This window comes from Rhinoderma darwinii, chromosome 2 (genome assembly GCF_050947455.1).
Source record: "Rhinoderma darwinii isolate aRhiDar2 chromosome 2, aRhiDar2.hap1, whole genome shotgun sequence".
Classification (NCBI taxonomy): domain Eukaryota; kingdom Metazoa; phylum Chordata; class Amphibia; order Anura; family Rhinodermatidae; genus Rhinoderma; species Rhinoderma darwinii.
The window spans coordinates 419,319,404-419,463,582 of NC_134688.1; the positions used below are offsets into that span (position 1 = coordinate 419,319,404).

The window sequence follows — 144,179 nt, forward strand, 5'->3', positions numbered from 1 at the left end:
GTCATTTTACCATCTGGATTTGTGGATTCACCAATACCGGTAAATTGTTGTGGATCCGTGAGTCCTGATGACACACGGATGCACAATGAAGGTTCTTTGCGGTCCGATAGACCGCAACGGACTCGTGGTTTTGTGGACTGCAAAACCAATGCGGTCGTGTGTATGAGGTGTATGTCTGTCTTAAATACTGAAAAATAATACAATGAGAGTGGTAATTTACCAATCAATTACATCTACAGTATATATACATAATTGGAAACTTCTGGCCCATTAAACTGAGCAGTAAACAACAGATGAAGGAGAACTAATTTCCGCTAAATAATCCCAGTTGTCTATGCTTTACTCTTCACAGAATGGGCATTGCCACCATGTAGAAAAAGTATAGAGGACCTGTGATTTTTCGCGCAAGATGAGCAACAAATATTATTATGCCTTACAATTGCCAACTGAAACCTGTACCTCCCAATAATTAGTCAGAACTCTGCCCCATCCTTTGGGCGGATTTACACGAGCGTGTGCGTTTTGCGCGAGCAAAAAACGCTGCGTTTTGCGTGCGCAAAAGGTACTTAACAGCTCCGTGTGTCATCACCAGCCGCCATCATTATGACACTCTGTTTGTAAACAGAAAAGCACGTGGTGCGTTTCTGTTTTCAATCATACTTCTTACTACTGTTGCGCGAATCACGCGCGTCCCACGGAAGTGCTTCCGTGTGGTGCGCGTGATTTTCACGCACCCGTTGACTTCAATGGGTGCGTGATGCGCGAACAGCGCAGAAATATAGGACATGTTGTGCGTTTCACGCAGCGGACACACGCTGCGTGAAAATCACGGACTGTCTGCACGGCCCCATAGGCTAACATAGGTGTTGCACGCGTTGCACGGACGTATTACACGTTCGTGTAAATCCGCCATTACTAGTGGAACAAAAGATTGCCTACCAGTTAAGCCGATAGATTGTTGCCTTTACTATAACCCATTGACAGGTCAATATGATATTACTATTACATTTTACTACTAATTACCAAGCAGGGGAAACAAAAATAATTCATAATAACAACTTGTGCAAAAGAAGTATTTATAAAAAGCAGATATTTGTGGTGTTAAATGTCTGACACTGGAATCAGTCCATGTAATCTCCTGGGCAAGTTCTTTGTTTAAATATTATATCAACATAATATTTCTTGTTCTTTGATGAATTATCTCTCTCTTGGCTTTGTAAGGGGTATACAAATTAATATATCTTGAAAATTCATTACTCACTATGAGGTTTTTTAATTTAAAAGATTTCATGGTAGTCTTCTTTAGGAGTATTGTAGCCATGTTTTGTGGTCATTGACTGGGAGTTTTCATTAATTTCCATCTGTACTGTTGGCCCAGTTTGGGAAGGTATCCAAATGAAACATGGGTCGACCCCAACTGTTGATGGCTATGGTGGTGCATAAGACACCAATAATATTCATAACAATGCCAGTTTTTACCTAAAAAAAAAAATACGTTATGAGATATGTGGATGACAGATCTTACTTTTAGTGAACCTGATGTATAAAGTGACTTGTGGGTATTCCCATAATAGAATGTCATGGCATATCGCTACAATATGCCTTAACATAATCGTAAGGGTCCAAAGGAGAATGAAAGAACCAGGGTTTTTTTAGTGCCCTTTTAAGATATTTGTTATAACATTTTATTAGGTGTTGCGTAAATAAGTCTAAGGGGTTTACCTCTAAATGAGTGTATGGGGTGGAGCTTGTAGAGGGCTTTAACCAATCACTGTCAGTTTATAGCGGAAGCAGAATTTTTTTATTAGGAAACCCAGATAAAGTCATGCGGATAAAAATTTAAGTAAAATGAAGAAAATGGCTCTTAGAATGAGATATTTGTATCATTCTAAAATAATTTGTGCAAAAACACACAAAAACAACAAAAAAAGTATAACATTTTCATTATGGATGCGCTTTAAATTTAAATGCTAGAGCTTAAGCCACATACAGTCTATCTATAGGCAGCTGTCTCCCCTACCCAACCATCCTCACAGGTGCCCTTATTCCCAGAAAACTGTAAGAGTAGTTACCATATCCGATACATGAAGATGTCCGTATGAGAAGACAATGGCATTTGGTGGTGTGGCCACAGGTAACATGAAAGCAAATGAAGTGCTGAGAGTACAAGGGATCATAATGTACAGTGGGTTTACCATGATTGATTTTGCCTGGAGTGAGAAAATTATGCAAAAAGTAATTATTAGAACAATCTTAAAGGGGTTGTCCTATCTAAAAACAACCCTAGTTATAATAGGACCACCTGGTTTGTCACTGGATCCAGCTACTGGAATCACCCATGATCAACTGTTTTTGTCAGGGAAGCTCCTTGCAGCCACTGAAGGGGAATGTAGTGTTACATTAATGTAGTGTTCAAATTAATGTAGAGTCCACCAGAACGGCTCTCCGCTATGGCTCAGTAAAATGAATGACGATATATGGTAATCTATAAAACCCACAAAACTGTTTGAGACACCATAACCATTTTGTAAAGCGTCAATGACTATTGGCAATGGAGATTTCCTGATAATTTGGAATTTTATTTACTGATTCATTTATTCACTATGATTTTATTTACTAATTGTTTTATAAAATATAACATTGATGTTTAACTTAACTAAACCTGACTTATTTTAAATTGAAATGAAGGATAGTCCTACCATGGATGCAAGGATTGGAAGAAAGAGAGTTGCTGTGGCAACGTTGCTGGCACATTCGGTAAAGACGGCAATCATCAAAGACAAGATGATGGCAATGGCCCATGCTGGAATGTTATGCAAAAATGTCATCTGTTCGCCAAGCCAAGATGACAGTCCGGAAGCCTGTATAGAAAGTAAAATGAAAAGATTAGAGGCGCCGCATACTACACTGTAGCATTTCTAACCTGTTCCCCTACGCTAAGAAAGTACCATAGTTCAGGAGATAGTGTTTAGATAACTGTGGACTGAGATTCCTAAAACGTTACAGTGTCCACTCTGTCCAAATAAAACACGTTATATGGACAGGCCAGCCCAGTAATCTGCTGATTGCCAGTGGTCTGGCTTCTGAAACCCCTGAAACCATATGGTCATCATTGTCTACCGTAAATGTTGATATAGTACATGTTTATTGTAGGGCTGGCGTTATGACAATGATTGGTGGGGGAAATTTTATGTGTAATTTCTATTTCATTTAATTTAGCTATTTTAGTTTTATTTTTTCTTATTATGGTTAGAAAAGACCATATTTTATTTGTTTTATACTATACTTTTGCACTGTTACTGGGGCTGCACAGCATCCCAGCGATCATGTGACCAGTCACATGAGGCAAGCTTAGTCTAAGGCGAGATCATGGAGGACAGAAAAATCCCATGGAGCGCCGTTGCCTCTGTTGGTCTGCAGGAAGAGTGTATGTGGCTTGAGCTCTAAAATTTCAATTAAAAGATCATCCATCAGGACAATGTTATATTTGTATGTTTTTGCACAAATTTTAAAAAAATGATATAATAAATATACAGTATAATTTTATGAAATTCAAGAACATGTGTATGTGGTATTTGCGCATAAGTTTATTATAATGAAATAAATACATAGTGATTTTCCTTTTCAAAGGTATCGCATAGGCCGATTTACAGGTATGTTAGAGAAGGAGCATAATGTTGGAATGCCATTAATGTTCTTTGTCTACCTATTTTAATGATGTGTTAAAAGGCCATAAAAAATGGGGTTGCCGAAGATAGTGCTTGGCAGCCCCATAGAAAAGGATGGAGCGGTGGTCCAGCATGTGCATTACCGCTCCTTTGCTATAGGGCTCCCAGTGGTCGGACCCTCAGATATTTATCACCTATCCTATGGATAGGTGATAAATAATGATTATGGGAAAACCACTTTAAGTTTATCTAAAAGGTTAAAAATTCTCCACTTAGGGGCCTCCGTCGCAGATCCAGCCAAGTTTACCGGAGATTACCGAAGACAATGTCTACGGTTAAACGACGGACACCCCGACAGAAAGGCAACGGAACCTATTAAAGTCAATGGGTACTGTCGGCCGCCAGTGGTGTCCGTCGTGCAATGGAACTGTTGCTTCCGTTATTCCCTTGTTCTGCTCCTCTGACTGAGTAGAAAAACGGAATAGACTGACGCAGGTACGAACACAGCCTTACACTGACAAAAAGAAGCTGACTGATTGACAATCACACACTGACAATCTGATGGACTGACGCCAACTGACTGACACTAACTAATGCTGATTGACTGACGCTGACGCTAAAGGACTGACGCTGATTGACTGATGCACTGGCGATGACTGACACTGACTAACAGACGGTCTTATGCTGACTGACAGACAGTCTCATGCTGACTGACGCCGCCACTGACTGATACTAACTAAATTGACACTGACTGAGACTAACTGATTGACACTGACTGACACTAACTGATTGAGGCTTTGCTCACATCTGTGTTGGAGGCACCGTTAGGGGCCTTCGTCGCAGATCTGGCATGGATTTTCGGAGACAATAGTGCAGCATGCTGCGCTACTGTGTCTGGTAAAATCATGGACACCTCAATGGAAAGCCGACAAAACCCATTGAAGTCAATGGGTTCCGTTGGCCGCCAGCGGTGTCCGTTGTGCAGCAGGACTGTTGCATCCATTATTCTCTTGTCCTGCTCCTCTGATGAAGCAGAACAAAGGAATGGCACCACGCAGGTGTGAACATAGCCTGACACTGACTGACATTAGCTGATTCACTCAGACTGACTAAATTACTATCTATTTTTAGTGTTTTATGATTTAAAAAAAAAAAAAGCTCCCTTATACAATGGGAGAGGAAGGGGAGTGATCACAGTGGGGGAATTGTGATCAAGGGGTTAATTGGGGGTCTTCAGCACTTGGAGTAGCACGACAACGATACAGTCTCTGCTCTTCACTTCTCATACACCAACCGAGTAGATAGATCATACATAGCCTGTCAACAGCTTTTCCTTCACTTCTGAGCTCAGAGCGATCGCCGACAAGGGACCACTCTGATTGGTCCCTTGTAGTCTACCTGGAGACAAGGGCAGTCCATGACAGCAGTTAACCACCGCTATGTTACAGTGCTGCGTGGCGGTTAACATTTAAAGTGCGGACGTAACAGCACGTCCAGGTGCGCAAAGTTACTGCTCACATGGATGTGCATTTATGTAAAGGTACAGGAAGGGATTAATCCTTTGCTTACTAGTGATAACATTTACACCGATCTAGTTACATCCTCCATATGCTCACTTAGGTTATATGGAAAGGGGTTGTCCAAAGAGAACAACTATTTATGCAGTATTTTGCACTGTTAGAGCATGTTGGTACTTACATCACTCCCTTTGGCCAAGGCAAACCCCCCACCTAGAAGAAGTACAATGCTCCAGGGCATCTTCTTATGAACCACTTTCCATGTCAGTAATGGTACAGACATAAATGATTGCTGCTCTATAAAAAAAATAATAATAAGAAGAATATTGTTGCTAAGTTTCCACCACAAACATGGCATATTGATCATTTCTGTTCTGTATCCCCTATATAGTATAATGAAGAGTGTTAAAACATGCACAGCCAGCTCTCTTCTGCAAACGGGACATGAGACCCGAGGTTGGACCCCTCTTGCTCAAACATTTATGGCCTATCTTATCTGGCTTGATTTACCAAGATTTAGGTAGGAATAACAATAATAATATTAGTATACTTTACAAATCACAAGTAAAAGCCTATGCAAAGATAAATCTGATGTAACTGTGACTGTCCATGAAAACAGCCAACACCTTTGTTATAATATATTATGTTCACTTTGAATAGTGTTGGACAGGATTGATTTGGATAGTAGTTTTACCTTCTTCTGGATCTTCAAGATTAAAGCTGTTTTGCTTGCGACATGAAAATCTAGGACGTTTTGCTGGTAGAACAAAAAGAAGTACGGCTACAAAGATTGCGACCGTGGCATCTGTTACATACCTGCAGTTAATAAGAGGGGATACATAGGCATTTATACATTGTTTTGCTACAATAAGAATTATTAAAGATTTACTTGGCACCTAGTTATTTCTCCTCTTACAGAAAACACTACTCATAGGATAATGATAGCAAAAATAACCATTCTGAAGAACATTATATGTCTACACATGCTCTTGGTAATTCCTGCTTATACCATGGAAGGATGTTTACTGCTAAGAAATAGCACTATGTCATAGTTATTTTCAAGCAAACTGAGCATACATGTACGAGGGTGAGTCAAAAATGATCTGCATTCTGGCTGTAGAATTTATTTTAATCAACTTTTATAAAAATATAAATACATAATTTTTTGCCAATCTCCCTACTTATCAATACACTTTGTCCATCTGTCAACAAGCTTTCGTATTGCCACATTAAAAAATGTTTTAGGCTCAGCTGAGAGCCACGAATGCCCCACTGTCTTCTCCTCTTCATCAGACGTGAATCTTCGTCCTCATAAGACTTCTTTCAGGGGACCAAACAGGTGATAGTCTATCCAATAGGATCAGCTCACGTGCACGCACAATGTTGTCATCTGTCGAGGACGTGGTCGAGCGTCCGGCTCCTTCTTCATGGCTGACACTTGTGCGACCTTCCTTGAACTTCTCTATCCATTCATAGGCACTTCTTTATGACAAAACACTATCTCCATACTGTGCACAAAGCCTTTGATAAATATCAGCACCAAATACACCCTCAGACCACAAAGAACTAATCACTGCACGCTGCTCTTCTTTCGTGCAAATCACAAATGGGGCAGCCAATGTTTCTCACACCGCAGTCACAAATAAACAGATGTAACACATTCAAACCTACACAGCAGTGACTGGGGAAACAGCGACCGCGTACGGAAAACGCTTATAAGACAGTGCGGCCAACAGAAGTTTTAGGGTTTGTTCACACAGAGTTTTTTGCAGGCAGAAAAATCTGCCTCAAAATTCCTTCAGAAACAGACCTACGGGAGTAAAGAGCATGTCCCTTTTTTTCCCGCGAGAAATCAATCAATGGGAGGCGATTTCGGACGGTTTTTGGCATTGTTTGTTCCGCATCAAAAACATCCCCAAAAAACCTCAGTGTGAACTAGCCCTTAATATAAACGGAGTGCGGATCATTTATGATTCACCCACATATATAACAAATTAAAATGCTGTTCTGCCCTTTATTATCCTAAACGTTTACTGACATCCAGCCATGGTCTCTAATTATTGTTATCATTCCTGTAATCTTTTATTTACACAAAACTTTTCTATGGAGTGTAATACATTCCATTTCGGAATAATTTTAACAAGAATCATGTGACATAAAATGAAGATACTTGTCTAATGATTACAAACAAATGACAGCTAATCAAAAAAAGGTACAAAGTGCATCCAGTGGTATTTTGAGGAATTCTCAGTGCCTTGTGCTACACCTTGTAGGAAACCTGTCATCAGGTATACCCCCCTAAAGTGGTCACGTTTGACACGGTAGAGCAGCATACCTTACAAAAGTACGTTTTAAAATGTACAGCGCTGTATGTAAATGAGGCCTGAAGTGTCTGCTGGGAGTATACTCAGCTCAGAAGTGTCTGCTGGGAGTATACTCAGCTCAGAAGTGTCTGCTGGGCGTATACTCAGCTCAGAAGTGTCTATCTTTTCATCTCTAACCCAACTCATCTTTTCCTGATTGACAGGGATGATGCTTCCTGCAGTGAACTGGCACATGCGCATTGGGAACTCCCTGTTGTGGGCAGAGGCTTCATTTCTCCTCTACGCATGTGCCGGCCCGAATTTGGAAAAGATTGTGGATGACACAGGAGGCCTCGTTTACATACGGTGTACGACAAACTTCTTTTTGTAAGATATGCTGCACTACTGAGGACAAACAGGCATACAATTATGACAGGTTCCCTTTATTTCTTTAAGTTAGATAAGAAAAATATCTGTTTTGTCCAAATGAAAGCAAAGGATAACCCTATGAGCTATTGTGGCCAATTGCCACACCAGGTTGGTATTTGGTAGCCCAAGCAAGATCTGTCTCATCTCCTGTTTTTAGTGATAGAGAGCAGACTGGAAAGAATGCATAGGATAAGGACTCTTTGCTAGTAGCCACAGGACCCGTGTGTGTCTGCTACTTCTGACCTCCTATAGACCTATAGAAACTCTCCTAACTACAGGATGAGACACTCTGTGGTACGTACGTGTCACTGCGACGTTACATCCGAATTAGACATTGGCTAATCGTTGAAGTGATGACCTCAGATATCATAACGGCAGTAAATGACAGAATATATTTTTTACAAACATGGCATGCCATAAAAAATGTAAAACAATATATATAAGAAATCCAGAATCCCTTACTCAATATTGCCTTTATTGAAGAGCACAGTAGCCCAACCTTTCACAAAGCCAGGATCTCTTGTAAACCAAAGGATGACCAGAAGAGTAAAGAGTAGTAGCACATTAGACTCTGCAAAGGAAATAGGACCCAACTTGCGGTATTCTTCCCGGATAACGTTATAAGCTGCTCGCTCCTTCTCTGAACTCGTAGTTCCACAGCCCCATGTCTTCTTAAAGCTTAATATGAGGAAAAGGTGAGGTAATTACTCTTAAGTCAAGAGATAAAGGTTGTTTCAGGAAGAACACTATAATTCCCTCCTTCTAGTTTCACAGGTCTGAATTTCTGACTGAATGACTAGTCCAGCAGATTTCCCTATGGAAAGAAAAGATATAGAAAAGGAAACTGAATAATAGAAAGCAGAGTGGTTAATGGAACAGTAGGCAGCAATGGTAATAATAGAATAAGAGAGTAAAGAGTGTTAGAGATGATGACGCAGCAAAAGATCGGGCATTATAAATCCAACTTGGCTAGTCAAGGTGGTCCTTAATGGTTATAGAAGGGTAACACAAACTAGGATTAGAACTATTATTAAAAAAAGTACACTCCTCAACATTGAAATTCAAACACCAAGAAGGAAAACTTTTGGAATTGTAGAAATCACAGGATTAATAGACATGTTAATGATATGCAAATGATAAAAAAATGGAAACAAAATATTCCAAACATCTTTATTTATTCAGTATCGAGTATGAGCGCCACACGCAGAAATACACGCACTAACACGCCTTGGCATACTATCAATGAGGTTATTCATGTTTGCCTGAGGAATGTTATGCCACACTGAATGCACTTGGGCACGCAAATCATCAAGATTGGCTACTGGCAGCTCCCTTTGCAGTTCCCGACCAATGACATCCCAGAAGTGCTTGGTGGGAGACAAGTCCGGAGGTGCTGCAGACCATAATAGAATGTTTATGCCACGCAGGCTGCTCACACTGCTAGCACAAGCAACATGCTGGCGTTGTCCTGTTGAAAAACGGCTTCTGGGGCACTTTGGAGCAATGGCTGTACCACTGGTTCCAAGACCAATTCAATGTAACACCGAGCTGTTAGCGTACCCGAACTAAAATGCATCCGCACACCTTATGCTGTGATTCTCATTCGCTGTTGTTCTCCCAACCTCCGGGACAAACAAGCAGTGCTGACATCTCGGCCTAGGTGCGTAGCGATCTGCCGGAGTGATAAACCAAGGTCTCTCAGTTCAAGGACTCTGTTCCTCTAAGTTTGCAACAAGTGACGATAACTGGCACATCAACGAACAGGAGGCATCGCACAATCATCCCACAACACTTACAATCTGATTTTTGAGGTTTCACGTGGTTAAAAATTTTTGCTTTCAATCTGTCTTTTTGGCCCTCCCACATGCCACAGATTGGAGCTAGGTGACACCTGCTACTTCCTCAATTTGCATAACCTTATGGCTTGCCTTTCTTGGTGTTGCAATTTCAATGTTGAGGAGTGCAATCACATTATATATACATTATATATATATATATATATATATATATATATATATATATATATATATATATATATATATATATATATATAGCACTGTGCTAAAATTTTAGGCAGTTGTGGAAAAATGCTGCAAAGTAAGAATGCTTTCAAAAATAGAAGTGTTAATAGTTGTTTTTTTTAGCAATTAACAAAATAGAAAGTGAAAGAACAGAAGAGTAATCTAAATTAAATTAATATTTGGTGTGACCACCCTTTGCCTTCAAAACAGCATTAATTGTTCTAGGTACACTTGCACAAAGTCATGGATTTTGTATGATTATAGTCAGGTGCATGATTAACCAATTATACCAAACAGTTGATAATTATCATCATTTTTATGTGTAGGTTGAAACACAGCCATTAACTGTAACAGAAACAGCCGTGGTGAGGCTTAAAACTGGGTGAGGAACAGCCAAATTTTGCTACAAAGGTGAGGTTGTGGAAGACAGTATATGTCACAGGTCCACGACGACAAGACTGAGCAGAGCAAAAAGACACAAGGAAGTTATACTGCATCAGCAAGGTCTCTCCCAGGCAAAAAAAATCAAAACAGAGCTCAAGATGTGCTGTTCAATTTCTTTTAAAGACGCACAAAGAAACGGGAAACGTTGAGGACCCTAGACGCAGTGGTCTGCCAAGGAAACATAGTGCAGGCAGATCAAAGACACATCATGCTTACTTCCCTCTGAAGATGGGAAGATGCCCAGCAGTGCCATCAGCTTAGAGCTGGCAGAAACCAGTGGGACCCAGTTACACCCATCTACTGTTCGAAGAAGTCTGGCCACAAGTGGTCTTCATGAAAGAATTGTGGCCAAAAAGCCATACCTTTGGGTGGGAATAAGGCCAAGCGACTCAACTATGCATGAAAACATAGGAACTGGGCGGCAGACAAATGGCAGCAAGTGCACTGGACTGATGAGTCAGAATTTGAAATATTTGGCTGTAACAGGAGGAAGTTTTTTTGCCGAAGGGCTGGAGAGCGTCTGCAGGCAACAGTGAACCATGGTGGATGTTCCTTGCAAGTTTGGGGCTGTATTTCAGCAAATGGATTTGGTTAGGACTAATGGTGTCCTAAATGCAGAGAAATACAGGCAGATACTGATCCATCATGCAATACCATCAGAGAGCCGTCTGATTGGCTCCAAATTTATTCTGCAGCAGGACAATGACCCCAAACATACAGACAATGTCATTAAGAACTATCTTCAGCGTAAAAAAGAACAAGAAGCCCGGTAAGTGATGATATGGCCACCACAAAGCCCTGATCTCCACATCATAGAGTCTGTCTGGGATTAGATGAAGAGACAGAAGGATTTGAGAAAGCCTACATCCACAGAAGATCTGTGGTTCTCCAAGATGTTTGGAACAACTTCCCGGCACAGTTCCTTCAAAAACTGTGTGCAGAGTGTACCTAGAAGAATTGATGCTGTTTTGGAGGCAAAGGGTGGTCAGGCCAAATATTGATTTGATTTAGATTTCTCTTCTGTTCATATACTTTGTATTTAGTTACTTGATAAAAAAAAAAACTATTAACACTTCTATTTTTGAAAGCATGCTCACTTTTGCAGCATTTTTCCACAACTGCCTAAAACATTTGCACAGTACTATTTATACAGTATATATACTAGTATATATATACTTAACTATCTTTGTTATACAAATAACACTTGCATTTGTCACAAGACATACTTCCTTTTCCTAAATATATGACTTCAGTGAGTCATATTCCACACAATGTAATGTCTGTATGGTTGGGCATGTGGTTGTGATGAATATGGTTTTTGACTTGTCAAAGGAAGTTAAACTTGTTTATGGTGTGATAGTACACTATATTGCCAAAATCAAGAGAAGCATATACATAGGAAACAAGTGAATTGCAGGACTGAATCAAATTGTAATTATTAGCCAATTTTACACTGCAGTAATTTGGGCGTATTTTAGTGTCCATGTTAAAGTTCCTAAACCTGGACCTCCCGCAGATCCTATGGGGATCTTAGTCCGGTTCAGTAGAACCATGGGAGTTACAGGTATTTTGGCTATAATATATTGCAACTATCTAATTGTCTTTAAGTTTGTGAATATTTTTGTCTTTTTTCATTTTCACTATTTGATGTAAATGACACTTACTTTAATCCCATGAATGAGAACTGGAGCCAGATCCAAGCTGCACACAGCATGACTATCATGTTAGGAAAGGCAAATCCAAACCAAGAAGCAAAATTCAGAATATCTCCATTGTTTGGAAAAATCCTGCACCAAGTGGAAATAAAAAAAATATAAAAGAGAAAGTCTTTACTGCCGTACTCCATTGTGCCCTCTGGTAATACATCATCGATATGCTGGTTTCTGTACCATCATGACTCTTTGACTGTAGCACATGATACCAGATGGCCCCCAACTTTCCTAATAGCTGCAAACATAGGTCTTGACAAAATATGGATAGAACAATATATAAATTCCATTACTGCTGCAACTGACTATAAAAAACATTAGCATTTGTGAGTTACTTTGTGAAGGAAGCTACTCTGTGTGTAATAGTTTTGTTTCACATCGTGGTGAAAATACTAGCTTAATTTTATGTTTTGGGTAGAATTTTCTTTAAGTATTGACTATATTACACTACACTCAAAATACAATATTTTAAAATTATTTTTTCATGTCCGTTCAACTAAACTGAACAACCAAGGCCGTCACAGGTTTCTATACAAATGGAGTATAATATTATTCTTTGCCCTCATCCAATCTTATGACCTTCTGATACTGCACTTTCATCCCATAAAAAGACTATTTGCTTTGTTGCCCTTATAATAAAGTTCTTAAAAGTGCACAATGAATATGTTTTGTTAAAAAAGGAAAGGGCGGCATTAAAATGCGTCATGAAAATACTAGGACATTATCTTTGTAGAAAGTTTTCCCACTAACTAATGCTAAGTCTTACTTTGCTTTAGATAATACAATACAACTATTCCAATCTGTTCTCTTAATTCGAGTGCGTGAGAGGTTTATATAAACATTCTTGTAGAACAATTACACTGAAAGATACCTTCACCATATAGAGAAATACCAGCACTAGTTTAATAGATAAAAAGACAAGCAGTTGGTCAATATATATTGTACAGCCATAACATTAAATCCACCTGCCTAATATTGTGTAGGTTTCTCTCGTGCCACTAAAACAGCTCTGTCCCATTGAGGCATGGACGCCACAAGACCTCTGTAGGTGTCTTGTAGTTTCTAGCACCAAGACATTATCAGCAGATCCATTAAGTCCTGTAAGTTGCGAGATGGGGCCTATATGGCTCTTACTTGTTTTTTTCCAGCACATCCCACAGATGTTATTTCGGATTGAGAACTGGATAATTAGCAGGCCAAGTCAACACCTTGAACTTTCTGAATTCAGGCCACATTTTTCCATTGCTCCATAGTTAAGTTCTGATGCTAACGTGCTCATTGTAGGCACTGTTGGCAGTTCACAGGGGTCAGCATAGGCACCGGTCTGCAGCTACACAAGCTGCGATGCAATGTGTGTTCTAACACCTTTCTATCATAGCCATCATTAACTTTTTCAGCTATTTCTGCTACATTAGCTTTTTGGTAGGATCGGACTAGACGGACTGCCTTCATTCCCCATGCACATCAATGAGCCTTGGGCACCCATGGTCACCGGTTCACCGGTTGTCCTTCCTTGGACCACTTTTGGTAGGTACTAACCACTGCATAACTGGAACATATAATAAGACCTGCTGTTTTTGAGATGTTTTGACCCAGTCGCCTAACCATCATTATTTGGCTCTTGTCAAAGTTGCTCAGATTCCTAGGCTTGCCAATTTTTTCTGCTTCCAACACATCAACTTCAAGAACTGACTGTTCAATTGCTGTCTAATATATCCCACCTCTTGACAGGTGCCCTTGTAACCAAATAATCAATGTTATTCACTTCACCTGTCAGTGGTTTTGTTGTTATGGATGATCGGTGTATATATAAAATATATACTCACTTATCTAATGGAATTCGATGAATGTGTAAACCAGTGTCCCTTTACACAGCCAGCAACGAATGAAGCAGACCTTGACGTGGATACGGAACTCCTTTTACATAATGCACCATATGATTTATTAAGGTCTACTTTTTTTACAAGCAAGTCCTGATCTCTTGCATATGGGGTTGTCAGAAGTATGAGGGTTCAAATCAAGAAGCATAACTTACCACCAAATCCAGCGCTCAACAATACCTCCAGACCTTCTGGTGTTGGAACAGAGTTAACTCTCAGCTGATTAGACAACAAGACAAGGATGTACAACCCTCGAATATTGATATTGCCCCTGTTCTCTACTGGTAGTTTCCAGTTACCAAATATTTATCTCCCTTTGCTGTTTTTTGAAGATTCTAATTTCACTCGCTTTATACCGTCATAGATACACATTTAATATGCTCTTCTCCAGCAAGCTGATCTTGCTAATCCATAGTATTGTTTATACTTACGAGCTAAACTGTCCTTTCAGCACAAGGTTTGGCCCTGTTCCTGTTAATGTGGCTGTCCCACCAATGCTTGCGGCATAGCATACACACAGCATCATTCCTTTGTTAATTCTTTTTTTCTCCTTTTTTTCTTTAGCCTCTACAGAGATATCTTGTGCATGTCCATTGGCCACAACTGCAAAAAGAAAAGCACATTTCAGAAGTACGTAATAGGTTATAAAATATTTCACAATGTATAAGAAATACATAGTTTACTTTGGGGTAGAATATCTTGTGTTTAAAGCAAAGTCACCACCACCAGTATTCGGGGACCCTGTTAGGCCTCATGTACAAAATAGTATTAAGCCTCCTTCACACACACACTGTTATTTAAGCTTTTTTAAAAGGCATGTAAGAAATGCCATACATTTTTAATGTCTTTTACATGTATTTTTAGTGGCGTTTTTTTTTTGGTCTAGTGTTAATTTATTGTACATGCGTTTTTCCCGCTTTTTTTTATGTTCTGTACAGAAGCTAATGGAATAAACGCCAGAAAATAATTCATATATAAAGCATACTGTGTTTTGAGAAAAACTGCCTCTGACCCAAAAAATACTATGTATGTATGTAGGCTTTCTCATATTTTAACCCCTTGGAGACACGGCCAATTTGAGTTTTTTCATTTTAGTTTTTTCCTCCCCGCATCCCGAAGCCATAATGTTAAGGATCTGCCAGGCTCAGCTTCTGTGTCTACGCCCATAGGTAATCAGTCTGCACCTGCTTCTATGTCTGTGAGACTGACTCCATCTTCCACCACTCAGGATGGCAGGCTTAGGAGTGGGAGAGCCTATCACAGCCTGGCCAGACGGAGCTAGCTCCCGCCCTCTGTCTATTTATACCTGCCTTTCCTGTTCCTCCTTGCTTGTGATTCTTCTCATTTGGTTTCCTGGCCCTGCTGCAGCTTCTTGAACTATTTGACCCTGCTTCATATTGACCCTGGCTTACTGACTACTCTTCTGCTCTGCGTTTGGTACCTCGTACACTCCTGGTTTGACTCGGCTTGTTCACTACTCTCCTGCTCTGCGTTTGGTACCTCGTACACTCCTGGTTTGACTCGGCTCGTTCACCACTCTTGTTGCTCACGGTGTTGCCGTGGGCAACTGCCCCTTTTCCCTTGCTTCTGTGTCCCCTTGTCTGTTTGTCTTTCGTGCACTTAATGAGCGTAGGGACCGTCGCCCAGTAGTACCCCGTCGCCTAGGGCGGGTCGTTGCAAGTAGGCAGGGACCGAGTGGCGGGTAGATTAGGGCTCACTTGTCTGTTTCCCTACCCCCATCATTACATATAACTGTTTTTTTGTTGACATAGCCGTATGAGGGCTTGTTTTTTTGCGGGACAAGTTGTAGTTTGTCAAGGCACCATTTATTGTACCGCATAATGTACTGGGAAGCTGAATTTTTTTTATTTGTGGGGCGAAATGCAAAAAAAACAGCAATTACTCAATTTTTTGGGGGGTTTTGTTTTTACGGCGTCCATCAGGCGGTAAAAACGACATGTGCACCTTATTCTACGGGTTGATACGATTATTGCGATACCAAATTTATATGTTTTGTTTTATGTTTTACCACTTTTAAAAAAATACAGGTATTTGCTAAAAAAAAAAAAATGTTTTGTGTCGCCATGTACTGAAAGCCATAACTTTTTTGAATTTTCGGTCAATTTAGCAATGTGAGGGCTTAATTTTGGCGAAGGGAGCTGTAGTTTTCACCGATACCATTTTGGGGTATATGCAACTTTTTTTATCACTTTTTATTGAATTTTTTTTGAGAGCTGAGGTTACCAAAAAACAGCAGTTTGCGAGCTTTATAATATATTTTGTTTTACGGCGTTTACCGAGCGGGTTAAACAACACTATATTATGATAGTTCGGACTTTTACAGACGCGGCGATACCAGTTATGTTAATAATTATTTTTTTTACTTTAGGGGAAAAATGTTTTTTTTTACTTTTAATACTTGTTTGTTTGTTTTTTGAAACATAAAAAACCCTTTATTAACAGTTTTACTTTTTATTAGTCCCCCTAGGAGACCTGAACGAGCGATCGTTGGATCGCTTGCATTATATACTGTAATACTAATGTATTGCAGTATATCGGGATACTGACAGTCTGCTTTGAAGCCCTGCCAGAGGTAGAGCTTCAAATGAGTGCAAAGATGGCCTTTATTAGGCCCCCAGGCTGCCGTAACACCCATTGTAACCGGCCGATCGTGACCTAGGGGGATGCAATGGTGTGTTTTAGGGGGTGTCCCCCAGATTCTAATAATTTAAATGCTGCGATCACAATTGACCGCGTCATTTAAGGTGTTAAGTGGGCGGAATCAAAGTGAACTGTGCCATGCGCATCACAGGAAAGACAGCGGGAGCTCAGGGAGTTAAATGCATGGCTAAAGTCTTGGTGTAGAGGAGAAGGATTTGGGTTCCTAGAGCACTGGGCTGACTTTTCATTGGGGTACAAACTGTATTCTGCAGATGATTTGCACCTAAATGGAAGGGGGTCCGCTGTGCTGGGGGAGAGAATTCTAGCTAGGGTGGCGGAGTATTTAAACTAGGGCTGAGGAGGGAGGTCAATGTAGAAAAAAAAGGGGTAGCCAGGTTAGAGAGGGGTCAGACTATATTGGTGGGGGGAGAAACAGAATGTGGGGAGAGGACTAGACAACAAGATAAGGAGATCCTTTCGTTACAAAAGATCAGTGTAAATAAAAAGGCCCGATTAATGTCAAATCACATTTCTGATAATAAAAGTGAAAAACTGACAGGCAAGTTAAAGTGTATGTTCACAAATGCCAGAAGTCTAGCAAGCAAAATGGGGGAGCTGGAGGCCTTGATACTGGAAGAAAATATAGATATAGTTGGTGTTGCTGAAACATGGCTGGACTCTTCACATGACTGGGCTGTAAATCTACAGGGTTTTACACTTTTTCGGAAAGACAGGACAAATAGGAAAGGTGGTGGTGTATGTCTGTATGTGAGAAATGATATGAAGGCGAGTGTGAAAGAGACAATAGTGGGTGAATACTGTGAGGAGGTTGAAACCTTGTGGGTGGAACTAGAAAGGGAGGTAAACACTGAAAAAATTACTTTTGGTGTAATCTATAGACCCCCCAATATAACTGAGGAGATGGAAGTTCAGCTATATAAACAGATGGAGCGGGCTGCACAGGCGGGTACTGTAGTGATAATGGGAGATTTTAATTTCCGGGATATTAATTGGTGTCATGGTTCGGCTTCAACTGCAAAGGGGAGACATTTCCTCAACCTGTTGCAGGAAAATTTTATGGGCCAGTTTGTGGTAGACCCGACTAGAGGTGAAGCTCTGTTGGATCTGGTCATTTCTAATAATGCAGATCTTGTTGGGAATGTCAATGTTCGTGAAAACCTCGGTAACAGTGATCATAATATAGTTACATTTTACCTATACTGTAAAAAACAAACGCAGGCTGGGAGGGCAAAAACATTTAATTTTAAGAAAGCCAATTTCCCCAGGATGAGGGCTGCAATTCAGGATATAGACTGGGAAGAACTAATGTCAAATAATGGAACAAATGATAAATGGGAGATTTTCAAATCTACTTTGAGTTATTATAGTGCAAAATTTATTCCTACAGGTAACAAGTATAAACGACTCAAATTAAACCCCACATGGCTTACACATTCTGTGAAAGGGGCAATACATGACAAAAAAAGGGCATTTAAAAAATACAAATCTGAGGGTACAGCTGTAGCCTTTGTAAAATATAAGGAGCTTAATAAAATCTGTAAAAATGTAATAAAATTAGCAAAAATACAAAATGAAAGGCAGGTGGCCAAGGATAGTAAAACAAATCCCAAAAAATTCTTCAAGCATATAAATGCAAAAAAGCCCAGGTCTGAACATGTAGGACCCCTAGATAATGGTAATGGGGAGTTGATCACAGGGGATCAAGAGAAGGCAGAGTTACTAAATGGGTTCTTTAGCTCTGTATATACAACTGAAGAAGGAGCAGCTGATGTAGCCGGTGCCAGTGCTGTTAATATATCAGTTGATATACTGAATTGGATGAATATAGAGATGGTCCAAGCTAAATTAAATAAATAAATGTGCACAAGGCCCCGGGACCAGATGGGTTACACCCTAGAGTTCTTAAAGAGCTTAGTTCAGTTATTTCTGTCCCCCTTTTCATAATATTCAGAGAATCTCTAGTGACTGGTATAGTGCCAAGGGACTGGCGCAGGGCAAATGTGGTGCCTATTTTCAAAAAGGGCTCTATGTCTTCCCCGGGTAATTATAGACCAGTAAGCTTAACATCCATCGTGGGGAAAATGTTTGAGGGGCTATTGAGGGACTATATACAGGATTATGTGACAATAAATAGCATTATAAGTGACAGCCAGCACGGTTTTACTAAGGACAGAAGTTGTCAAATTAACCTAATCTGTTTTTATGAAGAGGTGAGCAGAAGTCTAGACAGAGGGGCCGCTGTGGATTTAGTGTTTTTGGACTTTGCAAAGGCATTTGACACTGTCCCCCATAGACGCCTAATGGGTAAATTAAGGACTATAGGTTTAGAAAATATAGTTTGTAATTGGATTGAGAATTGGCTCAAGGACCGTATCCAGAGAGTTGTGGTCAATGATTCCTACTCTGAATGGTCACCGGTTATAAGTGGTGTACCCCAGGGTTCAGTGCTGGGACCCCTATTATTCAACTTATTTATTAATGATATAGAGGATGGGATTAATAGCACTATTTCTATTTTTGCAGATGACACCAAGCTATGCAATATAGTTCAGACTATGGAAGATGTTCATGAATTACAGGCAGATTTAAACAAACTAAGTGTTTGGGCGTCCACTTGGCAGATGAAGTTTAATGTAGATAAATGTAAAGTTATGCATCTGGGTGCCAACAACCTGCATGCATCATATGTCCTAGGGGGAGCTACACTGGGGGAGTCACTTGTTGAGAAGGATCTGGGTGTACTTGTAAATCATAAACTCAATAACAGCATGCAGTGTCAATCAGCTGCTTCAAAGGCCAGCAGGATATTGTCGTGTATTAAAAGAGGCATGGACTCGCGGGACAGGGATGTAATATTACCACTTTACAAAGCATTAGTGAGGCCTCATCTAGAATATGCAGTCCAGTTCTGGGCTCCAGTTCATAGAAAGGATGCCCTGGAGTTGGAAAAAATACAAAGAAGAGCAACGAAGCTAATTAGGGGCATGGAGAATTTAAGTTATGAGGAAAGATTGAAAGAATTAAACCTATTTAGCCTTGAAAAAAGACGACTAAGGGGGGACATGATTAACTTATATAAATATATTAATGGCACATACAAAAAATATGGTGAAATCCTGTTCCTTGTAAAACCCCCTCAAAAAACAAGGGGGCACTCCCTCCGTCTGCAGAAAAAAAGGTTCAAGCTGCAGAGGCGACAAGGCTTCTTTACAGTGAGAACTGTGAATCTATGGAATAGTCTACCGCAGGAGCTGGTCACAGCAGGGACAGTAGATGGCTTTAAAAAAGGGTTAGATAATTTCCTAGAACAAAAAAATATTAGCTCCTATGTGTAGAAATTTTTCCTTCCCTTTTCCCTTCCCTTGGTTGAACTTGATGGACATGTGTCTTTTTTCAGCCGTACTAACTATGTAACTATGTAACTATGTAACTTTCATTCCACCCGCTGGAGTGAGGTGTAGGCTGTATAACACAGCTGTCATCCGCAGAGTATGGAGCACGCTCAGCCCGTGAGAGTGCTCCATACTTCAACTTGGTGAAAGCAACGTAATAGTACATGGTATGTCGCCAAGAGGTTAATATGGACTTTAAAGTAACCTCTGACCGCGTTGTTATTTGGGCATAATAATTAACAAGCATAAAATGCTGCAAAAAAAATGCCCCTGAAAATGACTAATGATTCATGCAAAATACTTGAGAAAAAATATTGTGGCATGATCTATCATGTGCCGTAGTACGGATCTAGTCTCTTTTTGTTTCAAGGAGGCACCATATGTTGGCACACAGTGTCTACAGCTGTAATACAGAACCATATGTAACTGTACCGGCTCAGATTAGCCTGTATTTTAATGCACCTTTTTTTTTCAGCCCAACAGAATGGATTACGAAAAGAGAGCAAAGCTTTAATTTTTCCTTTTTTCCCCATTAATAGTCACTCCTACTTTTTGATTAAAAAAAAAGAAGTTTGAAAAAATTCCAGTGAAATGCAAAATGTTGAACACATTGATAAATTATAAAAATATTATCATTGGCTTCTGAAATACAACGCATATATGTGAGCACTATTTATGTAAATCACTGTTCGGCAGTGGTTCGGACTTCAAAAGTTCAAAAGTCCACAAGTAAAGAAGACTCAGTTACTTTTTAAATTGAATGTTTAATTGGTGAAGTTAAATAAGTAATTTTAGACCAAATATACCAGAAACCAGCATAATGCAAATGTTTTATTTTTCTTATTTCGTAAGTCAATATTAACCCATAAAAACAACAATTCATAACCAAAGAAAATATTTCCGTGTTCTTAATGTTATGAAGCCTGGGAACATCTGCATTTTGGGTGTGGAAAAAGAAAAAATATTGTTTCCACGGTCAGCAGATTTTCTAGTTTTGGTTAAACAGTTACTTTTTCTGTCTGTTTACCTGAGAATTAGGCCACTTTCACACGTGCAGATTTTGGTCAGTGTTTTGCTTCTGTATTTGTAAACTAAAACCAGGAGTGGGTCCAAAACACCGAAGAGGTGAAAATCTTTCCATTATAATGCATCTCTGTGTACAGTTGGTTACACTCCTGGTTTTAGCTTACAAATACTAATGCAAAACACTCATCGAAGTACTGTCGTCCGCATGAGGCCTTATACTGGTAGCATGAACTGATCATTGCTGACAGACAGACTGGCAAAACTTCTATTGCCAGAAGAGGTACAACGATGGAACTGGTTACAATGTAGCTACTGTTTATAACATTAATTATTGTTTTTTATGGGTTAATATTCGCTTGAGAAGTAACACATTTGTCTTACGCTTGTTTCTGTTATGTTTATTTTTATTTAATTTGTCAGGTGAGCTGCTGTGCCATCACAATTTGTTTTTTCTGTCAGGTAACTTACTGTGACACAACTAATAGGTTTCAGTCAGGTAAGTTGCTGTGCCATCAAAAGTGAGTTTCAGTTAAAGAGACTCTGTCACCAGTTTAGAAGTGCCCAATCTCCTACCTAAGGTGATATGCGCTCTAATGTAGATAACAACAGTTGTTTTTTATAAAAAAAAACTTTATCTATTTCGGAGTTATGACTATTTTTCGTTTTATGCTAATTTCTTCCAAACTGGGTGTTTTTTTACTTTAGAGCAAGTGGATGTTGTAAAGTGAAGTGTATGACGCTGACCAATCAGCGTCATACACTTCTCTTCATTCATGTTCAGCTGTACTCACCGCACAGCATGATCTCGCAAGATCACACTGTGCTGTGGATCCTGCTGGGCTGGAACAATGAGAAGTGTATGAGACTGATTAGTCATTGATTGGTCAGCCTCATACACTTCTGTACAACACCCACTTGGTCAAAAGTAAAAACACGCCCAGTTGTCTATTAAGAAAGTCATTAGAATAAATCTAAAATTGCTCATAACTTGCTAAAAAATGATCGTTTTTCAAAATAAAAACCACTGTTGTTATCTACATTACAGCGCCAATCAGATTATGTAGGAGATAGGGCACTTATAATCTGGTGACAGAGCCTCTTTAACAGGGGAAAAATGTTTTTTATTTTATAACATTTCCTGTAACTAGTTTAATCTCTTGAGCTCTCAAACAACCCCTTTAATAGCCATGTATTGAAGGTGAGGACCTACTTTAAGAACCATGATTGGTAACTATACAAAAGTATATAAAAGGAATTGACTGAGAAGAATATTGTAATTTCATGCAGTCAATGGCAAAACAATTCCTGTGCTTACCCTGCACATCAGTCATGGCAATGGCATTCTTTTCATCCAGCTGCATTCCCTGGTTTGTCTGTCCTTCTGAATCCAAAATGGAAGTTTCCTGCTTGGTGTTATTCAGCTGACTCAAGACCGCTTGAACTATTGGGACCATCATGGCTGTGGTTGCTGTATTGCTTATCCACATAGAGAGGAAGGCGGTGACTCCCATGAACCCCAACATCAATCTGAGGATAATTCAGGGTAAATAATTGTTAGAAATGTAACACTCATGCTGATGCCTGGTATTACTTTTCAATATAACTTGTCACATTTGGTGAATAAATAGAGCATTTACTTTTTCACTACTATGGTAGCACTGCCTTATAATTATATATACAGTATATATACACTGTACATATATACACTGTATATATATAGATATATATATATATATCTATATATATCTATATTTGCTAGCCCTGAACTGCTCTGAAGTATCTACTTGAAAATGTTAAATATTAGTAGCTGAACTCTATTAGGGTTTAAGGTTTATTTAGCGATATTTAAGGTTTAGCAGACCTTTTGTAGTGATACTCTCCCATGACCTTATGCAGAAGTATTTAGAACTGGAAAACAACACTGCTAGAGCAACACGATGAAAGCACAAATGAGGTTTGCGTGTAATATTACAATTTTCACTTTTGGTTTACATAAATGGATTAATGGCATCCAAGAAGAAGAACAAAGGAAGGGTCTTACAAGGGAGGTCTAACTCCAACAATGAGAAGAACCTTCAGTGCAATTCTTTTATGTAGGTTCCAGTGCTCCACAGCCACTGCTACTATTAATCCTCCGACAAACAACATGTTAGTGTCCTTCAGGTACTGCATACAAACCTAGGAAAAAGGACATTGGTAACTGTCACATCATATTATGTACAAATAGGTGATATAAGAGAATAGAGGACAAAAGAATACCGCCAGCTATGGGAACATTTAGATAAAAACAACTTTCCAAAACCTGCAGCTAAAGGTCAAAATAACATAGGCCATTACATTCAGTCATTATTTGGATTGCATTATACCTCCTTTGGTTTCACCCCCCCCCCCCCCCATACATTAACTTTTAGAGAGAGAGAGAGCACATTTACCATTTCCCTTTTAATAAATAAAAGAATAACAGATTAAATATAAAAAAAAATTCTGGACTTATGTAAATGCAGCTTAAACGGGTATTCCCATAATCATCATTTATCATCTATCCATAGGATAGGTGATCAATATCGGATTGGTGGGGAGTCCGAGCATTATCTTCGACATTATCTTTGGCAGGCCTACAGAAATAAATGGAGCTGTGGACGAGCATCCACATTTCCACTCCATTCCTAAGCCCGTTCTCGTGATCGGTGGGGGTCACAGCACAGCAAAGCAGACCGTTCTGCATGACAATAAAATTGGACTATGTTATAATATGGTGGGGAATTACGAGAGTCGGCAGCTGGCACTGTTAGGGTAGTGCTTTGTGCTTGCGCTGATACAGCCATTTGCTTGCATCTCAACTTACTGGATGTAGCGGGTGCTGCATGTTTTGCCAACATTTTAGTATTTTATCTAGTCTCACCACTGAACATACTGGGCAGAGGTGTAGTTATAGGGGTCCAGAGGTAACAGTCACACTTGTGCCCTGGTGCCTTAGGGGGGCCCAAAGGACCATGTGCCACATAAGAAGACACCAGTATTCTCAATGGCACATAGTAGATGGGGCGCCCTGGTACAGATTTTGCATAGGGGCCCATGAGCTTCAAGTTACGGCACTGATAATGGCCCACAGCGTACGTCAGTGTTTGACGTTGTAAAATTTTAATGTCTGCGTTTGTGTCTTATATGGCTTCTAACATGCATAAGGCAGTCTAAAAGATTGAATGTTACTTTAAAGTTCATGTCCACCACCTCTCTTTCTTATAATGCCACATTACCGGATCATTTATTCATTTTTATTGGTGTTTTTAGTAGGAATTTGCATGATGTTAACATGTACAGTTGATTGACAACATAAAGGAAATCAGTAAAGGCAAACGAGGACAACATTTTTAGAATTACCTCAGAACATTTAGCGAATGGAGAAATTTTGGCCTAACATAAAAGGCAGCTGTTGAATAACTGTTTACCTGCTTTGATTCCAGAATTCCAAACATTGGGAACAACAGGACTGGCAGCATAGCAGTGACAGCAAGGGGTATGACCTCGGTACACCAGTATACAGCCATGAGGATTATGGAGTAGGCACAACTGGCTTCCTGAAAGGGAATACATTTGTTCTTTTAAAGAGCAGCAAAATAAGTCACACCTAAACACCCGGCAAGCCTCACCCATACAACATAACCCCACCCTCAATTGCCTCTAGTTCAAAATTCAAGTCTGCACTTGTATGGCGCCTAGGCCCCTGGGGACAGCCTATGGCATCATATGTGTGAAGTTTACCAGTGGATGAACTGTTTACATAAGGCCATGGGTATTATTAAATTCCGGCAGAAAACAACATTGTAGCATGGGTTATATAAGTAAGTGGATTGTTTGACTATTATAGCAGAACCTTTAGCGAATGGAGTAATTTTGGCCTAACATAAAAGGCAGCTGTTGAATAACTGTTTACCTGCTTTGATTCCAGAATTCCAAACATTGGGAACAACAGGACTGGCAGCATAGCAGTGACAGCAAGGGGTATGACCTCGGTACACCAGTATACAGCCATGAGGATTAAGGCCTAGGCCCCTGGGGACAGCCTATGGCATCATATGTGTGAAGTTTACCAGTGGATGAACTGTTTACATAAGACCATGGGTATTATTAAATTCCGGCAGAAAACAACATTGTAGCATGGGTTATATAAGTAAGTGGATTGTTTGACTATTATAGCAGAACCTTTGGTAATTCCATACATCAGGTTTTTACCTTCCGTAGGAGGTATACGTTGGGAGGAGTCCCATAGTATACCTTCGACGGAAGGTAGCGATGCATCCCACTGAAAAGGATTTCGCTTCCGGAGGATCCTCTTACATCACTCACTGTCCATGTATGGACAGTGGTGTCGGGCTTCTCCAGATGCTGAGTCCTTGGCCAAAGCACTACCGATGCTCTGGCCAGGGACACTATAGTTGAAAACCCCTTACATCACTGTCCATAGACAGTGATGTTAGTATCTTCCCCAAGGCCGAGCGCTACCTGATGCTCTTTCCTGGGACTCCGGTCCTGGGGAAGCTCCCTGAGGTATACGTATAACGTATATCTCTGACGGGTGACATATAGTGGCATCTGTCACACACAGGCTCCCATGTTAAAAAAGTATCCAATGCAAAATACTTTTTTTTGCGGGGTTCCTTAGGATGTATTAGTGTATAGTCTACTAAGTTATTCCATCCTCAAAATAAAGGTATACCGACATATATCAGCCTGACGGAGGCCAAAAGGACACACTTTTGGCCTCCTTTGGGCTAATGGAGCCCTATGGACACATTTAGCGTGTACGTCAGGAGCTTTTCAGACATACACGCTAAACGTAAGGTTAAAACGTGATGTGCACACGCCGTTATAGTGTTCTCTACACCGCAGTATTTCTGCACCAACTTGTGCTTCTTTAAAACCTTATTCAAGTATTAGGTATGATAACTTGTATTATATAATATATTGTGAAGATATTACATTATGTATGCCTCTGTAATGGTACACTGATGAACAAAAAATTAGAAGGCCTTTATAATGCAATTCCACTTCTTGCTTTGTGTGTTTTCTCTGTCATCTAATCAAAAACTTTTCAGTTACGCAGAAGAAGATGAGCTGACCTCTTATCGGCTATGACCCTAGTTATATGATATGAATGGTGTTCCTGGGGCCTCATAGATCTGTGCTCCTCAACAAATAAATAAAAACAAGAACTGAGAGCATCTCAAGCATCTCGTAAAAATTCAGACGGCAAATAACACAGGATGTTGGCCTATACAATTTACAACTATAGTCAATGACTTTATTGAAAATCTGCACCATGTGAAGAATGCCATGCTGGCTTATTTCCATTTCAGTTTATTCTTTCCTCTAGGACATTTCTTCCTGACCACCCATGGTGCCTATATTAAACATGTGCATTTGCATAGCATTAAGCATAATATAGACCAGGGACATCAACTTAGTACAAGGAAATACAAGGTTGTGTGCTTAAAAATAGTTATAAGTAATACCGTGGTTGAAACCATGTTTGTATAATGCAGGTGGCAGTTTTCCCAGCTACAAATCTATGCAAATAAGTGATTTTAAAAAAAGTTAAAAATAATCAATGAAACCTGTTCCTGTTCTCTTTCATAGTATTCTCCAAGCGCAACTCATAACTGTCTACTCAGTACTTAACACTATTGCCCTGCAGCAGTGGGGTCCTGTATTCAAATCCGACCAAACACGACTTCTGCATGGAGTTTGTATGTTCCTACATGTTTGGGTGGCTTTTCACTGAGTTTTCCAGTTTCCTCCCACACACCAAATTCATATTGATAAGTTATTTGGCTTCATGTTGGTGCTATATAAGCAACGGCAAGTAATCAAATAAATAAATCTCCTCATTTCAAGAGACCATTTAAAGGGATTGTCCAGAATGTATGTTTGTTTGTTTGTTTTTACTTATCTTTCTTATTCTTGAAGAATAAGAGGGCTTTTCAATATATTGTTTGTTATAAAGTCCCCTCCCTACGGTGTCCACTGAATTGATCACCGCTGCATGTAAACATAAAAGTAACGCTTAAGTCCGCACATGTGGACCCCCCTTTCTCACATTAAGGCTGGATTCACACGAGCGTGTGCCTTTTGCGCACGCAAAAAACACGCCGTTTTGCCTGAGCAAAAGGCACTTGACAGCTCCGTGTGGCAGCAGCATATGATGCGCGGCTGCGTGGTTTTCGCGCAGCCGCCATCATTATGACACTCCATTTGGATGTTTGTAAACAGAAAAGCACGTGGTGCTTTTCTGTTTTCATTCATCCTTTTGACAGCTGTTGCGCGAATCACGCTGTTCGCATGGAAGTGCTTCCGTGTGACATGCGTGGTTTTCACGCACCCATTGACTCCAATGGGTGCGTGATGCGTGAAAAACGGACGTGTCGTGACTTTTACGCAGCGGACCAACGCAAAAATCACGCACATGTCTGCACAGCCCCATGGACTAATATAGGTCCGTGCGACGCGCGTGAAAATCACGCGCGTTGCACGGACGTATATCCCGTTCGTCTGAATAAGCCCTAAAACTATGATATAGGCTGAGGGCATCTTGAATAATCTTTCAGTTCTCCAGTAGGCTGGACAATTTCCTCTCTTTTTCCATCATCAGACTGGATAAATTAAGAAGTAAAATATTTGACATTTTATAAAATATGTTCTAACCACAAGGTTACTCTTCTAGTATCTTTAAAACACGTGTGGTTCCCAGCAGTCAATTTCACAATATCAAAGTAAATAATTCAGCGGAATTGACATCACACACCTCATCTGCCAAGTGGGTAATGTCTGCCACTATTATCTTGTATACACATCTTCTCTGAGGTGGTAACATCAAAAATGTTTCTATCAATTTAAAGGTAAACATTTCTACAAATATGATTCAGTCATAATGATAAGGCCACATGAAGTATCTACATTTGCCAGGAGATGTAGAGAAGCCATATTAATTATAAAAAAAAACTTCAAAAAAAGTCATTATAGTATATTAAAATATAGTTCTAAGTACATCTCAACATAGCGCATTAATAAGTAACTGGTTGTAAAACAGTTAGAGCAGTCCAAACCAAAACATATCTCACCCACATAAACTGACCCTAACGAAATGGAACCAGTTCATGTGCTGCTATTGTAGACGCAGGTTGTCCTACTGTATAAGCCCCTGTACAATATGATGGAGCTATAATACATGTCAACATCTCAGGCGCCCCTCAGGACATCACACCCTTTGGGTTAGGTTGTCCTTGCCTTGGTATATCAACTCCATAAAGAAAATTCAAATAGACACCAAATCAAACATTGAAAAACCAAATTTCGCGAGTGTCACATTAAAATGGAGATAATATTAAGCTGCAAAATTAGTTTTACCCTGGTGGTATGAATGGACTCTCTGGAGAAATCTCAGATCTAACTTGTTCGCACATATGACATTTACACCCATGACAAGCTCCTCTGTGCAGAAATTTCTAACCTGGTGAATTCTTGTTGACAGAGACATTTTTAGGCACATACAACCTTTCTTTATGACACTTTAAGAAAAGTATACATGTTGCCCACAGTAACCCATCAGATTTAATCTTTAAGGTGCAAAACTGTACTGGAAAATGAATGCTAAATGTAAATTCTAATTGGGTGCTATGAAAACAGTGACCAGTTTTTCTCTTAAATTTTATACATGTGGGCACTTAAAAGATAACTAAACTTTTAAAAAAAATTGACATGTCATAGTGACATGTCATAAGTTTTCATTGGTGGATGTCCGAGCACTGAGATCCCCACCGATCGCTAAAACTAAGCTGCAGAAGCACTCGGGTAAGCGCTCTGCCTCTACGCTTCTGATCGGCTTTCCTTGGACTCAAGGACTTTCTATTGAGCCCTTACACAGCTCGCTCGGCTTTCCAAGGAAAGCCGATCAGAAACGAAGCGGCACAGCGCTCACCATAGTGCTTCTGCTGCTTCGTTTTAGCAATCAGTGGGGTCTAAGTGCTCTGACTCCCACCAATCAAAACTTAAGTCACTATGACACATCAAATAGTTTTAAAAAGTTTAGTTACCCTTTAAACTTTTGTGCTGATAATCTAATTTAAGGCGGATCTGTCAGGTCTCTTTTACTACCCTATCTGAGGGCAGCATAGGATAGAGGGGGAGATTCTGAGCTTGAAGACATATATATATATATATATATATATATATCGAGTGGCTCTCGAGTGGCTTAAGGCTCATAGAAGGGCATATGGAAAGGAGTTGTCTTCATGTGACAATCCCTTTAAACAGCTTTTTATATAAGAAAAAAACAAACCAGAATATATATTCCTGAACCTGAGATATAGGAGAGTTTACAGAACATAAAACGACACATTGGATTATATTCACTAGCTTGTGAAGCATTAAACACATAGCACACATCCTCTATACTCTAGATCTGCAAGGTGCAGGCAGATTCAATTCAAAGCAAATATTTGACTAGGATCTTATATATTAATTAAGTAAACCATTCTTTAGTATGTTTGAACTCAAACCTTTGCAAAGAAATGTAATATTGCAAGATGACCTGTCAACAAGTGTGTGTACAAATATAACCACTGGTGAGGACATCAGAGCAGATATGTTAAGTAGACATGGAAGAACAATCTATTTGAACTTAAAAAGCACTTAAAAAAAGAAAGGATTCACACTTTCAGGGCTTGTTTACACGAACGTGTATTACGTCCGTGCAACGCGCATGATTTTCACGCGTGTTGTACGGACCTATGTTAGTCTATGGGGCAGTGCAGACAGTCCGTGAGTTTTGCGCAGCGTGAGTCCGCTGCGAAAAACTCACAACATGTCCTATATTTGTGCGTTGTTCGCGCATCACGCACCCATTGAAGTCAATGGGTGTGTGAAAACCACGCATGTCACACGGAAGCACGCATGTCACGCATGTCACGCTCAACAGCACTGAAAAGGATGAATGAAAACAGAAAAGCACCACGTGCTTTTCTGTTTACAAACATCCAAACGGAGTGTCATAAATAATGATGGCGGCTGCGCGAAAATCACGCAGCCGCGCATCATATGGTGATGACACACGGAGCTGTTAAGTGCCTTTTGCGCAAGCAAAACGCCGCATTTTTTGCGTGCGCAAAACGCACACGCTCGTGTAAACCCGGCCTAACATTTATCATCATCCACAGGAGTAGGTGAGAGGGAGAGTCAGAGGGGGACTGACTGCTGGGACCCCACAGATTAAAAGAAGAGGGCACCCTAGTTTACAGTTTCTCCCCACCAGGACGGCTCATGGGCCCTGGTGCAAGAATTCAGCTTGGGCCCCCCTACCACTCCCCAACACCACCAGACCCTTGCACGCTCCTATTCCCAGCCGCCTTGCCCAACAGCACCCATGGATGCCCCCACAGTATAATTCCCCCCATAGCTGCCTCCACAGTAATAATGCCCCCACACAGTATAATGCCCCCACACAGTATAATGCTCCCCATAGCTTCCCCCACACAGCATAATGTTCCCCATAGCTGCCCCCACACATTATAATGCCCCCCATAGCTGCCTCCACAGTATAATGCCCCTCATAACTGCCTCCACAGTATAATGCCCCCACACAGTATAATGCCCCCGCACAGTATAATGCTCCCCATAGCTTCCCCCACACAGCATAATGTCCCCCATAGCTGCGCCCACACAGTATAATGTCCCCCATAGCTGCCTCCACAGTATAATGCCCCCCATAACTGCCTCCACAGTCTAATGCCCCCACACAGTATAATGTCCCCCATAGCTGCCCCCACACAGTATAATGTCCCCCATAGCTGCCCCCATACAGTACAATGCCCCCATAGCTGCCTCCACACAGTATAATGCCCCCCATAGCTGCCCCCACACAGTATAATGCTCCCCATAGCTGCCCACATGCAGTATAATGCCTCCCATAGCTACCCCACACAGTATGATGCCCCCATAGCTGCCTCCACAGTATAATGCCCCATAAAGTATAATGCTCCCCATAGCTGCCCCACACAGTATAATCCTCCCCATAGCTACCCACATGCAGTATAATGCCTCCCATAGCTACCCCTCACTGTATAATGCCCCATAGCTGCCTCCACAGTATAATGCCCCCACAAAGTATAATGCTCCCCATAGCTGCCCACACAGTATAATGCTCCCCATAGCTGCCCCCACACAGTATAATGTCCCCCATAGCTGCCCCCACACAGTATAATGCCCCCCATACCTGCCTCCACAGTATAATACCCCCCATAGCTGCCTCCACAGTATAATGCCCCCACACAGTATAAAGCCCCCATAGCTGCCTCATACAGTATAATGCTCCCCATAGCTGACCACATACAGTATAATGCTCCCCATACCTGCTCTCACACTGTATAATGTCCCCCATAGCTGCCCCATACAGTACAATGCCCCCATAGCTGCCTCCACACAGTATAATGCTCCCCATAGCTGCCCACACACAGTATAATGCCCCCCATAGCTGCCCCCACACAGTATAATGCTCCCCATAGCTTCCCACATGCAGTATAATGCCTCCCATAGCTACCCCACACAGTATAATGCCCCCATAGCTGCCTCCACAGTATAATGCCCCCACAGAGTATAATGCTCCCCATAGCTGCCCCACACAGTATAATGCTCCCCATAGCTGCCCCCACACAGTATAATGTACCCCATAGCTGCCCCCACACAGTATAATGCCCCCCATAGCTGCCTCCACAGTATAATGCCCCCACAAAGTATAATGCTCCCCATAGCTGCCCCACACAGTATAATGCTTCCCATAGCTGCCCCCACACAGTATAATTTCCCCCATAGCTGCCCCCACACAGTATAATGCCCCCCATAGCTGCCTCCACAGTATAATACCCCCCATAGCTGCCACCACAGTATAATGCCCCCATACAGTATAATGCTCCCCATAGCTGACCACATACAGTATAATACTCCCCATACCTGCTCCCACACAGTATAATGTCCCCCATAGCTGCCCCATACACAGTTTAATGCTCCCCATAGCTGCCCCACACAGTATAATGCTCCCCATAGCTGCCCCCACACAGTATAATGTCCCCCATAGCTGCCCCCACACAGTATAATGCCCCCATAGCTGCCTACACAGTATAATGCCCCCCATAGCTGCCACCACAGTATAATGCCCCCATACAGTATAATGCTCCCCATAGCTGACCACATACAGTATAATGCTCCCCATACCTGCTCCCACACAGTATAATGTCCCCCATAGCTGCCCCATACAGTACAATGCCCCCATAGCTGCCTCCGCACAGTATAATTCTCCCCATAGCTGCCCCACACACAGTATAATGCCCCCATAGCTGCCCCCACACAGTATAATGCTCCCCATAGCTGCCCACATGCAGTATAATGCCTTCCATAGCTACCCCACACCGTATAATGCCCCCATAGCTGCCTCCACAGTATAATGCCCCCACACAGTTTAATGCTCCCCATAGCTGCCCCACACAGTATAATGTCCCCTCTAGCTGCCCCCACACAGTATAATGCCCGCCATAGCTGCCTACACAGTATAATGCCCCCCATAGCTGCCTCCACAGTATAATGCCCCCATAGCTGCCCCGTACAGTACAATGCCCCCATACCTGCCTCCACACAGTATAATGCTCCCCATAGCTGCCCCATACACAGTATAATGCCCCCCATAGCTGCCCCCACACAGTATAATGCTCCCCATAGCTGCCCCCACACAGTATAATGCTCCGCATAGCTGCCCACATGCAGTTTAATGCCCCTCATAGCTACCCCCACACAGTATAATACCCCCATAGCTGCCTCCACAGTATAATGTCCCCACACAGTATAATGCCCCATAGCTGCCGTATACAGTATAATGCTTCCCGTAGCTGCCCCATACAGTATAATTCTCCCCATAGCTGGCCCACACAGTATAATGCCCCCATAGCTACCCCCACAGTATAATGCTCCCCATAGCTGCCCCATACAGTATAATGCCCCCCATAGCTGCCCCCATACAGTATATTGCCCCCCATGCTGCCCATGCTTCCCATACAGTATAATGCCCTCCATATCAGCCCCCCACACAGTATAATTCTCCCCATATCAGCCCCCACAGTATAATGTCGCACCATAGCTGCCCCCTACAGTATAATGCCACCATATAGTATAATGTCCCCATAGCTGCCCTCATACAGTATAATGCCCCCCATATGAGCCCCCATACAGTATAATGACCCCAATATGTGCATAATAGAAAAATAATAAAATTACTTACCAATCCCCGTTCCCACGCCGGGTGGAGGATCCTTCTCCTCCTTTGGTCGGTGCTATGAGTGACTCGGCGCAGACTGGCACGATGACGTCACTACATCGAGCCTGTCTGCGTCGAGTCAATCATGGATCAGGGCACAGTGAATGCTGGAGCAAGGAGCCATCAGCTCCTTGCTCCAGCATTGAATGGAACCGGGACCTCGGTGAGTGACTCGCGACCCCCCAGAGGTCTTCACACGACCCCCCAGGGGTTCGCGACCCAAAGTTTGTAATGTATTGTATTGTGCAGTTTGCTGTGGAGAGAGGAGGGGGCGGCTGTAATTTAATGGCCCCCCTCTCTCCACTGCAAACACAGACAGCACAATACAATACATTACATTATGGGTCCCCTCTGCAGCTCACCTGGAGTCTTCCAGGATCTTCCGCACCGGCTCTTCCACGCTGGCTGGAACGCTCCTCATGTGACATCACGGTCACATGGCACACTGAATGTACCATGTGTCCGTGACGTCTAAGGATCCCTGCCCATAACCAGGAAGTGCCGGCGTCAAGGCACAGAGAATTTATTTAATCATTAGCACGCTGTTTAGCCCCCCAGGCTTAGGGGCCTGGTCGCAACTGCGACCGCTGTGACCCCTATAGCTACGCCACTGTAGCTATCTATCTACCCCTGTATTCTAAGTTTACATGCTACTAGACTATTAATTCCCAAGTTGGTTAATCATCATGATACTCAATGCTTCTGCTAACTTGCTATAACCTTTGACCTAACACTGACATTTTTTCAAATAGAATTTCAGAAATTGCAAATATTTGATGCTACATACAAAGGGACCTATGTATCATTCAGTCCTGTTACAATAATCATTTTGTCCATCTTTCTTTGTGAATGTAAAAGTAGTTATAGATAACACAGCAGAATGTGAATATAAAAGACAATGAGGGAGATTTATCAATACTCTCTTAAAGATAGACAGTATAAAGCTAAACCAGACAGGCAGAAACTGCGCCAAAGTTTACACAGTGGCGTCAAAACAGGGAATTTTGCATATACCCTCTCTTTTTTGTATTATATAGAGTGAGTTTGGGAACCACAAAGGTGTATACCACCAGTATTATGCTAATTTTTATTTAGGGAAATGGGAAGAAGGGATAAGAGTTGTGGTTCCTATGGGAAATTAAAAATAGTGATGAAAATAATAAACTTTATTAACATATTTTATTAAAAAATTGTATAGAAATTTTTACAATTTTCCAATGTAGGTCAAATTGAGTTGCAGTGCAGATGACCCCCTATCTTACACCATGAGAGCACAATTTGCCCTATGAATAGTTAACTATCAATTATTACTGTCCTACAATGACATAGCCGGACCTGCCTGTTATCATTTATTAAAGTTAGTAAGAGTATTGCTCTAAATTGAACTTTATTAATTGCTCTGTGATGAGCTATGTAAAAGTTTTTGCTAACAGTGGTACAATGGCCCTTATTCCAAGTGTGTTGTATTATGTGCACTGAGTGTATCAGTACTTGCTGTTTATCAGACAGGCAGTAGCACGATAAAGTGTCGTGCTGCAATTTTTAGCATTAGCCGCTGATGGAGCTCAGTGTGCGCCCACTAGCAGAATCACTTGGCAGCCCACATTGAAATGGTATACATCGCTGACCACCGCTATCAAAGCCAGCAGCGATGTAATAGCCGGTGTGGAGGTGCACTATGTAAAGTGCCCTGATTGTTACGTGTTCGCTGTCAGTTCTCACCGCTAGTACGGGAGAAACAAAGGCAGCAGCACAGCGGATATTCGGGCTAGGCAGCCTGTGTACACCGCCTCTGAAATGGCATGCACCGCTGACCACCGCCACTAAGACCAGCAGCGATGCAGCAGCCCGTATGGAGGTATAAGTGCACTATGTGAAGTGCTCTGATTATTAAATGCTTGCTGTCAGTTCTCACCGCTATTACGGGAGAGACAATAGGCGGCAGCACGGTATAGTATTCGGGCTAAACAGCCTATGTATATCGCTGTGGTGACTCAGAGAACGCTGTCAGAGGTTTCACCCGGCAACGTCTATCAAGACACAGGCACCGCTCTCCCTCTAGGAGCAGTGGTTACACATAAGAATAGTTGCAGACTGATAAGTTGTATTGTAGACAGCAATAGATAGGACCTATTACATTGGTTACATTGATATGACTAAACACCCGATGCGCGTTTCGCCGGCATTCCGGAACCTCTGACTGCGGCATTCCGGAACCTCTGAGTTATATGACAAATTTGGTGCATCTTGCTAGACATGTTAAACACTTCTCTCACCTCCTTTTGGCTTGTGTACTTTGGATCAATATATTGCCCCACAAAAATAGCGGACCCCATTAATAAATCTGACACGTTTTTCAACTCCTCTTAGCCAAGCCCCATTTTCTAGACACTTTTTAAAACTGTCTATAAAAATGCAAAAAGTGTCTAAAACAAATAATAAATTTGGCATACAGCATGTTCTCTGGCACATTGTGTGTCAGAATTCTGATGAATTTTAATTATTACATTGGGACAATGAAACTATATAAATATGTATATTTTATATGTTTCTATAAGAGTAAATGTCTCCATAAAGATGAAAAATCACTAGTAAACATATGTCTTTGGCTTATCCTTTTTGTGAAAAATCCCATTCTACAGTGTCGAACATGAGCCTGCTGCTCCAATCAATGTCTATGGGACTGACGGAAACAACCAAGCGCTGTACTCAGCTGTTTATGTCATGCTTATAGACTTTGAATTGAGCGGCACGGCGCTTGACCAACCGCAGCTCCAATTAATGTCCTCCTCACTACGGTCGAGCCAGCGGTGGGGCCTCCGACAATCAGACAATTGGCACCTATCTTGTGGTGATAATTGTCAATTATGGGAATATCCCTTTAACCCTTTTTTTTTTAATATAAATCTCCCACCACTTTTCCTCTAATGCAGCACATGATTGAGTAACCCTCTAATACCTTGCAGGGCATCATGCCATAATACTCTCTACATACTCTCTCTATTACATACAATGTTGAATGTATAGAGTGTGTCCAAGGGCATGATGCCCGGCAGCCTACTGCATGTTTCACTTGATGAGGCGCCTTGTCAGACAAAGGTCGCTAGCAGATTTAAAAAATGCCTCCATTGAGGTTGGTAAGATTATGGAAGAGGATAGAGAAGTAGTCCATAGAATTTTTTTAAAGGGAATGTTTTCCTAATTTTTGTACCATTATTCAGATATAAAGCGGCAGAAGAGAAACAATGTGTTTCTTCTGTCTTTTTAAATGTTGTAGATATTTAATTTATTTTTAAAAAGTTCCTTGGGCGGTCATTTTGAAGGCAAACACTTCCTTCCTGTATTGTCTGAGTAGTTAGTACAATAGAGTATGTTTACAGAACCCTCCCCCAGAAAACAGGGAGTGACTGGGGAGATGCATTCAAAGGCCTATCTGTTTCTAACCTGGCCTTCAGGCCCCCGGCAGTACAACAGAGCTGTTATTATCTCCACACCCTCTAATGGTAATGAGATGATTCTGCTCATTCAGTCCCAGTGTAAACAGCAAAGGTGACAAGTGAGCTACAGAAAACAGGAAGCATCAGCCTAGTAACAAAAAATGTAAATAAAAAAAATTACCATGAGTATTTTACAAATATGTTTATAATAAAAATATGATTTAATTAAAGGGTTTATCCAGTAGATAAAAATTGATGGCCTATCCTGGGGATAGGCCATCAATAGCTGACAGTCATCAATAGCTGACGGGTTGGGGTCCGACTCCCAGGATCCCCGCCGATCAGCTGTTTTAAAGGGGGTGGAGCACTCGTACGAGCGCTGCTTCCCCTTCATTTCTACCTGCTCACTGTGAATCTCCGACATGCATTTAGTGGCGCACAGGCATTGCAGCATTTTCTCCCATTGAAGAAATCGGGAGAAGACGGCTGCAATACCTGTGAATCGCCGCTAAATGCGTGTCAGAGATTCACAGTGAGCAAGTTGAAATGAAGGGGGAGAAGCAGCACTTGTACGAGCGCTGCACTCCCTTCAAAACAGCTGAATGGCGAGGGTCCCGGGAGTTGGACCCAAACCCATCAATTTTTAGAAACTGGATAACCCCTTTAATATGTCTAATTATACATTCCCTTTAAAGCAGCTCGGTCAGATATTTATGCTGGCATACAGTGGGATACATCGCCTGGGAAATCTCCTGAAGTCACTGTCCATATAAGAACAGTGATGTCAAGGAGCTTTCCCAGGGCCGGAGTCTTGAGGAAGAGCATCTACTAGTGCTCTACCCAGGGACTCCGGCACTGTGGAAGCTCCTGATGTCACTACCTTGCGCTGGAGTCCCCGAGCAGAGTATCAGCTGGCGCCCTGCCTGGGGCCTCCAGCACTGCTCCTGACGACACTGTCCCTATATATCTGACAATGATGTCGGGAGCTCCCCGACATATACGCTTAACATATACTTGTGTTGGATGCCATAGAGGGGCATCCATCACCCTAAGGCTCCCATGTTAAAAAAAACTTATACCGTGTATAAATTTATTTTTGAAAAATCCATCAGGATTGAAATAGCCTAGTCTTTTACGCTATTCCATCCTTACAAAAAAAAAAAATATACCAATTTATACCAGCCCAGTGGGGGCCAAAAGGGCACTTTTAGCCTCAGTTGGGATAATTGAGCCCTATGAACACGTTTATCGTGTACGTCGAGAGCTTTCCCAATGAAACGTAGGGCAATAACATAATGTGAATGGGGTCGAAAGAAGTGACAGACACTGATTTCACTTATTAGTTAATGTTAAGTAGTTTAGGAGTATTTAGAACTTATACTTGCAGCATGGCCAGGTATATGCGTATATTCATGCTCCCCCTTACTCCCTGCCCTCCAGCTGCTGATTGACACCTTTCTCTGTGCAAAGGGAGAAATATGTCAATCACTGGCTGGAGGGCGGGGAGGCGGGTAAAGCATGAATATATGAATCTGCTTTAAGGATTGTAATTCAAGCTTCAATTTACTCTACCACATGTTACTGTTATTGCAGAAGAATTGGTTACTGGCCTCTAATGAGAATGTAGTGTTGGCTAAGACCTTGTGAGTCAACATCTATTCGAATGGAGAATATAGACACTCTTTTCCAGCTATTGATCCGATGCCCTGCTGGCAACACAAATGAGTTGTTGGTTCCTCTCCACTAGTTTAATTTTTTCTTTCTACAGTAGGAGCAGGTTAAACGCAAATAGTTTCCCCATTATCTGCTTACGCCAAGATTTGCAGTTCTTTTGCCAGCGCTCTTGACCTCCTGTCCATGTGCATTCAATGACTAACAGCACGAACAGGTTCCCATGTGTCCTATTTTTGTGCAACATTTGCCATTAATTGGAAGTTAAAAAAATAAAGACTTTTTGAAACATATTGTATAACCTATTATATTCTATAATAGCAAAATATTTGTTATTTTTTTTTAATCGTCAGTAAGCACTAGTGAGTTCCTGTTCAACCCTTGCAACACAGAGAAGGAGATTAGTTATTGGCATATCTCCACCCTCTCAGTGGCCTATGCTTTCTGGGCATACAGTGCACATGGCAATAAGTATGAATTTCTTAAATTTTTTCAAATTGGGGGAGGGGGGTGTGAATGTCTGCACAGGGGCTCAGTAACAGAGCTCAATATAGTGCTTCTCCCTGCCAAATGCTTAGTCAGTAGCTCATATTAGCCATTTACAATAAAACGGAGGATTGTTTAAAATAATGCAGAACATATGTTAGGGATATGGTCTTACATATATATATATATATATATATATATATATATATATATATATATATATATATATATATATATATACTTATTTAAAATAAGACCCTAATAAGACATTCTTATAGTGGTATGATTATTTGTAGAACATAGAAAGGACAGTTCTGCCTCTTACACTATTTTCTCCATGAGAGAATATGACTCTATGCTTAAATGGATTAACTGTGCCTAAAATGTTCTTTTTGGCCAATTCAGGACATAGCGGCCGCTAAGAGTTGAAATGAAAGCATGTGTGATCGCTTCAAGTGAGAGTGCATCTGAGGTGCTTTAAAACTCAGTACGCAGAGTATCATACTGGGAGAAAAGTAACTGTGAAGGACTGTATGTACTTCTGGCCCAAACCACATTCGTTATTCTTGGGCTTTTGTGGGGCCCTTGTCCAGATATTTAACGTTTATTTACCAGTGGTTTGAAACATTTCCAAAAAACTCTTAATGGCCATTATATAGAGCTGGGTTTTCTTACTGCGGAAATACAGATGAAAGAATGACAATATGAGTCAGGTGGATAGAGAAGTTTTACTTTGATTGCTCAAAGCATTAAATGACAATTGTGGAATTATCATAATTTACATTAGGATTCAGGATAAACATTTATTACTGGGCAGCAGCCTTTCCTATAAACATAATGTATAGATATCCTAAGATAAAAAGGGAATAATATAAGGGCAGGCTATATGGACTATGTGGTTTTTTTCTGCCATCGATCTTCTATATTTCTATAGAATGATTTACCAGCCGTTTCATTGATGTCAATGACGTTATGATTTCTGTGATTTTTTTGTTTTCCCTTAATTTTTTAAAAAAAAGCAACAATACAATGGATTTTTAACTGGCCTTAGACATTAATTTTTTTATGACAGATCCTGACGATCTAATAACTATGGGGCTGGGCTGAGGGCCTCTTGACACCTTCCGTTGGGGGAACCAAGAATCCGACAAGAGTTGGATTTGTACCTATCAGATAATTTGTTTGCTCTGGAGATAAGCAGCAATTGGAGGTGTTTGACCACTGCTTTTCCCTCCCCCATTGAAATATCAAGTCTTTGCTGATTTCGTGCCTATAGGCTGCTTAAAGCATTCCTAACCTTTCAGTTGACTTTACAGAATAAGCTGTCAAATGTGTTTGCTTGTATCCTGCATGCTTTATCAGTTTTCTCTTCTGCAAGGTTCTATCTTTAATTCTCAGTCTTCTCTGAGCTAGTGGGAAAGCCTAAGGGCCCATTCACACGAATGTGAATAACGTCCGTGTGCTGCGCATAGGAATCACGCGCAGCACACGGACCCATTGATTTCAATGGGGCCGTTCACACATGCATGTCCTATATTGGTGCGTTTTCACGCACCTACGTGCCTATTGAAGTGAATGGGTGCGTGAAAACCACACACCGCACACGGATGCACATAACACAACACACAGACCAGATTCACGTGCGTTTTTCACGCGCATTAATCTGATACGCTCGTGTGAATATAGCCTAACTGTTATCATGTCTGCCATACACTGCACACATAGAGAAGAGAAAATCCTGGCTCCCCTATCGCTATCACAGCACATGGAGAAAATTATACAGTAGTAATGAGCAGTGTAGCTGGGAATCTAGCACTGGGGTGAGATAGAACATTTACTAGAAGATGTAGCAGCATCTATGTGTGTCTCTCTGCCTCTCTCATTTTCTGCTCCTGCTCCCTGCTCCCCCTCTCCATAGACTTCTATGGGCAGTTGTAACCTGATTTCTCAGTGACTGTCTTCTCTTGCGGAAAAGGATTTAGCAGTAAATTTAGAGTGACTAAACAGCTAGGACGGAGGTGGAAGAGCCTGTTAAGCGGAGAAAGACATTTTTCTCTAGTAATATATATTACAAAGTTACATATATTCGTTGTACTATTGATTTATGCAAAATTTGTTGACCGTTTGTGACCATTTAAGGTTGCATAGGACCCCTGGTCCTAGATTGGAAGACGTGTATATATACTAATACCATAGTTATTCCAGCTGTGTGCTAGCTATATCATGAAACATAATGAGAGGGTGAGAGGAAATATAATTGAGGATTCAAGATGGAAGAAATACAATGACATTGTTACACTCATAGCTGAAAATAAAACTCAAAGATCTCCTAATTCCAGACTACCAAGCAATTCTAGATTATAAATATAGGCTGTTTTAGTAAATTACTGGGTCAGGTAGGTTTCATGTGGAGTATAGGAAGGTCGTTTCATGGCCCGGGAAACTTTAAACTAAATCTATTAACTAGTTATACTCTTAGTGCATGAACTCTTTTACCTGACTTGTTTCTTTTCATTCTCTTAATAATTAGTGTAGAGTCCTTGTAATTTCATCAGTTGAGTGATTTTCTGTGTGAGCTATCGTGTAGTAGTCAGCAAAGCGTATGAAAGTCAAGTTTTATCTAGGCTAAGATGTTGATTTCCTAAATTTAGAATAATTTTATTTATAATTTTGCTATTACTGAGCAATTTTACAGACATCAACCTGTTTTACAGACATCAACCTATATGTATGGGACCATATTGTGACATAACATGTCATGCATGACATTATTGTACCTAAGCCGCTAATGTCAATAATCTCTTACTACCAGATATGTTTTCGGGACATCTTCTGACACAGTTTAGCGTTAAATGGGCAGGCACCGGGCAATCTTGGTCGGAACTAGGTACCAGTAGAACAGTATTTCATAAGAGGAAAAAAGGATAAGTGTGTAGAGTGAGAGTGCTGGCTGGTTGGTTCCCAAATATATTACCAGTCCCTTTCATTTCAGTGTCCTACCAACTCTGGATATTTTTTGTAAATATAGCCTTCTTTAATACATCTCTACTCAAAAGAAAAAACAAAAGTGCACAACCGAGCCAAATATTGAAATAAAAGTAATAGCTTTATTATTCCATATAAAAACAAATATTAAAAAATGAGTTCCACAACACCGAATGGACGGCATCCACCAAAATACATGTATATAACAATAAAATATAACATAACCGCTCAGCATCACTGAAATTTAAGATCTAGAAGATAAAGTGCATTCGTGCTATGATGTCAAGACACATCAAGAGGTAAATGAGCTGAAAGTACAAAAAACTTGTTACAAACCCATATTTGGGGGAACCACGTGGAACAGTGCGGTGAAGTCAAAATACATCAAGAGATTTATGAGCGCAAAGTACAAAAAACTTGTTACAAATTAGGGGACCACGTGAAAGCCAATCCTTGTAGTCCCCTAAAATGGATTTGTAACAAGTTTTTTGTACTTTCTGCTCATAAACCTTTTGATGTATCTTGACTTCATTGCACTTTTAGGTCTTAAATTTCAGTGATGCTGAGAGTTTATATTATATTGTATTATATCGTTATATAAATATATTTGATCTGTGAATGTTGTCCATTCTGTGTTTAATATATGTGTTTATCTGGATTATATCTTTTATTTCAATATTTGGCTCTTTTGTGCACTCATGGTTTTTTATTTGTCGGTTTAGGAACTATACAGTTAAGTGCGGCCTCGATATGGCTTTGTGACAAACTGCTCTTACATTAGTTGATTAATTTTTGTGGTTACTGAAAAATTATGTTTTCCACTATTGTTGGTTTAATCTCTACTCAAAGGCAGCCATATCAAGCGGATGTGTTCTGTTTTTCGAGAGAGAAAAATTCTGGTTCGGTCGAAGATACTAGAAAATGTGAAGCATGGGAAGGCTGGACATTTTTAATAAAGGGGAGGATACTGTTAAATGTAAATGATTAGTGTAGACAAAAGAATATGTTAGATAGAAAAGATGGGTACGTGAGGCGGAATAGAAAAGAAGAAAAGTTAGAGATCTCAGGGACCACAATTATTTTTCCTGTGACGCGTGTTTGCTAACAAGAGAGTGGAGCATGACCAGAATACCAGGAACGGTTATAACAATCGAGTCATGGAAGTGACACACAAAGCTCTTTATGCCATTATTACTAGCATCGCTAACCAATAAAAAATTGATAGGTATTAGAGTGCGGAGGATTGTGCCCAAAGTTCTCATTTAGACAATTGATATACTAGTAGATGCCTTCGAAGATACAGAGACATCGGAAGAAAACACTGGCAGTAATATGGTCTAGTCATTGGGTTGGTAATATTTTGCAGGATTCCAGAAAGTATTATTATTCATTTAGCTATGAAGTTGAATCTATGTTGACAAAAGAGAACAACAAATCACAATGTGGTCTAGAGACAAGTCTTGAGATTTTCTTTTTAATTTCTTATATATTAAGTTGCACAACATATTAATGACAATTACTGTTTCAGACAACCACATCCTGACACACAGAGCTACAAGACGAGTAATAAAATACTATTAATCCATGACTGTACAATTTAGCACTTCTTTGCCAGGCATTTTTGAGTTTCACTTCATACCAAATTACAGTCCATTTATAAGTATCATTTACTAACTTTTAACCCTTTAATGACCAGCCTATTTTAGACCTTAATGACCGAGCCATTTTTTCCGTTTTTCCATCGTCTCATTCAAAGAGCTATAGCTTTTTTATTTTTGCGTCGACATAGCTGTATAAGGTCTTGTTTTTTGCGGGACAAGTAGTGAATTTTTAATAGCACCATTTTGGGGAACATAGAATTTGATTAACTTTTATTAACTTTTTTTGAGTGGGAATAGAAAAAAAGCTGCAATTTCGCCACACTTTTTTGTGTCTTAAATTGACGCCGTTTACTGTGTGGTATTAATAACACAATAACTTTCTTCAGCGGGTTGTTGCGATTGCAAAGATACCAAATTTATATAGATTTTTTATGTTTTACTACTTTTACACAGTAAAAACACTTTTTTTTCAAAATTATTTGTTTTTGCGTCTCCATATTAGAAGAGCCATAACTTTTTTATTTTTTCGCCGATGCGGTTGTATGAGGGCTTTTTTTTGCGGGACGACTTGTAGTTTTTATCGGTACCATTTTGGAGTAGATGCGACTTTTTGATCACTTGTTATCACATTTTGAATGTTTTTTTATTTTATTTTTTACGACGTTCCCCGTGCGGGTTAAATGATGTAATAAGTTTAGAGGTGGGGTCGTTATGGACACGGCAATACCAAATGTGTGTAACTTTTTTACTTTATTTTGTTTTTTAATAATAAAGCAGTTTGTAAGGGGAAAAAGTGGGTTTTTCTTTTTTTTTCACTTTTTATTAAACTTTTTTTTTACTTTTTTACTAGTCCCACTAGGGGACTTCACTATGCGATTATCCAATCACATTTATAATACACTGCAATACTTCTCTATTGCAGTGTATTATGCCTGTCCGTGTAAAACGGACAGGCATCTGCTAGGCCATGCCTCTGGCATGACCTAGCAGGCATACACTACATGCAGACCTGGGGGCCTTTATTAGGTCCCCCTGCTGCCATAGACGACAGACACTCGGCGATCTTATCGTCAGTTGTCAGTGGCATGAGAGGGAGCTCCCTCCGTCTCTCCAAAACCCCTCAGATGCGGCGCTCGCTATTGGGCGCCGCATCTGAGGGGTTAAACGGGTGAGATCGATACTAATATGGCAGCTGAGAGCAGGGACATTTAACGGCACCCTGCTCTGTTTATTTATTCTGATGCAGCTCTGTAAAAAGGCTATGGGGCGGTCACTAACAGGTTAAAGGGCTTTTCCCATCAAAGACATTTATGACATATTCACAGGATATGTCATAAATGTCAGATAGTTGCGGTTCCCACCTCTGGGACCCGCACCTGTCTTTAGAACGTGACCCCTAAACCCCATTCTACTTCTCTGTGTTGTGGCTGACACGTGTTATTCCCGACTATGACTTACGGAAACAGCGAGGCTCGGTGTTGCTACGCTGTTTCCGTAACTCCCATAGAACTGAATGGTAGTTACATAGATAATGTAGCTCGCATGCTACACTGCTTCTGTAACTGGCATTCACTATTATAGGACTTATGGAAACAGTGTAGCACAGCGAGCTATGCTGTTTCCGTAATTCATAGTTGGGAATCATGCGCATCAGCCACAACACAGAGCAGTAGAATGGGGTTTAGGGGGCCCCGTCCTACAGATAGGTGCAAGTCCCAGAGGACCCGCATCTATCTGACATTTATGATATATCCTGTTCGAATATGTCATAAATTTCTCTGATGGGAAGACCTCTTTAATCTCCTCCCAGCAAAGAGAACTGCATATTTGGACTATTGGGGTACATAAAGAATACATTTCCGCATACAACATTCTAGAGAAAATATTTGCAGGCTTCGCATATGACCACAATAAAATGGCAGTGGAGAAAGATCTCAAGTAATTAATTATAAAAATCTTCTTAATAAGTAGATGTGAAAGAGCATGCAAATTTTTGGAGGCATGTGGAAGAATGCCATGTCCAATATGCTTAGGCCTCATTTTTCCCCCATTGTTTTTAACAGGGGAAAAAACCTGCTGAAGTCACAATCCATGGCAATATAAATAAATCCCACTGTATTTAAAGTCAGGGGATGTTGCGGCTGTATATAAATATTCCCTGCAGAGATAAGAATGATGAGGAAATGAAATGCAAGATACACTCCTCAACATTGAAATTGCAACATCAAGAAGGAAACGTTTTGGAATTGTAGAAATCACAGGATCAATAGACATGTTAATGACATGCAAATGCTAAAAAATGGAAATAAAATCTGTTATTCAGTATCGAGTATAAGCGCCACTCACAGAAATACACGCACTTACACGCCTCATGCTATCAATGAAGTTATCAATGTTTGTCTGAGGAATGTTATGCCACGCTGAATGCACTTGGGCACGCAAATCATCAAGATTGGCTGCTGGCAACTCCCTTTGCAATTGCTGACCAACCCAGATGTGCTCAATGGGAGACAAGTCCGGAGATGGTGCAGGCCATGGTAGCATGTTTAGGCCACGCAACGCTGCTCACAGTAACACGAGCAACATGCGGCCTGGCGTTGTCCTGTTGAAAAAGTGTTTCTGGGATACTTTGGAGAAATGGCCGTACCACTGGTTCCACGACCAAATCAATGTAAACCGAGCTGTTAGTGTACCTTAAAAATGAAGACTAGAGGTGTCTGGCTACCATACACTATGCCACCCCACACCATAATCCCTGGAGTAGGACCGGTGTGACATTCCTTTTTAAAGGCCTCTTCGTGGCGTTGCCCACATGGTCTCCAGCTCAATCTCCGGCAATCATTGCGTCCGAGAAAAAAACGGGACTCATCGCTGAAGGGGATAGACCTTCATTCCAACTTCCATTGCCATCTGATAGCCTCTGAGAGTGGTGGCGTGTGGTCAATGGACTCATCGCTGAAGGGGATAGACCTTCATTCCAACTTCCATTGCCGTCTGATAGCCTCTGAGAGTGGTGGCGTGTGGTCAATGGAGCACCTGTAGCCAGATGTCCGGCTCATAGCCAAATGTCATGCAAACGCCTTCTGATGGTTTGTGTTGACACTAGTTGCCGCTCTAGGCTTGGGATGTGATGTACAATTTCATTCACAGTACAGAATGGATCACTATGTGTCATTCTTCCAATCAGACGATCCATCCTTGCAGAGGTTAACCTCCGCGCACCTCTTGCTGTCATTCCCGTTCGTTGTTCTCCCAACCTCCGGGACCCACAAAGTTGAGCAGTGCTGACATCTCATCCTCGGCGCATAGCGATCTGCCAGTGTGATAAACCAAGATCTCTCAGTTCAAGGATTCTGTCCTTCTCAGTTTGCAAAAAGCGTTGCTAACTGGCACGTCGACGAACAGGAGGCATCGCAGAATCATCCCACACCACATGAGGTTTCATGTGGCTAAAAAACTTTGCTTTCAATCTGGCTTTGATGCCTCCTACATGCCACAGATTGGAGCTAGGTGCTTGAAAACGTAATCATTTGCAGATCTTACCTACACCTGACACTTCCTCAATTTGCATAACCTTATGGCTTACCTTTCTTGGTGTTGCAATTTCAATGTTGAGGAGTGCATATTAAAGTGTTGCATAACTTTTCCTTACACAAATAATAATCTATTTACATAGATCAGAAAACTCATTTAACATGTAGTTTTCTGCCTTTTACAGTAAGTGTAAAGGATCTGCCAGGCACAACTTCTGTGTATACGCCCATAGGTAATCAGTCTGCACCTGAGTCTATGTCTCTGAGACTGACTCCATCTTCCACCACTCAGGATGGCAGGCTTAGGAGTGGAAGAGGCTATCGCAGCCTGGCCAGACGGAGCTAGCTCCCGCCCTCTGTCTATTTATACCTGCCTTTCCTGTTCCTCCTTTGCTTGTGATTATTCTCGTGTGGTTTCCTTGCCCAGCTACAGCTTCTACTATTTGATCCTGCTCCATACTGACCCTGGCTTACTGACTACTCTCCTGCTCTGCGTTTGGTACCTCATTCACTCCTGGTTTGACTCGGCTCGTTCACCACTCTTGTTGCTCACGGTGTTGCCGTGGGCAACTGCCCCATTTCCCTTAGCTTTGTGTACCCTTGTCTGTTTGTCTCGTGCCCTTACTGAGCGTAGGGACCGCCGCCCAGTTGTACCCCGTCGCCTAGGGCGGGTTGTTGCAAGTAGGCAGGGACAGAGTGGCGGGTAGATTAGGGCTCACTTGTCCATTTCCCTACCCCCATCATTACAGTAAGGTCCAGAATTAATTGGGCAGTAACAAGTTCTGAAATTTTAGCTGTTTACCAAAACATATTGAATATACAGTTATATAATCAATATGGGCTTAAAGTGCAAACTCTCAGCTTTAATTTGAGGGCATTCACACCCTAATGGGCTGCATTGGCTATTCCCTTGTTAATCCTTCATCAATTAAGCAGGTAAAAGGTCTGGAGTTGATTCCAGGTGTGGAATTTGCATTTGGAAGCTTTTGCTGTGAACCCACAACATCAGGTCAAAGGAGCTCTCAATACAAGTGAAACAGACCATCGTTAGGCTGAAAAAAATTAAGAAATCCATCAGAGAGATATACAAATGTTAGGAGTGGCCAAATCAACAGTTTGGTACATTCTTGATAAAAAAAGAGAGCGCACTGGTGATCTCGTGAACTCCAAAAGGCTTGGACGTCCACGGAAGACAACAGTGGTGGATGATCACAGAATCCTTTCCATGGTGAAGAAAAACCCCTTTTCAACATCTACCCAAGTGAAAAGACTTCTACCATAAAGAGAAGACTTCATGAGCGAAAATACAGAGAGTTCACCACAAAGTGCAAACCATTAATCAGCCTCAAAAATAGAAAGGCCAGATTAGACTTTGACAAACAACATGTAAAGAAGCCACCCAGTTCTGGAACAGCATCTTTGGACAGATGAAACTAAGATTAACTTTTACCAGAATGATGGGAGGAAGAAAGTATGGAGAAGGCTTGGAACGGCTCATGATCCAAAGCACGCCACATCCTCTGTAAAACATGATGGAGGCAGTGTGATGGCATGGGCATGATTGGCTGCCAAAGGCAATGGGTCACTAGTGTTTGTTGATGATGTAACTGAAGACAGAAGCAGCCGGATGAATTCTAAAGTGTTCAGGGATATACTTTCTGCTCAGATTCAACCAAATGTAGCAAGGTTGATTGGACGTCGCTTCACAGTACAGTTGGGCAATGACTCAAAACTTACTGCGAAAGCAACCCAGGAGTTTTTTAAGGCAAAGAAGTGGAATATTCTGTATTCAATCACCAGATCTCAACCCGATCGAGCTGCATTTCACTTGCTTAAGACAAAACTTAAATAGGCTCTGTCAACAGATTATAAGTGCCCTGTCTCCTACATAATGTGATCGGTGCTGTAATGTAGATAACAACAGTGTTTTTTATTTTGAAAAACAATCATTTTTTAGCAAGTTATGAGCAATTTTAGATTTATGCTAATATGTGAAGATACCATTACAGCTTCTAAATGCCAAATAAATATTATGTCAAAAATATTGATTGCTTGGACCAAACCCTTAAAATGGCAAAAATAATTTTCCATGGGTGTACCCATGGCATTTTCATAGCTTTTTTATAGTCCGTGGGAGGGTCAATCACTTCTCTGCTTGTTGATAAGGGCTTTTGCACGTGGCCACACGGCTACTGTGCACAACCAGACAGGCTCCATCGGGTGCCATATGTACAGAAATTTTATACCTCTATACAAACAGCTTTCGATGGAATATTGTACAGAATCCAACAGAAAAAAAACGTTGTATGAAATTGGAGGCATCCAGAGGTAGTAAATCTACACCCCCATGGGTGCCTCATTACGATCTATGCAACACAGAGCCATAATACTTCCGTGTACATAAGTCCTACCCTATGAGCTGTAATGTAAGCATGAACAGGATCTCACGTTTCTTACTCTTAGACTACAAGGATTGAAAAGGAAAAATATGTATTATTTCTCTGATGGATAAATGAAGAGCTAAAGAACAGCCTGTATTATTCCAATTTATCTCCACCTAAGAATTTTATGATTGGACATACTCTATATATTTACATATGGCCCTTTTCTGTCTGTGGTAATAGACTTTTTTTAATTGACTCTTTTTTAGAGTATGGTGGTATGTTTTAGTAACAGTATGGTGGGGTTATTTAATAATAGTGTGGTGGTATTATTTAGGCACAAATAGAGGGAAATTTCCACTTTTGGGACCAATTAGACTTGTATGTCATATTCAATGTATATAAACTGTTAAAAAAAATTAAGGGAACACTTAAATCACACAACTGATTTTAATGAATGAAAGATTCTAATTAAAAATCTTTACTGGTATAAATTGTGTAATTTGTTGAGAACAAAATGACGTATTAATGGTCAATGAAAACCAAAATCATCAACCAATTAAGGGCTGAATTTTAAATCACCCCCGAAATACACGTGATAACCAACAGTAAGGGTCTACGGTTGGCTATCACGTGGGAGTTTGTGTGACACCCCAATGATATGCCTCCCCAGACCATCACTGACTCACTGCCAAACCGGTCATGCTTGTAGCATAACATTCAGAGGCATCTTCAGACTCTTTCACATCTGTCACATGCTCTCATATGTGTAGAGAATGGGGTGCCAGTGGCGGACCTGCCAATCCTGGTGTTCTCTGGCGAATGCCAATCCAGCTGCATCGTGCTGGGTTGTGAGTACAGGTCTTACTACAAGACGTTGCGCCCTCTGGCCACCCTCATGGAGTCTGTTTCTAACAGTTTGGTCAGAAACATGCACACTTGTAGCCCCCTGGAGGTCATATTGTAGGGCTCTGGTAGTGATCCTCCTGTTCCTCCTTGCAAGGAGCAGATTCCGGTCATGCTGATGGGTTGATGCCTTTGTTCAGCTCTGTCCGACCCTTCTCGTGTAATGGCCCGTTTTCTGGTATCTGCTCCATGCTCTTGAGACTGTGCTGAGACACACAGCAAACCTTCTTGCGACGGCACTAGTGGATCTGCCATACTGGAGGAGTTGGACTACCTGTTCAACCTGAATTTGCTGCAGGTACCACCTCATGCTATCAGTAGTGACAAGGACACTAGAAAAATCCAGAACTGGAGAAGAATCAGTCAGGAAGGATAAAGAGGGAGGTATTGTCTGTGGCCATTACCTACAAAACCATACCCTTTTTGGGGTTTGTCCTGCTGATGCCTCCTGCACCTGTTGTCACTTTCATTTGGACTAAAGCAGGTGAAATTTATTCGCAATCACTTATGTTTCCTAACTGGACTGATTGATATCCCTGAAGTTTCATTGACTTGGGGTTATACTGTGATGCTTTAGTGTTCCCTTAATTTTTTGGAGCAGTGTATAATAGAAGTCGGTCATGTGAAAACTGCTTTAGGAGAAGTATTCCAACCTATTCTTGCTTAATTTCAACCTTTGCTTCTCATAATTAATACTTTGTGATGAAAGTAAATATTTCATATGAAATGAAACACTATAAAAACACAATTTTATCTATACCAAGCAGAGATTTATAGCTTTGAGTATCTCTTAATTGTAATTCACTATGTAACTTACAATTCGTTTTCAGGTTATTAGTTTACGTTAGGCTGTGTTCACATCACCGTTGTCCTTCCGTTGAGGGGTTCCGTCGCAGGTTTCTGTCGGGTTAACCTCTCAGCGGAAAGCAAACGGAAACCTCAGCTTCCGTTTCCCACACCATTGAACTCAATGGTAACGGAAACTTAGCTAATGGTTTCCGTTTGTCACCTCTTAGACAGGGTTCCGTCGTTTTGACAGAATCAATAGCACAGTCGACTGCGCTATTGGTTCTGTCAAGAACAACGGAACCCTGTCACTACGGTGACAAACGGAAATCGTTAGCTAGGTTTCCGTCACCATTGATATCAATGGTGAGGGAAACGGAAGCTTAGGTTTCCGTTTACCTTTCCATAGAGGGGTTAACCCGACAGAAACCTCCAACGGAACCCCTCAACGGAAGGACAACGGTGATGTGAAGGCCTTTAGTAAGCTTTGGTGGCATGAACTTTGGTTTGATTGTACTGATATTATTGTATAATAGATTAGGATCTCTTCTTCTTTCCTGTTTAATGTGATATTTTGGCCACATATGACCTATAGTGATGACTACTGGGGAAAAGTAGAAGGGACCATCACATAACACACTGCCAATAAAAAACAAATGGTCTTTTCCCGCATATGGTCCCCAATGCTGGCCATCAACATTAAATTAATAGGCTTAGAAGAATGCACACAATATTTCAGTAGAGAGGGAAGGTTCAGAGACTACCATACATCTCTTGTGCCACTTGCCACCAGGGAAAACAATATGAATATGTAGGTATAAATTCAACCTCACCAATCCTGCCCCTCTTGGACTTCCTCCAAAACATTATACAAACATGTCTGTCTTTTTCCAAATCATATGAAGCGCTTATTTTTAAAAAGGGGTGTAATTAAAAAAGATTATGCCAGAAACATATTGTTGTAAGAGAGGGAGGCGGATGGGAGTGGACTGAAACTGATGGTGTGGTCTGTTGTTTTTGCCTCAATGTAGTATATTACATTGGTGCTTGGTATTATGTTTCTATGTTTGCTCACTTTAATTGAATCCTGATCACAGTATAAAGGCCTAATGCTCATGGCAGAGCCTTGCTCAAGAGGCTGCACGGTAGCACACGGGGTACTCTGCCGCTCAATACTGTGTATGTTTATATGGGGCTACGTATACAGCCTCATGGTGCTCCGTGCAACGTCCAGTGTCATATGTCAGACATATTCTTCCTAGAAGAGATGCTTCTAGGAGATTATAGCTCTGTGATACAATATACGATGGAACATGCCACAAAATGTCGGTTTCCATATGAAAAAAACTCTGTATGTCGAAAGCAAAGGTCTATGGGGGTACAGTAGGGCCTAATAGAAGTCTATTGGTGCCCTACTACAACTCTGTAAGACCCAGAGGTAATACAGCCATGTGTATAAGGCCTCAAGCTGGATTCACACTATCTTATAGGTCACGTTTTCGAATATTTCGTTTTTTTCTGATGTTTTTTGGTTGCTAAAATGCACAAATAACCGTTATGGTATATTTATTTGATATTCTATAAATGTCTCATTGAGTCTGACAGCTGTGACTACTAATTCTAAGATGGGGAGCACGCACACTCAACTGCTATCTCTCATAGACATCAATGGAGTGGTTGTACATGGCCACCCCCATTCTTGGGATCGTTGGATTTTCACTGGGTGTACTCCCACTGATCAGACAGTAATGTTCTAACAACACTAAAATTGTAACTGCTGGCACAGTCCTTGTAGTACTATTTGCCAGGCCCATCTTTGCATGTATGCATGCGTAATATATAGTACATGAATGTTGGCATGTTTCAGCCCAGCTCACTGGGGGTGTTTCTCAAGCCTTTCTATTTTTAATATAGAGCTATAAAGTATTTCTATCTATCTATCTTTATATATATATATATATACATATATATATATATATATATATATATATATATATATATATATATATATATATATATATAAAAAATATATATATATATATATATATATATATATATATATGTATATATATATATATTTATTTTTATATATATATATATGTATATATATATATTTATTGTTATATATATATATATTTTTTTTTTATTTATATATATATATATATATATATATATATATATACACACACACATAGAGAGATAAAAGGAATGACAAGATGTCCTGTAGATGCCATTGTTCTCTTAAGCCATTACTTGTTTATCATGTGAAAATGAAACACCTCAGGCAGTGGGTTTGGGTTTGTAAGGACATTTATTACGTAATATTTGGGGTATAGAGGCGCTAGTAGGGACATGATATTTCTTACTAATACAGATATAGGGCCAAAAATAAAGAGAATGTTATTACTTACTAATCATTATTAACAACATTTGAAAGGAATATTCATTGAAATGGACTATTGGAAGCTGATACAACAGCACAGAGAAATTGCACCATCTGCCCCCCTCCCCCATCAAACAAGAAGAATATGTTAATACAGATGCTCCTACTATAAACATGGAGGGATTTCATTGATAAGCTTTAATTCTAAATAAACTAAATCAATTACAAAACGTCTTATATTTTCACATATTAACACACCTTTTATTATTGTTATAAAGTGGAATTTTCATTTAAATGGATTTTCACCATAAATTCGGTTGGCTTCAGGTATATCTTAGCCAAAAATGAACTGCATGCAAGTGTAGGACACTGGTAAACATAATAAAGGAAGGCGATATGACAGTGTATATGGAGGGACATCATCAACTGGTTTAGATAAATAATACGTATATTTGTGCTGAAATTTCAGACTTATTTATCTCTCGCAACTTTTGTAAACAGGCCGACATATTTATCATAAAGCATGCAAGAAATTATAGCTAATAGCAGCCATAGATTTCAATTCCTGCCGGACAGTCCAAGGTGTGCCATATTTATTAAGAGCCGATTTAGTTTAAGAATTTAAAAAATTCAGTGTTTCTAATTTATTAACTGTAGTTTTCTATAATATTAAACTGACAAATCATAAGTCCTGTTCTAAATATATACGTATATATACATATACTTTTGTGTGTTTTGCATGTCTATATAAAAAATGGCAAAAATGTTAATACTATAATACTAATAGTACACTTCTGATTTAAAGGGTTGTCTAGGTACGGATAACTGATGAGCTATCCACAGGACACCTGGACCCTGCACTCATCAGCTGCTCCGACTGCCTCCGGGCATCGGATGTCCATGCCGGAAGTAGACGATCCGGTCACGGAATAGTGACCGAGCTGCAGTACTGCAGTTCTGCTCCTAATCAAGTGAATAGACGCAGAGTTGCTGTTCTGCAGCACGGCTGCTATGCAGTGGACAGAGCCAACTGCTTCCGGCTCCGAATACTGCACACTCTGCAAAACATCCGGCGCCCGGAGGCAACCGGAGCTGCTGAAGGGTGCATGGTCCGGCTGTTGGACCTCCACCGATCGTATATTGGTGACTGATCCCATGCATATGTCATCAGTTGTCCATGCCTGGACAATCCCGTTAACATTGACTTCCAAGTTTGTGGATGACAACACACATATAATGATCTAAAAAGGAAATTACTTTTCAAACAGCCATAGCATAGCAGCAACATTTCAACCCATACCAGTAACAGAGTCCGGGACATGCTCTGTTCCATTCCTTTAACATGTTAACATTTTCCTTGGTCACTAGTAATAGAATTTAAAGGGAACCTGTCACCAGCATTTCACCTATTAAACCAGCGATACCTGGTGGTAGTGGGTGAAAAATCATTTCTATATAACCTAGAATTGTCTTCTGTCGGCTCTATAGCTTTAGTATTCAGTTTTTTAGTGTTCCCGTGCCGTATGCTAATGATCAGAAAAGAGTAAAATCTTCATTTGAAAAGAGTTAAATCTTCGTTCCTCAAGTCTTTCCGAGTTGACCCCGCCTCCTTACTTGTGATTGACAGCTCCTCGCCTTCCCCAGCACACAAAATCCCGCACTTGTGCATTGATGTCCTCTTCTTGTGTGTGCGCACAAAGGGGCACCGGATTATTGCCATAAAGGGCGCAAAATGTTTGCAGACCGTTATTTACAGTCGGAGGGGGAGTTCAGGAGAGGGGATAACGGCAATGAACTTTTTATAGCAGCGGCCAGTGAGGGATAAGTAAAGTTCAATAGGTGAAATCCTGGTGACGGGTTCCCTTTAACATAACCTGTCAAGAATTTGCCATATAAATCAAAGCAAACATTCAACTGTAAGGATTCTACAATATTCAGAATGAGAAAGATGATGTTACAGCTGAAGAACTAAAGTTTCTTGCCTTTCCAAAAAACATCCTGTGTAAAACTTATTTTCGATACAAAGATAGATAGATAGATAGATAGATAGATAGATAGATAGATAGATAGATAGATAGATAGATAGATAGATAGATAGATAGATAGATAGATAGATAGTTATGAGATAGATAGATAGATAGATAGATAGATAGATAGATAGATAGATAGATAGATAGATAGATAGATAGATAGATAGATAGATAGATAGATAGATAGATATGAGATAGATAGATAGATAGATAGATAGATAGATAGATAGATAGATAGATAGATAGATAGTTATGAGATAGATAGATAGATAGATAGATAGATAGATAGATAGATAGATAGATAGATAGATAGATAGATAGACAGGTAGTGAAGTAGTGACTAAAAGGTTCATTATTATAATACGCCTCTAAATTCATATTTACTCACCTTTGTACGGATAATAAGTGGTAGTGGTAACAACAACAGGGGTGTTGCAAACAGAATTAAAGACCGCTTGCAGCTCAGAAGATGCTTCATACATGGTGCCATCATATGAAGGAGCAGATATAGTGGATAAAGGAGTTATGAATCCAAGTTCTCTCTTGGACTCCAGAGGTGTATTGTCCTTGAAGTGCTGTGAAGATGTGACTACCTTAGGATTCCTCACATTGATATAGTGCGGAGGTAGACAGTGGGAGGTTATCAAGGTGTGTTTTGAAAGCTCTTCTGTAAAGCTGCATTTCCAAGGCAAGGTCACCGTCCAACCTCAGTATACAAAATGATGGGGGAGAGTCCTCCAGTCAAGCAGCCTGTATCACCACTGCAAAAAATAAATGAAATGATTAGGTCGCAAGAGCTTCATTGGCTGTATACATATAAAATGTGGACACATGCCCTGTGTTTAGGTCAGCATGCTGAGAAATGGCATAAGACAACTGTTGGGACATTCTAAGCCGCCCCAAGCCAGCACAGATCATATGTGCATAATGATGTGGCTTTGAAGCTTCACTCCTACTCTTCGACCGTGTCACAGAAACTGAGTATAGATTATGCTGGGAGCTCTCCAAGGACATCATTGCGTCAGTATAAATATTGCAATTCTTTGGTTGTGCTCTCCATCACCATCTGCTGGACAATATTGGAATTGAACAAGGGTGAAAATAAACATATGTTAGTAGGAAAATCATTATTGGAGTTCTGTAACTAATGGATACTTCTGAAATATGCCAATATAATCATTTTATTTATTTTATAGGTCTGTTTTTAATTATAGGAGGCATACAGTAAGATCGAATTCTGCAAGCTAACCCTGCTGTTAGTTGGCTGCAGACAAGTACGGCTTGTACCATATGGAAGGGACACATTCAATATTAGAACATTCACATATTGACGATACGTTCCTTCACTGTTCCATAGAATACAATAGGAAAATCAATTTACCTATTATTGTCTTAAACTCACCCAAAGTGAATCTCAAACCTAGTGAATTGATTTGACAATTAAATGTTTCCTCAGGAATGGCCAACAAGTTTATGCCTTAGGGGACCACCAGAACCTAGAAAAATAGAACTGATATTTTTATACTGTTTCCTCTAAAAATAAGTGGTAGCAGAAAGGTTAATCTCCTCAGCTCTATAGAATGAATGTGGGAATTGAAATTTTGAAGTATGGTATTTATTGTCTCAAAGATCAGATGCTTAACAATTATCATGTTGCAGCGGCCCGATGGTGATGGGGTAGTTCGAGGCAGTATAGGGATACGGTGGTGATGGGGTAGTGCGAGGCGGTATAGGGACACGGTGGCTGGTCCTTCAAGCACTCCCTGCTGAGCTATTACACGGAAATGGAGGGGGTCTGTACTGTATGGTGAATGTTGATGGTAGAAGTGGTAGTTTTCCCCCTGGGGCACACCCTGTTGTACAGCCTCCCGGTCTGATGGTATTTGGGGTGCCCTTGTTGTAATTTACGGTCCTTTACTTCAGGTTTGGCAGGGTATAGATGCAATGGCTGCAGGCTGGCAGGTGAGGAGACAAGGCAGAGGATTCCTTCTGAACTTCCTCTTTTTATTCTCTCATGAGCTGGATTTGCTCTCTGTGGTAATTACACAGCTGGATTACTTGTGTGTGTTTCTCCAGGTTTGATCCAAGATCTCTGAACTGGATTTTCTCCTCAGAGCTGCAGAGTTTCTTCCTACTCAGGAACTACTACCCACTCCAACCGCTACTTGGCTCTCTCAGAACTAACTCATTCAAAACCACAAGGGATCGGCCTTGACTTCTCCCCTCAGTCCAGCCTTAACCCGTTAGTGACCGGCCCATCGTGTTTCTACGTCGGTCACTAACGGGCCTTATTCCGATGCCATAGACTTTTTACGTCGCGGCATCGGAATAAGTTTACAGAGCAGGGAGCTGTCAAATCTCCCTGCTCTCAGCTGCTAGAGGCAGCTGAGGGCTGGGAGCGTCCCTGCTCTGCCGTGTGAGATCGATATTAGTATCGATCTCACCCGTTTAACCCCTCAGATGCGGTGCTCAATAGCGAGCACCACATCTGAGTGGTTTTGGAGAGAGGGAGGGAGCTCCCTCTCTCCCCCACCGACACCCGGCGATACGATCGCCGAGTGTCTGTGTCTCCAACGGCAGCCGGGGGTCTAATAAAGGCCCCCAGGTCTGCCTGGAGTGAATGCCTGCTAGATCATGCCGCAGGCATGACCTAGCAGATGCCTGTCCGTGTTAAACGGACAGGCAGTAATACACTGAAATACAAAAGTATTGCAGTGTATTATAAATGCGATCGCAGAATCGCATATTATAGTCCCCTAGTGGGACTAGTAAAAAAGTGAAAAAAAAGTTTAATAAAGTTAATAAAAAAAAAAAAGTGAAAATAATGAAAAACCCAGCTTTTCCCCTCACAAAATGCTTTACTATTAAAAAAACAAAATAAAGTTAAAAAGTAACACATTTGGTATCGCCGCGTCCGTAACGACCCCGACTATAAATGTATTACATTATTTAACCCGCACGGTGAACGCCGTAAAAAATGTAATAAAAAACTATGGAAAAATTGCTGTTTTCTGTGAATACTGACTTTAAAAAAATGTGATAAAAAGTGATCAAAAAGTCGCATCTACTCCAAAATGGTACCAATAAAAACTACAAGTCTTCCCGCAAAAAAAAAGCCCTCATACAACCGCATCGGCGAAAAAATAAAAACGTTACGGCTCTTCAAATATGGAGACACAAAAACAAATAATTTTGAAAAAAAAGCGTTTTTACTGTGTAAAAGTAGTAAAACATACAAAAACTATACAAATTTGGTATCGTTGCAATCGTAACAATCCGCTGAATAAAGTTATTGTGTTATTTATATCACACGGTAAACGGCGTAGATTTAAGACGCGAAAAAGTGTGGCGAAATGTCAGGTTTTTTTCTATTTCCCCCCAAATAAAAGTTAATAAAAGTTAATCAATAAATAATATGTCCCCCAAAATGGTGCTATTAAAAAATACAACTTGTCCCGCAAAAAACAAGACCTTATACAGCTATGTCGACGCAAAAATAAAAAAGTTATAGCTCTTGGAATGCGACGATGGAAAAACTTAAAAAATGGCTTGGTCATTAAGGTCCAAAATAGGCTGGTCATTAAGGGGTTAAAGGAACAGTTTTAAACACATATTTTTCCATACAATGTCAGAAATCACAGTACATTGCTGCAATGTATCTGGGACACTGCAATGTCCAACCCCGGATTTTGGCAGGAACGGCCGACCACCTAATGTGCATGGCGGTGTCACGTCTCTTCCTCGACAGCAGATGAATTTCAACATCCCCAATCCTTTTGTTTGTTAGTAGATAAGCCGCTGCCAGTCGATCCAAGCGTTCATGTGTATGGGGGAATGGAGAGGAATAGCTGCCGGCCAAATGATCACTCGGCTGACAACGATCTTAACCCCTTCCCAACATTTGATGTATCCATACGCCAAAGTCGGGTAGGGGAAGTATGGAGCGGGCTTTAACTCGTTAAATGCTACGGTCAATAGCGACCGCAGCATTTAAATCGTTAGAAAGAGGGGGGCGACCCCTCTAACTGCCCCCTGCGACACAATCGTGGGGGGGGGGGCGATGGTTGCTATGGCTGCCTGGGGGCCTAATGAAGCACCCCAGGTCCGCCATCTTTGTACACCTATTAAGCCCTGCCTCTGGGCCTGTCAGAATCAAGATATACTGCAATACATTAGTATTGCAGTATATCATGCAAGCGATCTAACGATCGCTGGTTGAAGTCCCCAAGGGGGACTAATAAAAATGTACAAATGAGTTAAATAAGTTTTTTTTTAATGTAAAAAAAAATATATTAAAAGTTCAAAAAACCCCCCTTTTCCCATTTTCCCCCTAGAGTATAGTAAAAAAATAAATAAATAAACATAATTGGTATCGCATTAGTACCCGCAAAACGCCAGTGTCAACGTCTACAGTGAAGAGGCGACTCCGGGATGCTGGCCTTCAGGGCAGAGTGTCAAAGAAAAAGCCATATCTGAGACTGGAAAACATTAATATGGGCAAAAGCACACAGACATTGGACAGAGGAAGATTGGAAAAAAGTGTTATGGACAGACGAATCGAAGTTTGAGGTGTTTGGATCACTCAGAAGAACATTTGTGAGACGCAGAACAGCTGAAAAGATGTTGGAAGAGTGCCTGACGCCATCTGTCAAGCATAATGGAGGTAATGTGATGGTCTGGGGTTGCTTTGGTGCTGGTAAAGTGGGAGATTTGTACAAGGTAAAAGGGATTTTGAATAAGGAAGGCTATCACTCCATTTTGCAACGCCATGCCATACCCTGTGGACAGCGCTTGATCAGAGCCAATTTCATCCTACAACAGGACAATGCCCCAAAGCACACCTCCAAATTATGCAAGCACTATTTAGGGAAGAAGCAGGCAGCTGGTATTCTATCTGTAATGGAGTGGCCAGCGCAGTCACCAGATCTCAACCCCATAGAGCTGTTGTGGGAGCAGCTTGACCGTATGGTACGCAAGAAGTGCCCATCAAGCCAATCCAACTTGTGGGAGGGGCTTCTGGAAGCATGGGGTGAAATTTCTCCCGATTACCTCAGCAAATTAACAGCTAGAATGCCAAAGGTCTGCAATGCTGTAATTACTGCAAATGGAGCATTCTTTGACGAAAGCAAAGCTTGAAGGAGAAAATTATTATTTCAAATAAAAATCATTATTTCTAACCTTGCCAATGTCTTGACTATATTTTCTAGTCATTTTGCAACTCATTTGATAAATATAAGTGTGAGTTTTCATGGAAAACACAAAATTGTCTGGGTGACCCCAAACTTTTGAACGGTAGTGTACACCAAAATGGTATTATTAAAAACTACAGCTTATCCCACAAAAAATAAGCCCTCATACCAATCGACGCAAAAATAAAAAACGTATGGATCTCGGAATTTGGCGACACAAAATAAATTTTCTTTTCTACACGTTTTTACTTGTAAAAGTAGTAAAATATAGAAAAAACAATATATATTTGGTATCGCCGTAATCATATTGACCCACAGAATAAAGTTTCTATGTTGTTTTAATTGCACAGTGAATTACGTAAAAACGGCGCGCAAAAAACCATGGAGGAATTGCTGTTTTTTTCATTTTCTACCACGCAAATAATTTTTTCCCCGTTTCCTAGTACATGATATGGCAAAATAAATGGTACTACAGAAAACTACAACTCGTCCCCCAAAAAGCAAGCCCTCATAGGACTATATCGATGGAAAGTGTATGGCCAGATTTAGAGCTAGAACAATGTACCTCGTAAATCTTCTCGAGTAACAATATATTGTTCAGGTGATTGCAAGAGTCCAGTTAGTACATTTAGATTTTTATATTATCTACTGAGTAAATAAAAGCTTGTGGTCAGTGTATTCATTCATATTACACTATGAGACTTTTATCCGCACCAGCAACATTCAGATTTCAAGTTTAAAACCTAAAACATGAGACACATTTTGGTCAAACAATCGAACTGCCCCAATTCAGAATGTGTAACACCCCCACCCCCACGTGCCATTTATAATATTGGTGTCTTCTTATGTGGTAGTGGGGTATTTGGGCACCCCCAATCATCAGTCCCGGGTGCTACTGCTACTTCTCGACCCCCTATAGCTATATCCCTGATAACAGGAAAGTAAAGCCCAGCTTATTGAACGAGAGCACAGTGATCATTATTACCATTTTGTATTGGAGAGACCCAGTTTATTATCCTACTAACTGGTATTATCCTACAAGGCGTAGAGACCTGACGTGTAATCCTTTTATATTCTGTGTTCTAAGTTCTTGCTGAAAAAAAGCAACTGACATAATAACAGCTACTGCACAAACCATTGGATTTAGGTGATCATAAATGTAAGGATTATTCATCTAACACAAGGGCAAACAACAATCCACCGTGCTTAGAGTCCAGTCATATAAATAAATAAATGTATTGTAACTATAGGATAGATAACTATATGCCTTCCACCATATTTAGCAATTATGACCAGTACAGATTTGTATCCACTGTAAATGCTTGTACTGAATAACAACAAGCAGAGATCTTGAAAACTGAGGAATTAATACAGCAAGTACATTGGAAATATGCATAACTTTTACTTAATAAAAAAAATAACAGAAATTTGCTGAAACCGGACAACCCCTTTGAGGACACCTCTGCAAAAGCCTCATAGATTGACTTTAGGATTCGATTGCACTTCTATTTGAAGATCATTGTTCCTGTCAATGTTAAATTCTGATGAAATACAATTGGGAAGGGGGTGTAGTATCAAAACTAGTGCAAAAAAAAAAAATGGAGCAGTTGCCCGTCGTCATAGTTCTTGAAAGTTGGAACTGGATTGGTTGTTATAGACAAATGCTCTACTATTCCTTTGAACACGTTTTGATGAATCTTCCCTATTGTCTTTACTTCTAATAGATTTCTCTAGCTGTTCTTTTATTTGTATTGTGTTTTTGATTATTAGTATGATTAGAGACAGTGTGAATAAAACCTTACTAAGGCTTCGTTCACATCTGCGTTGGGGTCCCGTTCTGACGTTCCGTCGGAGGTTTCTGTCAGAACGGGAGCCTAAGCAGACACAAACTAACACCGACGTTTCCGTCACCATTGAAATCACCTTTGATTTCAATGGATCCGGTGCCCATGTTTCCAGTTTGTGTCTGTTGTGCACCGAACCCGTCATTTTGCCAAAAGCAATAGAGAAGCAATAGCGTACTCGACTAAGCTATTGCTTCCGGCAAAACGACAGGTCCGGTGCACAACAGACACAAACTGGAAACATGGGCACCGGATCCATTGAAATCAAAGGTGATGGAAACGGAAACCTCTGATTTCCATCAGTGTCAGTTTGTGTCTGCTCAGGGTCCTGTTCTGTCGGAAACCTAAGACGGTACGTCAGAACGGGACCCCAACGCAGATGTGAATGAAGCCTTAGGTGTTAACTTTTCAGGAAATAACGCTTATTTTTTGTGCAATGAAAAATCATAATTATACATTTTTTTACTTTTTGTATCTGTTCCTCATGGTTTTCAAGATCTCTGCTTGCAGTTATTTAATAGGAACTTTCATTGCCTACTTCAAGGGGATAAACATGGTCATATGATGCTCATACTTCCTTAAACATTTATTTAATATTTCCAGGCCAGTGAGCTTAACATCTAGTAGTACAAATAATGGGGAAAAAAAGCAGATAACATACCACACAGCATATGTATTTTTTATTACAATAGGAGTCAATGGTGGACATATACAATTGTACAGGCATATAGTTGCATATGTGTGGGTACACGTTCGCTGGCACACTTCAAAGGAGCCTTTGTTTTAACGGAATGAGATTCATCTGAATAGGAGATATATTGGAGCTTGCTTTGTGGGGATTCTATGTCAATTGCTTAAAATTACTTTATATGAATGACATATTGCCACTGTAAGTGATGGAAATATTCTTTAATACAAAATAAACAAAAAGAACTTATGAACATTGATGATACAAGGAAATAGAAGCTAAACTCGTTCTTCAGCTCCAGCTGCCAATTCTAACACTGGCATCTACCTATATTAAATCCACACTACAATAGCACTATACACAGTACAATAATAGGATAAATAACTAGGAGTGGTTGGTAAATCTTCTTTATATCATAGCATATAATTCACAACTGTTGTGTTGTTTTTCTTGCACTTGTACTAAATACTGAGAAACTCAATATCAAGCATTCCCCATAAAGAATCCACAATCTTAGCTGCCTCTTCATTAGGATCCTCTACCTGATAGCGGGTACAATTCTCCTTTTCCCCTTTAGGACAGTTTGAATTCTTCAAGACGTGACTTTAAAGGGATTTTCTAGCCGATAAAAATGTATTGCCTATCCTCAGGATAGGCCATCAATAGCTGATGGGTCAGGGTCCAACTCCCGGGACCCCCGCCAATCAGCTGTTTTGAAGGGGCCGCATCGCTCGTACGAGCGCTGCTTCCCCTTAATTTCTTCTTGCTCACTGTGAATGTTCGACACGCATTTAGTGGCGATTCACAGGTATTGCAGCCTTTTCTCCCATTGAAGTGAATCAGCTATTGATGGCCTATGCTGAGGATAGACCATCAATTTTTATCTGCTTGAAAACCAAGCCGTGGATGTGTTTCCCTGGAATAGGATCACACGCAAACACTACAGCAGCACACAAGTCTGGCTGATTTGATGATTTTGGGTTAAACCTCCCGCAAACTGTTTAATTTCATCCTTTAAATGTTCAACTGGATTGGGACTATGCTGACAAATGCTGTAAAATACAGTTACAGTCCTAGCCCTGAAAGTATGAGGGAAAATGTGTGCATCATGACAATACACAGTAAGGGAATGTTCACACGCAGAGTTTTCATGTGTATTTCAGGACGTAAATGCCTTGAAATACACCTGAAAAAATGGTAGCTGAATGACTACAAACATCTGCCCATTGAATTCAATGGGAAAAACTGCCTTATGTTCAGAAGGGGCGTTTTTTTACGCCGCTGTTTTAAAGAACGTCATGTAAAAAAACACCACGTAAAATAAAAGAGCATGTCACTATTTGAGCCGTTTTGGTGTTGTTCTTCATTGTGTCAATGGGAAAACAGCTCCAAAAACATCTAGAAATCATGCCTGAAAAAACATTTTCAGCTTAAAAAACGGCTGAAAATCGGAGGCTGTTTTCTCTGAAAATAGCTCCATCATTTTCAGCCGTTTTTGACTTTGCATGTGAACATATTTCCATTTTTCAGGTCATAGGAATAGTAAAATGAAAATAACGGTAGTTCCAGATCCGTCACATGACGGACACCAACGGTGCCCGAAGGACCCCATTGACTCTAATGGGATTAGTTAGGTTTCAGTTAAGGTGTCCATCATTTTACCCAAGAAACTAGTGCTGCAATCTGAACTATTTCACGTGATTTTTACAGAATCTGTGACAAGGGCTCCTGCCACATGAATCAAAATTGACCTGGAGATAAAGCGCCCTAGTTGGTCATAACAACCAATCACAGTATAGATTTTATTCTTACATTTGCACTGAAAATGAAAGGTGAACTGCAGTTAGGAAACATAGTTACCATAAAGGGGTGTTATGGTACCTGCTGGTATATGAAGACCTGGAAGCCATTTGAAAACAGTGGCTCAGAGTAAAGTGCCTCACTGTTGGCAACCCTCAATAGAGGTAGACAAGAGCTAGAGACGGCTGGTACTCTGTAAGATTGGCATGCCATAGCTACAAAATTATGGAAACCACCTTGCAAAAAATTCCACACTGCACTAGTTTGTACTCTGGAAGTAGAATTCTTGTAGCAGGACACAACTTTTGAACTGTCAGAGTATGATGGGCTCCCTGGAGTTAGCAGTCTTGGACTGCCACATTGTAGATTCAAGACCATGGAGACAACTGAGCAAAGTTTGTCAGACAGCAACGACTCATCACCTCAGGTCAAGTCAGATTTCCAGCAAAGGAAGGCGAAACATCTACATCATGGGTCAGTAACTGGCAATAAAAGGTCAGAGTCAAGGTCGTAAAGGTCAGAGCAGGTCAGCAATGGAATGTCAATGGCTGTAAGAACAAAGCACTGCCTGTCTACAATTATGTGTTTGAAGCATAACCATCCACAACCTGGCCGTAATGCTGTGTTATTAGTTAGAAGGTCGTAATACTGTATTTGTCATTACAATAAGTGGCAGATTAATTCTTTATCGGGTTTTTTTATGTCTCAAAGCACAGAGTTGAAGCATGCAAGTCTATCATGGCTCATATCACCACAATCATTCATTGCATCTATCAGTTTCAAGACATTGTGTCCACTATTGAAATATGTTGACAGCTACAGGTTACATTCTAGTATTGACATATTAATGGAAAACACAAAAACTTGCCTAGAATGGCACAATGGCTTTTTGCATAATAGAATTGCCCCTAATGTATTTGCAATGCTCTTAACACAATAATTATGTACAATGAGCATCAAATAATCCTGCAAAATGTAACTTTTCTTATATTTAGCAAAATACTAATGTTTTATGTCGGTTTGCATTAGTACATATACTGTATAAGAGCCTCCTTATTTTAAACCAAATCCATGGTAATGCTTAACATGCACAGATGTAGTAGAGCTGAATTTGTCACTCTATTTCAGATGACGTAGTAGGTTTATCTGCAGCTCTGTTTAAAGCCACAGATAAGATTTTACAATGAGCTGTGCCAAATGACAAACTCATCCTGATACAATGAACAAACTGAGCTCTTCTATGCCCGTATGTATGAAAGGAATAGTAGCTTTACAAATTATCAAGAGTGCTGATTTAACCCAGCTACTAGCTCTGCTACATTTGTAAATGTTTTAAGAAAACAGCATGAATGCAAGAACACTGATGGGAACTACATCCAAAAGCTCAAATATAACATATCCTATACAAGATCTACATGGACTTTCTGGATTATAGTAGATCATCTATGAAAAACCTTCAAAAAAAGATGATCATCTAGTTCATAACTCACCTTTATGAAATGTAGTGTAGAGATCTGGTTGATGCCTCAGAGGGTTGGACTAGGTGCCTTTCGCTCACATTGCCTTTTGTCCTTCTTGTGTACTTGGACAGACTCTTAATGCCTTCCCCCGGCACATTTCTGAGAAAGGCCCCTGACGTTTGGTTGCTTTGTTGAGTTCCTCTTCATTCCCTTGGACATGAAAGCTGTTATTATGAACTGATTTCAATGGTGTCAAGGAAATCTAACAGGGTGGAATGTGATTCACAATATCTTTACTTGTAAAGCAACACAAACCTCACATAGAGTTAAGGAGTGTGAGCGCAGCAATGCTTTGTGGAGCAGTACATCTCTACGTGCGTTGGCACTCAAGTGAGGGAAAGAACGCCCTGTGTAGAGCTGGACTGTCTCCATATCCACAACAACATTTCTACTTTCCTATTACTACGTGGTCAATTGACCACAAATTATTTATAATGTTAAGTAAGTGTTACGCTATGTAAAAAACTGAGCCTATAGCTATTATTATACCTTCAGTGGGGATGCAATGGTTGAATGTCATAATTAAGGGGTACCTCCAGTTGTTGTCTACCGCAAACAGTTTAAATCTGACGTAGGGAGGTGCAACTAGCAGATTAGATGGTACAATACCTGAGGCCTTTCCTGCATAAGAGCTTTGAAGGAGAAGCTTTGAGCTCATACAGTTACCTTGGCCTAATCTGCCGGCTGCGTAAGGGGAGATAAGAGGGTGAGGCAGTGCGGCGAGACCGCGGGGGAGGAAGGAGCCCCTGTTGTAAGCTCAGGAGGTAGCTAGACCACAATTCTTTTTCCCACAAATGATCACCTTGACTGAGGTATGTCAGAGACTGAACCCTCCTTATATCAGTTGTTGAGTAGAAGGAGCCACCCTGTCTCAAGAGCATGTGTGTGTGGGAGAGGAGGGAGACCACCTGAGTGAGTGTGCTGGTAAAGGGGCTAGAGAAATGTGTCATTTTCCTTCTCATTGAATTTGGGGTGAATGTTTACTTAACAAGTGGAATTATGAAGTGTTACTTAAACTGTTACAAGTTGATTCATTTTTACTTGCCAAAGAAAGAAGTTCTGCCGGTGCTTACATGCTTAGATGGTACTTCCTCATTAGTTACATATGGACTCTTCCTTGGACTAAACGGGGACAGCACTCCATTACTTAGGAGCAAATTTGGTGAAGTGGTAATCTTACATTCCCCACCCAGTATAGTTGGGGCCGTGAAGTATAGTGGTGTAGCGGCCATGGGGACCCACAAAGACTCCAATCCTCCTTCTCAAAGTGACTGGTGCTGCCGCACCATAAGCCATGATTTATGGGTATAGGCTGTGTGGTAGAGGGTGGCCCTTCCGTGATCCACAGCAGCACGCGTTGGTGTAGGCTGCGTAGCTTACCGTGAGTTTTTCCCACCCGACACAATTGGACCCCAACATTGGAGGAACGGCAACTCAAGATCGCTGTTAAATACATTGTGGATTTAGTTAACAGTTAATCATTATCTCTTGTGTCCAAGAAATCCTTTTACACTGTGATCACAGTGCAGCATCGGCACTGGCACTAATTCAGGCAGGCGGTCTGTGTCTCTCTCTGCAGCGTGAGAGCATACCCTAATCTGCAAGCTGAAGGGATGGGAGGGCACCCCATGCCAGCTGCTGTGTGACGAATGCCTCTTTACAATTGCATCTGCGACTTAGGACAAGTGGGCACATTTATCTCCATCCACAAAAAGTGCCCAACTGGTTAATAAATGAATGTATGTAAAGATATGTTATTGAAATAATGATAGGGCCATCTTTAACCCGCTTCGGCCACAGCTATTTAATGTTTAATTTTCGTTTTTTCTACCCACCTTCCGTTTTTTTTATTTTTTCATTGACATAGCCGTATAGGTTGTTTTCTTTGTTGTTTTTTTTTTGCTGGACGAGATGTAGTATTTAATGCCACCATTTAATGTACCATATAATGTCCTGGGAAACTTATTTTGTAGGGTAGACAGCAATTCCTCCATTGTTTTTTAGGTAATGTTTTTACTGCGTTCACTTGATATTTGAAATTTATTTTGCGGGTCAGTATGGTGACTACGATACCAAATTTTTGTATTGTTTTTATATGTTTTTTTTAATGTTTTAATTCTTTTACAATATAAAAACCAGTTGTTTAAAAAAAATTGGACTTGTGTCACCATATTCTTAGAGCCATAACTTTTAAATTTTTCCATCAAAGGAGCTGTGTGAGAGCTTGTTTTATTCAGCGCGAGATGACAGTTTTTTATTTTTATTTTGGTACATATGTATTTTTGATCACTTTTTATTCAATTCTTCCAATTTTTTTTTACGGCGTGCACCATGCGGGTTAAATAATATTATATTTAATAGTTTGTAGTTTTATGAACGCACTAAAGCTTTAGGGGAAAAATATTTTTGTTTTTCAATATTCTAAAATCTTTAAATAATTTGGATGTTTTGATACTTTTGTATTGCAGTGTACTGCGCTTTTTACTGGCTCCAATTAAGCCCTGGTAGGGCATGTACATGTACGTCAAATATCAGTAAGGGCATAAAATATACAGTCAGAGGCGTAGCTTAAAGCTCCTGGGCCCCAGGGCAAGTTCTGTAACAGGGCCCCCACCTACTATGTGCCCTTTAAACTACTTACCGTATATCTTGTTATAAGGTGGAGGGTACTTTGGGCTCCCTCAGGCATCAGGGCTCAGTTGCGACTGCTACCTCTGCACCCCCTATAGCTACGCCCCATATACAGACGAAGATATCTGAAGTGTCAATGGATGTTACTGGTTTAAAACAAAGATATGTCTCATATGCAATGCACACCACAAATCTAAATTTTCCAAGAAAAATACCAATAAATTGGTCCGCTAAAAACAGGACCTAATTTTGAAGCACAGAGAAAGCATTATAGCAGAATAACTCAGCTGAACTACAAACGCAAATAAAATGTATACCGGAAACACAGTGCTGCTTTATAAATCACACTAGCGCAAACTGTGGTCTGCAACTGAAGTTTATTGGAAGTCTTCCTGTCATTAGTAAGTTACATAGTTACATAGTTACATAGTTAGTACGGCTGAAAAAAGACACATGTCCATCAAGTTCAATCAAGGGACGGGAAAAGGGAAGGAAAAATTTCTACACATAGGAGCTAATACTTTTTTGTTCTAGGAAATTATCTAACCCTTTTTTAAAGCCATCTACTGTCCCTGCTGTGACGGCTCCTGCGGTAGGCTATTCCATAGATTCACAGTTCTCACAGTAAAGAAGGCTTGTCGCCTCTGCAGGTTGAACCTTTTTTTCTCCAGACGGAGGGAGTGCCCCCTTGTTTTTTGAGGGGGTTTTACAAGGAACAGGATTTCACCATATTTTTTGTATGTGCCATTAATATATTTATTTAAGTTAATCATGTCCCCCCTTAGTCGTCTTTTTTCAAGGCTAAATAGGTTTAATTCTTTTAATCTTTCCTCATAACTTAAATTCTCCATGCCCCTAATTAGCTTCGTTGCTCTTCTTTGTATTTTTTCCAACTCCAGGGCATCCTTTCTATGAACTGGAGCCCAGAACTGAACTGCATATTCTAGATGAGGCCTCACTAATGCTTTGTAAAGTGGCAATATTACATCAATGTCCCGTGAGTCCATGCCTCTTTTAATACAAGACAATATCCTGCTGGCCTTTGAAGCAGCTGATTGACACTGCATGCTGTTATTTAGTTTATGATTTACAAGTACACCCAGATCCTTCTCAACAAGTGAATCCGCCAGTGTAGCTCCCCCTAGGACATATGATGCCTGCAGGTTGTTGGTACCCAGATGCATAACTTTACATTTATCTACATTAAACTTCATCTGCCAAGTGGACGCCCAAACACTTAGTTTGTTTAAATCCGCTTGCAATTCATGAACATCTTCCATAGACTGAACTATATTACATAGCTTGGTGTCATCTGCAAAAATAGAAATAGTGCTATTAATCCCATCCTCTATATCATTAATAAATAAGTTGAATAATAGTGGTCCCAGCACTGAACCCTGGGGTACACCACTTATTACCGGGGACCATTCAGAGTAGGAATCATTGACCACAACTCTCTGGATACGGTCCTTGAGCCAATTCTCAATCCAATTACAAACTATATTTTCTAAACCTATAGTCCTTAATTTACCCATTAGGCGTCTGCAAATGCCTTTGCAAAGTCCAAAAACACTAAATCCACAGCAGCCCCTCTGTCTAGGCTTCTGCTTACCTCTTCATAAAAACAGATTAGGTTAGTTTGACAACTTCTGTCCTTAGTAAAACCGTGCTGGCTGTCACTTATAATACTATTTTTTGTCACATAATCCTGTATATAGTCCCTCAATAGCCCCTCAAACATTTTCCCCACGATGGATGTTAAGCTTACTGGTCTATAATTACCCGGGGAAGACCTCGAGCCCTTTTTGAAAATAGGCACCACATTTGCGCTGCGCCAGTCCCTTGGCACTATACCAGTCACTAGAGATTCTCTGAATATTATGAAAAGGGGGACAGAAATAACTGAACTAAGCTCTTTAGAATTCTAGGGTGTAACCCATCTGGTCCCGGGGCCTTGTGCACATTTATTTTATTTAATTTAGCTTGGACCATATCTACATTCATCCAATTCAGTATATCAACTGATATATTAACAGCACTGGCAGCGGCTACATCAGCTGCTCTTTCTTCAGTTGTATGTACAGAGCTAAAGAACCCATTTAGTAACTCTGCCTTCTCTTGATCCCCTGTGACCAACTCCCCATTACCATTATCTAGGGGTCCTACATGTTCAGACCTTGGCTTTTTAGCATTTATATACTTGAAGAATTTTTTGGGATTTGTTTTACTTTCCTTGGCCACCTGCCTTTCATTTTGTATTTTTGCTAATTTTATTACCTTTTTACAGATTTTATTAAGCTCTTTATATTTTACAAAGGCTGCAGATGTACCCTCAGATTTGTATTTTTTAAATGCCCTTTTTTTGTCATGTATTGCCCCTTTCACAGAAGGTGTAAGCCATGTGGGATTTAATTTGAGTCGTTTATACTTGTTACCTATAGGAATAAATTTTGCACTATAATAACTCAAAGTAGATTTGAAAATCTCCCATTTATCATTTGTCCCATTATATGACATTAGTTCTTCCCAGTCTATATCCTGAATTGCAGCCCTCATCCTGGGGAATTTGGCTTTCTTAAAATTAAATGTTTTTGCCCTCCCAGCCTGCGTTTGTTTTTTACAGTATAGGTAAAATTTAACTATATTATGATCACTGTTACCGAGGTTTTCACGAACATTGACATTCCCAACAAGATCTGCATTATTAGAAATGACCATATCCAACAGAGCTTCACCTCTAGTCGGGTCTTCCACAAACTGGCCCATAAAATTTTCCTGCAACAGGTTGAGGAAATGTCTCCCCTTTGCAGTTAAAGCTGAACCATGACACCAATTAATATCCCGGAAATTAAAATCTCCCATTATCACTACAGTACCCGCCTGTGCAGCCCGCTCCATCTGTTTATATAGCTGACCTTCCATCTCTTCAGTTATATTGGGGGGTCTATAGATTACACCAAAAGTAATTTTTTCAGTGTTTACCTCCCTTTCTAGTTCCACCCACAAGGTTTCAACCTCCTCACAGTATTCACCCACTATTGTCTCTTTCACACTCGCCTTCATATCATTTCTCACATACAGACATACACCACCGCCTTTCCTATTTGTCCTGTCTTTCCGAAACAGTGTAAAACCCTGTAGATTTACAGCCCAGTCATGTGAAGAGTCCAGCCATGTTTCAGCAACACCAACTATATCTATATTTTCTTCCAGTATCAAGGCCTCCAGCTCCCCCATTTTGTTTGCTAGACTTCTGCCATTTGTGAACATACACTTTAACTTGCCTGTCAGTTTTTCACTTTTATTATCAGAAATGTGATTTGACATTATTTGGGCATTTTTATTTACACTGCTGGTTTGTAACGAAAGGATCTCCTTATCTTGTTGCCTAGTCCTCTCCCCACATTCCGTTTCTCCCCCCACCAATATAGTCTGACCCCTCTCTAACCTGGCTACCCCTTTTTTTTCTACATTGACCTCCCTCCTCAGCCCTAGTTTAAATACTCCACCACCCCAGCTAGAATTCTCTCCCCCAGCACAGCGGACCCCCTTCCATTTAGGTGCAAATCATCTGCAGAATACAGTTTGTACCCCCAATGAAAAGTCAGCCCAGTGCTCTAGGAACCCAAATCCTTCTCCTCTACACCAAGACTTAAGCCATGCATTTAACTCCCTGAGCTCCCGCTGTCTTTCCTGTGATGCGCATGGCACAGGCAGTATTCCTGAGAATACAACCTTGGAGGTCCTTCCCTTCAGCTTGTAGCCTAGTTCTTTAAAATTATTCTTAAGGCTCCTCCACCTACCATTTATTCTGTTGTTGGTACCGACATGGACCACGACAGCTGGATCATCACCAGCCCCTCCCAGCAATTTGTCCACCCGTTCCACCACATGCCGAACCCTGGCACCAGGGAGACAGCAAACCATTTGCTTGAGGTGGTCTTGGCGACAAATTATTCTATCCGTCTTCCTGATTATAGAATCCCCTACGACTATCAATTGTCTTGGCTTACCTGCATTACCATCCCACCGACTACTAGATGGGCTGTTCTCCCGGCTGTTAGAGAGATCAGTATCCACTAGGGCTGCCATTTCTGAGACTGACACCCTCGCATCATCACCCAACTTGGCAATTTTGGTTGGAATGTCAGAAACCGGATTGGCCTTCCTTTTCTTTGAAACCAAATACCAAATACCAGGCTTAATAGGGCACATTTACTAATTCTAGTGTAGATTACATCCTATTACCTAACATGGCGCTCCTGAAGAATATGAATGGAGTGCAACTTTAAAGAGGCTCTGTCACCACATTATAAGTGCCCCATCTCCTACATAAGGAGATGGGCGCTATAATGTAGATGACAGCAGTGCTTTTTATTTAAATAAACAATCTATTTTTACCACTTTATTAGCGTTTTTAGATTTATGCTAATGAGTTGCTTAATGCCCAACTGGGCGTATTTTTACTTTAGACCAAGTGGGCGTTGTACAGAGGAGTGTATGACGCTGACCAATCCGTGACCAATCAGCATCATGCACTCCTCTCCATTCATTTAGGCAGCGCATAGGGATCCTTTTAGATCTCTATGTGCTGTCTTATACTAACACATTCCACGGGATGTCTATTCACAATCTCTGCACTTCGTTACTGTTTCTATGGTAGTTACAGCAGAGGAAGCGTGATCTCGTTGTAACCTGTCATTTACCGCGTAATCTCGCGAGATTACGCGTCCTCTGCTGTAACTACCACAGACAGAGTAACGAAGTGCAGAGATTGTGAATAGACATCCCGTGGAATGTCTATTCACTGTCTAAACATTTCAGTATTGTTAATGTGTTAGTATAAGACAGAACATAAGGATCTAACAGGATCCCTATGCACTGTGTAAATGAATGGAGAGGAGTGCATGATGCTGATTGGTCAGCGTCATACACTCCCCTGTACAACGCCCACTTGGTCTAAAGTAAAAATACGCCCACTTGGGCATTAAGCAACTCATAAGCATAAATCTAAAAACGCTAATAAAGTGGTAAAAATAGATCGTTTTTTTTAAATAAAAAGCACTGCTGTCACCTACATTATAGCGCCCATCTCCTTATCTAGGAGGTAGGGCACTTATAATGTGGTGACAGAGCCTCTTTAAAGAGGCTCTGTCACCAGATTTTGCAACCCCTATCTCCTATTGCAGCAGATCTGCGCTGCAATGGAGATAAGAGTAACGTTTTTTGTTTTTTTTAAACGAGCATTTTTGGCCAAGTTATGACCATTTTTATATTTATGTAAATGAGGCTTTCTAAAGTACAACTGGGCGTGTTTAAAGTAAAAGTACAACTGGGCGTGTATTGTGTTCGTTACATCTGGGCGTTTTTACTTCTTTTACTAGCTGGGCGTTGTGTATAGAAGTATCATCCACTTCTCTTCAGAACGCCCAGCTTCTGGCAGTGCAAAGACACAGCGTGTTCTCGAGAGATCACGCTGTGACGTCACTCACTTCCTGCCCCAGGTCCTGCATCGTGTCGGACGAGTGAGGACACATCGGCACCAGAGGCTACAGTTGATTCTGCAGCAGCATCAGCGTTTGCAGGTAAGTAGCTACATCGACTTACCTGCAAACGCCGATGCTGCTGCAGAATCACATGTAGCCTCTGGTGCCGATGTGACAAATCCTGTTTATATCCCCTAGGGCATATGAACGAACAGCCATTTATTAAATTGTCCGGCAGATGATAACACATTCCCCTGTGCCTGCTGCAGGGAAAATGTCACTTTAGACACTGTTTACGCAAGCAGACCCTAATGATACTATTTAAAAAAGGGTTGGGTTACACCTTAGCCAGCTGAACTGATCTCAATCTACTGCCAGACTTTGCTGTGTGACCCTGTTAATTGTATTTCATCCCCGATCTAGTATAGACACTAGTAATATGGAAACCCTAGAAGTAGCTGAATCCAGGGCCGTACCACATATATGAGGCGAGATGAGCATGTCGACTCAGGCGGCGGCCTGCTGCCTCTATGAGGAGGTAGTTGCGCCACTGAAACCAGCCACCACCACCCCCTCCTGCACTATAATTGTACCTGCGTAGATACAATTACATGCATAATCAATGAATGGCGAGGCACATTCAGCGCCTTCGAATGACGTAAGCGGTGCGATGACGTTGTTGAAAGACGCTGACTGGCAGGCCAGAATACCTTGCCCAGCCACTCAGCGCCTTTTACGGACGCAAGTGGCGCGATTACATCATCACGCCGCTTGCGTCTTTAAAAGGCGCTGAGTGGCTGGGCAAGTCATTCTGCCCTACCAATCAGCGTCTTTCAATGTCATCGCACCGCTTGCGTCATTCAGCACCAGCAGACCTGCTCAGAAGAGAGCAGGCCTGCATTTTGAGAGGATGACGCGGGAACGGGATAAGGTGAGTAGGTAAAGTCTATTTTTTTCTGTATGAGGGGCTATATGTGGAGCACTATATACAGGGAGGGACTATATATGTGTGAGGGGCTATATGTGTGAGGGACTATATTTGGAGCATTATCTACAGGGGGCATTATGTGGAGCACTATCTACAAGGAGGGGCTTTATGTGGAGCACTATCTACAGGAGAGGCCGTATGTGGAGCACTATCTACAAGGGGGGCTATATGTGGAGCACTATCTACAGAGGGGGCTATATGTGGAGCACTATCTGCAGGGGGCATATGTGGAGCACTATCTACTGGGGAGCTATATGTGGGCACTATCTAAAGGGGATCTCTGGGGACATTATCTACAGGGGGCTCTATGGAGGGCACTATGTATGTCGGGCACTGTCTGCAGTGGGGCTCTATGGAGGGCACTATGTATGTGGGGCACTGCCTACTGGCGCTCTATGTGGGGCACTGTCTGCAGGGGGCTCTATGGGTGCACTGTCTACAGGGGTCTCTATGGGGTGGCACTATCGACAGGGGCTCTTTGGAGGGCACTATCTACATGGGGCACTGTCAGTGTGTGTGCGTGTGTGTGTATGTATGACGACAAGGCATAGTGTATGGCACCATGAACATTTTATCTTCGTTTATAGATGCAGAAATGTTTGAAAAGTGGGAAGCTGAATACATCTGAGAGGAAAACTACAGAAATGGGATGTGGCCTGGAGAAGTCATCATAGAGGTCTGGAAGAAAAGAGAAAAAGAACAACTAGAATCTAATGTCACCTGTGAGTCACTTAATGTAAATGTTTATTCTGCCTCCAATCAGTACTGTAGTCATTGCATGATCTGCAGCGAGATGATGGGTGGTATGATTATTTTTTTTGTGGAACAGCAACTCCCAGCATATCCATACCATTGTACAGGCCATGCTGGGAGCTGTAGTTTTACGCCGTACAAACCTATACGGCAGGGGTTTCATAAAATTGAGCAGTATGTGTGCTGGTGCGGTATATATGTACTGATCTTGGTTCTGGGGCTGTATATATGTACTGAGCTTTGTTCTGGTGCTGTATATAAGTACTGAGCTTTGTTCTGGTGCTGTATATATGTATGAGCTTGGTTCTGGTACTGTATATATGTACTGAGTTTTGTTCTGGTGCTGTATATAGTTCAGAGCTTGGTTCTGGAGCTGTAATAATGTAGGATATATTTATAATAAAATTTCAGGGCAGATGGAATTATTTTCAATTCATTATATATTTAATGGGAACCTGTCAGGTAGTTTTAACCGCTTGAACCACCACCATACGGTAATACATGACCTGACAATATTTCCAAACATTCCCTTGTATGTTTTTTTCAGATGCAGCAAAATCTATAAAATCAACTTTTAAACCGTGGACACTATATGCATATTACTCTATAAAGGGTCATGGGGCGGTGCCATTATCCTGAAGTGTCACATAGTCAGGGGTGTCATAGCACTGGGCCTTCGGGGCCCAAGCACTGGATATTTGGCCTGGTGCCCCGGATCCCAGCGACTGCCACATTTGGGTCGCAGCGGTCGCAATTGCGGCCGCCAGCATCGCATCCCATGTATGAAAGTCAGTATAGTAACTGGGAAGAGAGAGAAAAAACACACTGCGCCACCTTGTGCAAATCAGTGGGTAGAGGATGAGACGAGAGGGCATGTATCATGCTCACCTAGGTAGGATGTAAGAAGGCATATAGAACCACAGTGCTGCTGCCAGATCCGAGTCGGTATCCCGAGGGGACCGCTTTGTTGAAGGGAAAAGGAGGAGAAAAATGGATCTTTCTGAGGGCGCTGCTGCGTGGTGGAATTGATGAGAACAAAGTCCAGAGTATGATAAACGAGAAGTTTTAATTCAATATGTGGCTACGCGTTGCAACCAAAGGGGATCAGAGCCACGGAACACACAGGACAAGCGGAGCACACCGAAGGTGAGAAGATACATGATTATACACCATTACTGCATCTGTTGCAATTAGAGTGTATTAGCCAATGGGGGAATGTGCTTGGATACAGTGTAGGACTGATAACTGCATTCTTTTATAAAAGGAATGAATTATTGGGGGAAGATGTGTGGTTGCGCAACTCTCAATATCCCCTAACCACACATCTTCCCCCAATAATTCATTCCTTTTATAAAAGAATGCAGTTATCAGTCCTACACTGTATCCAAGCACATTCCCCCATTGGCTAATACACTCTAATTGCAACAGATGCAGTAATGGTGTATAATCATGTATCTTCTCACCTTCGGTGTGCTCCGCTTGTCCTGTGTGTTCCGTGGCTCTGATCCCCTTTGGTTGCCCCGGCAACGGATCAGCGTCATAGCACCCTTCAGTGACAATTAGTAACACAATTGTTCACCCAGTGTATCTAAGCCTGTGCTAAAATCATCATTTCTATTACCAAATAGCACTAACCCCTTTCCAAACCAGTAACAAAACCATTCACCAGTGTTTTGGATCATAAATTTGGATATGTTCAGTTTTATTTATTATATAATATTCATGTTTTACTTTTAATATCTCCCTATTGTATTTCCTCTCTTCTTGCTGTCCGCAAGCTTCTTTTGTATTCTATGTATTTTATGTGCTTTGCTCTTTCAGTGTGCTCCGTGGCTCCGATCCCCTTTGGTTGCCCTGACAACGGATTAGCGTCCTAGCACTTTTCAGTGTTACTCAGTAACACAATTGCTCGCCCAATGCAAGTCCGTGCTGCAACCAACATTTTATGAATCCCGTAGTATTCGATCCCCCCTCAACAAAACTATATACCAGATCTTGGGATCGTAAATTTGGATAATTTTTTCTTTTTTCTAATTTTAATATTTCCGTACTATATTCCCTTTCTCTGTGCTGTCCGCAAGAATGTATTTTATGTATTTTAACAAAGGAATGTATGTATTCTGCAACTATGTTTCTATTACTACCCGCGAGGAGTGAAAGGAAAAAAGCCGGGTGTGACGTCACGATCGCACCTTGACCCCGTCAGATTTGGCGGTTTTTTCACTCAAGCTAATTTGAACCCACATGTTATATAAATGCTGTTAACTTAGTATGCACATGGCCTGAGGAAGACGCTTGTTCGGCGTTGAAACGCGTAGCCACATATTGAATTAAAACTTCTCGTTTATCATACTCTGGACTTTGTTCTCATCAATTCCACCACGCAGCAGCGCCCTCAGAAAGATCCATTTTTCTCCTCCTTTTCCCTTCAGTATAGTAACTGGGGCCTATGTAATAAAATACACGGGCCCCTGTTACTATAGTGACGACACATACTTACCCAGCTTCCTTCCCAAGTGCAGCGGAAGTTCTGACGTCTTCTCACGTCAAATCTGGGGGCCGCCATTTCAATTTTCGCCTCAGGCAGCAGAAAAGCTAGAATCGACCCTGGCTGAATCCAGAGTTCTTATAACAGAGGTCATAGACGTTGTAGGAGACAAAATTGAATCCTTAAAGAGGACCTGTCATCTGCCCAAAAAAGTAACATCTCGGTTAGATTGCAGGTGCTTCACAGATTCTGACGCTTTTTATTTTTTTTCTTCTAGCCCCCACCGTTCCTGAGATATCGGGGCCGTCAGTCCTGGTGTCCGATATGTAAATGAGGCCTTTGACTGTTTAGTGGGCGGTTACCCCTTATCAAGTGACAGATGTTACCTGCCCACTTGACAGTCAAAGTCCTTATTTGCATATCAGGCACCAAAACTAATGGCACCGATATCTCAGCAACGGTGGGGGGCACCTGCAAGCTAACTGTGTTGTCAGTGGCAGTTTTTTGGGCAGGTGACAGGTTCTCTTTAACCTAAACAGCACAGATGTCATGTACTTACCATCCCGTGCTCCAGTGCCATCTCTACACCCCTCTAGGGTGGAATATTTTAATCCGTTACAGTGGGCTCAGTGTCAGTTATATGGTTCTATGCCCTAGCTAGCTAGGCATTTTGTTCCAGTGTTTTCAATTGTGTTTTGGCTACTGTTTCACCTGGCTTGTTTGACTCCTCTTTGCTTCACTCATCTGTACCACATACCCACATCTGCTACATCTTCATCATTGAACCTTCACTCGTCTGAGTATCCTCCCGACTACCGCTAGTGTACTGTATTCCTGTCTCTGCTTGATTACTGTTTCCTGACCCTTGGTGTCCTGACTACATTTACACCTCACCCCTGGTATCACATCTGTCTCTGCCTGACTCCTGTTGCCAACTTCCAAATTGCCTGACCTTGCTTTATACTTCTCTGTGTTCTACCGATACCAGTACATTTAAAAAAAAACTTTGTTTGCCATTGCCCATAGTAACCATAATTCCAGTCTCTTCTATTTATCGTCTGGTTCCCTATCAGCTAATGTTATCCAGAGATTTAACTACTGGACCAGCTAGTGGTACTTAAATCTTGGTGCAAGCTGACTACCTCAATCCTAACAGAAGTCACGGGAAAGGGAAATGTTACAGGTGAAATTGTGGCATCCAGTTGGTTCTCTCTCTGGGTATCGTGGCAGGACACTAATAGAGAAAAAAAAGAGTTATATTACACTGCCCTCTAGTGTTAAATAAAGAATTTGATATTCTTTGATACTGTCATAGAGGAAACATGGAAGATTGTGGTTTCGTTTTGCAATTATTCATTATAGTGCACTTTTATACAAGTGAGCATTTGTCTGTACTCTTGCCGTGTGTTAAAGGAGTTTTCCCACAAGGGACATTTATGACATATCCACAGGATATGTCATAAATGTCAGATAGATGCGGGTCCCACCTCTGGAACCCGCACCTATATCTACAGAGGCATAGCTAGGTTCTCCTGCACCCGGGGCAAATATTCCGATTGGCGCCCCCCTAACTTATTCCCCGACATCTCCTTCCCGCTCGCCATGTTTGCTTTCTCTACCAATAAATGAGGTGTAATTTTTTTTCGCAATTTTTTTTAATGTAAGTCGAGCATAAAAGCATTACTACATTTTACAAGCTATATAGTTACATAACGTAGTTAACATAAAAATAAATTAAAAGAAAATAAATTAAAGAAGCCACACACAGACCCCTGTAGATAGCGCCACACACAGCCCCCCTTGTAGTTAACACCACACAGCTCCCCTGTTGTAGATAGCGCCACACAGCCCCCATGTAGATAGCGCCACACACAGCCCCCCTTGTAGATAGTGCCACACACAGCCACTCTCTTGTAGATACTGCCACACACATCCCCCCTTGTAGATAGCGCCACACAGCCCCCCTTGTAAAAAGCACCACACAGCCCCCCTTGTAGATAACGCCACACAGCCCCCCTTGTAGATAGCGCCACACACAGCCCCGCTTGTAGATAGTGCCACACACAGCCCCTCTCTTGTAGATAGTGGCACACACATCCCCCTTGTAGATAGCGCCACACACAGCCCCCCTTGTAGCTAGTGCCACACACAGCCCGCTTCCCCCCTTGTAGATAGCGGACCACTCCACCCCTTGTAAATAGCGGCACACTCGCCCCCTTCTGGTAGTGCCACACACAGCCCGCTGCCCCATGTAAATAGTGCCACACTCTTCCCCCTTGTAAATAGTGCCACATTCCCCCCCTTTTAAATAACGCCACACTTCCTGCTTGTATTTAGCGCCACACTGTAAACAGAGCGGCGAACGGTAGCCTACCGCTACCACTCTCCTCTCTGCCTGGCGTGACTTACCGGAGGAGCCTGAGGATGTCATGCGGTGCAGGCAGCAGCGGAGTTCCTTCTGACTAGGGTCGGTGACAGCCAGGGCCAGCCTTAGATTGGATGGCGCCCTGAGCGGGACTCTCTATTGCCGCCCCCTACACAAACAAAAAATGAACCACATATATAGACACACACATATTGGAATATATTTACTGTACATACATAAAGACAGATATTTAGACATACAGGCAAATATACATACACACATTCTGGAATATTTACATACAGGTAAATATATAGACGTACAGACACATATAAACACACACACACACACACACACACACACACACACACACACACACACCGGTAGATAAATACACAGACAGGAACATATACAAATACATAAAAGGCACATATATACAAGCACAAAGACACATTCACAAACAGACACATATATACGCAGTACAGATAATCTAGTAGATTTCACATGCAGTCCTATGTAACATCACAGATAACACAGTGATAACTCTCTGAGTACAGATAATGTAGTGGATGTTATATGCAGTCCTATGTAACACCACAGATAACACAGTGATAACTCTCTGAGTACAGATAATGTAGTAGATGTTACCTGCAGTCCTGTGTAACACCATAGATAACAAAGTGATAACCCTCTGAGTACAGATAATGTAGTAGACATTACCTGCAGCCCTATGTAACACCACAGATAACACAGTGATAACTCTGTGAGTAAAGATAATGTTGTAGATGTTACCTACAGTTACACCGCTGATAACACAGTGCTAACTCTCTGAGTACAGATAATTTCGTAGATGATAACTTTACCCACAGACACATATAAACACACACACAGAGGCATATATATATAAGGGGCAGCAGGGTATATAGGGGTCAGCAGGGTATATAGGGGTAGCAGAGTATATAAGGGGCAGAAGGGTATATAGGGGCAGCATGGTATATAGGGGCAGCAAGGTATATAAGGGGAAACGGGGTATATAAGGGGCAGCAGGGTATATAGGGACAGCAGAGTATATAGGGGCAGCAGCGTATATAGGAGCAGCAGGGTATATAGGGGATGCAGGGTGGATAGGGGCAGCAGGGTATATAAGGGGCAGCAGCATATATATAAGAGGCAGCAGGGTATATAGGGGCAGCAGGGTATATAAAGGGCAGCATATTATATAAGGGGCAGCAGGATATATAGGGGACAGAAGGGTATATAGGGGCAGCAGGGTATATAGGGGCAGCAGGGTATATAGGAGAAAGCAGGGTATATTGGAGGCAGCACAGATATCTGCATTTTATTTGTTCTACTTTAATAGTGAACACACACTTTTACAAAGAGACATAAACACATGCAGAGACATATACACACACACACACACACACACACACACACACACACACTGTAACATATACACATACAAACAGAGAGACACATACTTTTTTACCCACTACACAGACATATACACACAGACACACATAGACACTCACCATGTCTCCTTGCTGACAGGATCACAGGTTTCTTGCTGGACGGGCTGTGGGCGGAGCTTCCTCCTCTGCTCCTCAGCTGTTATATTCTCTGTGTGTGTGTAACAGCAGAGCAAATAGTAGAGGTAGAGCCCAGTGGTGCCCCCTACATGCTGAGAGGGTGCAGCGCCCTGTGCGCTCGCACACCCCTAAGGCCGGCCCTGGTGACAGCCTGGGAGTGGGCCAGCCCAGTCACCTGACCTGAGTCATCTGACCTCATGTCACTGACGTGAGGTCAGGTGACAGGTCAGGTGACTGGACTAGTCCATTCCCTGGCCATCACAGACCCCAGTCAGAATGCCGCTGCATTAACTCCTAGCTCTTCCTAAAGCTGATCACTGCTGCAGGTGTCCAACATACAGGGCGCCTATCAGCAGCGATCAGCTGCTCTGCGGCGCCCTCCCTTCCCTACCAACTAGTTGCGCCCCCCCCCCCTAGCTACGTCCCCTAAACCCCATTCTAGCTTTGTCTGCTATCACTGACTCCCAGCCACTTCCTGACTGACTAGAGCTATGCTGTTTTCACTTTCATGGTCGGAAATCAGCCGACACACAAAGAGGTAGAACGGGGTTTAGGAGCCCCGTTCTAGAGATAGGTGCGGGTCCCAGAGGTGGGACCCGCATCTATCTGACATTTATGACATATCCTGTGGATATATCATAAATGTCCCTCGTGTGAAAACCCATTTAAGCAGCAGCCTAAATATGTTCAGGTTGTTACTTAGTACTAGAGACTTTGGCCAGTGAAAGAGAGATTTCTTGATAAAATTATTTCAGAAGACTTGTTGAAATGGTTTTAAACTGAAGCGTCACTTTAAAATCCAAGATTTTGTTGTTGAAAGTAATCAAATTCTCAATCTTTATTATTATTATTATTATTATTATTAATAATAATAATAATAATAATAATAAGAGTATTTATTTATATAACACCAACATATTCCGCTTTACAATTAGGGAATTAAAAAACAAGTAATCAAAACAAATGAACAAACAATGAGGCAAAAGTTGAGAGGTCCCTGCCCATAAGAGCTTATAATCGAAATCGAAATGGAATGGGAGGAATGACACAATAGTTACATAGTGATAATAGTGTTGAGGGAACCAGCCCCTTGTGTTGAGATATCTGTGACCAGGTTAAGTTGTTTTTAGGTCATAGACTATGGTTACTTTATAGGCCTCTTTGAAGATATTTGTTTTCAAGGCACGCTTAAAAGTGGAAAAAAAAATCACTGGAGTAGGACTGGAGTTTTAGTTAAAATATAGCTTTTACTTTAGAAAAATGTTTAAAAATTATGTACAAACACTTTTACAAAAACGTAACACTTCTGCATTCACGGTAATGATAATATTGAAAACTTCTAATTTTGCTTAGGAAGAAAACCTTCTTCAATAGCCCCTTAAGTATAACTGGGTTGTTTTTTTTTTTTCCACACATATAGCTGTTATAGAGGAGTATAGATGTAACGTCTATGGCCACGGTCCGTCGTTCGGTCGTTAACCTCGACGGCCATGGCCATGGACATCTTACCTCGCTGCAGCGTTGTCCTCCTGTGTGGCGCCAGCACTCACTTCCGGACCTCGAGTTTCTCCGGCGGGCGCGCGCGCCCGCGCGTGCACGGCCTTGAAGAGCCAGTGCGCGCATTTTTGCAGGAAGTCTGCAATCTAGCTCAGGATGCCCTGGGCTATAAAAAGGGCTCTGTCCTTTTGCTCTTTGCCAGAGCGTTGTTTGTTACCCATAGTTTGTCGTGCTTATGGTCTCCCAGTGTCTTCCAGTTTCCCAGTGTACCTTGCTCCTGTATCCCGTATCCTGTTTCCGTGCTACCTAGTTCTAGTGCCGTGCTGTGCTATTGCCGTGCTGTGCTACAGTCTACGCTTGATCTGCTACGCCTCACCTGACGACTTCCCGCCACCTGGTCCTGGACGTGTCTGCCTCGCTACTGACTACGATTGCCTCAGGTACCCTTGCTGAACTAATTGAACTCCGTACTTACCTGTTAGGCCAGCTGCCATCCCGCTACGCGGTATAGCCCAGTGGGTCCACACCCCGCATCGTGACAATAGAGAGGGGTATAGAGCTATTATTTTTTTTTTTTTTTTTTGTAATAACCCCACTACCTGTTCCGTTGTGGATTGCTCTTCATGTGATGAGTTGATTTGGGAAACTACTGTAGCAGCTCCTTAGTCATAGTTCTCCCGACGCGTTTCTTCTAGGTTTAGATTCATCAGTGGAGATCAGGCCATTAGAAAGCTCCTCCATAGTGAGGGAAGGTTATAGATTGTAGTTCTTGTTGTGGCTCCCAGATAAGAAATGTTTGCAGTGGCAAAGTGGGGCCATGGCAGAGTTAGTAGCCCACACTCCGTTCTAGACGCCTATGTCAGGCGTCTGACATCCTCATTGAAACATGTGTTTCCTCTGCTTTTTAAAGCCGGTCTATGTCCCTCCCTTAAACACACTCCATTCGGGGGAGTGTGTGGTGTATGCAGGCATGTCGCAGCCGCCAAAGAACTGGACTTGATTAGGCATTGAGATGTAAACATAGAGCTCTCTGCGGGAACTACAAGCTACGTGACACAAAGGGAATAAAGCTAGGAAGGGGGGTTATATTCGGTATTGAGACATTGCGGGCCCTTTTCTATTTTAAGCAGAGGGTGGTGTCTAAAATATATTAACGGATATTTGATTGCAGAAGGCCAGGGTACGTGATGAGCAAATGTTGGCCCATTAATTACATTCTATCAGTACTAAATGAGATATAAATGCATGTTCAAGTGATAAATCGTGTAGTGTACATACTTCTATGCAAAGTGATATATTAGATATACGCTTAGGAGGCATAAGATGTACAGGGTGGGCCATTTATATGGATACACCTAAATAAAATGGGAATGTGACACATCAAACTTATCGAGAATTTCACAAGAAAAACAATGGTGTTGTTAGGGATCTGCCAGGTACTTCATCTAGCTATACTCCTGGGATTAATCAATCCACACCTGAGGCCAGACCTGTTCGACTGACACCGTTTCCCACCAACCAGGGTGGCAGGCTCAGGAGTGGGAGAGCCTATCGCGGCCTGGTCTGTCGGAGTTAGCTCCACCCCCTGCCCTTTATTACCTGCCCTGTGCTCTCCCTCAGTGCTTGTAATTCTTTTGGATTCCTGGCCCCACTGCTGCTTGCTCCAGCCTGCTTCTGCCATGCTTCTGCCTTGCTGCAGTTCTGCTTGACCTGCTTTGCTTTGCCCCTGGCTTGCTTCTGTCTCCGTGCCCGCTCGGGTGTACTCACTTCGTCCTGGTCCTGACTGTTCGTTCGCCGCCCCGTTTCCTCGTGGCGTTCCGTGGCTACTGCCCCTTCCCTTGCGTGTTCCCGGTTTGTCTTCCTGTGCACTTAGCCAGCGTAGGGACCGCCGCCCAGTTGTACCTCGTCGCCTAGGGCGGGTCGTTGCAAGTAGGCAGGGACAGGGCGGTGGGTAGATTAGGGCTCACTTTCCCTTTACCTCCTTCCTGCCATTACATAATTACAAGCCTTTACCTAGTCTACCATTTCTCCTACGCTGACGCTATCATGGACCCCCTTGAGACCCTGACCCAGCAGATGCAGGGCCTCTCCCTACAGGTCCAGGCCCTGGCCCAAAGGGTCAATCAGGGTGACGCTGCTTTAGTAGTACCCCTCACCTCACCTCTAGAACCCGACCTCAAGTTACCTGACCGGTTTTCAGGGGACCGTAAGACGTTTCTCTCCTTCCGGGAGAGTTGCAGACTGTATTTCCGCCTAAAGCCCCACTCCTCAGGTTCCGAGAACCAGCGGGTGGGTATCATCATATCCCGACTCCAGGAAGGGCCCCAAGAGTGGGCCTTCTCCTTGGCTCCTGACGCCCCTGAACTTTCCTCTGTTGATCGTTTTTTCTCTGCCCTCGGACTCATTTACAACGAGACTGACAGGACTGCTTTAGCCGAGAGTCAGCTGGTGACCTTACGTCAGGGTAGGAGACCGGTTGAGGAATACTGTTCTGATTTTAGGAAGTGGTACGTAGCTTCTCAGTGGAACAATCCGGCCCTAAGGTGCCAGTTTAGGTTAGGATTATCTGACGCCCTGAAGGATCTGCTGGTTAGCTACCCCTCGCCTGACTCCCTTGACCAGGTTATGGCCCTAGCAGTACGACTTGACCGACGTCTCAGGGAACGTCAGCTAGAACGCTTCAGTGTGCTCCCCTCTGACTTTTCTGCGATCCCCCCCGAGGTCCCGTCTCCTCGCCCCTCCACGGAGGACTCGGAGGTACCTATGCAACTCGGGGCCTCCATGTCCCCTCGACAACGTAGGGAGTTTCGCAGAATGAATGGTCTCTGCTTCTACTGTGGGGACGACAAGCATCTACTGAACACCTGTCCCAGGCGCAAGAATAAGAAGCCGGAAAACTTCCGCGCCTAAGTGATCATCGGGGAGGTCACTTGGGCGCACAGGTATTTCCCGTTAATGTGAAACGCAATAAAATTTTGCTTCCCTTTCAGGTCTCGTTTGCTGGCCGGTCTGCCACTGGCAGTGCTTTCGTGGATTCTGGCTCATCTGCTAATATCATGTCTGTGGAATTTGCTATGTCTCTAAAGATGCCTTGTATTGATTTACCTTATCCTATCCCTGTAGTAGGAATCGACTCAACCCCTCTTGCTAATGGTTATTTTACTCAGCATACTCCTGTTTTTGAACTCCTGGTTGGCTCCATGCATTTGGAGCAGTGCTCTGTACTGGTGATGCAGGGATTATCGTCTGATCTGGTTTTAGGCCTTCCCTGGTTGCAGTTGCATAATCCCACATTTGATTGGAATACTGGGGAGCTTACCAAATGGGGTAATGAATGTCTGATGTCATGTCTTTCTGTTAACTCTATTTCTCCCCGGGAGGAGGTAAACACGCTTCCTGAGTTTGTTCAGGACTTCGCCGATGTGTTTTCTAAGGAGGCCTCCGAGGTGTTGCCCCCCCATAGAGATTACGATTGCGCTATCAATTTGGTGCCTGGTGCCAAGCTTCCTAAGGGTAGGATATTTAATCTTTCATGTCCTGAACGTGAAGCGATGAGGGTGTATATCCAAGAATGCCTGGCCAAGGGTTTCATTCGCCCCTCGACTTCTCCTGTAGGTGCTGGCTTCTTCTTCGTGGGGAAGAAGGATGGTGGTCTTAGGCCGTGCATTGATTATCGTAACCTGAATAAGGTCACCGTAAGGAACCAGTATCCCCTTCCTTTGATTCCGGATCTTTTTAATCAGGTTCAGGGAGCCCAATGGTTTTCTAAGTTCGATCTACGGGGGGCATATAACCTTATCCGCATCAAAGAGGGGGATGAGTGGAAAACTGCGTTCAACACACCCGAGGGTCATTTCGAATACCTGGTCATGCCCTTTGGGTTGTGTAATGCCCCTGCTGTCTTCCAGAATTTTATTAATGAAATCCTGAGAGAGTACCTGGGTAACTTTCTTGTTGTGTACCTTGATGACATACTGGTGTTTTCCAAGGACTGGTCCTCCCACGTGGAGCATGTCAGGAAGGTGCTCCAGGTCCTTCGGGAGAATAATCTGTTTGCTAAGACTGAAAAATGTGTCTTTGGGGTACAGGAGATACCATTTTTAGGGCAAATCCTCACTCCTCATGAATTCCGCATGGACCCTGCCAAGGTTCAAGCTGTGGCGGAATGGGTCCAACCTGCCTCCCTTAAGGCGTTACAGTGTTTTTTAGGGTTCGCCAACTATTACAGGAGATTTATTGCCAACTTCTCGGTCGTCGCTAAGCCTCTTACGGACCTTACCCGCAAGGGTGCCGATGTCCTCCATTGGCCCCCTGAGGCCGTCCAGGCCTTTGAGACTCTCAAGAAGTGCTTTATCTCGGCCCCCGTGCTGATTCAGCCCAACCAAGAGGAGCCATTTATTGTGGAGGTTGACGCTTCCGAGGTGGGAGTGGGGGCCGTCTTGTCCCAGGGTACCAGCTCCCTCACCCATCTCCGCCCCTGTGCTTACTTCTCTAGGAAGTTTTCGCCCACGGAGAGTAACTATGATATTGGCAACCGCGAACTTCTAGCCATTAAATGGGCTTTTGAGGAGTGGCGGCACTTCCTGGAGGGGGCCAGACACCAGGTAACGGTCCTTACGGATCACAAGAATCTGGTTTTCCTAGAATCGGCCCGGAGGCTTAATCCTAGACAAGCTCGGTGGGCACTATTCTTTACCAGATTTAATTTCTTGGTTACCTATAGGGCTGGGTCCAAGAATATTAAGGCTGACGCTCTGTCACGTAGTTTCATGGCCAATCCTCCTTCCGAGAAGGATCCTGCTTGTATTTTACCCCCTGGTATAATCGTCTCTGCCACGGATTCTGATTTAGCTTCTGATATCGCGGCTGATCAGGGTGCAGCTCCCGGGAACGTCCCTGGGGACAAACTGTTTGTTCCCCTGCAATACCGGCTGAGGGTACTCAGGGAAAACCATGACTCCGCTCTATCTGGTCATCCTGGCATCTTGGGCACCAAACACCTCATTACCAGAAACTATTGGTGGCCTGGGTTGCCTAAAGATGTTAGGGCTTACGTCGCCGCTTGTGAGGTTTGCGCTAGGTCCAAAACCCCTAGGTCCCGACCTGCGGGCCTACTACGTTCCTTGCCCATTCCCCAGAGACCTTGGACCCATATCTCCATGGATTTTATCACCGATTTGCCTCCATCTCAGGGCAAGTCGGTGGTGTGGGTGGTAGTCGACCGCTTCAGCAAGATGTGCCACTTTGTGCCCCTTAAGAAGCTACCTAACGCCAAGACGTTAGCTTCTTTGTTTGTGAAACACATCCTGCGTCTCCATGGGGCCCCAGTCAATATCGTTTCTGACAGAGGGGTACAATTTGTTTCCTTATTTTGGAGAGCTTTTTGTAAAAAGTTGGAGATTGATCTGTCCTTCTCCTCCGCCTTCCATCCCGAAACTAATGGCCAAACGGAAAGGACCAACCAATCCCTGGAACAATATTTAAGGTGTTTCATCTCTGACTGTCAATTCGATTGGGTCTCATTCCTCCCCCTTGCTGAATTTTCCCTGAATAACCGGGTCAGTAACTCGTCAGGGGTCTCCCCGTTTTTCTGTAATTTCGGGTTTAACCCAAGGTTCTCCTCCGTCTCCCCTGGTTGTTCCAATAATCCTGAGGTAGACGAGGTTCATCGGGAACTGTGCACTGTCTGGGCCCAGGTTCAGAAGAACCTAGAGGCGTCCCAGAGCGCACAAAAGATTCAGGCGGATAGTAGACGTTCTGCTAACCCCCGGTTTGTCGTCGGGGATTTGGTCTGGTTGTCGTCCAGGAACTTGCGCCTTAAGGTCCCATCCAGGAAGTTTGCTCCCCGATTTATTGGACCTTATAAGATCATTGAAGTCCTCAACCCTGTATCCTTCCGTCTGGAGCTCCCCCCATCCTTTCGCATACATGACGTCTTCCATGCCTCCCTCCTTAAACGCTGCTCCCCGTCCTGGTCCCCCTCGAGGATACCTCCTGTTCCCGTTCTCACCCCTGAGGGGGTGGAATTCGAGGTGGCCAAGATTATGGACAGTAGGATGGTCCAGGGCTCCCTCCAGTACCTGGTCCATTGGAGAGGATACAGGCCGGAGGAGAGGACTTGGGTACCTGCCCGTGATGTTCACGCTGGGGTATTGATCAGGAGGTTCCACCTCCTCTTCCCCACTAAACCGGGTCCCCTTAGTAAGGGTCCGGTGGCCCCTCATAAAAGGGGGAGTACTGTTAGGGATCTGCCAGGTACTTCATCTAGCTATACTCCTGGGATTAATCAATCCACACCTGAGGCCAGACCTGTTCGACTGACACCGTCTCCCACCAACCAGGGTGGCAGGCTCAGGAGTGGGAGAGCCTATCGCGGCCTGGTCTGTCGGAGTTAGCTCCACCCCCTGCCCTTTATTACCTGCCCTGTGCTCTCCCTCAGTGCTTGTAATTCTTTTGGATTCCTGGCCCCACTGCTGCTTGCTCCAGCCTGCTTCTGCCGTGCTTCTGCCTTGCTGCAGTTCTGCTTGACCTGCTTTGCTTTGCCCCTGGCTTGCTTCTGTCTCCGTGCCCGCTCGGGTGTACTCACTTCGTCCTGGTCCTGACTGTTCGTTCGCCGCCCCGTTTCCTCGTGGCGTTCCGTGGCTACTGCCCCTTCCCTTGCGTGTTCCCTGTTTGTCTTCCTGTGCACTTAGCCAGCGTAGGGACCGCCGCCCAGTTGTACCTCGTCGCCTAGGGTGGGTCGTTGCAAGTAGGCAGGGACAGGGCGGTGGGTAGATTAGGGCTCACTTTCCCTTCACCTCCTTCCTGCCATTACAGGTGTGCTTGGTTTTAACGTTACTTTATTCTTTCATGAGTTATTTACAAGTTTCTGACCACTTATAAAATGTGTTCAAAGTGCTGCCCATTGTGTTGGATTGTCAATGCAACCCTCTTCTCCCACTCTTCACACACTGATAGCAACACCGCAGAAGAAATGCTAGCACAGGCTTCCAGTATCCGTAGTTTCAGTTGCTGCACATCTCGTATCTTCACAGCATAGACAATTGCCTTCAGATGACACCAAAGATAAAAGTATAAGGGGGTCAGATCGGGAGACCTAGGGGGCCATTCAACTGGCCCACGATGACCAATCCACTTTCCAGGAAACTGTTCATCTAGGAATGCTAGGGCAGCACTTTGAACACATTTTATAAGTGGTCAGAAACTTGTAAATAACTCATGAAAGAATAAAATAACGTTAAAACCAAGCACACCATTGTTTTTCTTGTGAAATTTTCGATAAGTTTGATGTGTCACATGACCCTCTTCCCATTGAAAATACTAAAGTTGGATACAAAATGGCCGACTTCAAAATGGCCGCCATGGTCAACACCCAGCTTGAAAAGTTTCCCCCCTCCCATATGCTAATGTGCCACAAACAGGAAGTTAATATCACCAACCATTCCCATTTTATTTAGGTGTATCCATATAAATGGCCCACCCTGTATAACAATTAGAGTGCAGGACATCTTCCGGCATACAATATGTTTACATGTCCCTGCTAGAATGCAAAGACACATTTAAAGCATAAAGGTATTCATACTTCTAGACAAACAACTGTATTATAGCCATTCTAAACACTGCACAAGACTATCTACCTGAAGAACCCGCTATATATGTCAATTAGGGTACGGGACACCTTACAATGTACATACTACAGAGTTCTGAAAGGCTATTTCTTATGAAGCAAGCAAAATATAATTGTTAATTTAAACCATTAGGCATAGTGGAATTTCATTTAAAGATCCAACGTTATTGCCTCTGTAAGACCACCCTATCTATGTCCCGTCCCCCCCCACTAGATGTTGGGTGTATCAATTCTATGGCCATGAATTTAAAACATTTTTGGTCTTCATTATGGAACTCATGTACATGGCGAGCTACAAGTTTATCCCTATTATGTTCTACATCACCAAGATGCTCTAGGATCCTGCGTCTCCATTCTCTAGTTGTTTTACCTATATAGTCCCGCTTAAAAGTGGGAATGTTCATAGCAAGTCTAATGGTCTGGAGCAGTGAGTTCCACAGAATGGGTGCAGCACAGGAGAAGTCTTGTAGACGGAAGTGAGAGAATGTAATAAGGGAGGATGAGAGTCTTAAAGAGGCTCTGTCACCAGATTTTGCAACCCCTATCTGCTATTTCAGCACATAGGCGCTGCAATGTAGATTACAGTAACGTTTTTATTTTTAAAAAACTAGCATTTTTGGCCAAGTTATGACCATTTTTGTAGTTATGCAAATGAGGCTTGCAAAAGTCCAAGTGGGTGTGTTTAAAAGTAAAAGTCCAAGTGGGCGTGTATTATGTGCGTACATCGGGGCGTTTTTAATACTTTTACTAGCTGGGCGTTCTGATGAGAAGTATCATCCACTTCTCTTCAGAACGCCCAGCTTCTGCCAGATCACGCTGTGACGTCACTCACAGGTCCTGCATCGTGTCAGACGAGCGAGGACACATCGGCACCAGAGGCTACAGTTGATTCTGCATCAGCGTTTGCAGGTAAGTAGCTACATCGACTTACCTGCTAACACCGATGCTGCTGCAGAATGAACTGTAGCCTCTGTCGCCTGGTGCTGATGTGTCCTCGCTCGTCTGACATGATGCAGGACCTGTGAGTGACGTCACAGCGTGATCTGGCAGAAGCTGGGCGTTCTGAAGAGAAGTGGATGATACTTCTCATCAGAACGCCCAGCTAGTAAAAGTATTAAAAATGCCCCGATGTACGCACATAATACACGCCCACTTGGACTTTTACTTTTAAACACACCCACTTGGACTTTTGCAAGCCTCATTTGCATAACTACAAAAATGGTCATAACTTGGCCAAAAATGCTCGTTTTTTAAAAAATAAAAACGTTACTGTAATCTACATTGCAGCGCCTATCTGCTGCAATAGCAGATAGGGTTTGCAAAATCTGGTGACAGAGCCTCTTTAAGTCATTGGATAAGCAAACATAACAAGTTGGTGAGATGAGAGTGGAAATGTATGACCGTCCAGCATTGTGGAGAGCTTTGTAGACTACACCGCGTTCCAAATTATTATGCAAATGTTATTTTTCGCTGATTTTCCTAAATAGTTGATGCAAATGACAGTCAGTATAATCTTCAAGCCATTAACCGTTGGAGTATAATGCAAATTTTATTGAACAAATCTAATGATAACAGATTTTTTTTTTAGAAGTAAAAAACTCAATATGCACTGTTTCAAATTATCATGCACAACAGAGATCAAAACATTTTAAAGGTTGTAAAGAGAACTAAAATGGTAATTTGTTGAATTTGCAGCAACAGGAGGTCATATTTACAGAAATCAAAAGCTCTTTCAATAAAAAAAAAACTTAACAGACCAAGTTACATGTTAACATAGGACCCCTTCTTTGATATCACCTTCACAATTCTTGCATCCATTGAATTTGTGAGTATTTGGACAGTTTCTGCTTGAATATCTTTGCAGGATGTCAGAATAGCCTCCCAGAGCTTCTGTTTTGATGTGAACTGCCTCCCACCCTCATAGATATTTTGCTTGAGGATGCTCCAAAGGTTCTCAATAGGGTTGAGGTCAGGGGAACATGGGGGCCACACCATGAGTTTCTCTCCTTTTATGCCCATAGTAGCCAATGACACAGAGGTATTCTTTGCAGCATGAGATGGTGCATTGTCATGCATGAAGATAATTTTGCTACGGAAGGCACGGTTCTTCTTTTTGTACCACCGAAGAAAGTGGTTAGTCATAAACTCTACGTACTTTGCAGAGGTCATTTTCACACCATCAGGGACCCTAAAGGGGCCTACCAGCTCTCTCCCCATGATTCCAGCCCAAAACATGACTCTGCCACCTCCTTGCTGACGTCGCAGCCTTGTTGGGACATGGTGGCCATTCACCAACCATCCACTACTCCATCCATCTGGACCATCCAGGGTTGCACGGCACTCATCAGTAAACAACACGGTTTGAAAATTAGTCTTCATGTATTTCTGAGCCCACTGCAACCGTTTCTGCTTGTGAGCATTGTTTAGGGGTGGCCGAATAATAGCTTTATGCACACTTGCAAACCTCTGGAGGATCCTACACCTTGAGGTTCGCGGGACTCCAGAGGCACCAGCGGCTTTAATTACCTGTTTGCTGCTTTGCAATGGCATTTTAGCAGTTGCTCTCCTAATCCTATTAATTTGTCTGGCAGAAACCTTCCTCATTATGCCTTTATCTGATCGAACCCATCTGTGCTCTGAATCAGCCACAAATCCTTTCACAGTACGATGATCACGCTTAAGTTTTCTTGAAATATCCAATGTTTTCATACCTTGTCCAAGGTATTGCACTATTTCACGCTTTTCGGCAGCAGAGAGATCCTTTTTCTTTCATATATTGCTTGAAACCTGTGGCCTGCTTAATAATGTGGAACGTCCTTCTTAAGTAGTTTTCCTTTGATTGGGCACACCTGGCAAACTAATTATCACAGGTGTCTGAGATTGATTACAATGATCCAAAGAGCCTTAAGAGACAATACCATCCATGAGTTTAATTGAAAAACTAATAATTAAATGTTTATGACACTTAAATCCAATGTGCATAATAATTTGGAACACGGTGTAGTAGGAGAGTTTGGAATGTAATTCTACAAGAAACAGGTTACCAGTGTAATGAGGACTGAGAGCAAAGGCATTAGTATAATTACTAGAAAGAGAGACCAGCCAGGCAGTTGCAATCATGATGGTTTGAAGTGGACACAATCTTTAGACATATATTTTATTACTTTTTATTAAAAGTCTTGTGGTCAAAGTCCATTAAGATACAAATGATTTCCTAGTCCACCCTGTCGACGAAGTCCTTGCCAATTACTGATGATGCACAAGGGTCCTTTTTTCCCCCTGCATGATATACACTACCATTCAAAAGTTTAGAGTCACTTAGAAATTTCCTTATTTTTGAAAGAAAAGCACAGTTTTTTTCATTGAAGATAACATTAAATTAATCAGAAATACACTCTATACATTGTTAATGTGCTAAATGACTATAGGTGTATAGAGGCCCATTTCCAGCAACCATCACTCCAGTGTTCTAATGGTACATTGTGTTTGCTAACTGTGTTAGAAGGCTAATGGATGATTAGAAAACACTTGAAAACCCTTGTGCAATTATGTTAGCACCGCTGTAAACAGTATTGCTGTTTAGAGGAGCTATAAAACTGACCTTCCTTTGAGCTAGTTGAGAATCTGGAGCATTACATTTGTGGGTTCGATTAAACTCTCAAAATGGCTAGAAAAAGAGATCTTTCATGTGAAACTCGACAGTCTATTCTTGTTCTTACAAATGAAGGCTATTCCATGCGAGAAATTGCCAAGAAACTGAAGATTTCCTACAACGGTGTGTAATACTCCCTTCAGAGGACAGCACAAACAGGCTCTAACCAGAGTAGAAAGAGAAGTGGGAGGTCCCGCTGCACAGCTGAGCAACAAGACAAGTACATTAGAGTCTCTAGTTTGAGAAATACACGCCTTACAGGTCCTCAACTGGCAGCTTCATTAAATAGTACCTGCAAAACGCCAGTGTCAACGTCTACAGTGAAGAGGCGACTCCGGGATGCTGCCCTTCAGGGCAGAGTGGCAAAGAAAAAGCCATATCTGAGACTGGCTAATAAAAGGAAAAGATTAATATGGGCAAAAGCACACAGATATTGGACAGAGGAAGATTGGAAAGAAGTGTTATCGACAGACGAATCGAAGTTTGCGGTGTTTGGATCACAAAGAAGAACATTTGTGAGATGCAGAACAACTGAAAAGATGCTGGAAGAGTGCCTGACGCCACCTGTCAAGCATGGTGGAGGTAATGTGATGGTCTGGGGTTGCTTTGGTGCTGGTAAAGTGGGAGATTTGTACAAGGTAAAAGGGATTTTGAATAAGGAAGGCTATCACTCCATTTTGCAATGCCATGCCATACCCTGTGGACAGCGCTTGATTGGAGCCAATTTCATCCTACAACAGGACAATGACCCAAAGCACACCTCCAAATTATGCAAGAACTTGTCAATGTCTTGACTATATTTTCTAGTCATTTTGCAACTCATTTGATAAATATAAGTGTGAGTTTTCAGGGAAAACACAAAATTGTCTGGGTGACCCCAAACTTTTGAACGGCAGTGTATGTCACGATGCGGGGTGTGGACCCACTGGGCCGTACCACGTAGCGGGATGGCAGCTGGCCAAACAGGTAAGTATAGAGTTCAATTAATTCAGCAAGGGTACCTGAGGCAATCGTAGGCAGTAGCGAGGCAGGCATGTCCAGGACCAGGCGGCAGGAAGTCGTCAGGTCAGGCGTAGCAGATCAAGCGTAGGCTGTAGCGCAGCACGGCAAATAGCACTGCACGGCAATAGCATTAGGTAGCATGGAAACAGGATATGGGATACAGGAGCAAGGTACACTGGGAAACTGGAGGACACTGGGAGACCATAAGCACGACAAACAATGTGTAACGAACAACGCTCTGGCAAAGAGCAAGGAGACAGAGCCCTTTTTATAGCCCAGGGCATCCTGGGCTAGATTGCAGAGTTCCTGCAAAAATGCGTGCACTGGCCCTTTGAGACCGTGCACACGCGGGCGCGTGCGCCCGCCGGAGACACTCTGAGTCTGGAAGTGAGTGCCGGCGCCTGACAGGAGGATGACGCTGCAATGAAGTAAGCTGTCCATGGCCACGGCCGTCGAGGTTAACGACCGAACGACGGACCGTGGCCATAGACGTTACAATATATCCCTTATGTTGTCTCCGGCTTTGATTTATCCAGTGAACGGCTCCTTATTACATCCAACATTTGCATATTATTGATGTTGAGTCTCACACAACAGTACAAGGTGAGCAGCTTTGACCTAACGATTCCTAAATATGACCCCTGTGGAGAAATATTATCCAAGGAAGCTCTTTTCTAGCTTTCTACTGCTCCAGTATAGAATTTTTTAGAAAACCTTAAAACATTTTACTAACAATGAAAGTTAAATTTACAGGCCTATAGGTGCTAGACTCACTTTTATGAATATTGGCATCACATTTGATATGCGGCAGTCCTGTGGGGTCTGAGCAGAGGGACACTTTAAGATCAGGTTTTTGTTGGCAAGGAACCTTTCTAACAAGTAAGGATTGTCCAAAGCATAGAACCCCTTAAGAACCCCTTTAACTCGCTTAGCTGTACAATGCTGGATCCTGCCATGTAGCATTACCATCTATGAAGAAATGATTGTGCCTCTAAATACCCGTGTTACTGAAATGTATGTGATGTTACTTTTTCTTTCCCAGTGTTGCAATCCACAGTTTGTTCTTTTCCGGGGGACTTTGCTCTTGTGTTTGTCTGCTGGAAAGTTTCATAGTCCATGACATTCTGCTGAAAAATCACTGGGCAGTCAGGAAGCAGGGGCTTGCCTTCTGACATAGGATTGTAATGGACTTTATATCTAACCTCAGTGCTGGGGCTTTCAGGTTTGTCATTTTTTGGTATACTGTAATATAAAATGTGTCCAATGTGTCTCAGTTTCTGTATTTAATAGCAAGCTGTGTATTTTCTGAAAGCTTTCAGTATCAGAGGCATAACTATAGGAGGTGCAGAAGGTACTATCGCACCCAAACTCAAGAACCCCAGGGGGCCCAAAAGGTTCCTGTGCCATATGAGGAGACCAGTACTATAATTTATTCTTGACCAGTACAATAATTTACGTCTCTGTTCAGTATTGTACATTGTTTCTGTCAATATATCCTAGTCATTGCCTTATGTGACAATAATGTGAAAAATGACATCATATATGGTTAGTGATCAAAAGTGATTGATATAGTTGTGATTATACGATGCTACTATTTCTTGTGCCAAGGAGAAAGTTCACACTATGTTAGTATTCTGCTTTCACAATGTGGCGATCAGAAAACAGGAGATGTCACACTGACCAATGATGTTGGTGACACATGTCATTATCTAAAGCACACAAGCAGACCTCTCCCAGATGAATAGACACAGTGAGACATCTGCCTGTCATCGGGCCCCCCATGTGCTGACATTAGTCCATGAGAAAAGAGAAGGATTGATTTTAATGCCGAGACATTTTTCAAAATGTAATAATTATTGCTTATAGTTATCTGAATCACACTATTCCACCATACGTTGCCAGATTATGACCTGGTCAGGCTCTTTAATCAGATCATATATGGTCAGCCGTATAGATCATGTATGGCCGGCCATAGGCTGCTGAAAATAATACAAGTGCAAATAAAAGTGGTCTTTTCACTAGTTAACAATAAAGAAAAAAACATAAAGAAAAAAGTATTTCTTATATGGAGACTATATTAGTTGTCACACTGTATAACATAGACTATATGACAATATCGGGATCGATTTTATTAAAAGACAGAAGTACAGTCAGAACATTAAAGAGGACTTGTTACCTCTCCTGACTTGTCTGTTTTAGTAAATATTTGCATTCCAGATAACATTACAATTCAATTTATTCATACATTTCCAGGAAGAATAATTGAGGAATGGCACAATGCAAAATTCTAAGAAATGATGCTCCAGCATTGTTCAATTATAGGGAATCCACAGCAAACTCATTACGTGTAAGGTTAGCCTTCGAGCCCTCCTCTATTACCCAAAGCAGAGCACCACTTCAAAGAGTGGCCTTGCTTTAGAGGACTTGGTGCCACCGGGTTTTAAATGTACATGATGCAGCAGGGACAATGTGTAGATGCCAGCAGTTTCCCCTGGCGATAATAGTTGATTAGTTTGGATTACAGCAGCCGGACCCCTGGTGGTCAGTTGCTATTTCAGTTGTATACAGTCACTAATACTCACAGTAATGCCACATTGCCACAAATACACAAATTGTGTGATGGATCAGAATTTTAATTAACACTTCGATTGCCTTGTCTCAGAAATTCTTGTCGAATTTAGTACAACAATAGCAGCAAACATGAGCAAAAAATGAAAGGGTTGTATGAAAGCAATGTTCACACCCTACATGCAGGGGCGGACATACACTATATGTGCAACCTGTGTATCTGCACAGGCGCACAATAGATAAAGAGCCCATTGTCCTCTTAAAAGCTTTCTATTATCTTTTAGATTGCATGTAATGGACTGAGGTAATGAATGTCTCTCTGGATTGCTAGAAAGACATAAGCTGGGTGATATATAATGAGTGATTGAGGAGCAAGGAACCCATATACTGTTCTTGAAAAAGGGCTCCCTGCTGTATGTGTCCACCACTAGCTTAGATGTATACACAGTGGTGTAACTACCGCGGTAACAGCCATAGCGGCTGCTACGGGGCCCGCGGCTTGGGGTGGTCCCGTGCCACCAGCCGACAAGCCCCCCCATATGTCTGGTGGCGCCGCTAGCAGCCGTTATGGCTGCTACAGCGGTAGTGCCACTACCAGGGGGCTCACGCCGCCAAGCCTCCAACAAGAATGGGCCGGGCGACACAGGCCCTCTCATGCCCGTAGGCATCACTAGCACCGGAGAGGGCCCCGGTGCTAGCGACAGCCAAATACATGCATTAGCACTAAATGGCCGGGCATGTTCTGTGCTCGACCATTCAGCGCCTTACAGTGATGCTGATTGGTGGGGCAAAATGACTTGCCCCGCCAATCAGCGCCTTTAAACGACGCTAGTGTGATGACATCTTCGCGCCGCTTCCGTGCTTGAAAGGTGCTGATTGACGTGGCAAGTCATTCTGCCCCGCAAATCAGCGTTATTGAATGATGTGTCGTTCAGCTCCAGCAGACTTGCTCAGAAGAGAGCAATTCTGCATTGCCATCGGACGGCGAGGGAACGGGATCATGTGAGTATGTAAAGTTTTTTTCTAATAAAACTGTGAGTGGCATTATCTATAGTGGGGGTCTATCTACAGGGGGGGTCATCTATATGTCGGCCAGTATATAGGGGGTCTATATGTGGGGCACTATCTACAGGGGCGTCTATATGTGGGGATGTGGGCCACTATATACAGGCGGGTCTATATGTGGGGATGTGGGGCACTATCTACAGGGGGGAGTCTATATGTGTGGATATGGGGCACTATCTACAGGGGGGTCTATATGTGGGGATGTGGGCCACTATATACAGGGGGGTCTATATGTGGGCCACTATCTACAGGGGGGTCTATATGTGGGGCACTATCTGCAGGGGAGTCTATATGTTGGGCACTATATACAGGGGGAGCTATATGTGAAACACGATACAGGGGTGGGCTATATGTAGAGCACCATCTATAGGGGAGCTATTTTTTAAGATATTTTCTATAGGGTGCGCTATATGTGGGACACTATATACAGGGGTGGGTTACATGTGGGGTACTAGGTACAGGGTGGTTATATGTAGGGCACTGTCTACAGGGTTGGGCTATATGTGGGACACTATATAAAGGGGGAGCTATATGTGAGACACTATCTACACAGGTGGGCTATACATTAAGCACTATCTATAGGGGAAGCTATATGTAGGGCAGCATGGTGGCTCAGTAGTTAACACTATTGCATTGCAGCTCTTGAGTCCATATGTGGGCACTATCTACAGAGGGTTGTATGTGGGACACTATCTACAAGGGGTTCTATGTAGGAAACTATCTACAGAGGATCTATGGGGGTCACTATCTACAGGGGGCATGGTGTGTGTGTGTGTGTGTGTGTGTGTGTGTGTGTGTGTGTGTGTGTGTGTGTGTGTGTGTGTGTGTGACAGTGTGTGGTACTATTATAATCATGGACATAGTGTATGGCACTATTATAGTTAGAGGTGCAGTGTATGGCGCTTTATTATATTTAGAGGTGTTGAGAATTTTAACTTCGTTTATAGGTGCAGAAATATTTTAGAAGTGAAAAGCTGTAGACATCTGAGCGGAAAACTGCAGAAATCTATCATAGAGGTCTGGATCGGAGGAAGAAGAAAAGAACTAGAATCGTAGACATCACAGGCGAGTCACTTAATGTAAATGTTTATTCTGCCTCTAATCAGCACTGTAGTCACTGTATGATCTGCAGCGAGATGATGGGTGGTCTGATTTTTTTTTTGTGAAACAGCATCTCCCAGCATATCCTTACTATTGTTCGGGCCATACTGGGAGCTGTAGTTTTACGCTGTACAAACCTATACGGTAGTGGTTGCACTAAATGGTGCTGTATATATGTACTGAGCTTGGTTCTGATGCTGTATGTAAGTACTGAGCTTTGTTCTGGTGCTGTATATATGTATGAGATTGGTTTTGGTGCTGTATATACATACTGAGTTTGGTTCTGGGGATGTATATACAGTGAAGGAAATAAGTATTTGATCCCTTGCTGATTTTGTAAGTTTGCCCACTGTCAAAGACATGAACAGTCTAGAATTTTTAGGCTAGGTTAATTTTACCAGTGAGAGCTAGATTATATAAAAATAAAAAAATAAAATCACATTGTCAAAATTATATATATTTATTTGCATTGTGCACAGAGAAATAAGTATTTGATCCCTTTGGCAAACAAGACTTAATACTTGGTGTCAAAACCCTTGTTGGGAAGCACAGCAGTCAGACGTTTTTTGTAGTTGATGATGAGATTTGCACACATGTTAGATGGAATTTTGGCCCACTCCTCTTTGCAAATCATCTGTAAATCATTAAGATTTCGAGGCTGTCACTTGGCAACTCGGATCTTCAGATCCCTCCATAAGTTTTCGATGGGATTAAGGTCTGGAGACTGGCTAGGCCACTCCGTGACCTTAATGTGCTTCTTTTTGAGCCACTCCTTTGTTGCCTTGGCTGTATGTTTTGGGTTATTGTCGTGCTGGAAGACCCAGCCACGAGCCATTTTTAATATCCTGGTGGAGGGAAGGAGGTTGTCACTCAGGATTTGACGGTACATGGCTCCATCCATTCTCCCATTGATGCGGTGAAGTAGTCCTATGCCCTTAACAGAGAAACAGCCCCAAAACATAATGTTTCCACCTCCATGCTTGACAGTGGGGACGGTGTTCTTTGGGTCATAGGCAGCATTTCTCTTCCTCCAAACACGGCGAGTTGAGTTAATGCCAAAGAGCTCAATTTTAGTCTCATCTGACCACAGCACCTTCTCCCAATCACTCTCAGAATCATCCAGATGTTCATTTGCAAACTTCAGACGGGCCTGTACATGTGCCTTCTTGAGCAGGGGGACCTTGCGGGCACTGCAGGATTTTAATCCATTATGGCGTAATGTGTTACCAATGGTTTTCTTGATGACTGTGGTCCCAGCTGCCTTGAGATCATTAACAAGTTCCCCCCGTGTAATTTTCGGCTGAGCTCTCACCTTCCTCAGGATCAAGGATATTTTGAGATTTGAGATTTGATATTTGAGATTTTGCATGGAGCCCCAGATCGATGTCGATTGACAGTCATTTTGTATGTCTTCCATTTTCTTACTATTGCACCAACAGTTGTCTCCTTCTCACCCAGCGTCTTACTTATGGTTTTGTAGCCCATTCCAGCCTTGAGCAGGTCTATGATTTTGTCCCTGACATCCTTAGACAGCTCTTTGGTCTTGCCCATGTTGTAGAGGTTAGAGTCAGACTGATTAATGGAGTCTGTGGACAGGAGTCTTTTATACAGGTGACCATGTAAGACAGCTGTCTTTAATGCAGGCACCAAGTTGATTTGGAGCGTGTAACTGGTCTGGAGGAGGCTGAACTCTTAATGGTTGGTAGGGGATCAAATACTTATTTCTCTGTGCACAATGCAAATAAATATATATAATTTTGACTATGTGATTTTCTTTTTTTTTTTTTTTATATATATAATCTATCTCTCACTGGTAAAATTAACCTAGCCTAAAAATTCTAGACTGTTCATGTCTTTGACAGTGGGCAAACTTACAAAATCAGCAAGGGATCAAATACTTATTTCCTTCACTGTACGTATGAGCTTGGTTCGGGGGCTGTATATATGTACTGAGCTTGGTTCTGGATCTGTAATTATATAGAAAATATTTATAATAACAAAATTGCAGGGCAGATGGAATTGTTCTCAATTCATTGTATATTTAATGGGAACCTGTCTGGTAGTTTTAACCCCTTGAACCGCCACCATGCGGTAATGCATGGCCTGACAATATTTCCAAACATTCCCCTATATGTTTTTTTCAGATGCAGCAAAATCTTTCAAATCCACTTTTAAAACGGTGCACACTATATGTTAATTACTCATTAGAGGGTCATGGGGCGGTGCCGCTATCCCGGAGAGCCACATAGGCCTGCCTCCAAACCCAACTTTCCATGTTTGAGTGACATCTCCCTGGCTGAATCAACTTTCTCGGATTCGCCATTGCCTTGTGGCACTATACACAAGGGGGGGCTGTGTGGCACTATACACAAAGGGGGGCTGTGTGGCACTATACACATGGAGAAGTTGTGTGGCACTATACACATGTGGGAACTGTATGGCACTATTTACAAGGGGAGGGCTGGGGCTCTATCTACAGGGGACTCAGTGTGGCACTATCTAGTAAGGGGGGCTGTGCTGCACTATCTACTAAGGGGGGGACTGTGTGACACTATATACAAGGGAGGGGGGCTGTGTGGCACTATATACAGTGGGAGCTGTTTAGCGCTATATACAGTGGGGGCTTTATGGCGATATCTACAGGGGGCTGTATGGCACTATCTACAAGGGGGAGGTGGGGGCACTATTTACAAATGGGGTGTGACACTGTCTATAGGCGGGGCTATATAGCACTTTCTACAGGGGGCTGTATGGCACATTCTACAGGGGGCACTATTTATAAGGGGGGCTGTTTGTGTCACCCGGGTGGGGGGGGCCCGGTCAAGAGTTTGCTATGGGGCCCAGTCTTTCCTAGTTACGCCCCTGTGTATACATACATTCAAGGGGTGAAAAAATGGATAAAACAGTACTGTTTTTGACTAAACTGACAAAAATATCTGTAAAAAATTTTTATACAGCTTCACACAGTTGCTATTTAATTCAGAGGGACCCATACATACTAGTATATTGTGCAAGCATATATCCATACAAATGATTCTGATAACTTTCTCCAGCATGATATCACACAACAAAAGCCATTGAAAAGTCATTGAAAAAGTCAAGATAAGAGATCTAGCCACTGTTTATTTAATGCGTTAAAAGTCAAGGTAAAGACGGCTAAATCTGTATGTGTAGATCCATCTGTTATTGACTTTCTTTCTAATAAAAACTGTACTTTAATATATATACCTTTTTTATGTGGTTCTGAATAAGATCCAGATGCAAACCTGGATCCTGTATTCCGAAAGGACACTTTTTTTTTACATACATCTGCAAAATAGGATGTTTTACAGAAATATTTTACAGTACATGCCTCTGTATTGTTTTTGTATATGGACCTATACATCTGATGTAGGATTTGTACGTTCTGCAGCCCACTTGGGGATGTTCATATCCCTGCAATTCTTCTACAGGCTGCAGGAGACTGAGAGCTTCTTTAATGAACATTTTAATTTAAAATAGAAATAAATAAAAAATCACCAGTAAATATAAGTCCTTCATTGTCTACTTAATTTCTTATTTATTGCTAGTTTTCCATATTCTTGAACAACATTTTAATCCAGTCATGCCGTGAATCATCCCCCATTCCTGTATTTGTTTTTATCCACCTTATGGAAAAGATTTCCCCATGTAAAGTTATTTTTTATGGGTTATATAACCAAAAGTCTTAGCTGAATTATTTTATAATATTTTACATGCAAATCCCATAATAATTCTGTATGCGCTGATAATGACTAATGTCTTGTATTTGCGTTTTCTAGGTCTGTCTCATCGGTAGGCTCAGAAATAACTCGGAGAGTGAAAACGGTATCTGCACCACCGCAGAGACCTTTCCGTGTATGTGGCCATGACCGCTCTGTACGTAAAGGAGTTACTGCGGGTTCCCTCCGAGAGCTCATAGCAAAGGTAAGTTACAAAAGATCACGGGGCCTATTCAGGATGCCCATGATGGAGACAGCAAACATTGCCCTCCCCAATTATACAGCTCATGCACAGAGCCATAATACAACCATCTGCATGAGCCCTAATGTAGGCTGTCATCTATATTCTATCAATAGAGAGAGCAGAGGGGCTGTAGCAGTGTGCTGACGGACATCATGACTGACGTTCTGCTCTCATCATAGAAGGAAAACAGGCAACGTAAATGGTGCTTGCATTCTCCTAGTGGTGTCAGAAGGGCGGCCACAGGGAATTTGATTTCCCTTTGACTGCTTTGCCTTAATCACCTGACTAGTTGACATCATAAAGGGAGTGATTCAGGTAATTGCAGTGTATAAGGGAATCGCTGATAATACTATGAGTCATTATCAGTCAGAATGGTGTGACGTGTCATAATGTGACATCACATCACACTTAGATATAAATAGCTGATGTTACAGTTATAAAATGTCAAAATTCTCATATTCAAATTAATACAAGAAACATTTAATTTACTTAATGTCTCATAAAGAAAAAAAAACACAAAATGAGCTTTCTATCTGCATTGAACTGGTTTTTTTTTGTTGGTTTTTTTCATCTAGGACTCCTATATTCCATTATCATTGTTTATGAATAAAATGTTCCAGTTTTTCTTTTTCTAACACCCAAAAGACATATTTGTTAATGGAATGTATAGCAAATAGCAGTGATATGGCAGCAATGGATAAGCATGTAAAACATGGTTATACCAAGTCCTTCAGGGACTAACAGAGGTTTTTAAGCAGGATACCTCCATCTATTACATATGTTCACGTGCCCTAATGGTACATGGGTTCTCTTAGTGCTACAACCCATTTAACACTCTCTACTTACTTCCCTTGTCACTGGCTACGCTGGTTTCTTCACAATGTCTTATAATACACAACCAGAATTACCCACTACAATAATTATCATTAAATTAATTGAACCTTGGTTGATGACCTCCCTTTTTTCCACGCTAAGCCACAGCTTACCAACAAGTAAGTCTTCTTACTTACCTTACTGGAGCTCATGATCATGTTCAGGGCTATTACAGTTGCTTTATGCACGTTCTCCTCCAGAAGTAGCATACAGTTTAGAGGCCACTGACAATATTTCAGCTTCTATGCAGACCAAGAAGGTCCTGGGTAGAGGCCAAATATTCGAACCATATATTTCTGTATGTGCAATCGCAGCTTTTTAGTTGCAGTCCAGGCAAATGTAGAGGTTACTCTTAAGTAGCTATATTGGCCTGTGGATGGGACTGTTAGCGTAGCACTATGGCTGTCTCATTTATTGGGGCATAATGACTGGCACAGTTATAGTTGGCATTATGGCTGGTGATGTAGCTGGTAATATTATATGGGTACTGTGTCTTTCACTGGTTTGTGGCACAGTGGCGGTCACTTTTATGGGGACATTGGTGCTGGCTCTTGTATGAGGGCACTCTGCTGGGATCTGTTTTGGGATCTGTGTGGCTGGCACTGTTTTGCCACTTCTATGAGGGCACTATGCGAGGACATTTTATGGAGACATGTGGCTGATATAATTATATGGTATTATACCAAGTCTTTTTATATAGGTAATATGACTGGAAAGTATTACTATATGGGCAGCATTTCTAGTATTGTTTATGATGAAAACAGTAAAAAAGCTAATGAAGATATATTACAAATATGTTAGATTTCCATTTAGTCAATGTTTGGCAAAGACCCAGCATTCTTTTTTAAAACCTGCTGTATACTTTGTTCTGTGCCCCACTTTGTAGATACAAGTTCTGGATTGCCCACTCTGCTTCCTACGAATCTTTATCTAGTGTATGATTTCTTGACGTGGGCACATTTATGACTCAGAGGCGATGGGAAATGTATAGTAAGGATCCATGTACTGAGTGTGGAATCATAGCAGGCACATGAAAGTGTTTTCTCTCAGCATGCAGAAGGGGGACCTAGCGGAATTGTACCTGTATCTACCGAATAAAGCACAGGAAATTGTCATAGCTTATAAATTCCTTACTATGGAGTACATATATTGCATTACTTTTTTTCTCTCTGCCAGGCTATGGATGCTCTTTTTCTAACGGGGATTGTGACTTTAATTTTGGAAGATGACGGGACTCTTCTGGACACAGAAGAATTCTTTGACACCATTGAAGATGGTTCAGTTATTATGGTTTTGGAAAGAGGACAAAAGTGGAATCCAAGAAAGGTGACATTTTTTGTAAATTATTATTGACTGCACCAATTTGTAGTCAGTTACAGGCTAAACATACCAATAACTGTATATACATGAGAAGTTCTCTTTTGGCAACTTGGGAACATTTGTTTACAGTCTTTTCTTAGTTACAGGTATAACAGTTTTTGGGGAAAGCAGGGTAACAACATGGCAGCCAATATTGTCACAATTACTGATCCCACCTGAGAAGCTTTCCTAGAATCCTGTACAGGTGGATCCAGGCCTAAAAACAAATAATACAACAGGGTCCTAAAGGTCCAGCAGGAGACATCCCCATTTAGAAATGTTTTTGTAGAAAATCTCTTGCCACTAGGATCTATGGGTTAATTCACAAATAACCTACTTAATCTTTATTGGTGATATGTCCTATGTGTGCAATGATAACAACAAAGATTACGATGCAATTAATAGTGAACTTGCACATTTTTAGAATCATTACCTCTAGTGTGCCCAAGGAACCCCAGTCTAAGGTTACTTTTACACGGTTGGACATGGGCCGTGTAAACGAGCGCCAATCAATGATCGAGCCTGTTGATTCTGTGAACGCTCGTTTGCCTAATAATTGGCCAGCAGAAAAAGGGCCCTAAAGCTGGTCCTTAATATCATATTTGTCAGTTTGAGCAGTAATACATCATACACTCCAATAGCAATGCAGAACTAGGCAAGCAATAATGCTTTGCTCCAGTTTTGTGGTCTTGAAGTCACCATTAATAAAGTCAACAGGAGCATTAGCCTATGTTCACGTGTACAGGACATGATGAGGATATTATCTAGATTTCATGCCTAAAGCCTCATCAAATCTGCTGGCATTCCATTTTTATTATTATTTTATACCCTATTCACATGCAGAACAATCCACGAGGAATAATGACCACGCTGTGGATTTTAGAATCTGCTGCAGGCTTATTATTTTCACAGAACCTCTGGCACATCTGTGGTAGAAATCCGAAAGTCAATCCCGGATTTCTGCCGCAGGTACTTGAAAAAATCTGCGTCAGATTTGCCTATGGCATCAGCCTTACCATCACAAGAAATCTTTTTTCTATAGAGCTCTCAGCTTAAATTTTGCAGTATTTTGCCTTTGCTTTTGCATTCCAGCAGGATTTTAATTCATAGCAAGTGTAATGAACAATCGGTTTTACTACCAGCTGACTTCTGCATCAGCAGTTCTTAATTCCTTGTCTTTTCTACAGGGCGTATTGTCTTATTCCTTGCAGAAGGAAAAACCACGGAACAGTCGAGATATTGCACGAATCACATTTGATGTATACAAACTAAACCCACGTGATCTGTTTGGCAGTCTAAATATAAAGGCCACCTTCTATGGCTTGTATTCCATGAGCTGTGATTTCCAGTGCTTGGGTCCCAAGAAAGTGCTGAGGTCAGTAAATAGAATAAATATAGTTCAACCTTTTAAAAATAATGCCAGAAATTTCAAGGATTTTTTTTTGTGGGCATTCTGGGTTATGGAGAATTTGAAGAGACAAAGGGCACCAGTCCTATACCAAGAATAGGACCTCCTTAACAGGGCAGTAGTGGGGTCAGGGGCGGAGCTAGGTGGGGCAGGTGGGGCATGTGCCCCGGGCGCAACTAGGTGGTAGGGAAGGGGGTCAGCACAGAGCAGCTGATCGCTGCTGTTAGGCGCCCTGTATGTCGGACACCTGCAGCAGCGATCAGCGTTAGAAAGAGACAGTAATTCATGTGGCGGCGTTCTGACTGAGGTCTGTGACGGCCCGGGAGTGGACCAGTCCAGTCATCTGACCTGTCACGTGACCTCACGTCAGTGACATGGGGTCAGAGGATTCAGGTCAGATGACTGGACTGGTCCATTCCCAGGCTGTCACCGACCCTAGTCAGAAGGAACTCCACCGCTGCCTGCGCCGCATGACCTCCTCGGCTCCCTCGGTGAGTCACGTCAGGCAGAGTGGAGAGTGGTAGCGGTAGGCTACCGCTCTCTTCTTTGTTTACCGTGTGGCGCTATTAACAAGAGGGGGGGAGTGTGGCGCTATTTACAAGGGGGAGAGTGGCGCTATTTACAAGGGGGGAGTGTAGCAACTATTTACAAGGGGGGGAGTGTGGCGCTATTTACAAGGGGGGAGTGTGGCGCTATTTCAAGTGGGGCAGCGGGCTGTGTGTGGCGCTATCTACAAAGGGGGAGTGTGCCGCTATTTACAAGTCAGGGGAGTGTGGCACTATTTACTAAGTGGGGCAGCTTGCTGTGTGCGGCCCTATCTACAAGGTGGGAGTGCGGTGCTATTTACAAGGGGGGCTGTGCTGCTATCTACAAGGGTTGTTGTGTGGCGCTGTTTACAAGGGGGGGCTGTGTGTGGCACTATATACAAGGGGGGGCTGTGTGGCACTATATACAAGGGGGGCTGTGTGTGGCACTATCTACAACAGGGGGCTGTGTGTGGCTCTATCTACAACAGGGGGCTGTGTGTGGCTCTATCTACAACAGGGGGATGTGTGTGGCACTATCTACAAGAGAGGGGCTGTGTGTGGCACTATCTACAAGGGGGGGGTGTGGCACTATTTACAAGGGGGTTGTGTGGCGCTACCTACAAGAGAGGGGCTGTGTGTGGCACCTTCTACAAGAGAGGGGCTGTGTGTGGTGCTATTTAAAAGGGAGGCTGTGTGCGGCGATATCTACAAGGGGGGCTGTGTGTGGCGCTGTTTACAAGGGGGCGATGTGTGTGCCGCTATCTACAAGGGGGGCTGTGTGGCGCTATCTACAACAGGGGGGCTGTGTGGCGTTATCCACAAGGGGGGGCTGTGTGTGGAGCTATCTATAGGGGGCTGTGTGGCATTATATATAAGAGGGGGGCTGTGTGCGGCGCTATCTACAGAGGCTGTGTGTGGCGCTATCTACAGGGGATTGTGTGTGGCCTCTTTAATTTATTTTCTTTTAATTTATTTTTATGTTAACTCCCTTATATAACTATATCGCTTGTAAAATGTAGAAATGGTTTTATGCTTGAGTTACATTAAAAAAAGTGTGAAAAAAACATACTCCTCGTTGATTGGTAGAGAAAGCAAACATGGCGAGGGGGAAGGAGATGTCGGGAAATAAGTTGGGGGGGGCGCCAATCTGAATCTTTGCCCCGGGTGCAGTAGAACCTAGCTACGCCTCTGAGTGGGGGCCCAAGTTAATGGACACCGATTAGTGTGTTCTTCTGACATATCAGAGCATATGAACATTTTAAACCAGCTTTACCAATAATATGTAAACATAAAAAAGCAAGGGAGGCTTAGACTATGTCTACTCTTCCCTCTCTCTCTTTCTGATGATGTACAGTGAAGGAAATAAGTATTTGATCCCTTGCTGATTTTGTAAGTTTGCCCACTGTCAAAGACATGAACAGTCTATAATTTTTAGGCTAGGTTAATTTTACCAGTGAGAGATAGATTATATATATAAAAAAAAAAAAAAAGAAAATCACATAGTCAAAATTATATATATTTATTTGCATTGTGCACAGAGAAATAAGTATTTGATCCCCTACCAACCATTAAGAGTTCAGCCTCCTCCAGACCAGTTACACGCTCCAAATCAACTTGGTGCCTGCATTAAAGACAGCTGTCTTACATGGTCACCTGTATAAAAGACTCCTGTCCACAGACTCAATTAATCCGTCTGACTCTAAACCTCTACAACATGGGCAAGACCAAAGAGCTTTCTAAGGATGTCAGGGACAAGATCATAGACCTGCACAAGGCTGGAATGGGCTACAAAACCATAAGTAAGACGCTGGGTGAGAAGGAGACAACTGTTGGTGCAATAGTAAGAAAATGGAAGACATACAAAATGACTGTCAATCGACATCGATCTGGGGCTCCATGCAAAATCTCACCTCGTGGGGTATCCTTGATCCTGAGGAAGGTGAGAGCTCAGCCGAAAACTACACGGGGGGAAATTGTTAATGATCTCAAGGCAGCTGGGACCACAGTCACCAAGAAAACCATTGGTAACAAATTACGCCGTAATGGATTAAAATCCTGCAGTGCCCGCAAGGTCCCCCTGCTCAAGAAGGCACATGTACGGGCCCGTCTGAAGTTTGCAAATGAACATCTGGATGATTCTGAGAGTGATTGGGAGAAGGTGCTGTGGTCAGATGAGACTAAAATTTAGCTTTTTGGCATTCACTCAACTCGCCGTGTTTGGAGGAAGAGAAATGCTGCCTATGACCCAAAGAACACTGTCCCCACTGTCAAGCATGGAGGTGGAAACATTATGTTTTGGGGCTGTTTCTCTGCTAAGGGCACAGGACTACTTCACCGCATCAATGGGAGAATCGATGGAGCCATGTACCGTCAAATCCTGAGTGACAACCTCCTTCCCTCCACCAGGACATTAAAAATGGCTCGTGGCTGGGTCTTCCAGCACGACAATAACCCGAAACATACAGCCAAGGCAACAAAGGAGTGGCTCAAAAAGAAGCACATTAAGGTCATGGAGTGGCCTAGCCAGTCTCCAGACCTTAATCCCATCGAAAACTTATGGAGGGAGCTGAAGATCCGAGTTGCCAAGCGACAGCCTCGAAATCTTAATGATTTACAGATGATCTGCAAAGAGGAGTGGGCCAAAATTCCATCTAACATGTGTGCAAACCTCATCATCAACTACAAAAAATGTCTGACTGCTGTGCTTGCCAACAAGGGTTTTGCCACCAAGTATTAAGTCTTGTTTGCCAAAGGGATCAAATACTTATTTCTCTGTGCAAAATGCAAATAAATATATATAATTTTGACAATGTGATTTTCTGTTTTTTTTTAGATAATCTATCTCTCACTGGTAAAATTAACCTAGCCTAAAAATTCTAGACTGTTCATGTCTTTGACAGTGGGCAAACTTACAAAATCAGCAAGGGATCAAATGCTTATTTCCTCCACTGTATATGGTTTTTCATGGAGACCTGCCAATGGTGTCCGTACCTACCAGTTGGCGTTAGGATATACAGTATGTAGATTCTCTATACTATATGTGTATTTTGTGTGCTTTACTTAGTTATTTAAACTGTCTAACAAGCCATTTTCCATGTGATATAAAATAAAAAGTAATTTAGAAAAAGCCCCGTTAAGAGGCAGTGTAAATACCAGTGTAAAGGAAAAGTTTCTTATTTGATTTGTGGCTATAGACAATACTACTACTTTGTTTACACTAGATTTTGTAATATAACCGGAATTGGGTCAAATTTTGTTTATTTTCTGGACCTTATATTTGTCTGATGTTTTCTCTTATAGGGAGTTTTTGCGGTTTCTATCAGCAACTTTTAATGGTTTGGGTCGTTTGATGCTTACTGCCTCTGGTGTACTGAGACGGTTGCTAGAGGGCGCAGATCAATGGCAGAATCGAATCTGTGAATATGAAGACTGATATTATGCCCACACTTACTGTAGTCTCTTTATTGTAGCTTGGGTTTGACCAAATGATACACCAATTCTTCCAGTAAGGCCTCATACACACAATTATATTATGGCTCCGTTTTGTACAGACCTGTAATAGGGCACCCATACAGGTGCCTCTGATTCCCTACAGACGCATACTGAGTTGGCGTGTTTCATTATATACTGCATTTCTCCCAAGTTGCATTGCTTATATGGGAGAACAGCTCCCAACACACAGCACACAACAGCATTGTACTATGACACATGGAGTCCCATACAGCCTCAGTGCCATGTGTATGAGGCCTTAAAATACTTGCCAAAAATATGTCCTAATAACCATCATACGTTGTTATTAACCTATTAACCATCTGCTTTTAAAATATATAGAGGAACTATTTGCATGTAATAACACATGTAATTAGAGGTTGTGTTATATTGTCTTGCTTTTCCTGCTCGTGTACAGACTTTGTGTCATTCTCTCCATTCATGTACAAGACTGCTTTTAAAACTCTGCTGGTTGTCGTTGGAAACAGACAGCAATTTAGCTCCACTCTATAATCTGTCATCTGACAGCTGAGCTCTAACTGGGTAACAGTCATTTGAGCTCCCACAACGCACTGCTCTCTGGTAACAAAAAGCAGAATTATGAATTTTGCTTTAGAAATTAATGGAAAACATTGTGTAAGTCATGATGCTCAACATTTCATGTAAACTGTAACTGTAATTTTATTGATAAAATGTAAAATTACCCTTTAAAAAGTCAGTAATGCTGTGTTAATGTAATACATTTTTGATACATGGATCAGCTTGCTTAATGCATTTTTATATTGTAATATTGACGACACTTTTTGGGGGCTTCCAGTGGAGGTCAGCTATTTGTATTCTTAGCCTTTATTTCATTAAATGGGTATGTTCAGACACAGTGGATTTGTTGTTGATTTCGCAGTCTATTTTGCAAGCTGAATTTAGACTACAGGTTATTGGAAAGCAATGTCTGTCGAAAAGAAAATCACTGATACATTCTTTGAAGCACATAAGAAGATGGACCTAAAGATGGTTTCACAGCGACAGGTGTCAAGAAATATAAGAGAAATATACCACATACTTTAGCGAAATAAGAACATCATTTTAAGTGTACTGTAGCATCAATCACGTGGAAACTGAAGTAACCACAAAGCAAAAATATTTTTGAATTGACTTTGGAAAACTTGGCCCCAATTGTATTCCTCTACTGTTAGACGTAACCAAGATAGTAAAAGGTCATAGACCACCAAAAACATGATGCCCTTAAGCAAGATTAATATTGGGGCTCATTTACTTATGCTGGAGCACCGCAGTGTTGAATAGTTTTAGTGTGTGCAAAGGTCTTTTGGGAAAGATGGCAGAACACCCGGAGAAACTATAAAGCAATGCCCCCATTTACAAGAAAAAAAAATGGCGCTTTATACGCCATATACGCCATCGTTAATCTAAAAAGTGCTGTGTAAAGGATCTGCCAGGCACAGCTTCGGGGTTAACTTCCATAAGTAATCAGTCTTCATCTGAGTCTATCTCTCTGAGACTGACTCCAGCTTCCACCGCTCAGGCTGGCAGGCTTAGGAGTGGGAGAGCCTATCGCAGCCTGGCCAGACTCAGCTAGCTCCCGCCCTCTGTCTATTTATACCTGCCTTTCCTGTTCCTCCTTGCTTGTGATTCTTTCCGTGTGGTTTCCTGGCCCAGCTACAGCTCCTAACTATTTGATCCTGCTCCATACTGACCCAGGCTTTCTGACTACTCTTCTGCTCTGCGTTTGGTACCTCGTGCTCTCCTGGTTTGACTTGGCTCGTTCACCACTCTGTTGCTCACGGTGTTGCCGTGGGCAACTGCCCCTTTCCCTTTGCTTTATATTCCCTTGTATGTTTGTCTCGTGCACTTACTGAGCGTAGGGACCGCCGCCCAGTTGCACCCCATCGCCTAGGGCGGGTCGTTGCAAGTAGGCAGGGACAGAGTGGCGGGTAGATTAGGGCTCACTTGTCCGTTTCCCTATCCCTATCATTACATAATCACAAGCCCATATACCTAGTCTACCCTGGTCCCTGACACTACTATGGACCCCCTTGAGACCCTGGCTCAGCAAATGCACGGTCTCTCCCTACAGGTCCAGGCCCTGGCTCAGAAGGTCAACCAGCCTGATGCTACCTTGGTAGTTCCCCTCACCTCAACTCCTGAACGCCACCTCAAGTTGCCCGACCGGTTCTCAGGGGACCGGAGGGCTTTTCTCTCCTTTCGGGAGAGTTGCAGGCTTTACTTTCGCTTAAAGCCCCACTCCTCAGGTTCTGAAAGCCAGCGAGTGGGTATAATTATGTCCCGGCTCCAGGACGGGCCCCAAGAATGGGCCTTCTCCTTGGCTCCTGACACCCCTGAACTTTCCTCCGTTGATCTTTTCTTTTCTGCTCTCGGACTCATTTATGACGAGACTGACAAGACTGCCTTTGCCGAGAGTCAGCTGGTGACCTTACGTCAGGGTAAGAGACCTGTTGAGGAGTATTGTTCTGACTTTAGGAAGTGGTGCGTAGCTTCTCGGTGGAATGACCCTGCCTTAAGGTGCCAGTTTAGGTTGGGTCTGTCGAATGCCCTGAAAGACCTGCGAAATTAGCTATCCCTCTTCTGACTCCCTAGACCAGGTTATGGCTTTAGCGGTACGACTTGACCGACGTCTCAGGGAACGACAACGTGAACGTTTATGTGTTTTCTCCTCCGACTCCCCCATGATGCCTCCCGAGGTTCCGTTGCTTCGTTCTTCCCCGGAAGACTCAGAGGTACCTATGCAACTCGGGGCCTTCGTGTCCCCCCAACAACGTAGAGATTTCCGCAGGAAGAATGGTCTCTGCTTCTACTGTGGGGATGACAAGCATCAAGTGAACAACTGTCCTAAGCGTAAGAATGTAGCCGGAGAACTTCCGCGCCTAAGTGATCATCGGGGAGGTCACTTGGGCGCACAGGTATTTCCCGTAAATATGAAACGTAATAAGATCTTGCTTCCCTTTCAGGTCTCTTTTGGTGGTAGGTCTGCTACCGGCAGTGCCTTCGTGGATTCAGGGTCCTCTGCTAATATCATGTCTGTGGAATTTGCTATGTCTCTTGCTATGCCTTTGATTGATTTGCCTAAACCTGTCCCGGTAGTGGGTATCGACTCCACTCCTCTTGCTAATGGTTATTTTACACAGCATACCCCTGTTTTTGAACTCCTTGTTGGCTCCATGCATTTGGAGCAGTGCTCTGTACTGTTGATGCAGGGATTATCGTCCGATTTGGTTTTAGGCCTTCCCTGGTTGCAGTTGCATAATCCCACGTTTGACTGGAATACTGGGGAGCTTACCAAATGGGGTAATGAATGTTTGACGTCATGTTTTTCTGTTAATTCTATTTCTCCCCCTGAGGAGGTGAACATGCTACCTGAGTTTGTTCGGGACTTCGCTGATGTTTTCTCTAAGGAGGCCTCCGAAGTGTTACCTCCTCATAGAGAATACGATTGCGCTACCGAATTGGTACCAGGAGCTAAGCTTCCTAAGGGTCGGATATTTAATCTTTCTTGTCCCGAACATGAAGCCATGAGAGAGTATATCCAGGAATGCCTGGCCAAGGGTTACATTCGCCCCTCTACTTCTCCGGTAGGTGCTGGCTTCTTCTTCGTAGGGAAGAAGGATGGTGGTCTTAGGCCATGCATTGACTACCGTAACCTGAATAAGGTCACTGTAAGGAACCAGTATCCCCTTCCTTTGATTCCTGATCTCTTTAATCAGGTTCAGGGGGCCCAATGGTTTTCTAAGTTTGTTCTATGGGGGGCGTATAACCTTATCCGGATCAAAGAGGGGGATGAGTGGAAGACTGCGTTTAACACGCCCGAAGGTCATTTCGAATACCTCGTCATGCCCTTTGGGTTGTGTAATGCGCCGGCGGTTTTCCAGAATTTCATAAATGAGATTTTGAGAGATTACCTGGGGATATTTCTTGTAGTGTACCTTGATGACATACTGGTGTTTTCCAAGGACTGGCCCTCCCACATTGAACATGTCAGGAAGGTGCTCCAGGTCCTTCGGGAAAACAAACTGTTTGCAAAAACCGAAAAATGTGTGTTTGGGGTACAGGAGATACCATTTTTGGGTCAAATCCTCACTCCTCATCAATTCCGCATGGACCCCGCCAAGGTTCAGGCTGTGGCGGAATGGGTCCAGCCTGCCTCCCTGAAGGCGTCACAGTGTTTTTTGGGGTTCGCTAATTATTACAGGAGATTCATTGCTAACTTCTCGGTCATCGCTAAGCCTCTTACGGACCTCACTCGCAAAGGTGCTGATCTCCTCCACTGGTCTCCAGAGGCTGTCCAGGCTTTTGAGGTCCTTAAGAAGTGCTTTATCTCGGCCCCGGTGCTGGTTCAGCCCAACCAAATGGAGCCATTTATCGTGGAAGGTGACGCATCCGAGGTGGGAGTGGGGGCTGTCTTGTCCCAGGGTACCAGGTCCCTCACCCAAATGGGCATTTGAAGAGTGGCGCCACTTCCTGGAGGGGGCTAGGCACCAGGTAACGGTCCTTACCGACCACAAGAATCTGGTTTTCCTAGAATCTGCCCGGAGGCTAAACCCGAGACAAGCTCGGTGGGCGCTATTTTTTACCAGATTCAACTTTGTGGTTACCTATAGGGCTGGGTCTAAAAATATTAAGGCCGATGCACTGTCGCGTAGCTTCATGGCCAGCCCTCCTTCGGAGGAAGATCCTGCTTGTATTTTGCCTCCCGGTATAATCATTTCTTCTATTGATTCTGATTTAGTCTCTGAAATTGCAGCTGATCAAGGTTCAGCTCCCGGGAACCTTCCTGAGGACAAGCTGTTTGTTCCCCTGCAATACCGGCTAAGGGTACTTAGGGAAAATCATGACTCCGCACTATCTGGTCATCCAGGCATCCTGGGTACCAAACACCTCATTGCTAGAAACTATTGGTGGCCTGGGTTGCCTAAAGACGTTAAGGCGTACGTCACCGCTTTTGAGGTTTGTGCTAGGTCCAAGACTCCCAGGTCCCGACCAGCGGGCTTACTACGTTTGTTGCCCATTCCCCAGAGACCTTGGCCACATATCTCCATGGATTTTATCACCGATTTGCCTCCATCCCAAGGCAAGTCGGTGGTGTGGGTGGTAGTAGACCGCTTCAGTAAGATGTGCCACTTTGTGCCCCTCAAGAAACTACCCAACGCCAAGACGTTAGCTACCTTGTTTGTCAAACACATCCTGCGTCTCCATGGAGTCCCTGTCAATATTGTTTCGGACAGAGGGGTACAATTTGTTTCTTTGTTTTGGAGAGCCTTCTGTAAGAATTTGGAGATTGATCTGTCCTTCTCCTCTGCTTTTCATCCTGAAACCAATGGCCAAACTGAGAGGACTAATCAATCTCTAGAACAATATTTAAGGTGTTTTATCTCTGACTGACAATATGATTGGGTCTCATTCATTCCCCTCGCTGAATTTTCCCTTAATAACCGGGTCAGTAACTCGTCAGGGGTCTCCCCCTTTTTCTGTAATTTTGGGTTTAATCCACGGTTCTCCTCCGTTTCACCTGGTAGTTCCAACAATCCCGAGGTAGAGGTCGTTCATCGGGAACTGTGCACAGTCTGGGCTCAGGTTCAGAAGAACCTAGAGGCGTCCCAGAGCGTACAAAAAACTCAGGCTGATAGAAAACGTTCTGCTAACCCCTTGTTTATGGTCGGGGATCTGGTGTGGTTATCGTCTAAGAACTTGCGTCTTAAGGTCCCGTCCAAGAAGTTTGCTCCCCGGTTTATTGGGCCGTATAAGGTCATTGAAGTCCTCAATCCTGTCTCCTTCCGGCTGGAGTTACCCCCATCCTTTCGTATACACGACGTGTTTCATGCCTCCCTGCTTAAACGCTGCTCCCCGTCCTTGGCTCCCTCGAGGAAACCTCCTGTTCCCGTTCTCACCCCTGAGGGGGTGGAATTCGAGGTGGCCAAGATTGTGGACTGCAAGATTGTCCAAGGCTCCCTCCAGTACCTGGTCCATTGGAGAGGATACGGGCCTGAGGAGAGGACTTGGGTACCCGCCCGGTATGTTCACGCTGGGGTATTGGTCAGGAAGTTCCACCTTCGTTTCCCCAGTAAACCAGGTCCACTTAGAAAAGGTCCGGTGGCCCCTCATAAAAGGGGGTTACTGTAAAGGATCTGCCAGGCACAGCTTCGGGGTTAACTTCCATAGGTAATCAGTCTTCACCTGAGTCTATCTCTCTGAGACTGACTCCAGCTTCCACCACTCAGGCTGGCAGGATTAGGAGTGGGAGAGCCTATCGCAGCCTGGCCAGACTCAGCTAGCTCCCGCCCTCTGCCTATTTATACCTGCCTTTCCTGTTCCTCCTTGCTTGTGATTCTTTCCGTGTGGTTTCCTGGCCCAGCTACAGCTCCTAAATATTTGATCCTGCTCCATACTGACCCAGGCTTTCTGACTACTCTTCTGCTCTGCGTTTGGTACCTCGTGCTCTCCTGGTTTGACTTGGCTCGTTCACCACTCTGTTGCTCACGGTGTTGCCGTGGGCAACTGCCCCTTTCCCTTTGCTTTATATTCCCTTGTATGTTTGTCTCGTGCACTTACTGAGCGTAGGGACCGCCGCCCAGTTGTACCCCGTCGCCTAGGGCGGGTCGTTGCAAGTAGGCAGGGACAGAGTGGCGGGTAGATTAGGGCTCACTTGTCCGTTTCCCTACCCCTATCATTACATGCTGGAGTAAAATGTGCCTAATTTTATTAAGAGACACACCTCTTAACAAATTTGGCGCATTTCTGGCTGACCATTTGTCAGAAAATCAAATCTACCCCAGCTATGAGCTGGAATAGTTTTACACTATATATAAGACCTTTTTCTGGCATAAATATAGTAAATTTATCAGGCCTACCCGTTTTGCTATGTAAAAATTGTGACTTCTGCTTAATAACTTCCCCCACTGTGTAGAGGACTTCATATTTTATATATACAGTGAAGTAAATAAGTATTTGATCCCTTGCTGATTTTGTAAGTTTGCCCACTGTCAAAGACATGAGCAGTCTACCATTTTTAGGCTAGGTTAATTTTACCAGTGAGAGATAGATTTTTTTTTAAAAAAAAGAAGAAAATCACATAGTCAAAATGATATATATTTATTTGCATTGTGCACAGAGAAATAAGTATTTGATCCCCTACCAACCATTAAGAGTTCAGACTCCTCCAGACCAGTTACACACTCCAAATCATCTTGGTGCCTGCATTAAAGACAGCTGTCTTACATGGTCACCTGTATAAAAGACTCATGTCCACAGACTCAATGAATCAGTCTGACTCTAACCTCTACAACATGGGCAAGACCAAAGAGCTTTCTAAGGATGTCAGGGACAAGATCATAGACCTGCACAAGGCTGGAATGGGCTACAAAACCATAAGTAAGACGCTGGGTGAGAAGGAGACAACTGTTGGTGCAATAGTAAGAAAATGGAAGACATACAAAATGACTGTCAATCGACATCGATCTGGGGCTCCATGCAAAATCTCACCTCGTGGGGTATCCTTGATCCTGAGGAAGGTGAGAGCTCAGCCAAAAACTACACGGAGGGAACTTGTTAATGATCTCAAGGCAGCTGGGACCACAGTCACCAAGAAAACCATTGGTAACACATTACGCCGTAATGGATTACAATCCTGCAGTGCCCGCAAGGTCCCCCTGCTCAAGAAGGCACATGTACAGGCCCGTCTGAAGTTTGCAAATGAACATCTGGATGATTCTGAGAGTGATTGGGAGAAGGTGCTGTGGTCAGATGAGACTAAAATTGAGCTCTTTGGCATTAACTCAACTCGCTGTGTTTGGAGGAAGAGAAATGCTGCCTATGACCCAAAGAACACCGTCCCCACTGTCAAGCATGGAGGTGGAAACATTATGTTTTAGGGGTGTTTCTCTGCTAAGGGCACAGGACTACTTCACCGCATCAATGGGAGAATGGATGGAGCCATGTACCGTCAAATCCTGAGTGACAACCTCCTTCCCTCCACCAGGACATTAAAAATGGCTCGTGGCTGGGTCTTCCAGCACGACAATGACCCAAAACATACAGCCAAGGCAACAAAGGAGTGGCTCAAAAAGAAGCACATTAAGGTCATGGAGTGGGCTAGCCAGTCTCCAGACCTTAATCCCATCGAAAACTTATGAAGGGAGCTGAAGATCCGAGTTGCCAAGCGACAGCCTCGAAATCTTAATGATTTCCAGATGATCTGCAAAGAGGAGTGGGCCAAAATTCCATCTAACATGTGTGCAAACCTCATCATCAACAACAAAAAACGTCTGACTGCTGTGCTTGCCAACAAGGGTTTTGCCACCAAGTATTAAGTCTTGTTTGCCAAAGGGATCAAATACTTAGTTCTCTGTGCACAATGCAAATAAATATATATAATTTGGACAATGTGATTTTCTGTTTTTTTTTAATATAATCTATCTCTCACTGGTAAAATGAACCTAGCCTAAAAATTCTAGACTGTTCATGTCTTTGACAGTGGGCAAACTTACAAAATCAGCAAGGGATCAAATACTTATTTCCTTCACTGTATATATAAAATATGAAGTCCTCTACACAGTGGGGGAATTTATTAAGCAGAAGTCACAATTTTTACATAGCAAAACGGGTAGGCCTGATAAATTTATATTGGCTACCAGCAAACATCTGGCCCTTGATTTTTTTTTTGTTGTTTTTTTTTTTTTACAAACCATAAAATCTGCAGAGAAAAATGGCACAATTACCTGACCTAAATATTGTGTTGAATCCATCCCAATACAGTGTTTATATGTAACATGAGACATCACTGATATATAGGCTAAGATTGTAGATACTCACTACTAAATGCTATATGGCCACATGCACATTGCAGGGCCTGAGCCAATGGAGTATGATTATTTTTTTCTATTGGATTCATAAGGAATCTGACAGAAAAACCATCCGTATCAAAATCGAGGCATAGAGAGGTACAGTAGGGGCCCATACACTTCAGGGGATGTACAAAACTGTAATACGGTGTGCATGAGCCTTATCTATAAAAGAGATTGGAGATAAACATATCTAGGACCCCTAAAATTGCACCTGAGTTGCCTTGGCCACTGTTTTTCCAAAAATGTCCTTAACGTTCTCCTCGTTCCGTTGGGTCAGATGGGCCGGCACCTGGGCATCTATCATTGCCCTTGTGTCTTCCTGCTGGATTCTTCTTTTGCGCCTTATTGTTCTGGGCGTTGGCATCTCCACAGGGTCTTCTTGGCCTGCTGGCTCCACTCCAAGAGGCTGTGGGGCTGGCTCGGATGTTCCCGCAGATGGTGATACAATTGTTGTAACACCTCAGTCTTCATCCTGCAGACTATCTCCTGTTCTATGATTGCAAACATAAATGATTTAACAAAAAACGTCAAAAAATAAATATGTACTCTAAAAAAAAGATAAATAATATTAGCAACACATCTACGTAGCTACATCAATCTACACAGGTGTATCTAAGGGACAAAGCATAGACCCATGTGTCCAAATTAGGCCTAGCAACACAACTAGCAACATCATATTTTGTGACGGATGGAGGTATGCTTTGTCCTACAGGTATCTGGGGGACATAGCAAGCGGTTTAAAAATGTTTTAAAGAATGACAAAATTTTATCCTTATGGCCCAATCTCGATCACATCACTTAGGAACCGGAGGTGTGGTGCGTACATATAGGGCTTCTTCTTAGATCGCCCATCACCACTCCGGCCCTTTGCCTGTAGTTCCCTTCTGTACTGGTCGCAGCAGGTGTTCCACCGTGACTGTTTTGACTCACTGTGAAAAAAAGTAACAATTTTTTTATTTTAGTATGTTAAAAATTATATCTATTTACAAGCGGGGGGGAAGCATTTTGGCTGCGGGTGCCAACTTACCAAACTTTCTCCGCTCTTTTTGTGACGCTGCTTCCTACTATTCCTCCATGACTACCTCCGTCCACGCCTGCTCCTTAACCCCTTCCTGTCGTAAACAACTTTCAGATTTTAATTTTAGTTTTTTCCTCCCCACCTTCCAAAAGCCATAACTTTATTTTTCCGTCGATATAGTCCTATGATTGATTTTTGCGGGACGAGTTGTAGTTCTTAATTATAGCATTTAGGGGTACATGCGACGTTTTGATCACTTTTTATTCTATTTTTTTGTGGGAGATGAGGTGACCAAAAAAATAGAGATTCTAGTGTATACAATTTTTTTTTTTACGGCGTACTTCGTGCGGGTTAAATAATGTTATATTGTAATAGTTCCGACTTTTAAAGACGCAGCGAAACCAATTATGTTTATTTATTTATTTTTTACTATTCTCTAGGGGGAAAATGGGAAAAGGTTTTTTTTGGAAAAAACAACTTTATTTTACAAATTTTTAAGTTTTTTATTAGTCCCCTTAGGGGACTTCAGCCAGAAATCGTTGGATCACTTGCACGATATACTGCAATACTAATGTATTGCAGTATATCGTCTTTCTGACAGGCTTCTATTAAGGCAGGGCTTAGTAGGAGCACAAATATAGCTTACCTGGGGGCCTTCATTAGGCCCCTAGGCAGCCATAGCAACCATCGCCACCGGAGTGCGATGACCTGCTAGAGGGGGTCGTCCCCCTCTTTCTAACGATTTAAATGCCACGGTCGCAATTAACTGCGGCATTTAAAAAGTTAAACAAGCGGGATCGCTCTCCAGCGCGATCCCGCTCGTTACTGTGAAGTGTTGGCTGTAACATACACCCGACACCCGTATCGTATGGAGCGGGTTCACTCCGTGAGCCCATTCCATACTTCCCCTACCTGGCTATGACGTAGCCATACGTCAAATGTCAGGAAGGGGTTAAGGATCGTGTTCTTGTACTCCTCCCTGCGCTTGTCCCATATGACAGTCTTGTATGGTCTGGATGAGGGTCTCCACCTGTAATCTCGTCAGAGACATCTTTCCTTCTGTCGTTTGAAAAATCTGACATCTAGCTTCGGCCTGCAACTTAGGGGATCCGCTGACGTCGAATAGCAACAGTTGCACAATTACGGAAGCGCCCATAGACTTCTATGGGGAGTCCGTGCCGCAATTGCGGGCAAGAAAAGGACATGTGCTATAATTTGCAGATCATTTCTACGGCATGGACACATATCCGTAAATATACGGTAAGGTGTCTGTGGCCCATGGAAATTAATGGGTCCACAATTTGATCCGTGATTTCAGATTAAAATTACGGTCCTGTGCATGGGGCCTAAGTATATTATTATTATTATTATTATTATTATTAATAAGTAAATATATGCAAAGCTGTGTAAGTGGGTAAGTCTTAACACCCCTTACTAATGTGGCTTTTGGTAATGTGAATGCTAAGGCCCTGTTCACACTGAGTTTTTTTACGCTGATTTTAACACAGAAACCGCTTCGGAATCAGTGCTAAAAAATGTCCAAAATCGCCACCCATTGACTTCAATGGGAGGCAGAGGCGGTTTCTTTGCCCGACCTTCTTTTAGTCGCTCATTGTGTAAAAAAGCGGCATGTCCTTTCTTGCCACAGTTTCGTCTCTGACCTCCCATTGAGATCAATGGGAGGCAGAAAAAACCCACAGTGCTCATTTCCGAGCGTTTTTCACCGCTTTTTTTGCACGCGGTCCTTGCGTTAGCTGCAATGGCCACGGGCGAAAAACTCAGCAAAAACCGTGGCAAAAGCGCAGGCAGGTCAAAATCGACCTCAAAATTCCGGAAGGGATATGGAGGCAGATTTTTTTCTGCCTGCAAAAAACTCTATGTGAAATAGGCCCACTGTTTTCCCCCTTGTTACTGTTTGTATGCAGTCTAATGATTGTAATATTAACTATTACCACTAGATGGTGCTGCCATACTTAAAAGTAGCAAGTGAGATAAGGAAATTACAGAGGAAGTACAGTGTGTACAGTATGTGATGACTGGTGGACCTGCTGTATGTGTGCTAAGCAGGAGACCAGCTTGCAGCTGCTAGAAGAAGTGGTGGGTAAATAATAGGTAAGGCCTGGAAGCCACCAAAAGGCAAGCCAGTGGGCTTAGGGACTGTGACCGTGTGAGAGCGACTGTGGTTGCCTGAGAGGTGCGGGTTGTGGGAGCCTGTGTAGTGCTGTGCAACAGATTGTGTGTATCTGCTGTGAGACATTCTGGTGGAACAGTGAATAGACCCCAGGGGCGGCCACAGATTTGGCACGGTTTTGAATTAGCTGTAAAAGCAGAATACTTTGAGACACTAAAGTGGTCAGGAGCTTTTTAACTTTTTCATATTTACGTCAATGGAATGGTGTGTGAAAGATTATTTTTTTTTTGCGGGACCATTTAAAGTACCACATAATGGGTGAATTGGAAAAAACTGAGATTCCTCCATAGTTTTTTTTATTTCGTTTTTACTGTATATATTTACCTTCTCTTAAGGTAAAAGTAGATTTAACATCTACTTTTACCTTAAGAGAAGGTAAATATATACAGCCCCAGAACCAAGCTCAGTACAAATATACAGCCCCAGAACCAAGCTTAGTACATTTATACAGCCTCAGAACCAAGCTCAGTACATATAAACAGCCCCAGAACCAAGCTGAGTACACATATACAGCACCAGAACAAAGCTGAGTACATATATACAGCACCAGAACAAAGCTCATTACATAAATACAGCACCAGAACAAAGCTCAGTACATAAATACAGCCCCAGAACCAAGCTTAGTACATAAATACAGTATTATACACTGTGCCCATGAATTAAATTGTGTCAAACACTGTAAAGTAAAACACCACACATTAACATTGCTCCCTGTAGATAGCACCAGTCACAATGCCCACTGTACATAGTGCCAGTTACAATGCCCTCTGTAGATAATGCCCCTTGTAGATGGCACTAGTCACAATGCTCCCTGTAGATAGCGCCAGTCATAATGACCCCTGTAGATAGTGCCAGTTACAATGCCCTGTGTAAATAATGCCCCCTGTAGATAACGCCAGTTACAATGCACTCTGTAGATAATGCCCCTTGTAGATGAGGCCAGTCACAATGTCCCCTGTAGATAGTGGCAGTTACAATGCACTATGTAGATAATGTCCCCCATAGAGTTAAAATTCCCTCTGTAGATAATGCCCCCTGTAGCTATTGCCCCCTGCAGCTATTGCCCCCAACGCTGCCCAGAAAAAAAAAACATTCTCACCTGTCCCCGTTCCCGCGCCTTCCTCCAGCAACGCAGGAGTGGTCAGAGACCAGTCGGCATCATCCAGCGCAACGGCGCAGTCGTCGTAATGACATCATCACGCCGACTGTGTCATTAGTAAAGCGCTGAGTTGGGTTGTAATAGGACTGAGAGAGAGTCTGCTGGCCCTGAGGCCTACTGAAGGGGCATATTCCTTTGGGTGTGCAAGAGTTAGCAGACTTTAGGCAAGAGCTACCCTGGCAGAAAGAGTTGATTGTACAGAAAGGAGCATTTGCATTCAGTGGCGGATTATCATATGGGCGGTTCGGTCGGCCGCCCGGGGCCCACGGCTCCCAGGGTGCCCATATCCGCCCGAACTGCACATAATTTAAAAAAAACTACATTGCAGTGCGCAAGAGCCGCTAATGGAGAGGAGGGGCGGGCTGAGAGGGAATAGGGCCACACCGTTCGCCCTACTGCCTTTCTGAGGGTGCGGCGGCACAACTGAAACTAGCCGCCGCCACCCCCTCCTGCACTAATTGTACCTGCGTCTATAGAATGCAGGTACAATTACATGCATAAGCGCTGAATGGCAGGGCAATGACGCTGATTGGCAGGGCAAGTCATTCTGCCCTGCCAGTCAACGATGGTAGCGGCGTGATGACGTCATCGCACCGCTTCCATTGTTGAAGGGTGCTGATTGATGGGGCATGTCATTCTGCCCTGCCAATCTGCGCCTTTCAACGACACAAGTGGAACGATGGCGTCACTCAGCCCCAGCAGACCTGCTCAGAAGAGAGCAGGTCTGCATTGACACAGGACGGCATGGGAGTGGGATCACGGTGCGTATGTAAATGTTGTTGTTTTCAACTAAAAAGTGTGGGTGGCATCATATACAGGAGGGGGGCTGTATGTGGGGCACAATCTACAGGGCAGGCTTTATGTGGGACACAATCTACAGGGGAGGCTTTATGTGGGACGCAATCTACAACGGGACTATATGTAGGGCGCTATATGTAGAGCGCCATCTACAGGGGGCTATATGTGGGGCACAATCTACAGGGGAGGCTTTATGTGGGACACAATCTACAGGAGGACTATATGTAGGGCACTATATACAGGGTGCGCTATATGTAGAGCGCCATCTACAGGGGGCTATATGTGGGGAAAAATCTACAGGGAAGGCTTTATGTGGGACACAATCTACAGGGGGATTATATGTAGGGCTATATATATACAGTGGGAGCTATATGTAGAGTGCTATCTTCAGGGGGCTATATGTAGAGTGCGATCAACAGCGGGGCTATATGTGGGGCACTACCTACAGGAGGCTCTATGGGGCACTATCTATGGGAGCACTATCTAAAGGGGGCTCTATGGGGGCACTATCTACAGGGAGCGCTGTGTGTGTGTGTGTGTGTGTGTGTGAGAGTGTGTGTGTGTGTGTGTGTGTGTGTGTGTGGGACACAGTGTATGGTGCTATTATAATCAGGGACACAGTGTATGGCGTTATTATAATTAGAGGTGCAGTGTATGGTACTATTATATATAGGGACGTATTGTGCGGCACCACGATAACTTTATCTTTGTTTATAGATGCAGAAATGTTTGAAAAGTGAGAAGCCCAAGACATCTGAGCGGAAAACTGCATAAACTGCACCCCTGAATATAATAGTATTATACACTGTGCTCCTGAATATAATAGTACTATACACTGTGCCCCTGAATATAATAGTACTATACACTGTGCCCCTGAATATAATAGTATTATACACTGCACCCCTGAATATAATAGTACTATACACTATGCTCCTGAATATAATAGTACTATACACTGTGCCCCTGAATATAATAGTACTATACACTGTACTCCTGAAAATAATAGTACTATACGCTGCACTCCTGAATATAATAGTACTATACACTGTCCTCCTGAATATAATAGTAGTATACACTGTGCCCCTGAATATAATAGTATTATACACTGTGCTCCTGAATATAATAGTACTATACACTGTGCCCTGAATATAATAGTACTATACACTGCACCCCTGAATATAATAGTACTATAAACTGCACCCCTGAATATAATAGTATTATACGCTGTGCTCCTGAATTTAATAGTACTATACACTGTGCCCCTGAATATAATAGTACTATACACTGTGCCCCTGAATATAATAGTATTATACACTGCACCCCTGAATATAATAGTACTATACACTACGCTCCTGAATATAATAGTACTATACACTGTGCCCCTGAATATAATAGTACTATACGCTGTACTCCTGAATATAATAGTACTATACGCTGCACTCCTGAATATAATAGTACTATACACTGTCCTCCTGAATATAATAGTACTATACACTGTGCCCCTGAATATAATAGTACTATACACTGTGCCCCTGAATATAATAGTACTATACACTGTACTCCTGAATATAATAGTACTATACTTCACTCCTGAATATAATAGTACTATACACTGTACTCCTGAATATAATAGTATTATACACTGTGCCCATGAATTAAATTGTGTCAAACACTGTAAAGTAAAACACCACACACTAACAATGCTCCCTGTAGATAGCACCAGTCACAATGCCCACTGTACATAGGGCCAGTTACAATGCCCTCTGTAGATAATGCCCCTTGTCGATGGCACTAGTCACAATGCTCCCTGTAGATAGTGCCAGTCATAATGACCTCTGTAGATAGTGCGTTACAATGCCCTGTGTAAATAATGCCCCCTGTAGATAGCGCCAGTTACAATGCACTCTGTAGATAATGCCCCTTGTAGATGAGGCCAGTCACAATGCCCCCTGTAGATAGTGGCAGTTACAATGCACTATGTAGATAATGTCCCCCATAGAGTTAAAATTCCCTCTGTAGATAATGCCCCCTGTAGCTATTGCCCCCTGCAGCTATTGCCCCCAACGCTGCCCAGAAAAAAAAAACATTCTCACATGTCCCCGTTCTCGCGCCTTCCTCCAGCAATGCAGGAGTGGTCAGAGACCAGTCGGCATCATCCAGCGCAATGGCGCAGTCGTCGTAATGACATCATCACGCCGACTGTGTCATTAGTAAAGCGCTGAGTTGGGTTGAAATAGGACTGAGAGAGAGTCTGCTGGCCCTGAGGCCTACTGAAGGGGCATATTCCTTTGGGTGTGCAAGAGTTAGCAGACTTTAGGCAAGAGCTACCCTGGCAGAAAGAGTTGATTGTACAGAAAGGAGCATTTGCATTCAGTGGCGGATTATCATATGGGCGGTTCGGTCGGCCGCCCCGGGCCCACGGCTCCCAGGGTGCCCATATCCGCCCGAACTGCACATAATTTAAAAAAAACTACATTGCAGTGCGCAAGAGCCGCTAATGGAGAGGAGGGGAGGGCTGAGAGGGAATAGGGCCACACCGTTCGCCCTGCTGCCTTTCTGAGGGTGCGGCGGCACAACTGAAACTAAGCGCTGAATGGCAGGGCAATGACGCTGATTGGCAGGGCAAGTCATTCTGCCCTGCCAGTCAACGATGGTAGCGGCGTGATGACGTTATCGCACCGCTTCCATTGTTGAAGGGTGCTGATTGATGGGGCATGTCATTCTGCCCTGCCAATCTGCGCCTTTCAACGACACAAGTGGAACGATGGCGTCACTCAGCCCCAGCAGACCTGCTCAGAAGAGAGCAGGCCTGCATTGACACAGGACGGCGTGGGAGTGGGATCACGGTGAGTATGTAAATGTTGTTGTTTTCAACTAAAAAGTCTGGGCGGCATCATATACAGGAGGAGGGCTGTATGTGGGGCACAATCTACAGGGCAGGCTTTATGTGGGACACAATCTACAGGGGAGGCTTTATGTGGGACACAATCTACAAGGGGACTATATGTAGGGCGCTATATGTAGAGCGCCATCTACAGGGGGCTATATGTGGGGCACAATCTACAGTGGAGGCTTTATGTGAGACACAATCTACAGGAGGACTATATGTAGGGCACTATATACAGGCAGTGGCGTAACTACCGCGGTAGCAGCAGTAGCGGCTGCTACGGGGCCCGGGGCTTGAGGGGGCCCGGTGGCGCCGCTAGCAGCCGTTATGGCTACTACAGCGGTAGCGTCGCTACTGTGGGGCCCGCGACGCCGAGCCTTACACAGGCCCTCTCATGCCTGTAGGTGTCGCTAGCACCGGAGGAGGCCCCAGTGCTAGCGGCAGCCAAATACATGTATTAGCACTGAATGGCCGGGCATGTTCCGTGCCTGACCATCCAGTGCCTTACAATGATACTGATTGGCTAGCGGCGCGATGACATCATCGCGCCGCTTCCATGCTTAGAAGGTGCTGATTGGCGGGGCAAGTCATTCTGCCCCGCCAATCAGCGTCATTGGAGGACGCTCGTTCAGCTCCTGCAGACATGCTCAGAAGAGAGCATGTCTGCATCGCCAGTGAACAGCGTGGGAACCGGAGAATGTGAGTATGTCAAGTTTTTGTTTTTTTTCCCTCATAAAAATGCGAATGGCATTATCTATAGTGGGGGGGGGTCATCTTTATGTGGGCTATTATATATAGGGTTCTATATGTGGGGCAGTAGCTACAGGGGGGTCTATATGTGGGGCAGTAGCTACAGGGGGGGTCTATATGTGGGGGTGTGGGCCACTATATACAGGGGGGTCTATATGTGGGCCACTATATACAGGGGGCTCTATATGTGAGCCATTATATACAGGGGGCTCTATATGTGGGCCACTATATACAGGGGGGTCTATATGTGGGCCACTATATACAGGGGGGGTCTATATGTGGGCCACTATATACAGGGGGGTCTATATGTGGGCCACTATATACAGGGGTGGGTTACCTGTGGGGCACTAGCAACAGGGTGGCTATATGTAGTGCACAGTCTACAGGGGTGGGCTATATGTGGGACACTATATACAGGGGGAGCTATATGTGAGACACTATGTACAGAGGTGGGCTATACGTGGAGCAATAACTATAGGGGAAGCTATATGTAGGGCAGCACGGTGGCTCAGTGGTTAGCACTATTGCCTTGCAGCTCTGGAGTCCATATGTGGGCACTATCTATAGGGGCTTCTATGTAGGTCACTATCTACAGGGGGCATGTTGTGTGTTTGTGACAGTTATATTTAGATGTGTTGAGAATTTTAACTTTGTTTATAGGTGCAGAAATGTTTTAAAAGTGAGAAGCTGAAGACATCTGAACGGAAAACTGCAGAAATGGGTCATGGCCGGTAGAAATCCATCATAGATGTCTGAGCCGGAGGGAGAAGAAAAGAACTAGAATCTGAGACGTCACCGGTGAGTCACTTAATGTAAATGTTTATTCTGCCTCTAATCAGTAATGTAGTCACTGTATGATCTGCAGCGAGATGATGGTGATAGGATTTTTTTTGTGAAACCGCATCTCCCAGCATATCCTTATCATTGTTCAGGCCATGCTGGGAGCTGTAGTTATACGCCGTACAAACCTATACGCAGTGGCGTAACTACCGCTATAGCAGCCGTAGCGACTTCTACAGGGCCTGCAGCATGAGGGGGCCCGTGCCACCCGCCGGCACGGCCCCCTCCCATGGCCGCAGGCTCCGCTAGCAGCCGCTATGGCTGCTACAGCGCGACGCCACTGAAGGGGTTGTTCCTACATAAGACATGTATCCCCTAATCACAGGATAGGGGATACATGTGTGATCGCTGGCAGCGATGAGGAGAACGGGGGACCGAAAGTCCCCCCTAAGTTCTCCATGACAAACCTCGGACTTCCGGGGTCTGTGTCGGCAGCTCCGTAGAAATGAATGGAGCGCCGGTCGCGCTTGTGCGCATGCGTGACTAGCGCTCCTTTCATTTTTATTGAACTGCGCAGACGCCGGAAGTCCGAGGTTAGTCATTGAGAACTTCGGGGGACTTTCGGTCCCCCATTCTCCTTATCGCTGCCAGCGATCACACATGTATCCCCTATCCTGTGGATAGGGGATGCATGTCTTTTGTAGGACAAACTATAGGCCGTTTTTTTTTGGGGGGGGGGGCTATATGGCGTTATCTACAGAGGGGTTCTGTATGGCATTATCTACAGGGGGGGCTGTATGGCATTCTCTACAGGGGGGACTGTATGGCATTCTCTACAGGGGGGGCTGTATGGCGTTATCTGCAGGGGGCTGTGTATGGTGCTATCTATAGGGGGGCGCTGTGTGGTGGAATCTATAGGGAGGCACTATCTATAAAGGGGGGGGGGGGTTGCGTGATACCCAGCAGAGGGGGGGCCCTAGTCAAAAGTTTGCTATGGGGCCCAGTCTTTCCTAGTTACGCCCCTGTATACAGGGTGCGCTATATGTAGAGCGCAATCTACAGGGGGCTATATGTGGGGAAAAATCTACAGGGAAGGCTTTATGTGGGACACAATCTACAGGGGGATTATATGTGGGCACTATATACAGTGGGAGCTATATGTAGAGTGCTATCTTCAGGGGGCTATATGTAGAGTGCGATCAACAGCGGGACTATATGTGGGGCACTACCTACAGGGGGCTCTATGGGGCACTATCTATGGGAGCATTATCTACAGGGGGCTCTATGGGGGCACTATCTACAGGGAGCGCTGTGTGTGTGTGTGTGTGTGTGTGTGTGTGTGTGTGTGTGGGGGGGGGGACACAGTGTATGGTGCTATTATAATCAGGGACACAGTGTATGGCGTTATTATAATTAGAGGTGCAGTGTATGGTACTATTATATATAGCGACGTATTGTGCGACACCACGATAACTTTATCTTTGTTTATAGATGCAGAAATGTTTGAAAAGTGAGAAGCCCAAGACATCTGAGCGGAAAACGGCATAAATGGGTTTTGGCCAGGAGAAGTCATAGAGGTCTGGAGAAGAAAAGAGAAAAAGAATCTGAAATTAAGTCACCGGTAAGTCACTTAATGTAAATTTTTATTCTGCCTCTAATGAGTACTGTAGTCACTGTATGATCTTCTAAAAAACTTCTGACATGTCATAGTGGAACGTCAGAAGTTTTTATCGGTGAGGGTCCGAGCACTGAGACCCCCATGGATCGCTAAAACAAAGTAGCAGAAGCACTCAGGTGACGGAAAGCCGAGCAAGCATTGTACGGACGTACACCACTCCGAGGAATACCGATCAGTAGCGAAGCGGCGCAGCATTCAATAGTGCGCTTCTGCCGCTACACTTTAGCGATCGGTGGGGGTCTCAGTGCTCGAACCCCCCACCGGTTATAAGTTCTGACATATCACTATGACATGGTAATAGTTTAGTTACACTTTAAAGAGAAGTGTTATAATTTTTTTATTATTATTTTTTCTTTTCTTTAATAAAACATACAGCTGCTTTATATCCTGAATACAGAGCAGCTGTATCAAGTGCTAAAACCTGTATCTGTCAGGTCAGTGGCACTGATGGGTACAGTGTCAGCGGGTTGGGGGGGTTGAATTGCGTGTGAGGTGGAAGGACAGGGCCAAAGTTGTGTCAACAGCCCAGGGGCCATGGTACACTTAATCCGCCACTGTTTGCATTATACTGTTAAAGTGTTAAGCAACTCCAAGCAAATGATGATTGAGAGAAATGTGCAGAGTAGAATGCTAACTGTTGCAACTCATGCCATTTGTTAAAAGCTGTTCTTAAAGAGACGGTACCTTAATTAAAGGACTTGCACTAAGGACTGTGTTTGTGCCACCCCGTGTCCTGGGACTATTCTCGGGTTGTTGCACAGATAGTACGTCATGTGCACTTTTGCACTATTGCGGCCAAGGGGGTTGGGATTCATGAAAGGTAGTGGTGTAGCAGCCACCGTGACCCACGGAGGCGCACTGCATTCCCTTCAAAGTGGCTGGTGCACCCTGGAGATACAGGCAGGGCAAGCCTTGTGGTAGAGGGTAGTCCCTCGGCAACCCATAGCAGTCCCTTTGGCGCAGTCTAACTTGGTGGGAACTCATGTGATTCCGGATCCCAATTTAATCATCGCTCTGGTTGTCATTTCATTTGTTCAAATAAAATAGGTTGAGAGCTGGTTCCGTGAGAGCAGGTCCTGCGTGTCTCTGACATGCAGGATCCACCTGTAATCTAGCACATCTAAGTTCGTAACTAAGTTCATAACTTAGATGTGATAGATTACAGGTGGATCATGCGTGTCAGAGACACGCAGGATCTGCCGACACTGAACCCGTTAGGTCCGTGGGACTGACTGATTCAGTGAATAGCGAACGATACAGCTGTTCTGGATAGAGAATATATATTTTGGAAATATAATGTATCTCCAAAAGTAAAACAAATTTTTAATAAAAACGAATTAAGAAGTTACACTAATCACACATAAGCCCTCAAACGTGTACATAGCCTTTAAATCCCTCTGCCCACCTGTTCGACAGGATACATCGCCAGAAGATTGCACACCCTGAAGTAAGAGTGCCGGAGGTCATTAAGGTGGAGAAGCCCCAGAAAGATGCTGAAGTGGATAAGTCCACTCCACGAGAGTATGTGATTATACCACAGCCCAGGTGATTGCCTGGCTCACCTCGGTGAGTGCAAGGGACTGCGCTTGAAAAGTGCCAGAGGAAGCGTAAGGCTGGGATCCCACGGGTCGTATACTCTGCGTAAAAACCAAGCAGCTTATCCGACCTGGAACCCACAGAACATTCCGTCCAAACAATCTAGGGGGTGGAAAATAGTACCCCAAAATACCCTTAAATAAATTTGGTCCCCAGACAAGACGCTTTAAATGAACAGATCCCAGACTAGATCACTCTATGTACTTAGCTCTAGCTTAACACATCTTCAGCCCCACCGCCCACAGCGTTCTGACGCTGGTAACATCTTGACATTGTGTGCTCCGCCTCACACTACGTCCTGACCCTGGACAGTGTCAGGATCCAGTACACCATCCCCGGAGCTGAAGAGTAGCCTGGAGTGGGGAGAGGCAAGAATTAATCCATTACATAACAGCTAATTTAATAAAAACAACTGCCCACAACGTCCCCCCACCCCTAAATCCGCCCATGTTGGAGGCAGGGCTTAGCAGAGGCAGACAGAAGGCAGTACTTGGGGCCTTCATTAGGCCCCCGGGCTGCCATGACAGACATCGCCTCCCCCTCCCGTGATCGCGTCACGGGGGGGTGGGCAATGGGCAACCTGAGGGGGCCGCCCCCTCTTTCTAATGGCTTAACTGCCGGGGTCGCTATTGACCACAGCATTTAAGTGGTTAATTTGCCAGGAACAGTGTGATCGCTGTTCCTGGCCGTTAGTCCCTGGTACACAGCTGACACATGGGGCATATGGAGCGGGATCAGCGCGTGAGCCCGCTCCATTCATCACTCCCCACACTATGACATACCTGGCACATCATTTTGCGGGAAAGGGTTTATTCGGGTGTGGGGCGGTTTTTCATACTAATGACCTATTCACAGGATAGGTCATCAGTATATGATCGGTGGGGGTCCAACACCTGGACCCGGCACCGATCAGCTGTTCCGGCTGCCTCTGACACTGGAAGTTATGCAGTGGTCGGTGCCGTAAGCAGAAGGCTCCAGTCATAGTATAGTGGCCGTGCTGCAATACTGCAGCTCTGCTCCTATTCAAGTGAAAAGGAACAAAGCTGCAGTAACCCAGCACCGCCGCTATACTGTGGTCGAAGATTTCTGCTTCCAGCACCGACCACTGCATAACTTCCAGGGCTGGAGGCAGGCAGAACAGCTGATCATGCGGGGGTCTGGGTGTCGGACCGCCAATGATCATATACTGATTACCTATCCTGTGGATAGGTCATCCGTATGAAAAACTGCCCCCAAACTGGACAACCCCTTTTAGTCAGGATTTTATATTAGACTTCCACATTGTTGGAACTTTAGTCCTCGTTTCTTATACTAGGTTCATCTAAAAGATTTTTTTATGTCTTCTTGGCCATTCATGTGTAGATTATTTTTCTTTGCTGGGTATCATTATCTAAAGCCATAAACATAAAAGTTGTCCGAACCCACCAATTTCATTAGGATCAGCTGACAATCTAAGAGCCTCACTGTAGAAGGCATGGCACGTTGCACTGGCATGTTGGATTTAGTCCTCCCAGCGAGGCAGTGGTCTATTCCCCTCTCCGGGTTGTAGTAGAAATGTGCGCTAATCCGGTCAGAGTGTGCATATTTATTGTTAACATGGGGAACCTTCTTTAACTTAAACCTAGTGTTGGGCTGATAGGCTATTTCATAGGTATGGCATACTTTACTGTATTGTGTTTCAGATTTACTTTACAGATGCTTACTTTACAGTTTTTCTTGTATTGTGAAGAATCGATGATTTATTTAATAACGACAAGTTGTCCAGGTCATACAGCAGCAAAGCATCCAAAAGATCAGAAACCATTCAATGTGACAAACAGAGCCATCTGGAAGGAGGCAAATACTCTTCTAGAGCACTTTAGATTTGGATATCAGTATCAATATACTCATGGTTAAACTGGTGATAAATTTCAGAGGCAAATTCATAATAATACTGCATAGTTGTTGACTACATATATCATTATAATAATTAGGGGCAAAAATGTTCATGACTCTCCAGGAATGAGCTTGGGAACATAATAAAATGTATCAGATATGAGTTATACGTGTGATATGTGTTATACAGCTTGTGCTATAAGCCATTTTTTCCTGCAATTCTTCTTTTACTTGCCTTATGATAGAAGGATGAAAATAACATACAAGACATGCATGTCTTCAATTATCCTCCTCGAAATCCATGATACCATCCTCACCTCATTTTACCCATGAATGAGGAAGTTACCAAAGGAAAAACCGTTAAGAATGTTTATCAATACAATATATCTAAAAAGGAAGTGTGCATCAAAGAATGTAACATTCATTTAAGGGTAAGTAAATATAGAAATCCACCCCTGTTTGCCTACATATAAACTGTAATATTGGTGTACAGATAGAGTTTGATAAATCTTAATAACTTACTTAACCTGGTTGCATTGCAGTATAATCAAATTCTAGAGTATATACTGTGGATACATATTATACAGTATTGGTAATTGGTTAAATAAAATACAACAATCTGACAGATCATCTTTAGCAATATGCCATAATAAAAGGACATATACAAATTAAATGAGACAATACTTATTAGTCATGTTGGGATATGTGACGTTGAACTGTGTACAGTATGGCTGGGTTCACACGACCTATTTTCAGACGTAAACGAGGCGTATTATGCCTTGTTTTACGTCTGAAAATACGGCTACAATACGTCGGCAAACATCTGCCCAGTTTGCCGACGTACTGTGCCGACGACCTGTCAAACGACAGCTGTCAAACGACGACGCGTAAATTGACTGCCTCGGCAAAGAAGTGCAGGACACTTCTTTGCAACGTAATTTGAGCCGTTCTTTATTGCATTCAATGAAGAACAGCTCAAGATCACAGGCGTCAAAGACGCCTCGCAAAATGCGAGGAGGAGCTTTTACGTCTGAAACGACGCAGCTGTTTTCTCCTGAAAACAGTCTGTCTTTTCAGATGTAAAAGAAAGTTCTCGTGTGCACATACCCTATGTGTATGTAGGACAGCCTGTCCAATCCTTTATTTTCCATGGAGATAAGTGGCATCCAGATGTCTCTTACACCGTTAGGCCTTATTCACAAGGGCGTGTCCGTTTTGCGCGCGCAAAAAAATGCTGCGTTTTGCGCGCGCAAAAGGTCCGTGTGTCATCAGCATATGGTGCGCGGCTGCGTGATTTTCACGCAGCCGGCATCATGATGACACTCTGGTTTTCTGTTTACAAACAGAAAAGCACGTGGTACTTTTCTGTTTTCATTCATTCATTTTCCTACTGTAGCGCGCATCACGCGCGGCACCCGGAAGTGCCAAATATAGGACATGTCGTGTGTTTCACGCAGCGCACACACGCTGCGTGAAATTCACTGACAGTCTGAACAGCCCCATTCAGTAACATAGGTCCGTGCGACACGCGTGATTTCCACGCGCGTAGCACGGACGTATTATACGTTGGTGTGAATAAGCCCTTATTGATATAACAAGTCTATTCTGCCAAGCTGAAGAGGCAGGTGTAAGGGGTAGTCGGACAAATAATCTATACATTTATGACCAGTTTCAGCAGTCTAACATGACAACAATATTGTTTACCCTTACTTGCCCATACAACAGCCTCTTTGGATGAACATGGCATTTGCACTCAGGTTTTTCCTTCTTTTTGTAACACAGATATATTTTTATTTCATTTTAATATACATTTTTTATTATCTATACTTTAGCTTGATAGTTCTGCCATGAAAATCATTGTTATTGGCATAGCTGTCTACACACGGCTGTCACAAGGGTTGTATGTTATTTTTTTGTATAATGAAAAGTTATACAATTTTCAAATTTTCGGTATCAATTCCTCAAGGTTTGCAAAATCTCTGCTTGCTGTCTTTCAATAGGGACCTTCATTGATAAAAAATCTGTCCTGGTCATGATTACACAGATGCAGGATGGATTAGAGTTTTAATACATATATAAGAGCTCTGTCTTGTAACAAACCATGCACCTGTGTGTTCACAGGGAATATACATTTGTGACATATACATTCGTCACATGACATATATTTGTCACATCACCAGCATTAACAAAGTGTAATTTCTATTTACCGTAAATTCTCTTTCCTTTAGTCCGAAGCAGCAGCACCAATGGAGAAATTCTGTCTCCCTGTAATGATAGGATAGGTGGTAACAATTAACAAATTGATTACATGCCTACATATACCATATTGTTTGATTATAACTTATAACAATAAAGACAATGCACTCAAGGTCTTCTGCAAATAAATGAACAAAGTTTAATGGGAAAGAAAGCTGTGCTGCTGCTTCGGACTAAAGGAAAGAAAATTTACGGTAAGTATAAATGACACTTTCCTTGAAGTCCTACAGCTATAAAACCGCTCTGCCAATGTCTCTTTATCCTGGTCTGCGGATGTCCAATCTATAATGCTTTACAAACGTGGGAAAAGAAGTCAACAAGGCTGTCCTGCAGATCTGATCAATCGGGACACAACTTTTTTCAGCCTGTGAGGTTGACATTGCTCTCGTTGAATGGGCTTTGATAGGGCCTGGTGCCTGAAGACCAGCTTGATCATAACAAAGGGTAATTACTTTCCTTATCCAGACGGTTCTGAAACCTTCTGACCCTTATTTTTCCCTTCAAAGGAAACAAATAGGTGTTCTGACCTTCTCATCTGCTTCATGCGTATAGATACTCAGGGTTCTCCCTACGTCCAATGAGTGGAGTCTCATCTCCTCATCAGAGGAGGGATTTGGAAAAAACACAGGTTATTCAATATGTTGGTTCATATGTTGAAACGATGGTATCTTGGGAACAAAGGTTGGAAGAGTTCTCAAGAGGACCCGGACTTGGAGGGGGATCAAATAGGGATCAGAGGCTCCCAAAGCCTGGATCTCACTAACGTTTCTGGCCGATGTTATGGCCACCAAAAAACAGACCTTGAGGGACAAACCTTTTAACCCCACTTCATGGAGAGGCTCGAAGGGTGCTTTACAAAGTTGATTCAGTACTATAACTAGGTCCCATCTGGGAACCAGATCAGTTATCATTGGTCTAATTCCTTGGACCGCTTTAACAAATCTCTGAATCAATGGTTGTTGAGAAAGTCTCTGGCCCAATGCTGCTGTTAAGGCAGAATATTCTGGAAATTCAGAGCTGAAGAGATTACCTGGTTAATATGACACCATGAGTAGAACTAGAACAAGAGAACAAAAGAGACACGGCGCCACATAGTGCAAGGTAAAAGCTAGATAAGGCAAGGGAGCAAACTTTTGTTAGAAATAAGCTCACCTAAACCAATGGACACCATTCAGTGTCAGACAAGCATTGGGGCTGCTGCCAGGTCCAAAACACAGCAAACGAAGTTCGTTGTCCAGATTTGATACTTTAAAATAAATAAAAAGATAGGACCACCGGCGCTGCAATGATGGACAGGAAAATGAAGGACTTCTACTCATGGTACTTTAAAATAAATAAAAAGATAGGACCACCGGCGCTGCAATGATGGACAGGAAAATGAAGGACTTTAGGCAGACCTCACGGCAAAGGTTTAATGACAGAGGCTACGCGTTTCGACACCATGAGTAGAAGGCTTTATTAATCCTCGGGTAATGTCACAATCTGTAGGTATAGCGGGGTAGCAGCCGGCCAAAGAACAGTGTACCAAGTTAATATAAAGTCCGAGCACAGGGGTACCTGTAATAGTCCAGACAGTAGCAACGGCTTAGGCACAGATGAGACCTTGGAGGAAGGTGATGCAAAACGTGGCAGATGACACCAGACGTGGTGTAAGTCAGCAGGCGTAGTAGACGGCACAACACGACTCCAACATTAGAGATGGCACAGGAACAAATACAGCTCAGGATACAGGTAGCAGGGCATGAGAACACAGGGAACAGGATACAACTAAGGGACCATTTGCAAGTCCAACAGAGAAATACAAACAATGCTCAGGCAAGGAGTGAAAGGGCAGGGCTCCTTTTATAGTCCAGGGTGATCTGGGAGTAATTAGTTAATTCTTAACATGTGCTGGCCCTTTAAGACCGGGAATGAGCTTGCGTGCACCCTAGTGCTCACTGCAGGACAGGATGGCCGCATGTGCTGGCATCTCCAGGGAGGAGCAGGTCGGCAGGAGGAGAGGGGTCTGCAACCGTGGCCGTTACAGGTATGTTCTATTAGTATTGGAGCTTTTTGATTGTAAGAGGATATTTATTACCACCTCCGATAATCCTGAGCTGGCTAAAAGGGGGCGGTCAACCTCCATACTGTCAGGTGCAGGCGGTTTAGGTGAGGACAGCATCGTCCATCCTGTGTCACAAGATGTAGAATCTGAGGAAGCTTCCAACAGATCCTCTTGCTCATGAGCATCAGGGAAGTAAACCAGACCCCCTTGGGCCAGCATGGGCAGATTACAATTATTGATACCTGGTCCTGTTTGATCTTTTGTAAGATCTTTGAGATCATTGGAATGGGTGGAAATATGTAAGCCAATTGGAAGTTCCAAGGGATGGATAGGGCATCTAGAGTCCAAGACTTATCCACTTTGAATAGGGAGCAAAACTGGGCTACGTTCCAGCGAGTGGCCATTAGGTCCACCTGTAAAGGATTTTCTGGGCCAGGGTCTCAAGGGGGTCCATAGTAGAGTCAGGGACCAGGGTAGACTAGGTATATGGGCTTGTGATTATGTAATGATGGGGGTAGGGAAACGGACAAGTGAGCCCTAATCTACCCGCCACTCTGTCCCTGCCTACTTGCAACGACGACGGGGTACAACTGGGCGGCGGTCCCTACGCTCAGTAAGTGCACGAGACAAACAGACAAGGGTAAACAAAGCTAAGGGAAATGGGGCAGTTGCCCACGGCAACACCGTGAGCAACAAGAGTGGTGAACGAGCCGAGTCAAACCAGGAGTGTACGAGGTACCAAACGCAGAGCAAGAGAGTAGTCAGTAAGCCAGGGTCAGTATGGAGCAGGATCAAATAGTTAGAAGCTGTAGCTGGGCCAGGAAACCACACGAGAAGAATCACAAGCAAAGGAGGAACAGGAAAGGCAGGTATAAATAGACAGAGGGTGGGAGCTAGCTCCGTCTGGCCAGGCTGCGATAGGCTCTCCCACTCCTAAGCCTGCCAGCCTGAGTGGTGGAAGCTGGAGTCAGTCTCAGAGACATAGACTCAGGTGCAGACTGATTGCCTATGGGCGTATACACAGAAGTTGTGCCTGGCAGATCCTTTACACCACCTAAGTAAGACCCCACAGCTTCCTAATCGGAGCGAAGATCCAGTGACCATTCTCCCGGAAGGGCCAGATCTCGACTTAGTCTGTCTGCAATGGTATTGCGGCTCCCTTTGCTTTGCAAAGCTGTCAGCTGCTGAAGATGAGTTTCTGCCCAAACAAATACCGGTTCCACTTCTATCAGAAGGGCTATGGATTTTGTACCTCCTTGGCAATCTATATAGGACATGGTTGTTACATTGTCCGATTTGATCTTCGCCGCTCTCCCCTGTATGGATGGGTGAAATTGCATCAGAGATATCAAAACTGCCCTCTTTTCTTTGAAGTTGGATGACAATAATCTCTCCGACGGGGACCATGCCCCTTTCAGCATCTGCCTAGTCATGTGGACACCCCATCCTATTGAGGACACATCCGTTGTTGTCTCCGTCCAGGCTGGGGGAGCAAAAGATCTGCCATTCTTCAGGCATAGCCACCATCTCAGGGAGGTCTTTGTCTCTCTGGAGATTATGACAAAGTTGTCCAGAGTATTCAGGTGTCTGTTCCACCTCTGCAGGATCTCCTGCTGTAGGGGGCGCATATGCCATTTTGCCCACTCTATGGCCTCGCTGGCTGATGTCATGAGACCTAACACTTTCATCATGTGACGAAGTGAAATAGGTCTAGGTCGTCTTAGACGATTGACAGCTCCTAGGATATTGTGCAATCTTATTATATGAAGAAAGACAGTCATGCATCTGGTGTTCAGAAAGAATCCTAGAAATTGTTTCTCCTGGGTCGGAATGATATGGGACCTCTCCTAATTGATGATTCATCCTAGGGATTGGATGTGAGTGCATATCAGATCCAGATGTGTTCTGAGATTTTTTGCTGATCTGGCCTTTATTACACAATCGTCTAAGTATGGAATTATCGTCATTCCCATTTCTCTCAGGCTGACCACTACTTCCACAATCACCTTGGTGAATGTATATGGGGCAGAAGATATCCCAAATGGGAGGGAAGTAAACTGGAGATGATGAAAGTTCCCTTCCATCCATACCACGATGCGTAAGTTCCTTTGATGATCCATATGAATAGGGATATTTAACTACGCATCCTTTAACTATTGTAGATGTGAAATCTCCCTTCTCTACGAGAGATAGAGCAGTGCGGATGGTCTCCATTCGGAAGTTCCGTGTTTGAATAAATTTGTTCAAATATCTGAGGTCTATGATTGTACTCCATCTGTTGTGATCCTTCGGAACAAGAAAGACCCTGGAGTAGACACCTCGCTGCATCTCCCTTGGAGGTACTTCTTCTAGGACTTTCATGTGAATGAAATCAGTTATGGATCTTTCTAAAGTAATCTGTTTTAATGACAATATTTTTGGGGTAACTACAAATCTGTCCGGAGGAGGACTAGAGAGGTCTATACGATAGCCATGTTTTATTAAATCGAGCACCCAGAGGTTTCTGCCATTGGGGAAAAAAATGCACCTATCTTCCTCCTACTGGCAGATACCTCATGTCAGAATTCTAGCCTTTTTCTAGAAGAGGAGAAACCTCTCCCTCACACTCTTTGATGCTGATTAAAGGGTCTCTGGAAACCCCTATCTGTTCCAGTTGAAAAATATTCTCCCCTAGCCTGTCTAATACCCCTAACACCTCTGTTTGAGGATCGAAAGGATCTCCACTTCCTCTTTGCTCGCTGCGGAAGGGGCTTCCCCTCTTTTTCAGATATATCTTCCATTAGGGTGTCTGAATGATCCCCAAAAAGTCTAGTGGGTTGATACTCCATAGCACAGACAGAATTCTTAGAGTGAATATCGACTGAGCATGGTTTTATCCGGGGGGGTCTTCTCCCAGACACTTATAAAGCCATAGAACGGGCTGCAAACCTGGACTGCAGCCTCACACAGAAAGTCAGAGGCTAAGGTGATACGTTTGAAAGATTTTAACATGTCATCTCTGTGTACCCCCTTCTCAATGTCATCCTCCATCTGGAGGAGCCATGACCTTAAGTTTTAAGCAACCGTATAAGAAGATGAAGCAGTCTTGGCTTGTGCTGAGGTAGTCTGATAACCTCTGCGTAGGGCATTATCAACTTTGTGGTCCATAGGTTCGCTGAAACT

The 144,179-nt window shown here is 42.9% G+C and overlaps 2 protein-coding genes across 2 annotated transcripts; one reads left to right on the forward strand and one right to left on the reverse strand.

The window, feature by feature from the left end:
* Nucleotides 1-1,059: 1,059 nt before the first annotated feature.
* On the reverse strand, nucleotides 1,060-66,825 carry SLC13A5 (solute carrier family 13 member 5). Its single transcript, XM_075854255.1, has 13 exons — nucleotides 66,637-66,825; nucleotides 56,014-56,386; nucleotides 24,521-24,649; nucleotides 23,113-23,249; nucleotides 22,387-22,598; nucleotides 14,403-14,574; nucleotides 12,047-12,169; nucleotides 8,380-8,595; nucleotides 5,880-6,001; nucleotides 5,367-5,482; nucleotides 2,700-2,861; nucleotides 2,073-2,210; nucleotides 1,060-1,479 (listed from the first exon to the last, which is right to left on the reverse strand). The coding sequence occupies exons 2-13, from the start codon at nucleotides 56,116-56,118 to the stop codon at nucleotides 1,351-1,353; spliced, it is 1,761 nt and encodes a 586-aa protein (XP_075710370.1). The 5' UTR covers nucleotides 56,119-56,386; nucleotides 66,637-66,825; the 3' UTR covers nucleotides 1,060-1,350.
* A 31,029-nt stretch (nucleotides 66,826-97,854) lies between these two features.
* On the forward strand, nucleotides 97,855-113,992 carry CIDEB (cell death inducing DFFA like effector b). The gene is made up of 5 exons (XM_075850845.1): nucleotides 97,855-97,963; nucleotides 105,276-105,420; nucleotides 107,509-107,658; nucleotides 108,879-109,066; nucleotides 112,927-113,992. Exons 1-5 carry the CDS (start codon nucleotides 97,926-97,928, stop codon nucleotides 113,057-113,059), a joined length of 654 nt encoding a protein of 217 aa, XP_075706960.1. The 5' UTR covers nucleotides 97,855-97,925; the 3' UTR covers nucleotides 113,060-113,992.
* Nucleotides 113,993-144,179: the final 30,187 nt, after the last annotated feature.

Bases quoted from the DNA above. Each gene is read 5' to 3' on its own strand.
- CIDEB (XM_075850845.1), top strand. From the start codon at position 97,926: ATGGACTTTATATCTAACCTCAGTGCTGGGGCTTTCAG. The intron at 105,421-107,508 runs GTAAGTTACAAA...TCTCTCTGCCAG, and splicing joins TCCGAGAGCTCATAGCAAAG to GCTATGGATGCTCTTTTTCT. The intron at 107,659-108,878 runs GTGACATTTTTT...TCTTTTCTACAG, and splicing joins AAAAGTGGAATCCAAGAAAG to GGCGTATTGTCTTATTCCTT.
- SLC13A5 (XM_075854255.1), bottom strand. From the start codon at position 56,118: ATGATGGCACCATGTATGAAGCATCTTCTGAGCTGCAAGCGGTCTTTA. The intron at 22,599-23,112 runs GTAAGACCCTTC...AATTATCCTCAG, and splicing joins GTTGGAGTTAGACCTCCCTT to ATTGATGTTGGGGTTCATGG. The intron at 1,480-2,072 runs GTAACTACTCTT...TTTTTTTTTTAG, and splicing joins ATCTTCATGTATCGGATATG to GTAAAAACTGGCATTGTTAT.